The sequence below is a fragment of the Melospiza melodia genome, chromosome 12 (assembly GCF_035770615.1).
Source record: "Melospiza melodia melodia isolate bMelMel2 chromosome 12, bMelMel2.pri, whole genome shotgun sequence".
NCBI lineage: Eukaryota > Metazoa > Chordata > Aves > Passeriformes > Passerellidae > Melospiza > Melospiza melodia.
In genome coordinates this window covers 7,083,364-7,202,658 of record NC_086205.1, presented here as the reverse complement: position 1 = coordinate 7,202,658, position 119,295 = coordinate 7,083,364, and the positions used below count along the sequence as shown (strand labels likewise).

General features: G+C 44.8%; 2 protein-coding genes across 6 annotated transcripts; one reads left to right on the top strand and one right to left on the bottom strand.

The window, feature by feature from the left end:
* Positions 1-10,045: 10,045 nt before the first annotated feature.
* Positions 10,046-31,770, top strand: STK25 (serine/threonine kinase 25). 3 transcript variants are annotated; one of them, XM_063166601.1, is made up of 12 exons: positions 10,046-10,130; positions 11,727-11,842; positions 18,221-18,451; positions 20,014-20,070; positions 21,030-21,138; positions 22,341-22,498; positions 22,738-22,923; positions 23,439-23,584; positions 24,409-24,523; positions 24,817-24,888; positions 28,432-28,568; positions 29,780-31,770. In XM_063166601.1, exons 2-12 carry the CDS (start codon positions 11,813-11,815, stop codon positions 29,817-29,819), a joined length of 1,281 nt encoding a protein of 426 aa, XP_063022671.1. In that variant the 5' UTR covers positions 10,046-10,130; positions 11,727-11,812; the 3' UTR covers positions 29,820-31,770. The 3 variants fall into 3 exon arrangements, with proteins under 3 accessions (XP_063022671.1, XP_063022673.1, XP_063022672.1); XM_063166603.1 differs by having other exon boundaries at positions 10,107-10,126; XM_063166602.1 differs by having other exon boundaries at positions 10,124-10,184.
* A 1,312-nt stretch (positions 31,771-33,082) lies between these two features.
* On the bottom strand, positions 33,083-109,983 carry FARP2 (FERM, ARH/RhoGEF and pleckstrin domain protein 2). Of its 3 annotated transcripts, none has more exons than XM_063166599.1 (27): positions 109,929-109,983; positions 104,701-104,924; positions 88,858-88,962; positions 87,389-87,431; positions 83,817-83,895; positions 82,033-82,130; positions 79,641-79,755; positions 72,194-72,341; positions 71,342-71,431; positions 70,064-70,227; positions 69,865-69,933; positions 68,391-68,448; positions 67,487-67,727; positions 56,943-57,115; positions 52,223-52,312; positions 50,829-50,962; positions 49,893-49,974; positions 47,852-48,089; positions 45,978-46,108; positions 45,148-45,216; positions 44,671-44,760; positions 43,922-44,004; positions 41,732-41,850; positions 40,848-41,011; positions 37,513-37,620; positions 35,962-36,113; positions 33,083-34,099 (listed from the first exon to the last, which is right to left on the bottom strand). In XM_063166599.1, the coding sequence occupies exons 2-27, from the start codon at positions 104,902-104,904 to the stop codon at positions 34,012-34,014; spliced, it is 3,135 nt and encodes a 1,044-aa protein (XP_063022669.1). In that variant the 5' UTR covers positions 104,905-104,924; positions 109,929-109,983; the 3' UTR covers positions 33,083-34,011. The 3 variants fall into 3 exon arrangements, 1 of the variants encoding a protein (XP_063022669.1); XR_010029148.1 differs by lacking the exon at positions 33,083-34,099 and adding an exon at positions 38,168-38,307 and having other exon boundaries at positions 35,994-36,113; XR_010029149.1 differs by lacking the exon at positions 33,083-34,099 and adding an exon at positions 38,168-38,280 and having other exon boundaries at positions 35,994-36,113.
* Positions 109,984-119,295: the final 9,312 nt, after the last annotated feature.

Below are 119,295 nucleotides of genomic sequence, written 5' to 3'. Positions count from 1 at the left end.
GCTGTGGCTTTAGAAAACCTGTCTTCTGAAGGTCTGAGACAAGGAGGTCAGGCTGATGTCTCAAGTCTGCTCAGACAAGCTCAGAGTGCATGGCTGCTTCATGCACAGCATTATACCCCACAGCACCTCCATTAGGCTGCAGCTCCACTCTGAGTGCAGCAAAACATTTTTAAACACAACTCTAGACTTTGTGGAACTCCACACTGGCAAAAGTTTTCTTCAAGGCTGCACTGGATGACAAGAGTGACCCCTCTCACTCTGTGGAGCAGTACAGGGATGTTTTCCTCAGCAGCTACAGCCACCTCCATCTGTGTCCAGCTGCTCATACCAAATCCTAAATCATCCTCCCAAATTACACTGTGATAATTTAGGGATTGCTGGCACTGGGGACTGGTTCAGGGAGATGGTTGTTGTTTTTTTTCATCTGGATGTGATAAAACCTTCCATTCAGAGCACATCTGCAGAGATGTGTTAGTACAAGCAAGGTAGTTACAAGCAAAAAGAAACACATTCAGCTTTTCCATCAAGAGAAATGCCCAGGAAGCAATTGCACTAGTGTTGATTGTCCACATAAAAATGCAGCTGTGGTGATCTGGAGCTTTCTAGTCCACTGCAGAAGACAGAGAAATGCTAAGAGAAAGAAATCAACAGATTCTGCTGTGAGCTCAGCATGTCTGGATTTTCCTGCATTTATAAGATGAGAGCTTTTGTGGCTTCTGGTGGAAGAGACCTTAACCAGAAGGAGGAAGAAGGAAAAAGCAAAAAAAGACATGGCAACATTTTATTACCTGACATTAAGGTATCAAATCTGGGACTTGCAATAGCCAGGACAAAAGCAATTCCCACCTTCAGGCTGAAACATGACCTTGATTTTGGTGTCCAAAGCAGGGTTAACTTGCATTTGTTGACCACGAATTTCATTGTCTCCCTTACTTCCCTCCCCTTTGGGCTGGAGTGTTCCATGACTCTGGAAGGCAGCTGGCTGCAGTAGCTGTGTCACATTCATATTTTCTGAAAAATCCCTTCGCCCAGGATTTTCTCCTGGGAAGCTGAGAAGCCTCAGAGAAAAGGAAAACAATTCTTATCTCATTTGCTTCTCCCATGTTTTGCCCCTTTGGAATGTATTTGGAGATTGTTTACCCACAGGTGATTGTTTTGTTGGATTTTGGTGTGAGTTGTTTTCACTCTTTGACCAATCAGGGCCAAGCTGTGTTGGGACTCTGGAGAGAGTCATGAGTTTTCATTATTATCTTTTAGCCTTCTGTAAGTATCCTTTCTGTATTCTTTAGTACAGTATTCTTTAATATATTATAGTATAATAAAATAATGAATTAGCCTTCTGAGAACATGGAGTGAGATCCATCATTCCTTCCTGCCACAGGGCACCCCACAAATACAAGAGTAGCTGCTCAAAGTGTTTGGGATCAGGTGATCCACATGCCCACCCCTGCTCAGGGAAGAAGGAAAACCTCACCACCATCAGCAATCCCTTCTCAGGCTCTCTAGTCCATTCTGGTTGGAAAAGAAGTGCCACAGGTCTTGGACCATCAGTTCAGCAAGAGCCAGGAGCCTCTTGGTGCTCTGCTTCTTGCCCAGCCTGCAGATCTCCAGTCTGTCCCCTAGCACTGCCATGGCAACAGGAAACATCTGGCCAGATGTATAAAAAAGTACTGCCAAAGGTGCTCAGGGTGGGCCCAATTTAGTCAAAGTGATTCAAATCAATCTTAATCACATTTAGGGATCAGCAGGCAGGAAATGTTGTTTTGAAGTCACTGATTTGATCTGTTTCTAAGAGAAGGCGAGTCACACTCACCTGTTCACTTGTATCTGAACACAGCTCATTGCCAGGGTTTCTGTCTCAGCAAAAAATGACAAAAGTGATGTGTATTTAAGCAATTTGACAGCTGATAGCAATCAGAAACCTGAATGTGTCCAGAGTGTTTTGTACTTATGCTATCTTAACTTCCTGTTGCTAGTGTATGCACCCTTGAACATTAGAAAAAAAGGAATTTAAAATGCAAGGAAAATAGAATAAAATAATGTCTTTAAGTGCTAAATAAACTATCAAACATGAAGTTGAAAAGGGTTTTGGAGTGCACAAAAGCACTCAAGACCAAAAAAAAAAAGCCATAACACAACCATTCTTAAACAGGTACTGAACTGAGTCAACTGTTGAAATGATTAAGCAGCTGGAAACCAAAAGCCTTCTCTGGGTACAAATTCTGAGATGTTGCAAGCTCAGATAAGTCTTTCTTACTGAGCTAATTCAGTTTGTCCTTTGACTATGAGGAGCCAGAGAGGTAGAGGGAAAAATATCTACTACATATTAGGCGAGATTAATTACTTTTCACAAAAAGTCTGAAGAACCACCTCAACATAAGCAATGCTGCTTGCTTGTATTTTAAAAGTCACTCAAATTTTATTGCCATGCTTTCCATCACTTAAGAATTTCAACAAATCCTCACAGCTTTGATATTTTTGTTTTACAGCAAAGAAAGGGCTTAAATTGGACTTGATGATCCTAAGTGTCTTTTCCAACCTAAATGATTCTATGAAATATTTACTTACCTGCATGAATAAACTCTAAATGAAAATTTGCACCAAAAGATCCCTTTAGCATTCCACAAATTTCACCTGAGCAATGAACTCATTGCCTGAACTGGCCATGAGTGCAGTGTCCCACAGGTGATTTGGGAGGAAACCAGCAATACTCTAACCAGGTTAAATCTGAAGTCTCTCAGCAGCAAGGAGGAGGTTAATAACTAAAATAAAAATAGGGAAGTGTTTTCAAAGAATGAAGCAGAAACTCATAAAATTACAGTTCTGGGGAAGAGAGGTTATCCCCCAGTGACCAGTGTCAGCTGAAGTCTGGAGTTACTTCAGTATTTGCAAGTCAGTGGTTTAAGGGGGAGTTCAGCGCTGTTCAGCATCATTGCATGTGGCAAAACCAGAGAGAAATAACACACAGACAAACCCCACAGAACTGGATAGGAGCAAGCAATGAGAGGAACACTCCCAGGTAGATTTTCACTGCCACCAAGGCCCTGGAAGCAGCCAAGGGCATCTCCTGCTCCATGAGGAAGCCAAGCAGCCACTGAGCCGTCTTGTGCACTTCCTGCCATGTGCTTGCTGTTTAAGGGACAGTGGTGCCCCTGGCAGAAGCCTCAAAATAGGGCAGATGAGTGATTTAATAGACAATATTGATATAAAAGAAGGAGATGCTGGTCATTGTGAGTTATCAGAGCAAAAGCAGCTTCACACAGACCTGCACAGAGTCTGTGTCTTGTGGTGGTGTTCACAGGGGTCCCAGGACAAGGGAAGAGATGAGAATCTTGACTCCATGTTTCAGAAGGATGATTTATTATTTTATGATATATATTATATCAAAAGAATATTATATATTAGAACTATACTAAAAGAATAGAAGAAAAGGATTTCATTAGAAGGCTTGCAAGGAAAGGAAAGGAATGATAATAAAATCTTGTGACTGACCAGAGAGTCCGAGCCAGCTGACTGTGATTGGCCATTAATTAGAAAAAACCACATGAGACCAATCACAGATGCACCTGTTGCATTCCACAGCAGCAGATAACCATTGTTTACATTTCATTTCTGAGGCCTCTCAGCTTCTCAGAAGAAAAAATCCTAGCAAAAGGATTTTTCATAAAATGTGTCTGTGACAGTCTCTCACCAACTCCCAAAGCACATCTTCACTTAAGGTTCAATTTCTCATATCCTGGAAAGCACAGACCAGTTTCTCTGCATAGAAGCCAAGGCAGGATTCAAATTCTTGCTCGCATTAACATACATACAGTATTTTGTTAGGAGAAATATAATCTTTGTGACTTCAGTTGTAGAAGCAGCTGTGAGTTCATCAGGCTCATCCTGCAGTGGCCTGGAGTGATTTACATAAATGAACGATTTATGTAAATGGAGTGATTTACATAAATGATGAGTGAACCTTGCAGAACATCAGGGGACAGAGGTTAATGTGGCTTTGGCCCAGCCAGCAGAGGCCAAGGAAGTGCTCATTAATGAACAGAAGTTTGATGCTGGCACTAAGCCCCTCAACACAAAGAGGTCTAAAAGAGCAGGTAGGTTACCACCTCCTTGCTTTGCAAGAAAACAGAAAGAAAGTTCTTTCAGAAAGAGTCCTAATTCAAGCAACTATTAACCAGGTAACTGCATCTTCCTGTTTCCAAATATTTCTGGACAAATCTGGTTGAAGATGTCCCTGCTCTTGCAGGAAGATTGAGCTAGATAATCTTTAAAAGTCTCATCAACTCAAACTATTCTATGAAATAAAAGAGGAGTCTTTCATTAATTTCTAGTTTCCCCTTCCACAAGGTGTGTTGAGAGTTAATGGGAGGATGGACTCAGCTCAGACTAGTTCAGTTCTTTCCTCTGAAGTACATTAATCTGAATAATTGGTTTTATTTAGTGTTATATTTTAGTTTAATGGCTTGAAAAAACATGTTTTGGTAAGAAAAAATGCTGTCAGAAAGGGGAATATCAACTGTCACATTCTCTCAAGATTTTTGTCCATGAAACCTTGCATGCTGAACTCAGACCCAGGGATCAGCACTGCATTGGTTTGACTTCACTGTGGTTCTCTACACACAACAGAAACCCTGAGATTCTTTTCCAGGAGTCTCCCAATGGCTTGCACATACTGTGCTGGCCTCACAAAGCAGCAGTTAAGGCAGTGGAAGCACAGAAGGCATCATGCCATTTTCACAGCAGAAAGTTGGAACACAGAGGGGTCAGAAGCACCTCAGAATGAGAGAGGAGATCATTTTGAATCGCAGAGATCTTTGTAAACACACATGTGGCCACACTGTGGTTTTGCCAGAATTACAGCTGAGTATTCCTGCTCCTAACTGGGACAGGAGTGAGAAAGTAGGTGTTTGGCCAATCTGCACAGGCAATAGGCAGCCAGAACAAGCTGATTTTCTCCAGCACTTCTGGACAGCACCATCTTTCTCCTCATTTTTCTGGGTGGAAAAACTCAGAGGGGATTCAACCACATTTAGCAGCTCCAGTTTAAAAGCACAATGCCATGCTATCAGTTCCAGCAGAGCATTTTTTCCTCTGTTTCAAGGAGCCTTTAAAACAACTTTCATAGGTATTATGTGGTACCAGACAGGAGCTACCCCTGAAGTGCTTAGGTCTATCAGCCAGATAAACCATGTGCCAGCAGCTATCCCTTACAGCTCTATTAAACAGGGCTCTCCCCTGCACACAGCTTCCAGGGCAGCCAGAGGAAACAAGCAGCAAAGCAAAAATCCCTCCAGAATTACATTAGCCACATCCATTCGTGCCCCTGCACAGCACAGAGGCCTGCAAGAACCCAGAATTCAGCTCAGTCCCCTTGAACTGCCTGCTACCACTACCCAGTAAAACCAGCATTCCATGCTCTGGGCTTGGAGGAGCCATCATTTAATTTAGGGATGAGTTGCTGTGGAAGCAAAGGGTTGCTGAGCCAACAGAGTGTCAGCTGCACTCTGAGCTTTACAGCTGCAAGCATCACTCTTGCTCATTCCACTCTGCCAGCAAGATTGAGAGATAAAGGCTCTTTTCTTTGCTCAACACTCAAGACAGCCTTAAGAGCCACACTATCAGCAGAAAATCAGCCCTGTGCAGCCAATATTGCAAGATTTGTAGTGATAGAGTGTGAAAGCAGGAAGGAGACTGATGTAGCTTTAACAGCTTGCTGCAGTCTCCATACAATCACAGATATGAAGAGCCATCATCAGAGCCAGTGGATTTCCACAGTGCCAGCTCAGGCTGACCTGTCTTGTAAGGGAATGGATTTCTGCTTGAATTCTCCCTGGCTTTCCCACAGTGAGCACTATTTAAGGCCTGGAGCAGGACATTACTGCCCAAACAAAATAATCCCTTTATACTTATCAATAGCTGTCATGCACCCAAATACAGCAGAACTAATGTCCTATGCCTTACACCAAAGGAAGGAGCAATTCAGATTCAGAGTGCTCTCTGCTCCTAGTTTCCTTTGTTAAATTCAGGTAAGGGACTGCTGCACTTCAAAGCCTTCACCAAAAATCAAGGTGACTATGGAGAACATCCCCACTTAAAACTGTCAGTGTAGCTTGCAAGCTCAGGCAGAGACTGTTTTGGCATGAGCTTGGCTAGCATCTGCTCTACAGAAGCTCAGGAGCCAAGTCCAGACAAAAACTACAATCCACAGCAAAGAGTAAAATTGCCAATGAGTCCAGCTCTTGCTTCTTTCTGTACAAGTGCATCCTTTCCTAGGGCTTGAGGGCTCCACTTTGCACTGGGCAAAGCCATATGCCCTGGGAACATGACAGATTCAAAAGGATCCTCTTGTCAAGAAGATAACTTGCCTTCTGTTCCTATAGCAGTAGTATTTACCTGCATAATGCAACAATGGTGCTCTTCCACATCACCGCTCTCCACAATTCCACTCTAGTCACAAACCTCTCCAGCCTCCTGGTATCCAAAAGGAGCCAGAAATAGCTGCTCTCTAAACGAGCACCCCAGCACCAAGAGAGCTGTTCTTGCAGCACATTTTACAGGCAAGTTTGACCCCCATCTATCCTGCTAAGGAATTCTACCTTTAGGGAGAGCCCTTAACAGCCAGCTCTCGGGCTAACCACTCTGCTCTAGTGCTCTGTTTATGCAAGGAAAGTGCTGCCACTTCCCAGGGCTCTCCAGGTGCCTAAGCTGCAGCTGCAAATAATCCTAGAATCATAGAATGGTTTGGGTTGGGAGTGACCTCAAAAGTAATCTCCTGACATGTCCTTTAGTGACTCCAAAGCTAAGGGGCCAGATCTAATATCAGCCAGCATGTGGTGGTGTTCACAGGGGTCCCAGGATGAGGGAAGAGATGAGAATCTTGACTCCATGTTTCAGAAGGCTGATTTATTATTTTATGATATATATTATATTAAAAGAAAATGATACAGTAAAACTACACTAAAAGAATAGAATTAAGGATTTAATCAGAAAAAAAAATGAATAAAATGATAATAAAATCCTGTGACACAGTCTGAGATAGCTGGACTGTGATTGGCCATTAATTAAAACCAACCACATGAGACCAATCACAGATGCACCTGTTGCATTCCACAGCAGCAGATAACCATTGTTTACATTTCGTTTCTGAGGCTTCTCAGGAGAAAAGATCCTAACGAAAGGAATTTTCATAAAATATGTCCGTGACACAGCGGCACGAAGGCTGCATGATTCCCAGGAAAGGGATGAGCAGCGACAGAGCTGCGGGGATCCGGCAGGAGCAGTCGGGTGCCGCAAGGAGCCGGGGCTGCAGGGCGCTGTTGCCATCTGCTGGCACCAGCACAGAGCAAACCAGCCTGGCTTCCAAAACCTCTTCACACACATCCACAACTTGCAGTATGGTTGTTCTGTGGTCGCCATTGCTAATGTTAAAATAAATTTAAAAAATAAAATAAAGAGAACTAGCCTGCTAGGAGTACAGCACTGCCTGAAAACCAGGGAGCAAGAGTTTGGCTCCAGTTGATGCTTTCTGGAAATCAAATGGAGGTGGTGATGGATACGAACATGCCATGGACAACCCTGGAGAAGTCAGGCACACCTGCTTCCCCAGGGTCAGCATTTGTTTCTGCATTCTTCTGAGCACATTAATAATCATTCCCCCACAAAACAGGCCCAGAAACAGAGAGAGAACAGAGCAATCTCCATGCCCTGTACCCCCAGCTTGTCCCACAAAGTGTCCACAGTGACCACTACTGATCCATAAATGGTTTCCTCCAGGTGGTGGCCAGACCAAAATCCCACACACAATCTCTCCTGCCCCATCCATGGAGCAACAGGCTACAAAGCAGATGAGGAAAAACACCAGCCCACATTTGAACTCCTCTGTGTCCTGTGCTCCTGGGGCAGCTTTACCAGTTTCAGAGGGAATCGCCGTGCTAACCCCACATGACAATCACCCTTAGGAAAGACTTATCCTGAACTGGCAAAACAAATTAATTGCTGCTCCTGTGTGTATGTTCAGACTTAATAACACATTAATTAACATGAGACTTCTGCCCTTTGGCCTCGTGCCAACAGCGGCTGAATTAATGACTGAAATTAATGTGACAAGAGGTGGAGAGCTGAGGCACTGGGGTCAAATTAAGTAACATACACAGGCACTCATAGAGAGAACAGTTCACCCCTTGGTGCTTGCTGCAGTGGAACCAGAGCAGAGCTTCACTCTCCTTCCTTCCCTGCTTCACATGAAGCTTTGATTTCTGTCTGTTCATAGATCTATCTCCTCAGTGAAGGTGCCATGCTGGAGCAGTGAGGACATCATGTTGGAATATCATGTCTCATCTGTTTATGAGACAAGATGGTCAGATTTTGTGGGGCTAGAAGGTTGCACCTGCAGGTATAAACTCACAGCTCCAGCAAACCCAAGGATCCTACAGGCAAGAGCTTTGTGCAAACCTTCCAGTGAGGCACAGCTGGTTTAAATACAAAGCCAGAATCTCACTGCAGGAGTTTCTGATAGCTGTACTCTATCCATTTGATGTTTGCACTCGGGTACCTCAAAGTGCTGGTTGATTTGGTCAGGGGCAGAGAAAGAGAAGGGAGATGGATGGGGGAGGCAATGCAGGAGGGAAGGAGAGGAATGTGGGGGAGCTGCTGGCTGCTGCCAGACCCATCTGTCCAGGCAGCAACAGTCCCAGGTGAGAAAAACGCCAAGCACTTGTTTTAAAATTTTTTAAAGTTTAATAGTAATAAATGGTTATAAAAAGAGTAACATAATTAGAGTAATAGAAATTTGAACAATTGGGATTAGGACAATATGAGACACTAAAAACAAAGAGTTACAGACAGTCCGGGTACACACATGAACAGAGGATTAACCCTTAAAAGCAAGAGCCTGTTGCATATTCATACACCTCATACATGATGCATAAATTCCATTCAAACACAGGATTCTGTCTGGTCAGTGCCAGCTTCTTCCTCTGAATCCTGACAGCATCTTCAGGGCTGAGCAAGGCGGGAAGAAGTTCGTTTCTTCTGATAATGGAGCAATAAATTCTTTTTTTCTGAAAGATTTCAGTGTCCTGTGGCCACTATCTCAGTGGGAATAGCTCGTTCCTCTCTTTTATAAAAAATATCTTCCATAGCATAGTTTCTATTTTAACACTATGTTATAACCTAAAACTATATTTAACACTCTACTTAAGAAAATTAATACAGCATAGCTTTTTAACATAACACATACAATATTCACTTCAATATTTGCGAAAAGCCAATCATAAAATACACACTTTCCACACCAGGGCTGCTCCTCTTGCTAAGCTCACCTGTGCTTCAGAGCAGCACCAGCTCCCCATTAGAAGCAGCCGGTTGTGATAAAGGCTTCGTGTGTCAGCACCAGGGAAGAGCTGTGCCTGGTTTGTTCAGTGCAGAACCAGCGTTAAAGCTGCCTGGCAAGAAGCTAACAAAATTTAGATTTTTTTTTTTTCTTCCTTTGAAAAACGTGAATCAGTCACTGACATTACAGCACGTGAAGGAAAACCCAACCCGGCAGAGAACGAGGCCAAGAGGGAGCTCCGGTCCCCTCGGGGCACCGGCAGGGGACAGCCCCTCACCCTCACGGCGAGCAGCGGGCAGAACAGCTGAGGGCGGGCCTGCCTGGCGCCACCCGGGGGGCTCCCGGGCACAGTCCCGTAAGGGCTGGCAAGAGGAAAGCCCCGTGAGGCTGGGCCGGGAGCACAAGAGCGGCTGTCCCGCCACCTCCTGCCCGCCGGGACGCGGGGGCTGCGGAGCCGCTGGGCCGGGCAGCGCCCGCCCCCGGCGCCTCAGGACTCCCCGCCCCATCCACCCCCGCGCCACCGCCCCGCCCTGCGACTCCGCCCCGCCGCTGCTCGCGCGGCATTCTGGGTATTGCAGTCCAGGAACGCCATTCCACTGCTGGGTGGAGCGGCGTGGAAACTACACCTCCCGGCGTGCCGCGCGGCGCGGCCTCCCCCGCCGCCGCGCCGTGTTGTTGCGCCCGGCCCGGCGCTCCCCCCCCGCCGCGCCTGGTGTCGCGGGGCAGCCCGGGGCGGCGGCGGCTCCGTGCGCCAGGGCCCGGCATGGCGCTCCCGACGGCCGCGCCGCGCTGCCCGTAGGTGCGGCGGCGCCCAGGGCCGGGCGGGCCCGCGGCGATGAGCCACGGAGGGACTGTGAGGGTGCCGGGCGGGGCGCGCTGAGTAGCCCATGATGGCGAGGGGGACGCGGGAGGGGGGAGATCTCTGAGGTGTGAGGCGGGACGAGGTGTCCGTGACGGGAGTGGGGGTGGAGGGCGGCTGTGGGGCGGCACCGTGACGGGGGATGCGGGGGTCGGGGGCCTGGAGAGGGCCGGGCCGAGGGGCCGGGCTGGGTTGGGGCTCAGCTGTGGCTGGGGTGCAGGGAGGGAAGGGCCCCTGAGGAGAGCAGAAGCGGCGAGGTGCGGGACTGGGGCTCCATGAAGGGAAAGGTGTGAGGTGCAGGGCTGGGGTTCCGTGAAGGGAAAGGTGTGAGGAGCAGGGATGGGGGTCCATGAAGGGAAAGGTGTGAGATGCAGGGCTGGGGCTGCCTAAAGAGAAAGGTGTGAGGTGCAGGGATGGGGCTCCATGAAGGAAAGGGTGTGAGATGCAGGGATGGGGGTCCATGAAGAGGAAGGTGTGAGGTGCAGGGATGGGGGTCCATGAAGGGAAAGGTGTGAGGAGCAGGGATGGGGCTCCATGAAGGGAAAGGTGTGAGGAGCAGGGATGGGGCTCCATGAAGGGAAAGGTGTGAGGTGCGGGGCTGGGGCTTCATGAAGGGACAGGTGTGAGGTGCAGGGATGGGGGTCCATGAAGAGGAAGGTGTGAGGTGCGGGACTGGGGCTCCATGAAGGGAAAGGTGTGAGGTGCAGGGATGGGGCTCCATGAAGGGAAAGGTGTGAGGTGCAGGGATGGGCCTCCATGAAGGGAAAGGTGTGAGGTGCAGGGATGGAGGTCCATGAAGAGAAAGGTGTGAGGAGCAGGGATGGGATTCCCTGAAGGGAAAGGTGTGAGGAGCAGGGCTGGGGCTCCATGAAGGGAAAGGTGTGAGGAGCAGGGATGGGGCTCCATGAAGGGAAAGGTGTGAGGTGCGGGGCTGGGGCTCCCTGAAGGGAAAGGTGTGAGGAGCAGGGTTGGTGTTCCCTGAAGAGGGAGGTGTGTGCTGAGCAGGGCTGGGGTTCCCTGAAGAGGAAGGTGTGAAGAGCAGGGCTGGGGCTCCATGTAGGGAGAGGTGTGAGGTGCAGGGCTGGGGCTCCCTGGAGAGGAAGGTGTGTGCTGAGCAGCTGAGCTGTAGTGGGGACAGTGGGAGTGGAGGAGTGCTCCCAGTGAGGGGATTGCTGAGGAGGAGCAGGAGTAAATGACTGTCTGAGAATGATCCTGGGGAAGATGCTGGAGGTGATGGTGAGGCAATAGATCTGTGGGGTTAGCTATAATACTGGGCAGCGTGCTGAGGGAAAATGGAGCCTGGGACTTGGTCAGTGTGTAACATCAGAGTGAGGTTCCTTGACACATCTGGAAGGCATTTCTGTAAAGAACTGAGAAATGCACTGTGCAAGCAGGGCCTGGCACACTTAGAACGTGTTGGCAGGTTCAAGGAGCACTTCAGATGAAGGAGAGAAAAAAGGTGCAGGTAACTCTTTAAGGAAATGAGCCAGCTTCCAAGAACCTGACTTGAGAGCTCTGTATTCTTGCTTGTCACAGTTGACCAGTGGAGAAATCATCACTTTCCTGCTGTGCTGCAACATCCTAATCCTACCTGATTTTGCAAAAAACCCCATCCTGTAGGCATGGCTCACCTGAGAGAATTTGCTAGCCAGGTAAGTGGTGATTAAAAGTTTCTTTTAAAGCCATCTTTAAGGGTTTACACAATGGTGTTTGCTCTTGATACAAGGGTTTCAAACAAATAACCAGAAAATCACTTTTTGCCACTCTTTATCTCTGTTGCACAGGTCTCAGCTTACTCCTGTTGGCTGATTGGCCTGTGCCTGACTCTGTACCTGGTGTTGGGCTGATAATGGTGTGTTGCCAGCCATACAGAGAGTTAATTTTTCACCCACTGGGGAGCCTTTCTCTGGGATTAAGTGTGTTCTTTTTAGGGAGACAGGAGTCACTGGCTTTCTGAGCATTTTAGGAAGGGGAAGTCTAGAAATGGGAATGGAAAGACGTGTTCATGGCATTAGTCTCAGAAAAATGGTGCTTGTAACCTTGCTGTATAAGAGGCAGTGATATTTGATACAGGGTCATAACTCTTCCAAGAGATCTCAGCCTCTGTGGATGTGGTTAAATGTTGTTGATGTGGTGACATTTTCACAAGAGGAGTGTGGAAAGGTGATGCCAGGATTTGGGACTGAAAGCTAAAGCACATTAATAGTATTGGCTTGCATCTTCTTCCCTCTGAATTTGGTTGTGAGGTGTGTTTGATTATTGGCAAGTGTCAATACTGAGCACAGGTCTTCTTAAACCATTTTGGGGCATTATTCTGTTCTGCTTCTAGGTGTAGAATTACTAAAAGCTTTAGTGGTTTGGGCTGATGCTTTCTCTGAACCTTGACTGATTTAAAATTGATTTGCAATGCACCTCAGTTTGCATGCTGTCTTTCACATCAGCTGTTTCCCCAAAGTGTGTGTGGAATTAAATGTGAATGTAATGCCTGGCTGAGTCACTGTACTGGGAGAGAAAGGGAAGGATGCTGCCTGATTAGGGCTGAAAACAGTTCTGGAGCTGCAGAGGAGATTGCTCTGAAGCTTTTTTTTTGTACACAGCATTCACTCTTGAAGCTTATCAGCATTCTGGTGGCCTCAGCTCTGGATTTATTATGGAAATGTTAGGCATTGTCAGACCCTGTCATACCATGAGTGTCTGGTCTTGGCACAGAAAACCAATCTGTGCTGTTCCTTTTCAGGAATCCCTGGTGCAGCTGAGGCTGGCTGGGAGGGCACTGGGAGCTGCCCTGAAGTTTTCTTCCCTGGGCTTTAGGGAGCAGTGGGAGGTGCTGTGAAAAGCCAGACTGAGACTGGCATTGGGCTCTCAGAGGCTTGGCTTGTCTCTGATTGTCAGTCCTGGTGGTGTGGGCAGAGCTACCTTAGACCAGGCTGCTGTGCCTCTGTGCTGCCATTTCCCTGCCTCAGCTGCTCCTGCTCTCTTTCCTTGGCTCCCTTTGTGTGAACACACAGCACTGCAGGCCCCTGGTCTTGGTCAGAAGTTCTCAGGGGATGGATTTGTGTTAGTTCCTATGTTTAAAGCTCTGATTTGAGCTCTGTTTCTACATTTGTTGTTCCTTACCTGGCCTTGGAGAAGCCATTTAGGTTTTTTTGGCCACACAATGCTTCATCTCCTGAAGCAAAAGAACACTGTCTGTGAAGAGAGCTGGCAGTTTCAGACAAACAGTGTTTCAAAGTGCTGCACACAAACTTCCCTCTTTTCTATACTCCAGAAATTCCAAACTGTCCCAGGTTTTGGCAGCTGCAGAGAGCTATGCACAGATTTCATATAGACAGGGAAGCTTTCAAAAAGTTCCAGATACAAAGCTGGTTTCACCAGAGAGACTCTTGGTAGCTCAGAGGTGAGTGTTCATCATGCAGGCTGGGAAACTGGGGAGCAGAGGAGGCAATGAGGGAAAGAGAACAGCAGATGAGTTCTATTAAAACCAACTTCCTTCTTCCACTGTGTTTGGCAGAGCAGAATTAATGTTTGTTTGTTTGTGTGGCTGGTTGGAAAGTGCTGCAGTCAGAAATAACTCTAAATGTGGCTGTGGTTCCACAGAAACCCTTTGAAGTTGCTGTGTTCCTGGTCAGCTTCAGCTCATAAACTACTGGGGCCTTGGCAATTTTCTCTTAGAGAGCTCTCCCATGTAGAACAGTGATTCCAATTCCAAGGTTAAGGAGTTCTCATTTCCAGAAGAGTTTAAGCACCCCTCAGTGTTTTTTGCAACAAATGCAGGCGTGATCCTTGCTCTTGAATATTTTGAGAGTAAAATCCAGCTGGACACAGCCCAGAGAGAAGATCTTCAGCTGCTTCAAATGGTGTTTGCTTCTGTTCCCAATATGCAGCTTATCTTTGCAAGCAGTAGCTTTGAAATGAGGGCAGATACTTACCCTTCTTCTCTAGTGCTTATCCACATCTTCTCAGAGGCTGTGGCTATCATGTCTGAGCAGCTGGAGGTGGCAGAGCTGCCAAAACCATTCTTTCCCCCTGAAGCAGCTGGTGTTACTGCCAGGCTTGTCTCATAACACCCTGCAGTTCCTGATGGCTGCAGTGAGCTGCTCTGTTTTAAAACATGGTATCATCAGTCAGGATGGCAAACACTCCCACACCTGTCAGGACAGAGCATCCTTCTTTCCTGTGCTGTGAGATTGGATCCCAGAGGGCACAAGTGGAGCACATTGCCAGGAAATTGTCACCATCCCTCTCATACTTATTCCCTTCCTGCACTCAGAGTGAGCTGGTGCCTTGTGTGCTCTCCCTCAAAGCCTGCCCAGGCCTGCCTGAGCCATCTCCAGTGCCTGCCTGGCTGCTCTCAGTGGAGAGGAGCAGCAGGAGGCTTTTTGCTTCGGAACTGCTGTGTAACAAGCAGACAGCCAAAGAAAATGTTACAATGTAGTGATCATCCTTTAGTGGCTTTACGTGTAGGACAAGGAGCAGCTGCTGCTGCTGGAGCTCCATTTTTCAGCTCTGATGGGTTCTGTGAATGTGGAAGAAAAATGGGAAAGACCCAAGCTGATGAGCACTTGCAAAGGTGACAGGTTCTCATAAGCTGCTTGGGGTTACTGTGCTCATTTGAGCAGGTATAAAGCATTTCATCTGGGTTCTGTTGCTTCCTACCTGTGAAGTTTTCCAGGTGTGTTTGTAGCACTGCAATTCCAGATTTCCAGCCAGGGTGGTTCTCTAACAAGATGACTGGTACTGAGATAAGTTATATTTAGGAGAAGGAGGGATGGTGCTTGTTACAGCTCTCACTATGGTGGAGGTGTGTTGGGGAAGTCAGGCTCATGGAGTGCATCCTTCTCTCTCCTGACAGAGCAGTGCAGCTCCACAGCTCTCCATTCCTGATTTGTGCTGCTCTCTGATGGAATGCTGAGGCTTTTATGCCCACAGATCTGAGCTTTCTTTTTGTTAGCACAGGTCACCATGTGGTGCACAAGCCATATGAAGAACGACTGAGGGAGCTGGGGTTGTTTAGCCTGGAGAAAAGGAGACTCAGGGGTGACCTTATCACTCTCTTCAACTTCCTGAAGGGTGGCTGTGCTGAGCTGGGGGTCGGCCTCTTTCTCCGGGTGACAACAGATAGAACAAGAGGACACAGTCTCAGGCTGCACCAAGGGAGATGCAAGTTAGAATTAAGAAGGAAGTATTTTACAGAAAGAGTGGTCAGATACTGGAATCATCTACCCAGTGAGGTGGTGGAGTCATCATCCCTCGAAGAGTTCAAAAAAAGACTGGATGTGGCACTTGCTGCCATGATCTAGTTGAATTGTTAGAACATGGGTTGGACTTGATGATCTTACAGGTCTCTTCCAGCCTTGAATTTCTGTGATTCTGTGATTCAAACTGGATTTTCTTTAATGGACAAGGGCTTCTGAACAATGTCCTGCAGACAGGACATCTTAGTTTGTTGTGGAAGTTCAGAGTTGCTGAAAATGCCACCTGGCAGTTTCTTCTGTGGTGTTCACAAGGTGTGCTCTTGAGCAGACATTAACCTGCTTGAATTGGGCATGAGCCTGTTTCCTCCTCCCTGTTTATAGAAAGAGAAGAAATGCATCAGCAAGCTGTGCTCCTCCAGCAGTGTGTGGTGTGTCCCAGTGTAACTGTGGCTGCAGTCACTCTGTACCCCTTGGCCCTGTGCTGGCTCTCTGGGTTCTTTCTGTTGCTGGCTCTGATTTCTGCAGTTTTGGCCAGTGCATTGAGGGATGTTCATCCTCAGGCCCTCCACAGAGTCATACCCTTGCCCTGTCACCTGGGAGCTCTAAAGCATTTCCAGGTCAGTATTGAGAAGGTAAATCCAGTACCTACAAATGAAATGTCCTCATATTTCCACCCTTATGGGGTGGGCCTGTCTCACCTCCCCATCTGTTACATTGTTTTCCCAGTCCCTTGGGCAAAATTTGTGTGCTTGTCAGAGGCTTTGTCTCCTCCACCACACCTACCTGAACTCCTTTGTTCTACAGAAAACAGGATAAACCAACATCCAAGTCTGCAAGGTTGTTTACAAAGCTGTCCATGATGACAGAGCCTGCCACATGAAGTGGTGGCTGTCCCTAAAGCTGCCTGCCACAGCCAGTGATCTTATGTTTGATGTCTTGCTCTGGAGAAATCAGTCCTGACTCTGATGTGTCTGAGGGGGGAGCAGTTACTTCCACTTTCCTGTTTCTTACTTCATGGGAAAGTTACATGGGAGGGGAGGAATGTTTTCATGAAGATTTGCTTCCCTGCAGTATTCATGTGGGTAATGTTTCTTTTCTGAGCTGAGCAGGTGCTTCTAAGAGATGCTCCTCTTTCTCTCCCTTCTCCTTGATGTGTGGGAGTGGCTGATGTGTTGTAGGCATTTTTAGGGTGCAGTAGGTCATTGTCCACAATAATGTTTGGGGCCCTTTCTTACCCCTTCCTCCAAGTTGATCAACAGGTGGAAGCTGTTCCTGGTCTGCAGTGAGCCTGGACTAGTCAGACTGTTCTCCCTGCCTGTGGTCATCATTCTCATGTTGTCTCCTAACATTTCTCAAGCTCAAATCCTCTTTTTCCCACCTCCCTCTCTCCAGTCTCTGCTATGCATCTCTAGTTCTTATCTCTGAACATCCCTTCTAGTCTGTTTCCAGTGCATTTGTTCAAAGTACAGCCTGTTTGGGTGTTGCTATGGATGCAAAAGGATATTTGGTTATCCTTCTGTATCTTGGGCTGGAGTTTGTGTGGAAATCCTGTTGAGTGAGCTGCCTGTAAAACTTACCTGGGCCTGGCTTGCAGCAATGCACAGAAGGCAAACAACCTGTGATGACAGACTGGCTTAATCATTAAGCAACACCTTGGGCTGCTCAGTGATGGCCTGCTGCTAGAACGTGGTGTGAGATGGAAAAATGCAGCCTCTGTGTTCTCTGAGAAAATCTGCCAGCTCAAGGCCCTTGTGAGAGAGCACTCTCCCTGGGTGACGTGTTGGAGGTGAGACTGAGAAGTTCTGGGTGTGGAAAATTCCTTCTATGGCTTGGCTGCTTCCTAAGGTCAGGCCATATTTTTCAGGGTTCTTTTTCAAGCTATTAAAAAAAAAAAAAAGACAGAAAAACCAGTCACAAAGAGCATTTTAGTGGCATGTAGAACCTCCTGATGTGCAGGTGGACTGAATTAAGTATCATGAGAAAGTGGCTGTGATTTATTCCCTTTCTTACCCATATCTTAATAAAGAATTAACTGTGCAGCTGCTGTTAAAAGGTCAGTATTTCTCTGTTAGTAACTGCCTGGTTGATGTGCTTATCTAATGAAGGAGATGCTGTTTGCCTTTGCATCTGAGGGTGCCAGCTAGAGAAGAGACTGGTACAGAAAGGCAGCTCTGGAAGATGGAGTGTCCATTCTGCTCTCCTGCCTCCTCCTTGCTGCTGAGCTTCCCAAAGATGTGAGGCTCCATCTGCAAACATCTGAGGAGAGCTGTGCTGGGAGCTGCCTGGAGATCAGTAAATGTGAATTCAGATTACTGTAATATTTCACCCTCCAGACAAGTAAGGAAGGGTGCAGATCTTTCTAATCATTTCAGTCTTTGAGTGCAGGAAGGCTAACTAGGGAAACATTTTTATGTGGCTTCTTGCTTGTGCTCATTTTCTCATCAAATCTCCAGGAGGAATCTGGTTCTGGTACCCCTTGCTGGTCTGTATTGAAGTGTGAACAGATGCCTGCTCATGGAGCTGCTTAGGCACCAGTTGGTGCCTGCAGTTGAGCAGCCCTGTCCCAGTGGAGTTGACACTTTCCACAGCAATATTTGCTGACATTCTCATGCTGGGCTTCCCTCCTTTTCCTCCCCCACTGTGATCTGCAGGGTTGGAAACCTGTGGAAAAGTTCTAATCTTGGATATATTCCGTGCTAAGTTTCTAAGACTGTTTAAGATAGGTGAATCTATCAAGGTAGTGGGTGCTGCACAGATATGGAGATGAGCTCTGTGTGTGTGTGTGGTGCTCTGCAGCCTGGGAACTGAATGGAATTCTCCCACCTCCTGGTTTAGCACTCCAGGGTGGATCCTGAGGAGCTGTTCACCAAGCTGGAGAGGATTGGCAAGGGGTCCTTTGGGGAGGTGTACAAAGGCATCGACAACCGCACCAAGGAGGTGGTGGCCATCAAGATCATTGACCTGGAGGAGGCTGAGGATGAGATTGAGGACATTCAGCAGGAGATCACAGTGCTCAGCCAGTGTGACAGCCCCTACATCACCCGCTACTATGGCTCCTACTTGAAGGTAGGACACACCAGGCTGCTGCCTTGCCTGTGCTTTGGGAATGGGGAGGTGTGGTATTCTCAGGGAGGAAAGGTGAATCTGACTCCGTGTTCTTAGAAGGCTAATTTATTATTTTATGATCTACATTATATTAAAGAATGCTATACTAAACTATACTAAAGAATAGAAAATGAATACATCAGAAGGCTAAAAGATAATAATGAAAAACTCATGACTCTCTCCAGAGTCCCACACAGCTTGACACTGATTGGTCATTAAGTAAAAACAATTCATATGAAACCAAACAACCACCTGCTGGATAAACAATCTCCAAACCACATTCCAAAGCAGCAAAACACAGGAGAAACAAATGAGATAATATTGTTTACCTTTTTCTCTGAGGCTTCTCAGCTTCCCAGGAGAAGAATCCTGGGCAAAGAGGATTTTTCAGAAAATATGCTGGTGACAGTGAGAGCTGCTCTGTGAATGCTGCAGTGGGTGGTGGCACATGGCACTGCAAAGTGATGTGTGAGTGGCAGCATGGCAGCAGGAGCAGTGGTGCCTCTGCTCACTGCACTGATGTGCACTTGATAGCAGACTGGGCTTTAAGGCACTTGCTAAGCACATGGAAATGAGGTGCCCTGTACTTTGTGGTACCAAGAGCAGGGCACTTCACTGGAGAGCAAGCTGAAGACTTGTTGAAGACTGAACTTTCCCTGGTCGGACAATTCTGGAGAGGAAGTTGATGGAATACTTTTCCAGAATAGCACAGTCTTAAGGCAGTACCACTGAGGGATTTATGCCTCTGAAAAAAAGAGGAGATTGAAACTCATTCATTTCACATTTCATCAGAAAAGGTGAAGAGTATATGAACTGAGTCTGTGTAGGAGTACTAATACTGCTTCCCCTGAGAGCAGGTTTAGGAATCCCTGATGGAGGTAGTGTTGATCAAAAGTGGCCTATGCATGCTGGCTGCTGGAGGTGAATGTAACAATGGGACTGCAGCAAATAGTTCCTGAGCTCTTCAGGTCCTGAATATTCCAACTTTATTTTTTAAAGGCCATAATGCATTTTCTCAGCCTTCTGCTGTAGTTTCATGGACCTGCTGCTTATCTTCTGTTGAGACCCTGGAACCTCAGCATGGAATCTCTTCTCTGAGGAGTAAGAGTGTCTTGCTGATTGTGCCCTTCATGCTGGCAGCTCTATTAATGAGATCAAGGGCTGCTATGCTCCCCTGCTATTGCCAAGAAGGATTTATGCTGGATGAGCTGCTGGAGAGATGTTCAAGGGCTCCAGCCTGGGATAAGCTTATCTGTGGGCTGGGCAGTCTGGTGCCTGTAGGGGCATTTGCCCAGGTGAAACTGCAGACTGAGAGTTAGCAAAGTGCTGGGGGCAGGTAATGCTGTGTCAGCAGAAAAGAGGGAGCTTGGGGCTCCTTCCTTGAGCCCCTGAGAGCTGCAGTGTGCAGCAGCTCTGGGATTGTGTACAGGACCTACTCTTGTGTGTTGCTGCCTCGTGGGTGTCTCACTTTTCTGGCTGCTTTTATTACTGTCTTTGCTCTTGGTTTGTGCTCTTGCTTGCAGGGCACTAAGCTGTGGATAATCATGGAGTACCTGGGAGGAGGTTCAGCCCTGGATTTGGTAAGTGGCAAGTTCTGGACTATGAAAAATACTGACTGAAGCCTTGGTTTGTGGAATGCCCATAAGCCAGACACTCACTTGCCACATTCCATCCCTTAGGCAGCCCTGTGCCCAGGGTAAACAGTGCAGGACACACACGTTGGTTATGCTTATCCCAGGACTCAGGGAATGTTTTCATGGGGCTCAGCTGTCCCAGCACTGTTGTCCATGCTGTGCTGCTGTGGGATGAAAGAGCCAGTGAACTGAAAAGTGAGCACAGCCAGTTGGTTTTGAGCAGTAAAATCTGTACTTCACCTAGTCAGAGTCATGGTCTGTGATTAAGTTACCCCAAATTTTGAGAATACACATGCAGAATTTATCCACAGGCAAAGGTGCACTGCACTGTATTCTGTCACAGCATTTTTCTCTTCTCCTTAGGACAATAATGCCCATTTTTCCAGAGGGATAGCTAATGATGTAGGGAAAACTGCTGAGCTTGGAGGCTTGGAGGAAGGTGTAATGGGAGCCTCAGTTGTTGCACTGAGAAGGCAGGATTTGGTTAGAGGAGAGCTGATGGGAAGGAGAAGAGCTTTGATATAGTGCTGCACAGCCTGAGGGTTGTTATCTCAGAGGCTGAAATTCAGTACTTGCATGCTGGCAGAGAGACCTGAACAAGAGAAACAGTTAAAATGTTCTGTTGGCCAGTGGATTTCCAGGCCAAAGTAAGGAATGAACTGCTCTTTGTTTGCAAAACCTTTAACAGACTGATAGGCCAGCAGAAAATCCCCCAAAGTTTTGCCATTGAATGCTGCCAGGTGCAAACACCAGCATTCTGCTTGTAGCACCTAAATCAGGTGCAGGAAGGTGCTTCCTGCTGAGTACAACCTGCTTGGCCAAGGTTTCCAAGTAACAAACTGAGAGCCTGGAAAATCCAAGGCATCAGTTACCCTCTTTTAAATCATCTTTCTGCCTTTTTTTAGCTGAAGCCAGGACCACTGGAGGAGACTTACATAGCTACTATCCTGAGAGAAATCCTAAAGGGCTTGGATTATTTACATTCAGAGAGGAAGATCCACAGAGACATCAAAGGTAAGATTGAAGAGCTCAGCTCCCTTTCTTGTAATGGATGTTAGTAACATAATACTCAGAGAGATTTTATTCACCATAATCTGCAAGCTTTCAAAGACTGTTTCTCAGTGCTGCTCTTCTTGTTGGGTTGCTGTTTTGTGAATCTGATGCTTGTCACTGTATTACAACTCATGCTTTTCATGTCTTTGGGGTTTAGAGTAGCAGTGAGGATCAGAGCTCTCCTCTGGCACTTGGAGTTTGGAGCTGAACTGAAGGAGTCAGTGAAAGGCATGCTCAGATATTAGCTGACTTGTGTCTGGACATTTGCTTTTCTGCTGGACCCCAAGGGTGTGTGTGCTGGTTATTGTGCTTGTAGCTCACAGCAGGAGTGAGCTGTCCTCAGGCAGGGTTCACTGCCCTAGAAAATCAGGGCAGCTTGTGTCAGCTTATCCTGTTGCTGTTTTTTATAGTCCCTGGCCACGTGTGGTGTACAGAGCTGGCATCTGCCTCTCCAAGAGCAGTGTCCCAACAAGCCCAGAGCACCAAAGTTCTGCAGGAGGATGGAGGGACAGAGCTGTGGAGCTGGGCCAGGTGCTCTCTGCTCTGACCCCCCTGCAGGAGGGGGCGTGAGCAGGGCACAGAAACCTCATGCAGGGAGATTGGGAGAAAAGATTTTGTTGCTGAGACTGCATGTTTCTAGCACTGCAGGATGTGTAGGGCTGTTGTCTGCCAGTGGTGGGGAAATGCTGAAGGTTGTTAGGTGGGGTCTCAGAATGAAAGCCCCATTCCCAAGCTTGCACAATGTTACAGTCTTATCAGTGAGTGGGAACCAGTACAAGAGTGGGCCTTGGGCTCTTTAGAAGGATCTGCTGTTTAACTTGGGCTGAATGCTACTCTGGAAAAAAAATCAGGAGCATTAGAGTGTGTTACACCCTCCCTTTTCTGTGTGAACAACATCTAATTGATGGTGTGGTCCTTCACATCTACCCCCTGCTCCTACCTTAGCAATATTCCCCTCCTGATCCAAGAAAGTGCCTGAGCTTGTTCCATGTTACCCAGTGGAGTTCAGAGCATGAGAATGGGTCTGAGGCTGGAAATCCAGGCTGAGGGTTATCACTGGGGTGAAGGGGGATCCCCCAGGAGGGCTCTGCTCAGTATTCAGTCTGTGTGGGCTGGAGGTGATTCAGAGCCCAGCAGACTCAGTTTCTTATTTGTGCATACAGCTGCCAATGTGCTGCTCTCAGAACAAGGAGATGTGAAACTGGCTGACTTTGGGGTGGCTGGCCAGCTGACAGACACCCAGATCAAGAGAAACACCTTTGTGGGGACTCCATTCTGGATGGCACCAGAGGTCATCAAACAGTCTGCTTATGACTTCAAGGTGAGCTGGGGGCAGGATTGCTGCTTGGGGCTGCCATGCATGAGGTTGGAAGTGCTGCTTACTGCAGGAATTATTCTTTTCTGTTATGATGCAGAAGTTTCTGTTCTTCTGCTGAAGAAGTTTGTATATCAGACATGAAATGCCCCACCTGATTTATGTGGTTAGCTGTCCTAAAACTGTGCTTTCATGTTTTAGAATTGTTCCTTGCTGTTCTGGGTTCTTTTTCTTCTCTTTTCCAGGCAGACATCTGGTCACTTGGGATCACAGCCATTGAACTAGCAAAGGGAGAGCCTCCAAATTCTGACTTGCATCCTATGAGGGTTCTCTTCTTGATCCCCAAAAACAACCCTCCAACACTTGAGGGTCACCACAGCAAGCCCTTCAAGGAGTTTGTGGAAGCCTGCCTCAATAAGGATCCTAGATTTGTGAGTATTGCTGCCCACCTGTGCATTTGGGAAAAGCAGCAGAGGTTAAAAATGCCTTCAACAGGAAGGTTCCAGAATTGCAGAGAGAGAATTGCTGAGCTTACAGGATGGACACATGAGGGGACATGGAGGGGAGAGCACTGATCACTTCTCTCTGATCAGCAGTGGGACCTAAGGGAATGCATGAGGCAGTGTCAGGGGAGCTTTAGGTTGGATGTTAGGAAAAGGCTTTTCCCCCAGAGGCTGGTTGGGCACTGGAACAAGCTCCTGAGGGCAGTGTCATGGCCTCCAGGCTGCCAAGAGTTCAAGGAATATTTGGATAAAACTCTCAGGGACTTTGTTGGAGATTGGTGGCATTGTTGGGGGCTGTCCTGAGCAAGGCCAGGAGTTGGATTTGATGATCCTTGTGCATCCCTTCCATCTCAGGATATTCTGTGACTCCAGCAGCAGTCAGTGAGTGTGTGTTCAGTGTGCAGGGATGGTTAGATGTGACATGCTTTCCTTTTCTGCTCCAGAGGCCAACAGCTAAAGAATTGCTGAAGCACAAGTTCATCACACGCTACACCAAGAAAACCTCGTTCCTCATGGAGCTCATCGACCGCTTCAAGCGCTGGAAGTCAGAGGGCCACGGGGAGGATTCCAGCTCTGGGGACTCTGACATGTACGTGCATCTTTGGCATGGAGGCTGCCCCTGCTTGCCCCAGGGTGGCCTACTGCAAACAGCTCAGGTCCTTTTCCCACCTGAGATCTTACCTTGGAGCTTTTGTTTGTGGCAGCAAGTGAGTGCTGTTACCTCCTGTTCAGTGGGACTCTGTTCTCTGTTCTGGTCCTAACCTGTGGAGCCTCTTTGCTGAGTGTAAGGAATCAAAGTACTGACACAAAACATTATCTGTGTGTAACCAGTAGAACAGGGCTCTTGTGGCCTGTATTTTATGCACCCTTCATTAAGTACAAGAGCTCCAGGCTTTAGGAACTGTGGTGAGGGCTGTGTTGGTGTGGATGTGTAGTCAGGGGAAATCTTTGCACTGCCATGCAGGACAGTCAGGTTATGGGCCTTGGGTGGGGAAAGGGCACTTCATTGCCAGAATGTTGTCACAGAGCTGCTCTTCACGTGTGACAGCACTCAAGTGACCAAGTACTTGGGGAAATTGGCTTCTGACATCTAAGTCTGGTCCCTCACATTGTGAGCTTGGGTTGTCTTGAAATTCTCCTAAATTTAAGTAGTACTAGAAACTTCTTCAAGCTGGCTGGATCAGAGAGGTGATTTGGAAACATGATGCAGTACTTAGCTCAGATCTCTTTGATGCTCTATAGATGTAGTAGAGACTTAAGTGGTTTCTCTTCAGAATTTTTTCTGGGATAGGGAAAAGCCTGAAGGCCTGCAGCAATATGGCAGTCAGGTGGGGAGAACTTGTGTTTCTGGGAAAGTGTGGGCAAACCCCAATGTATGGAGCTGAATCTTGACTTTCCCCTTTTCATTTGCAGTGATGGAGATGCAGAGGATGGAGACCAGGGTCCAATCTGGACATTCCCACCAACCATTCGCCCCAATTCCTTGAGCAAGCTGCACAAAGGAATGGCTCTGCATGGTTCCCAGAAGGTCTGTGTGCTGTCTGGTCTTTCTCAAGTGGACTGAACTACCATGAGCTTTTGGGTGTCTTGGGGAAGCCACCATGCCCTCATCTTCTGTCTGAAATTTACTTCAGTCTGGCACCAAAGGCTGGTGCACCAGAGCTGCCTCTTCCACATCATCCAGGGCACTGTGATTTGTGGCTTTCCCAAGATCTGGTGATGGGATTGCTGTGGAGGTGCTGTGAATTCACCAAAGGCTGAATATTTCATGTGCCCTGGAAGCTTTTCCCTGTGCTTGTAACTTCTCTTGTTGCTTTCCAGCCTACTGAGCCCATCAAGAGGCAGCCACGGTCACAGTGTCTCTCCACACTTGTTCACCCAGTTTTTGGGGAGGTGAGTAGAACCTTCTTGGTGTCTCTGCTGGTTGGAGATGAAGAGATACCTGACATGGATAAATGGGAAGGATTTGGAGAAGGGAGGTGTGGAGAGGTGTCTAGTGGGGTTAAGGGACTCTGAAGTATTTGTACCAGTTCAGAGGGCTAGACCATATGTGGGGAGAGTGAGTGTGTCCCTGGTGTGTCCTCCTGAAAACACCTGTGTTGGAAGAAAGGCATTACCCTTCTGGCAATCTGTGTTCTGGTGAGGATCTGATAGAGGAGTATCTGTCTCTTACCTGCATCTTAGGCTTGCTGGTGCCTGGGCAGCTCCAGACTCTGATGTCTGTGGCTGAAGTGCAGCTCCTCTTAGAGCTGCCTGTCACTGTGCATGTCCACAGCAGAGTTACTGAGGGGAAGGTGGGTGGGTTAGAGCAGGAATTGGCTGTGCTGGTTACTGGACCATTTCTTGATCTGTACAGACTGCTGTTGGTAGAATGCCAAGACCAGGGAGTTCCCTGCCACCCAGCTTCTGGAAGGCAGGCAGAGAAAATCTGTTTAGAAAACTGACCCAGTTGCCCTGCCTGGTGGTCTGGATGGGGATGTGGAGTTGGAGTAAGAGCTGCCATTAATGATAGGGTGGTGTCTGTGTCAGCATCACCTTCACAGCTGGGTGATGCTGTCAGGGAAGAGGAGGAAAATCATCAGGGGGCTGCTGGCTATGAGATCTGGTTGCTCTTTCCAGGAGATTATGCTTTGGAAGAAATCAATTAGAAGCTGCCTGTCAGGGTTCTGTTCCTGAGCTGCTGGTGACAGACACCCTTTCCTGCTCCTGAGGAGTTCCTCTTCTGGATCCTGATGGCATGGCCTAGCACAGAGCTGTGCTTTTCCCAGGAATAGTTTCTAGCTTTGTTTTGTCAGGTGTGCTGCTCTGTGGAAGGAGGGTTTGCTGCATGGCAGGCACCAGAGGTCATTCTGAAATGCAGGCTCCTGAGACCACTCTGCTTTGGAAATTGGGAGTGTATCTGACCAGGCTCTCTGTGCTTTGACTTTCAGAGTCAGAGCATGAGGGCACTGACCTTGTAGGCCCAGAGCTATGAGATGAAGCCACATTAAAGCCATGCTGGTTTGTGATGCAGTTTGTGCAGCACAGTCACTGATGTCTGGGTGATGTCTGGGTCTCTGTTCACTTTAGGAGCCCCCTGGGGCAGAGTGCTCAGGGCTGTGGCTGTAAATGCAGTTTGTGCTTTTCCTTACTCACCTTGCTGCACCAGTTCCAGGCAGGAAGTGGCTTCTCAGACATTTCATTTCTGCTGGTTTGATTCCCTTGCCCCAGTTTTTTGATCTCCCTTTCCTTTGATTAGACTTTCGCTGGCTCTGAAAATCTCATTGAGCAAAATTAGGAGCAGGAAGGTTCTGGGCAGTCTCAGAAATAACCTGGCTTTTGTGTGCAGTAGAGGGGCCTTGAAAGAAAACTTCTCCAGGTTGGAAATCTGCTTCTCTGCTGGTTGCATGTGTTATTCTTTGCTATTGATAGGAAGGAACTGAAAACTTTGTCCTCCTCACTGTTGTATGATTGCATTTTAAACCAGCTAGGTTTGATTCCCTCATTCCCTAAAGGGTCTGAAGCTGGGATTGTGAATGGAAATCTGACTGAGATGTTCTTTGTAATCTGTCACCTGCCTTCCTGCATGTGAGTTATTGGATGTAACACTGAGAACAGCTCATGAGGAGCCATTAACTGTAGGGGAACACAGCATGGGTAAATGAAGGTGGTACAGAATGTAATCTTATCCCCTAAAGAGTTGCAGCTGAGCCAATTACTAAAGATCAGGAGCAGGCCTGACTTTACCAGGTCACAGCTGTAGGCAATAGGAACAGTGTTATAAAAGAGTGAATTGGTGGGAACTGGAATCAGTTGGCTGCTGCAAGGACCAGGAACAGTCAGTGCTTAGAGGAGCTGCCTGTGAGAAACATCAAGGAGATGTGAAACTCTGGTGCTATGGAATCCTTGCACTATAATGATAGGAGAACTCTTGATACATAAGACAACAATTAACAGGTGTGGGTAGCTGCAAATCTGGAAGCATTGTGGGGCAGGGAGGTAAAATGACTTTTTCAGCCTGGTGAGGTTGAGCTCAGTGCAGTGCTGTAACTCCTGCAAGCCTCCAGAGAGCTCTTTGCAGTGGGAGGAGACAGCCCAGCACACACTGCTCCCATCACAGCCTGCTGGGCTGAAGTTCAGGGGCTTTGGCATCAAAGGCTGATGGTAAACTGGCTCCTTACCTCCAGGACAGACAGACCCTGTGCTTGTTCTGAGGCAGGCAGCCTTTGCTGGGTACACATCAAATCCTTGGCTGTAGCATCACAGCTATGAAATCAGTATCCTTGATGAGTAACTGAGCTGCTCTCCATGCCCCTGCCACTCTGACTGAGCAGAGGTGTGTGTGGGTTGTTCCCCCAGCTTTGTGGCAGGGAACAGTGCCCCTCTGAGGAGGCAGTGGCTCTTTTTGGCTGGGAACTGTTTGTTCCCAGCAGGGAATTGGTGCACAGGCATGACTGCAGCTGGGGATTAGCATTCACAATGTTCTGCTTTCTGAGAAAAGGTGAGCTCCATCAACAGGAAAGGTTGATCCTGGAATTGAGGGAAAGAACTGCAAGGCTTATGTAAAGCCCTTTAATCAGCAGGGCCTGATGAGAGCTTCATTGAACTGGACCAGACATTGCTTGTTCAGCAGGATGCTGGAGTGTTGTTCAGCTCCTTGTGTGCTGGTGCCCTGGGGAAGGGGCTGTCAGATCAGCAGCTTGTGGGAAGAAGGTGGGGGTGGAAATGTAGGATTTCCAACAGCAACTCCTTCAGGCTCAGCAGCAGTGACCTGTCAGGTTCCCTCTCAACAGAGCTGTGGCTATTTCAAGTTAACAGCTGGAAACTTGTGCAAGTAGAGGCCATGAGAGATGTGAACTGGTGAGGGAGGGTGCTGTTTGTGGAGCTCTTAGTGCGTGCACTTTCTTCCCCTGCCCCCTGGGTAAAGCTCTCTTAGAGGGGAGTGTTGGAAGCCCAGGGGCTCAGGATCCCTGTGTGGCAGTTTTCTGTGGCCTCCCAGTCACTAGAAGCAGCTCAAGGCTTTTCTGTGGTTGTTAGAAGTGGTGCTGACTGACTCCTGGCACTGGGTGTATTCAGCCCAGCCTGAGTGTGTGTCTGGGTGCTGGGCTGTCATTAGCAGCAAAGTGATTGTACTGCTTCAGGTACACCTGGAGTTCTTTGTGCTGTGATGACTTTTCAGGGCTGTTGGTCCATTCCTTACAACATTTAGTTTAAGAATGCATCCTATTAGGTAAGGGCTTTGATTGCCTTTAGTACCTGGAGGCTAATTTGAACCCCAGGCATTGGATTTCTACCTTGCTGACCTACAAATGAGTTGGTTTTGGTTTGTTTAAGTGGAATGTGGTGTCCTCCTACACCCTGGTGGAGTGGGAAAGAGTCTTTATGTCAGTGCTGCACTTCTTGACCTGTGCTTTCTGCAACAAAACAAGGACCTGATGCTCTGTTTCTGGGTTGCAGCTCAAAGATAAGCACAAGCAGACTGGAGGCAACGTGGGAGCCATGGAGGAGCTGGAGAATGCCTTCAGCTTGGCTGAGGAGTCCTGCCCTGGCATCTCTGACAAACTGATAGCACACATGGTGGAGAGGGTCCAAAGGTGAGCTGGGGTGGAGCTGCCACTGACAGCTGGGCCAAGTCCACACAGACAAAAGTGAACTTCTTCTGACTGCTTGCATTCCATGGCAACAGTCCCTTTGCCTCAGAAGCCTTTCCTCACACTGGACAGGTTTCTGTAGTGTAGGTGTATGTTGTAGGGCACAGAAAGGTGCTGCTGTTCATTTTGCACATAAATCTACGTTCACATGGTGTCCTGCTGGTCTCATTACCCAGGCAGCAAGGACTGTGCAAAATCTCACTGGGTTTGCTTCTGGAATAGAAAGTTTCTGTTAATAAATACCTGTTTCATTGCAGGGAATGTGCTTTAAAGCACTACGTGCAGCTAGTCACTGCTTGCCCACCTTTAGGTGTACACAAAAGTGTACTTTTCCTGCAAGAATTATTTATTAAACCAGGGAAGGAATGTAGGCTGCTAGAATTTAGTTCTTTGCTGGGTCAAACTTGGCTCCATTGCTGGCACCAAGTCCAGTCACATCCTTGTGTTGCAGGTACCAGCACAGCTAACCTGGTCACAGATTTACCAGGCTTTATTTAACATGAATTTGGCTTTTCTCCCTAAATCTCACCCTTTCCTTACCATGAGAGAAACTTAACATTTGACTCCTCCCTGGTTAGCAGGCTGGAAGTGTTTTACCATACCAAAAGAAGCTGCCCCTATAAACACAACTCAAACAGTCTTTACACCCTTGAGCTCAGGTTTCTAAGCATTTCTTTCTGGTGGGTTAATGTTTGTGCTGTAACTCAGGTTCCTATTGAATACAAGAGAGTCATTAAGGTTGGAAAAGGTGTCTCAGATTGAATCCAGCCTTTCACTGATCCCCACTGTGGCAGCCAGGTAGAGTGAGCAGGAGGTGCAGGTAGATTTGTGTGGGTGACTGCAGACAGCTTCCAGCATCATTCACTTCTGTCAGCCTAGAAATGACACTGCTGCACAGGGCAGAAGCACATGATAATTGGTTTTTTTTGTGGGGCTTGCAGAACTTCAAAGACCTGCTTGCTTTCTTTACCATAAAACATCAGTGCTGAAAACTACTTATTAGGTTGAAACTGAGTCTTGAAAGCTGAAGAAGCACCAAACCACCTTGGCTTTTTGTTAAAAATGCTGGTGTTGTCTGTCAGCACTGCAAAACCTGGCAGTGGGGCCAGAGGCAGCAGCCCTGCCCAGTGTCCCTTGTCCCCTGTTCCTTGCAGGTTTTCACACAGTCGGAACCACCTGAGCTCTGCCCGCTGACACCTTCCCTGCTGCTGCTGCTGCTGCCAGGGGGGAAGGAATTTTTCCAGCTTCATAAGAACTACATCTCTAATCCAGACCACCATCTGTTGGATGTGACATTGTGATGGACCCCAAGACATTTCAGAGCCTTCATGTTAGCCATGTTTCCATGATAACCCAGGGTGGGGTTTGCAATGCAAGTACAATTTAGACCTTTTGCAGAACCCGAGATGGGTGGTCTAATTGTTTTTACAATGTAATCAATGCAGTTTTTAATTGTTTTCCTACAATGGATGTGTCCATTTTGGCTTGGTTTGATTCACAGCTTGTTTCTGGTAAATGCCTGGCTGCTGGAAAAAGGGAGATTCTCTTCCATTGATGGATGTTTCACAAGCAAGTCTGATGGGTTTAGTGTCCTGCCCTTCCTAAAGAAGTGTTTGTGAGCAGTCTTGTGTGAGTGCAGGGATGTTGGGAAGCTCTCCAGGTGTGTAGGGCCTCTGGGAGAGTCAGAGCAGCTCTCCAGTGGTTCTGGAGGATCACTTCAAGCCCTTCACACACAAGGAACAACACTCTCAGTGCTGCAGCAGCTGAGCTGATACAGTTGCTCTTTCCCAGCCTGTCATTTCATAGGAGGGTTTGCTGATTGTTCTTTTGTTGGCTCTGGGACATCGTTTTGTGTTAGGCCTTAGTTCACCTATTTCAGGCAACAGCAGAACTTGCCTTGGGTCTGCAGGGAGCAGGAGGCAAAGGGGGTGTTGGATTTGCTGTGGGAGCTGTGCAGTTCCTGTCCCTGGGCAGGCCCACAGCGGGCAGAAGGGTTAAAAAGAGGAGTGGGGGACACAAGAGCTGCAGGGCTTTGGTTCACAGGACAGAAGGACACTACAGAGCAGCTTTGGATGCAAGAACTTGTGCTCTACAGGAAGACTTAAGCTGGGTGGCTCACAGCAGTGTGGCAGGGCTGGGGGTTCCCAAAAGCTGCTCTAGGCCTCCCTCTCCTTCTCAGCCTTCCCTCTGTGGCTCCTCAGGCTCACTGCAGCTGGCTCTGCTCCAGGTGAAGGCTGGGCTGGTGCTTGGTAGCAGAGACACTACAGCACCCACTGCTGTGTTGGCTGCTTGAGGTATCCCAGGAGCTTTGCTTTCTGTACCATACTGGTTTATAAATCTTTAATTCAGGTAAGCACACAGATCTTCAATCTACATTTTAAAGGTCCAGAAAAATAGACTGAGGAGAATAACCCCTGATAGCTGTGAGATTGCTTAGAGAGCTGCTCTCTAACTGAGAAGAGATTCCCATGAAGTCAGCAGGATTCAGTGACCCAGCTCTTTCTGCCTGGGTGTTTGTGTGTGGATGAGATGGCTCAGCCCAGAGCCCCTGAGAACAAAGGCTGGAGCTGTTCAGCATTTTTAATGACAGGCCACTTGGTTAGAAACAAGGCTTGGTTTTTGGTACTTAGACCTGCAGATTTGAAGTGCTGGGCTGCAGGTAGCTCAGGGGGACCACACATTCCCTGCTCCTGGTGTAGGGTGTTCTTTACCTTATTTATCCTGCTGGATAAAGCCAGGCTCAGCAACACTATGAACTTGTACAGTAAAGAGGTGCTGCTGTTGGCTCTCTGCTGCAGAGTCCTGTGGTGAGAGCCAGCTCAGAGCTTGCAGGTAGGAAGAACAGAACAAACCCACTTTTCCCTCAGGAGGAGAAGTTCATGTACAGACAGGAGGCTTGGAGAGGGGGAAGGCAGAGGCTGCAGGCCAGCACAAGGGTCCCTGCTGCTTTTCAAGTTGCTGTTCACAGCAGTAGCAAAGGTGTTGATAAGGTACCTGTGTTGTTCCTCACGTGCTCTGCAGTGTAACGAGGAAACTTTTTAAAGGAAACAATCCCCACCCCTTTGCCCAGTATTCAAAACCAATGGGTTTAGTTTTCAAAAACATTGAAAGGGATCTGCCACTTTCAATAAAGTAACAAAACCAATGAGGCTGGTGTAACTGTGTTATTGGGGGAAAAGGATTGGTTCCAGCTGCTTTTCTCTACATTCTTCTTGGTTTTCCTCATGGATCTATAACAGAGCCAAAGCCAAGAGCTGTATTCAAGGATAACAGCTGCAGGCACATCAGTCTTTGCTGCTGGCACCCCACTATTGGCAAAGGTAGGGCTGTGCACTGAGCACACTGCACTGCAGGGTTTTGCTGGAGTTTGTTCATTACCTGCAGTCTTTAGACTCAGGCTCCACTGGCTCCAGGGATCTCTGCCTTCCTCCTGGGCCCAGGTGGGGCAGGGGTGCCCAGGGAGGTGCTGGAGTCTCCATCTTTGGGGATAACCCACTGCACCACTGTCAGAGTTCACTGAGGTGAGGTGTTTGCAGTTTTGCCAGGAATAGCAATGGTTTTGGCACTTTAAATGCACAGAGATTTGAGCTCAGCCCTGTCAAACCAAGAAGGGACTTGGGCTGCCTGCTAAAGTCCTTCCAGAGGCTCCTGGTTTAGAGAACCCCCCTCAGCCACTGCATCTTCAAGGAGATGCTGAGCTGTGGCTCCAGCACAGAAGCAACAAAAGGATCATTCACTCACCAGCCCACAGACCTTTAGGGAAGACTCCTGCTCCCTGTGGGAGCCCCACTTTGGATGGAGAGCACTTGGTACAGGGTGAACTGAGATCCAGAGACATGGAAAACTGAGTAACTGGAACCTGGGATGGTGAGCTCAGGAATAAGAGGCTGACAGAGTTTTATACCAAGATGCTATTTACTTTGAACAGTCATATTCAGCCACAGTATAACATGTCTAATCAATCCACATGGATACACCTACAACAGGCAATTAAAAAAATAATAAATGAAGACACTAATAAATTAAGTACATTTAACTTAGATGGGACAATGGTCTTTGTGACAGTGGTGGCAAAGGCTGGGTCTGCAGTCACTCCTCTAGGATGCAAATGCCAAGCAAGAAAATCCCTCTGGATTCCCCCTCCCCTCAGTCCTCATCCCACAAATGCTTGAGCCCATACCTGAACACTCGTGCTGGCCTCTGTCCATCCCATTGGCCCATGGGATCTCCACATTGCTCCATCCCCTCAGCATGCAACACTTTCCTTTTGCTCTCACTGCTTCACTGCCTTGTTCCTTCCATTGCTACACAAACACTTTTCTATCTGAAATAAACCAGAGTCCCCACAGCCCATCAAAGCCACGTCCAACAGCACCTTGTGGCACTTAGCAAATGTCAGTCCTTCTGTGGAGGCACCCAAAGGTGACAGCTGTACAAAAGAGAACAAGCTGCAAACATTTCAGATTTAATACAGAAATTTAATAGAGTCCACAGACACTAATGCTCCATCTGGAATCCAGTGACTTTTACACCTTCATGAGAAACAGAAGATGGATCCCACCCCAAACTGAACTAGAAGATGAGGGATTTTCACAAGTCTTGCCATGACAAAAGCACAAGCAACAGTGACTTTCAGAGGCTTGCTCTCCTGCAGTGCTTAAATGCCTTGAAAACATCACCCACACCAGAGTGGAGAGTGTTTGCCATCCCATGCCTTAACTCCTACTAAGGGATAAAGAAACTGGAGCTGTGATATGAGAACAGTGATTGAGTTCAGAGGACAAACCATGCACCCCCCTGCACCGATCCACAACCCACCAGCACCTCCACAGAGACACAGCCTGCCTGGAAAGCTGCTGCCCTGGCAGCTCCTGAGGAGCAGAGCTGTGCTGGGAGAGCTGCAGTGCTGTTCAGAACGAGCTGGGAGTGAGGCAGCACGTGGTGTGTCCCTGTCTGTCTGAGGCAGCTGTGCCAGCAGGACAGGCTGTGCTGCCAGCACCAGGGCAGGAGCCCTGGCACCCTCTGCTGCCAGCCAGCTGCACCCCTGGAGGCTGCTGGGCTCCTCCCCTGTGTGCTGAGCATCCAGTCAAGGTGTAAAAAGAAGGTGGGAGCTGCCCTCAGGGCAGGCAAAGGTGTCACTGTACAGGTACAGGGAACAAGAACCCCTCCATGATGGTGGTGGTGTTGGGTTCTCTCTGAGTAGGTCCAGCTGGAACAGACTTGCCCCTCTTCCCCACCTTTGGGAATGGATGTGATCCCTGGCTGCAGCCCCACTTTCCATTCTGGGGGGAAGGAGCCTCCTGGCTCTTTGCTTTGCCAACTCCAGAGCCTCCTGCTCCCACCTGTTTTGTTGGTGTTGCCAGCAGAGATCCAGCTCTGCCCCACATCACTCTGTGTGAGTGTCCTTCTCCTTGGGCACAGGCAGGCTCGACCTGGCAGGAGAGCTGGTGGCTCTTTTGATCACCTCCATCCACCTGCCAAGAAAAGACATGAGGAATGTTTAACCTCCACTCACAGGGAATCTTGTCCTTTGTTATGAGCTGTACCTCTTTCCCAAACCTCCAAAACAGCCATTTTCTTTCTTTTACAAGTCCTCTGGATAATTAACTCTTCAAAGGGACAGCTTGAGATGTGTCTGCAGAAAATACCCTGCAGAATGTGGTTGCCTGTCCAAGTAATGAGTCTGCAGTGCTTTGAGCTCCAGAGAACTCCCATGAGAGCTCACTGTGCTCTCTCCTCAGTGTTATCAAGGGTGACAAGCTGATAATAACTACTGCTTTTCTTAACAATAAATTAGGAAATAGGTAACAGCCTTGCTCCTGTGGAAGAAAGCAAAGCAACAGAGAAAAAGCAAGACAAATCTATTGTGAATTGGACATTTTTCCCCTGAAATCCCTACCATGAGCCCAGTGCATTAAAAAGCACAACTTAGGGCTCAGGTAGCTGATACCTCAGGTGTTCACAAGTGTGTGACACTCTCCCAAGGAAGGGGACATGTGACACCTCAGTAAACCACATTCCAAAACCACCAATCCAACCCTGCATGGCAGGGCCCAGAGCAGGGGTTCTCAACACAGCAGCAAAGTTTTGTACCTGGTGCATTTCACACACTTTGGACTCTCTGTGGAAGCCCTAAGAGCAATTAATTGTAATTACAGAGGATAATAATAAAATGTGATTACAGAGAAAGCAGACCAGTGAAAGGGAGCCCTGCACTTGTTGCTCTCAGCCTCATGTTGTAACTTCTGCTCCCAGAGATGGAAGATAAAAACCAAAAAACTCTTTACAATCCCAAAGAGCTGCTGGAGCTGAGACCCCACAGCCCTTCCCCTCCCACATTCCTCCCTGGCCCCAAGGATACCCCAGACTCCTGGCACAAAGCACAGCTCAGGTGTATCCCCAGCACCCCCAAACACACAGGAGGGATCTCCAAATATCATTGGTGGGGAGAAGAAGGGAATGTTATTCCTGAGAATGTGCTGGAAGATCACTCAGACTAGGAGGAAAGAGAGTGTGGCATTCACATGCTCTGAAAAGAGAGAAAGATAATTCTCTCTCACAGGATTTTTTCCTGGAGAAGCAAAGAGAGAAGAAGAGAAAACAATTCTTATCTCTATTTGCTGCTCCTGTTGTTTTTGCACATGTGGAACGTGTTAGGAAGATTGTTTACCTGAAGGGATTTGGTGATTGGATTCTGGTGATGGTTGTTTATATTAATTAACCAATCACTCCAAGCTGTGTCCTGACTGTTGGGAGACAGTCATGAGTTTTCTTTAGTATTGTAATTAGTAATTATTGTATTTAATTTAGTAATTGTTGTATTTAATTTATTTACAATAAAAATTATTGTCATTAATTTAGTATTTTCTTTAGTATGGTAATTCAGTATAGTACAGAATCTCTTTAATATATTATAGCATAATGTAATATAGTTTTAATAAAGCAATTGTTCAGCATTCTGAATCAATAGAGTCAGATGCCAGTCATTCCCTGATTAATATTAATTGGTTAATATTAATTAACCAATCACTCAAAGGTGTGTCCTAACTGTCAGGAGTTGCCTTTAGTATGTAATTTAGTATATCTCTTTAATATAGTATAGTACAATGTAATATAATATATTTATATTATATATATTTATATATATTATATTTAATATATATATTTATAATATAGTAATATATATATTTATAATATAGTTTTGATATGTTCAGCATTCTGAATCAATGGAGTCACATGCCAATCATTCCCTATATTCCCTGTAAGAGAGGATGGAATGACCAACCACTGAGTTAAGAGCAGGTTATAAACCAAGACAGAGAAAACAGAAAATTACCTCTCAAAGGTGTATTTGCTCTCAGCCCTGAAGAAGTACACGTGAGACTTGAACTGCAGCTTGAAGACATAATCCTTGTGAATGCCATCTGCCTCCACAGGGCAGCTGACCGTGTAGCCCAGCAGGGGGAGGCTGGCCAGGGGATAATCATCCTGCAAGAGCCCAAGAGCCCAGCCCTGAGTGCCAGGCACCCTGTGTGCCACAGGGCAGGGCTGTGCACCCTTGCTCAGAGACAACAGGAGAGCTCTTCTGCAAGGCCACCAACAGGTTATGATTAAACCTTCCCCCAACTCCTCTCATTTTTTATGGTTATTTGTTTCTGCTGCTCTGCCCAACGCTGCCTCCTGGGCTCCCTCCTCCTCCTCTGCACCCTTCCTATGGAACTCAAAGCACAGAGCTGACAAAAAAGTGAAGTAACCCTCACAAAAGAAATGTGACCTCAAGGCAAGAAGCCAGAATAATCCAATTACTGGGTTATTGTAGCTATGATATTTCCTGCAAGATTCTTTTTTTAAGATTTTTTCTCCTGAGAAGCTGACAGGCCTCAGGAACAAAATGTAAACAATGATTATCTGCTGCTGTGGAATGCAACAGGTGCATCTGGGATTGGTCTCATGTGGTTGTTTCTAATTAATGGCCAATCACAGTCAGCTGGCTCAGACTTCCTGTGTGAGACACAAGCTTTTGTTATTTTTTCTTTCCTTTTCTATTCTTAGCTAGCCTTCTGATGAAATCCTTTCTTCTATTCTTTTAGTATAGTTTTAATATAATATATATCATAAAATAATAAATCAGCTTTCTGAAACATGGAGTCAGATCCTCATCTCTTCCCTCATCCTCAGACTCCTGTGAACACATCACAGGTTATCACAGTTTATTTGATTAATAAGATGAAAGAATTGCACTGCACCATGGTTCATGATCAAGCAGTGCTGCATGCACCATGGGCAGAAAAACCCCTGGAGCCCGTCAGGCTGAGCTGAAGCCCAGCACAGAGAGAAGTGGGCAAAGAAGGCCCAGAGGCTGCTGTGTCCCTCACAGCCCTCAGTCACTGCATGAGGAGACATTTCCCCCTCAATCACAGAAGTTCAGAACCATCAGAACTGGAAATTCTGATTAAGTTCCACAAGAAGTGTGTTGTCATCTTATCTCAAAAGTTTCAAACCTCCTTGGTGTTTCTCATGGGCTTCTCCTCCAAGCACTGACTCTTTCTTCTCCACAAAGCAGCCACTGACTCCAGTTCCCTTCTCACCCAGCCACCCCACTCTTTTATAGCATCTTCTTCTCATTGCTTGCAGCTGTGGCCTGTTAAAGCCAGGCCTGTTCCTAATCCTTGGTAGTTGGCCCAGCTGCAACTCCTTAGGGGTAAGACTACTTTCCACACTATATTTTCTTATATTCTATACCCCTACAGAAGTGCCCACCGCCTTTCAGAGATCAGCTTTATTATTAATTAATTACCTCCTCTTCCCCTGGACTGTCCCTCAAACAGCAGTGATTGAAAGCCCAGGATCCCCAGGTGCCCCCAGGACCTGCCCATCACCCCCTCACCTGGTGTGTCTTGTAGAAGAACAAGCAGAAGTTGGTGAAGACCACCCAGAGTTTCTGCCAGCCATTGCTGTTCTTGAATTTCCTCAGCAGATACCCAGAGAGCTGGTTCTGGCACAGAAGGAAAAGAGAATTCCCTGGAATCACAGGCTGCAATCCTGCTGCAGCCCAGCCCTGCTCCTGTCCCCTCACCCAGGCATGGTGACAGCCACCAGGGTCCCTCCCTTCCAGCCACCCTTTCTGACATGCAGAAAAGCCAAGTGGAACACACTGTGTGAGAAGAGAAACAAAGCAGGAGAGGACACAGAGGGCTGCAGAGCTGGGAGATAAACAACACAAGCTACACAAAGCAAAGCTGGCATGGAAGGGGCTGCAGGGAGGGGAACACTGCCTTGGAGTCAGCCAGCAGCACAGGGAAACCTCTGGCATGGAATGGCAACACAGGAATTTTGTAATTTGAGAAAAAGACAGGATATGTGGCAGATTTACAGAGAGAGCCATTTTTCTGAGGCATAAACAGAAGGAAATCCTGTCTTAACAAGGCACACATCTGCCTCTGAGGATGAGGATCCTCATGTGAGCAGTTAGGAAGCAGGACATTTTCCTGGGCATCCCAGGGCTCCTCCCCACCAGCACAACATGTGAGAGGCATCTTTACCTGGATCATGCACAAGTAATCAGACAGGGAAAGGCTCTGGTTCCGGTACCAGCAAACATGGGTGATTGTGTTGGGCCGTTGGGCCTGGCCCAGCAAATAGCGAGGAGGAAGCTCTGGAGAAACAGCAAGAGAGCAGAAAACTGAGCAGAGAAAGGGGAAGAGAAAGAGAAAAACAGAATGTTAGGGTGAGAGGAGTGATGCAAGAAAGGTGGCTGTCAAAGGAAAATGGATTGTGAGAAAAATGACGGTGTTAGAACATGGAACAGGTCAGAGTGAGAGCGAGTGCACAAATCACACATTCCATCCCAGAGCCTGCAGCAGGCTGGGCTTGTTATCCATGCACAGAACTGGTGCTTTTCCCCAGGTGTCAGCAGGGAAAGGCCTGGGCCCTCCAACAGAAACCACAACTCGGCCAGCTCAAGTGCCCAATGTCTGTACCTCAAGCCCAGCTCACACCTACAGCACTTCCCTACCAAGCTGATCCACAAGGTCTCTATCAGAAAAACACAGGAGCTCCAGTGCCCAAACTTTCAACTCCACTTGAACAAGTGCCTCAAGAGCAGAGCAGGACAGGCAGGCCCAGACACAGCTGCAGCCCCCTGCCCCATTGCCTTTGTCAGGTGAGTGACTTCCTTTTCCAGTCCATGTTATTTAGGGTCCTTCCCACTTCAGGAAGTCTTCCCAGCCTCCAGGCAGGTGTCCTGCCCTGCCAAACTGCTGCATAAAGTAAAACCAGAGTTGGTGTAAGCAGTGTAAGGAGTGCTGAGCTGATCAGCCTCAAAATCTGCAGGATTCAGTGCCCAAATGTGCCACCAGTGCTGCCCTGCACTGTGAGGAGCAGTCAGACTGCAGGAACCAGTGGCTCACAGAACCCAAAAAGGTTTGGGCTGGAAGGGACCGTAGAGCTCATCTGGTTCCAACCCCTGCCATGGGCAGGGACCCCCTCCTCTAGACCAGGCTGCTCAGAGTCCCCTCCAGCCTGCCCTTGGACACCTCCATAATCAACATCTCTGCTCAGCATAAAATGAGGCTGCCATGAAAGGACACTTGGCTGCTCAGTCCTGCCAGCAAGGGAAGGGCAGAGAATTCCAACTGAATTCCCTCTTAATTCTGGGTGCAGCACAGCAGCTAACCAGAGCTCTGTACAGCACAGTCAGTCTCTCAAGGAAAATATCATGGAGAGGGGACCATTACAATCATAGAACCTTTAAGGTTGGAAAAGACCTCCAAGATCATCAATTTGACTAAATTCCACTTAACAATTTAGCAAAGGGCCACATCCACACAATCTCTGAACATTTCTGGGGATAGTGACCCAACCACTGCCCTGGGCAGCCTGTTCCAATGCTTAACCACTCTTTTTGCTAAGAAATTCTTCCTGATTCCCAACCTGAACCTCCACTGTGCAGCTTGAGGTGATTCCCTCTTGTCCTGTCCCTTGTTCCCTAGGAGCAGAGCCTGACCCCCACCTGGCTGCTCCCTCCTGTCAGGAGTTGTGGAAAGCCAGAAGGTCCCCCTGTAGATGCCATGGCACAGAGAGAAACAGGAAGCATTTCTCACAGGAGCTTGTGAAAAGTTTTAGGGAGCTGGAAAGATGTGATAACTTGTTGACTATAAACAATTTGCAAGTAGTGTTTTTCTACTTTATTTTTCTGTTCCTCTCAAGGACAGTGTGTGAGAAAGATGTTTCTGTTAGTCAGCCAATAGAACAGAATCTATTGTACCACTCTGTCGCAGACATCTTTTTATGAAAAATCCTTTCCTTAGGATTTTTTCTCCTGAGAAGCTGACAGGCCTCAGGAAAAAAATGTAAACAATGATTATCTGCTGCTGTGGAATGCAACAGGTGCCTCTGTGATTGGTCTCATGTGGTTGTTTCTAATTAATGGCCAATCACAGTCAGCTGGCTCAGGCTCTCTGTCCGAGACACAAACCTTTGTTATCATTCCTTTCTATTCTTAGCCAGCCTTCTGGTGAAACCTTTTCTTCTATTCTTTTAGTATAGTTTTAATGTAATATATATCATAAAATAATAAATCAAGCCTTCTGAAACATGGAGTCAGATGCTTGTCTCTTCCCTCATCCAAGAACCCCTGTGAACACAGTCACACCACTCTATAAAAACCATGTGGTTTTTTTGAATAAAGCCTTCTTTGCCTTTTCTAAAAAAAAACCAAACAAAAAAACCCCCAAAAAACAAGAAAAAGAAAAAAAAAACAACACAAAAACCACCCCCCTGAGCCTCCTTTTCTCCACGTTGAGCCCCTCCAGCTGCTCCTGGTGCTCCAGATCCTCCCCCAGCTCCACTGTCACTCTCTGGACACGCTCCAGTTCCTCAATGTCCTTCTTGTGGTGAGGGTCCCAAAACTGAGCCCAGGATTGGAGGTGCAGCAGCAGTGCCCAGCAGTGCAGCAGCAGTGCCAGTGCCCAGCAGTGCAGCAGCAATGCCACTGCTCAGTCCTGCAGCAAAGCAGGGTGACACCCAAAGGAGAATTCAGCCCCAGCACATCCTGAATTTCCTGTAACCCTTCCCCGCTTCGTTCCCGCTGCCCAAGCGAAGCCCTGCTGCACGGAGAGCAGACACACAGACAGCCAGACAGGGGGACAGCATGCACAGGTGGGGGTGCCCAGGCTCTCCCTGGCTGAGAGGGGGCACAGGGGCCAGGGCTGGCCCGGGTACCTCGACGGCCGCGCTGTGGTCGGCCATGGAGACGCTGGTGCTGCGGTACCAGCACACGTGCACCGTGGTGTTGGCACGGGGCTGGCTCTGCCTGTCCAGGGAGCTACGGGAGGAGTGAATGTCATCTTCTGACTCCTGCTCTACTGACACCTCATCTGAGGATCCTGGGGAGGAGAATGGGGCAGTGGTTTAAGTAAACTGTGCAATAGAAAAGTGAGAGAAGCTGGGATGTCTGAGAAAGGAGGTTTTCTCTTGTCATGTCCAGCTGAACTGGTTACACGGCTCCTGCACCACTCTGAGCACATCAGTCTGGGTTTCAACTCAGTTCTGCCTGGGGCAGCTGGCTCACAGCATCCAAGGATGGTCTGGGTTGGAAGGGACCTTAAAGCTTATCATTCCAACCCCCTTCCACTAGATTAAAATCACAGAGTGGTCTGAGTAGTGCTGTGACAGACCTACAGAGGTCTCCAAGAAAAAATACTCCATGTTTCAGCACAGCCATAACACCCCCAGACAGGCACAGGAATACTGGGCTGTAAAAGCTGACCTCCAGAGAATCTACATTTTGGACAAAAACACTCACCACATAGTTAAATTGAGAAAAAGCTATGTGAGGGTTTTTAGGATTTTATAAAGTCCCTTTGTAAGGGACCTTATAAAATTAACAACTCTGCAATGGGAGCATCTCTGCTGCATTTAAAGCTGCCCTGAACATCAGTCTGGGAAGACAAGCATATTTCTTTTGATTAAAACCAAAGCCCAATTAATTCTCCATCATCATATGAACTATAAAAATACATCATTTATGTCATCAAACTCACAAAAGGAAAAGCAGAAAGGACAGGACAAGTGCTGCTTTCAGGGGGGCAGGGAACAGCACTTACTGTTGGAGCGGTTGCAGACGGAATTTTCCAGAAGCATCTCGGATTTCTCTGTGGATTTCTTGGCCATCTCAATGGCCACATTCAGGTCTTCCATCCACTTGCCCATCTCCAGGCGGGTGCTGCAAGGGAAGCAGAGGCAGTGGGCATCTCAAGGGAAGCAGAGGCAGTGGGCATCTCCAGGGAAGCAGAGGCAGTGGGCATCTCCAGGGAAGCAGAGGCAGTGGGCATCTGCCAGCCCAGAGCTGTGCCCTGCTGCTGAAGGCACAGGTCACTGCCCAAAGCAAGGGGCAGTATCCTTCCATTAGATAAATAAAACCAAAATTAGAATTCCTCCAAAGCTGGAGCTTTCCAGAGAGGAAACTGACCTCATACAGCCTCCACCTCTACAGTCAAGCCTTGAAACAAGACTAAATTAACAATTGAACACTTGGACTTTACAGCAAATAAAATGAACAGACAGCAGGCAGGGTCAGGAGAGAATTCTGGAGATGGGGGATAGGAGCCATTATTTTTTTGAAGGATAAATGGCAGCCTGAAGCACAGCCCATCTTTTAAAGAGCACCTGACATCTCAAGCAAGTAAAACCCAGAGCACAGAAAGAGGAAATTTCTTTCCCCGCTCCCAGGATCCTACAAGGTGAGACCTTCACAGCCCTTCAAGGTGTATCTGTATCCACAGGGATGCAACAGTGGAAGGTTTGGCTTTAGACACAGCCACAACATTTCTTTGTTTTGGTAACCACCTTTTTTTTCTGGAAGTTTTTAATTTAGACTGAAGATTCCAACATGGTCGAAGCCTAGCAGTAATTTTTATTTTTGACAGGTAACCTTTGAGCTATTTTAAAGTCATGAGAAGGTAAAATTCTATTTATTTTTCTAAATTTAGGAATCTTTCAAGCACCTTAGACTCACAGCTGCTGGGAAATGGTTGATCTTAAAAAAATTGCATTCTAAGTGTTAGGTTGGAATTTTAAAAAATAAATCTGCATACCAAAGGTATTGGCTCCTGTGCCATTACACACCTGCTTTATAAATATACTGTAGTGGTTATTTTTCAAAAACAGGTCATGAAGCAGTAAAATCCCTGTGATTTAAGGCTGAGATTTAGTGCTCCCACCCTGCATCGCTGGCATTTCTGATTCCAGCTGGGTTTTCACAGCAGACTTGCAAAAAGACAAAAACTCCTAAAGCTGATCCTGACTCCAGGGGTAGGGGCCACCCTAATTACAAAAGGCACCAAACTCACTGCACAGGGATAACTGAGGCTGAAAATTGATTGTTTTTATTTCTAAGCCAGCCTTTAATTTTCCCCCAGCTTCCTCCATGAGATTCTGCAGGAACTCTCCCCTCTTCACAGCAATTTTTATGTTCTGAATTTTCATTCTAAAATATTTGTACGTTTAGATTTTTGTCTCCTGAAGTGGTTTGAAGGATGACACTGGCAATTCCCAAATAAACAAATACAATTGCAAACTTATTGCTGCTATTTGTGCTTTGGGTCAGACAGAAACACAGACTCACAGGATGGTTTGGGTGGGAAGGGAACTTAAATCTCATCTCATCCCACCCCATGAGGGCAGGGACACCTCCCACTGTCCCAGGTGGCTCCAAGCCCTGTCCAGCCTGGCCTGGGGCACTGCCAGGGATCCAGGGGCAGCCACAGCTGCTCTGGGCACCCTGTGCCAGGGCCTCACCACCCTCACAGAGAAGAATTTACTCCCAGTATCCCATCCAACCCTGCCCTCTGGCAGTGGGAAACCATTTCCCCTTGTCCTGTCCCCACAGGCCCCTCTCCAAAGTCTTTTTCTACTTTCCTTGTTGGCTCCTTCAGGCTTGCAAGGCCATAATTTGGTCACCCCAGAGCTTCTCTTCTCCAGGTGAACAGTCCCAGCTGTGCCAGCCTTTCCTCCCAGCAGAGCTGCTCCATCCCTCTGCTCACCCTGGTGCCTCCTCTGGGCTCTCTCCAGCAGCTCCAGCTCCTTCCTGTGCTGGGCCCCAGGGCTGGGGCAGCTCTGCAGGTGGGGTCTCACCTGAGCAGGGCAGAGGGGCACAATCCCAACCCCTTTCCTGCTGCCCACACTGGGGATCAGCCCAGGATAAACTAACTGCTCCTTCCCAATATTCAACACTGAAAAAGGAGCTGTGAAGAGTCCTGGGCTTATTTTGAAGTCCAGAGGAAAAGCAGGATTACCTGGCTGCCACCACTATGGTTTTCTGTGCAGAATAGATTGTGAAGCAGTGTGGGACAGACCACTCATTCTCACTCTCCTCCACCTGCAGGAAAAGAAAATATTTTTCTCATCAGTGCTCAGGCACCAATAAACACTAAAACTGTCCTGTGCTGGCTGGGACTGGAGTCAAACAGGATCCCAACCCTGCTGCAGGGAGTGCAGAACAGCAACTCTCTGATGAATACCAGCTACTTTCAAGTCTATTTTGGCTCTCTATGAAAATCTATGGTGTGTTTCTACTGCAGGGGCACAGCAGCACTTGCAGCAGGGCAGGGAAAGGAAGGGTTGGAGCAGATTTGGCTCATTACTCACCGGGGGGTCAAGCACTATCAGCTGCAAACCAAAGACAGAAAGAACAATCCTGTTAGAAAAGGTGTGGGGAGGCAGGAGCATTGATTACATGCCCAGCTGTGTGCAGGGGGACAAAACACCAGGATAAATAAATCCCTATTTCCAGATCAGCCTCTCACAACAGTGTGAGAACGAATGGGCAACGGGGCGTGCTCCAGCTGTTGTGCTAATGTGGAAGGAACAGACTCATCACCTGCAGATAAACAAAGCTCTGTTTGACACACATCAAGGTCCAAGTGCTGCTGAGACCTGCCTTGGAGCAGTTTGTGGCTTTGGTCCTTGTGCCCTGAAGGAATTCCTCAGCCTGACTTAGGCAAAACCATTTCCTTAACCCTGTGGTGCAAATGGAACCACTTACCAACATGCCATGCAGAGAGAGGTGTCCGTGGATTTTGAACTGATTTGTCCCTGTGACCCCTTTGCTTGTGTACAGTAACATATCTGAGAACTGCAAAGGCAGGAAGAGAACAATCAGTGCTCTGAGAGCAGCAGGCAGGGCCAACGATTTTTTGACATCTCCTTGAAAATCTGTTGTTTAAAGGCCACTGTAGATGCATGAAAAATGCCATTTCTCAGTCAGCCAACTACCCTTCCAACCTCTTTTTTGTTTACTTATAAAAGAGGAAATAAATTTTTAAATTCTGTTAAAACTCTGTGCCATTAAGGAACCAAGTTGACCAGGGAGTAGTACCACAACCACACCCTCTAAAAACATTGCTTAGAGTGAGTTTTCAGTCTCAGGTGCTGATTTTCAACACAAGCACATAAAAACACACTTCCTCAACAACTTTATCTTGAAGACTTTGGGTTTATAAAAGTCAGGAGCAACACCCACCAGAAAGAACATCCTCTGCTGTAAGCCCTTCTTAGTGAGCTTGTACAAGCAACCTTCCCGGATAAACTCCTGCAGTGGAAAAGAAAAAATTAAATAATATTTGATCTTTCCTGAATGGGGGAATTTTATTTTCATCCCAGAGTACACAGAGTTGATTGGTGCCCAGCAATGACCACTAACAGATTTCTTAGAGGCCCAATGACACTTTCCTTCCTTTTTTGGGACATGAATCAGCTCCTTGCTGCAGCCAGCATTTAAATCGGTGAAGGAAGAGAAGGGAAAGGAGCAGAATTCCTGTTGGACACCAGCAGTTCACCTATCACACTTACATCCCACTGCAGTGACTGCCAGAGCATCCCCAAAGCCCATGCGATGCTCCTGTATCTATGCCCAGTACATCTATCAAAAACAAAGAAACAAAAATCCAGGCAGGAACTGCACAAACTCCTGTAACACAGAGGCACCCACACCAGCTCAGCCCAGTGCTGTGCTCTCACCATCCCTGTGCCCTCTGAGTTTGCTCCAGGCAGACTCAAGCAGAGCTGGGAGTGCATTTGCAGCAGGACACAGCAGTTCCCAGTCACTCACAGCACCCAGCACAGCCAGTATCTGTACTGGGAACACAAAACTGCAGCCAGAGCTTAAGCAGAGTCTTTCTGATCAGAATATCCCCAAGGGGATGATCCACCATCCATGGCATTCACTAAGAGAACTTCAGTTACATGAAGCTACACAGACCAGAGGGGCAGTGATGGCAAATCCTCACTCCAAAGGCACTTCCTTGGAAATAAAACCACCAAAGGCTCCAAAAACTCAGCAGAGGCACTTACCCTGCCAGGTGCTGTGAGATTGTCTACCCCAATCAGGTCATGCTGCAGCTCTGTAAGCTTCTGGAAGTTTTCCAGGCGGATGAGGCTGTGCTGCAGCTGGGAGGTCATTTCTGTGACTTCCTTCAGAGCATCTGTGTGGAGAACAGCACCAGTGGGACCAGAGCAGAGCAATCCAGGCCACCCATTTCACCCCTGGAAAACTGAATCTGAAACTTAGATCTGAAATTTATAGCCAATTCTAGAACAGAATGGTCATATGGAAGGGACCCACAATGTCCAAATGCCAATTTAAGTGTATTTTAGAGAAGGATAAAAAGAGCAAGCAACTTCACAGCATTTCCTATGCTTCTGGAGATCATTATGTATCTGAGATTTTGCTTAAACAAAAAGCATTAACCATGCAGCTGAAAGTAAATGAAAAAATCAAACTACTTCTGCCAAAGAGTACTTAGTCATGAATGGACTTTACTACACACACTTCTGATGCTGCAAAACAAGCATTTTTGGTCACATTTTTAAATCTAAATGACAAAAAGGTTGTAAAAAAAAACTCCTCTTTTTTTTTCCCCTGCTAGGAGACAAGAAAAGGTCATTTTCCAGCTTTGGGATGCATCATGAGAAACCCACTTCCTGGAATGCCAGGAAAAAGAAGCACTTACATTGAATTTGTGAACATAACTGAAAATAAGTGAAGCTAAGTGTTCAAGGCCAGGCTGGACAGGAGCATCATGATCTAGCAAAATCATCCCTGCCCATGGTGGAAGGGGAATGAGCTGAGTTTTAAGCTTTCTTTTAACCCAAACCATTCTGAGATTCTATGAGTGTGTAATTCTTGTGTTCCCAGGGCACAGGCAGAGTTTTGATGCCCATGGGGAGAGTGCTGCCAGCAGGACAGGACTGGGCTGTAGGAGCCATGGGGGTAGGACAGCTGGGACAGACAGAGATGAGAGATCTCTGCAGCCAGGGCGGAGAACTTGGGGTTCATTGCCAAGGGCCTGGGTGCAGGGCCCTGCTGGGATTTGGGGTTCATTGCAAAGGGCCTGGGTGCAGGGCCCTGCTGGGATTTGGGGTTCATTGCCAAGGGCCTGGGTGCAGGGCCCTGCTGGGATTTGGGGTTCATTGCAAAGGGCCTGGGTGCAGGGCCCTGCTGGGATTTGGGGTTTATTGCAAAGGACCTGGGTGCAGGGCCCTGCTGGGATTTGGGGTTCATTGCCAAGGGCCTGGGTGCAGGGCCCTGCTGGGATTTGGGGTTCATTGCAAAGGGCCTGGGTGCAGGGCCCTGCTGGGATTTGGGGTTCATTGCAAAGGGCCTGGGTGCAGGGCCCTGCTGGGAGCTGCCAAACACAGCTCAGAGCAGGCCTGAGAGAAGAGAGGGGGAGAGAGGATGACAGGGTAAGAGGGTAAGAGCATAAGGGAGTAAAAAAGGTTAGAGAGTAAAAAAGGTAAGAGAGCGTGAGGTTCCTATTACAATACCATAAATCTTCTTCTGTGCTGAATATTCTGGTTCTCACTAACCAATCTAGTACAATATACAAATCCTATAGCATTTACATACAGCCTGTAAGAATCATTACATTACCACACTGTGTAACATTTTAAACCCTAAAACTCCTCTTTGGGCCCCTTCTGCCAAGCTGTAGGGTCTGCTCTGACCCTTGGGCCTGTCTGCAAGCAGAGGGTGTTGTTCCATCAAAAAGGGATTACCTTCACCCAGCCACACCATTGTTTTCCTGCTGTTCAGTAACTGAGGTATCTCAGAGCTTGCTTTCATTTCAATCTCACTTATAGTTTCCATATTCTCAAAATCTTTTGCCACACAATCCCATTTCTAAGGCTTTCCTGTTGCACCTTCCCCACACCGGGCGCTCACTCACTGCGGCAGTCGGCGAAGTCCCGGTGCTCTGCTGTGTAGTGCTTGCACAGCCTCCCCAGGATCAGCTTGTAGTGCATCAGTCTCTGGATGGGTTTGAGCAGAAAGGTGTTGAGGGGCAGGTAGCAAACCTTCTGCAGCTCAAACTCCTTATAAACCATCTCCAGCTTCTTGAGGCGTTTGGTTGCTTTCTCCAGTTCCGTCAGGACCTCGTCGTGTTTCTGCAGGTAGCCCGTGAACTCCTGTGGAAATGGACACAAAGTGAGTTGCATCAAAGGAAAACAGTCCTTCATCATTAAAGGAAGTGGCAGACAGCTCCTAATCAAGGTCAAAATAGGTGTTTGTATGGCATTGTGCCTGCTGAGGATACCAAATGCTGGTGATACAAATAGCAGTCCCACACTCCTGCACTCCCATTCAAGCCATTGGTTTTAATTAAATAAATACTCCACTACTGTAGCACTAATGTAACTGTCCCACATAGGCACTCTGCACCACATAAAGCTGATTTCATTCCAGAAGAAATTATTCTGCCTTTAAAAAATATGTATATTTTTAAATTAAATGACCTTGTGAATCAAGGTCTCAATAGGGGAGCTAAATAAATAACTTTTCTTTGTTTTCTGCTGAATAACCAACAAACACCACTTATCAAGGTAAATGTAGGTGCCTAAATAAGCAACAGTGATACAAAACCTTCCTGCAATTATTTTACCATGTTTAAAATTGTTTCTCAAAAATAAATAAGGTTACTTCGAGATTGACTGAAAAAGAAAAGTTTTAGATGGGATATTGGAAAGAAATTCTTCCCTGTGAGGGTGGTGTCAGGTACTAGAATCTGATAGTTCATGGCCTAAACATTGTTAGGAACCTTTTTCCTGTTGTATAAAGAAGTTACAGCCACAGAAGCCCAGCCCTCCCTGAAGATGCCTGACTGGAACTTTGGACTGAGAGTTAAGATGCCTTGATAAGATAAAGGGAACACTATTATTCAATAATCGTGGGTCAGGGAGAATAAACAAGGCAGAGGGAAAAGAACGCATGCCCAAGAAAGCCAAACCCAGCAGAAAATCATTCCTGACTGGGTTTGGGAGGGGGAGGCCATAGCCCAAAAGGTCAGGTTTGCATGGAACCCCAAATAAAGGGGAGAGGAGGAGAGTTTTGGGTGCTCAGCAAAACCTCTGGTCAGAGGCAGTGAACACTCACCCTCCCTTACACCAAACTGGATCAGTTGTAAAACCCCCCAACCCCAGGGTGGCCACATCCATGGGACATGCATGTGGGAGGCAGCTGAGGAGAGGTCTTGGTCCATCCAAGACCCCCTCAAAGTGCTTCCCAGACTCATTCCTGTGGCCTTGCACCACAGGACTGCACAGGATGCAGTCATTCACTCTGCTGCAACAGACTGTGTAAGAGTTGCCCCTCTCCAGGGGAGGTACCTGGCCATTCCACCGGGCCTGAGCACATATTAATCCCTATTAATGATTCTGTGTTTTGTGGGGGACCCTCAGCACCAAGAAGACCAACTGGACAGGATCATCAGGACACAGGTGGGATGCACAGAGTGATGATATTTTCTTTAATCTCTCTCTTTCTGTTCCCCCACATCTGTTCTATTTCTTTCACTTCCTTCTCTCTCTCTCTGATATTTACTATTAAATAAAGCCCATACTATTGACTTTGGCATATGGTCTCATTGCGTTTCTAATTTTTTTTTTTTGCATTTCTAATAATTTCAAGAACCAGACTGTAACAGGTGGTGAGACCCTGGTACAGGGTGCCCAGAGAAGCTGTGGCTGCCCTGGATCCCTGGCAGTGTCCAAGGCCAGGCTGGACAGGGCTTGGAGCAACCTGGGACAGTGGAAGGTGTCCCTGCCATGGCAGGGGGTGGAATGGGATGGGCTTTAAGGCCACTTCCAGCCCAAACCCTCCTGGGATTCTGTGATGAATGGAAATATTAACTCTGAGCTCTGATCCTTGACAAAACAAAACCAAACAGAACACCTCAATAATCCCAAAATTCCAGGTCTTGCAGCCTGTGTTACCTTGAGAGCATGCATGTTCCTGAGCATGACATCCCCAATGCGCTGGAAATCCCCCTTCACGTGAGCATTGCTCCTGCCTTCCCTGGAACACACATGAGGAGAAAAGGAGAAGGAAACATGCATGGGGGATCAAGAAGTTCCTGTTTTCTCCCTCCATCTTCCCTTGAAATTCACAAAAATCTATAGGCATTTGACATTCTGATTTCACTGCTCAGATTGAGAACTTGGTACGTTAAATATGGATGCTGCACAAAACAGCAAACACAAAGACATGCTTAAAAAACTGAGAAAGGACTAGAAAGGAGCTTGTGTGAAAGTCTATTTGAGAGTTTTACATTCCAGACCTCCACATAAACATCATAACACGACCCCACCTGATTTTGTGAATTTATTTTTGTTCACACTTTGTTTACGTAGATCACCTCCTTTTGAAAGGAAGTTATACTGTAATATATAACATGGCAGGTCAGGAGAAAATAATGCAAAGTTTAAAAACATCATGTGTGAAATAAACTGCATTGCAAGAACTAAACTCCCATCTTAATCACAAAAATGTTTCCTAGATTTTCACCTGGAGATTTCATTAAAGGTGGGGAAAAAACACATGCATCATCTTTTTGATCATGTGTTCCTTCTTTTTTCTAAGGCTTAATAAGCACTATCAGATTATATCAACAATTGATGATCTTAAAGGTGTTTTCCAAGCTAAATGATTCTGTGATTACAAAACCCTCAGTCTGGTGCACAAGTCATACAACTACAAGATATTATATACAAAGCAAAGATTAGAAAATGGCCTTTGTGCAACATGGTTTGTACTTTTTTCATGGCTTTAATTTCATAAAAGATTTCTCCTTGCTTCTGTTGATGCAGAAATACCAATTGCAGTCTGGTTTGGATGTAAGGATGTATAAAAAGGTCCCCCATGTCACTTACCAGAGGGAGAGCCTCTGTTCAATCTCCTTGAGAAAGCCTCTGTGGAACTCATAGATGGGGTCAATGTTGGAGAAGAGCAGGGTCATCAGGCCCTCGGGCATGGCATTCTCCTTGATCACAGCACTGCGGAACCACTGCCACAAAACCAGAAATTCTCATCAATGTCTCTGCTTCAGAAATTCATTGTTAGCATGAAAATTCCTGCTCCTGAAGTGATGGGAGAGGAGAGAGTATGCACAGGGAAAAAGCAGGGAGGAAGTAGTAGTATTTAGGAAAGACGTAATTTGTGAAAAATGGAAAGAAGGGATTTTTTTTCTGTGCCAAATATGAGGAAGATGAGGGCCATGGTTGGCTGTGGGCACCAGCTGGTTTCTGAATGCAATGATGGGATGGTTGGGGACAGCTGAGTGACAGTCAGTTACCCAGTGGCTGCCCCAGCTGCTGCCACTTCCACGCAGATAAAACTGCTCTCAAAACTGCCTGGAGCCTGTGCCAGTCACTCAGCTGAAGATCTCGTTGAGGTCACATTCCACACTTTAGTGCTTCTGGCAGGGATGGGGGTATTACAAAAATCCTCTGAGATTTTTCCCCCTTCTTTTAGGAGAAGTGCTGGGAAGCCTGTAGGAGGAATTGGAGTGAGATGGTGCTCAATGAGCTTGCAGAGAACACCTCCACTGAGGCCATGAAGCATTGAGGGAATCAAGCTTTTCTTTAATGAAATTAAAACAACAGCTTATAGGAAGGCAACAGTCACAATGCTCAAACACTGAGCTCATGAACAAAAAAAGCTCTTTTAGAAGCACATGAACTAGAAATTCATGCTGCCCTCCAAACTGGGACTCACTTGTCTATTCTGAGTGAAAGGAGGAGGAAGAAACAGAAGCAGCAAAACAAGAAGAAACTCTTCAAACCCCCATGGGTTTGATGCCCTTTGCAACTGCCATCTGCTCACAGACCCACAGGCACAAGGCTAAAAGCTTTCCAAGGCTAAAAACTTCCCAAGGAAAACCAAAAAAAAGAGAAGACAGCCAGGTTATAAGCAGAGCTGGCAGGTATCACTGAAACAGTGTTGTGCAGTTGCAACACAAAATCAGAGTTAGCCTGAAAACACAGATTACTAAAAATCATGTAATATTAACAAGGTAAGGGACTCCTGTAAAATGTTTTTAGGCTTTCCTTGTTGACAGTTTTCAGAGCAAAAGTTTGCCTAGGTCATCAGAATGGCACAGGATGCAGCTGCTGAAGTCCAGGGAAGGAGCTATGCAACAAGGAAGGGGACAGCTGCTTGGCTCATGGATTATGCTACATCACAAGAAGAAATTCCAAGTTTTTCCAATCTAACAACCACAAATCTGTCATAAAAAGGGAAAAGAAATAAAGTCAAAGGCACTTACCACTGTAATGACCTCCAGGTCCTTTAAATAGGTGCGTTCTGTGGCCAGGATCTCCTTTGCTATGAAGTATGCCTTGTCTGTGGGGCAGCGCTGGAAGGACACACAGACACCAGTGAGAACTGAAACACAAACCTCCATTTCCTCTGGGCATCAGCTCAAACCTCACATCCACTTCCTCTTGCTGTGTGCAAATGGAGCACCTCATTACTGACATCTCTTTGTTCAGCATCACATTCCCAAATGCTGACTTTACTATTAAATATTCTTTATATTGTTAGAGTATTAAAAAAATGCCAATTATATGTCAATTATCTTAGAATCACAGATGGTTTAGGTTAGATGGGACCTTAAAGCTTATCTCATTCTACCCCCTGCCATGGGCAGAGACTTTCCACTACACCAGGGTGCTCCAAGCCCTGTCCAACCTGGCTTTGGACACCTCCATTACAGGAACTTCCATCTCAAATCAAGGGAGCATTTTACAGAAATATGGAACACTTAATCCAATATTCCTAGATTTTAAACCCTTCTCTAACCACCAAAAACAGCCCAACAGATTTGCAAGCAGTCCTTTTCCAAAATTCCTTATTTCCACTTACAGCTTTTACTCAAGCTACTCCTTTGAAGGCCATATTAATTAGATAAAAAAAGAAAATCAAACCACAGCAGTTGTTGCCTGAATGATTGCTCTGGGCTGCTCTTTAAAGAGAAGACAGAATGGATATGGAAAAACAAAGGAATGAAATGGTGGCAAGAGAGGTTGTGCAGCTACAGCAGAAAATCAGAACTAGCCTGAAAACATACATTACTAAAAATCGTGAAATATTAAGGAATTAGTCACTCTTCAAGGTAAGGGACTGCTTTGACTCCTTAGCTCACTATGCTGTGCTGTAGTTCTGTGCCAAATGCCACTAACTTAGGTCAAAATTTGGTCTCCTCCATCTCTGCCCCTCCTGAGGGAAACACTGCTTTGAAAATTCTTTCTTCTGTTTCCTTGTATGTTCTGAGCTAATCAAAACTTCTCTTTATAGAGTCACTTTGAGATGCCTCCAGTGCTGTCAGCACAGCTACTGAGTGTTTCCCAATCCTCCAGCTCAGGGTTACCCATGGAGGACACATTCTCCTGGGTGCTCAGTAACCTCTCTGTTGAGTCCAGAGAATCTCTAGAGGAGTGTATCCTCAAATAATTAATTTTGAGACACTGTCTAATCTCTTTTCAGGTTGTTTTATGCTAGCTATTGCAGTTCCACATGTTAGCCCACTCCCTGGAGGAAGCAGAGAACACGCTCCTACTCATTCCACAGCCATCTCCTTCAATCTACCTGTCTTACAGGCAAAGTCCTACCTGATCTTGGCTTTTTTCCCTGGCCTATTTACCTGACTGCAGCCTCATATGCTGTGGAACCTCAGTGGGCATCCTCCATAAGCAGCCTCTTCCCAAAGGAAACATCATCATTTTCCTGGCCTCCCTGGAGCCTAAGGTGACACAGTTTCACCATCTCACTTCTCAGTCTCAGTTCCTTACAGACAGGAGAGTTTCTGCTCTCAGGGATGTTCTCACACAGCTCTGGGTACCTCCCCTTCTGGATTATGTACAGGATCTTACTGAAATTCTTTCAAATGTTACAGGGCATGCAGGTGTGTGAAATGGGAGCATGGCTTCCACACAGGCAGGTAGTGATGGGGGAACTTCCTTAAAAACTAAACCACACCATGGTCATAACCTGTCACTTCTCATAGCCTGCATGGATCATGTTTTTCTCCACCTCTGAACACTTCTGAGGTTTCTGCCTCCCTCTCCAGCTGACTTTGTGCTAACCTGGGGCACAAGAGGGCTTTTATTTTTCCCAGGCACCTTCTGTTCCTTTCTCCCTCCCCAGCACATCAGCCCTTCCTGTTAATTCTCAGAAGTTCCTGCTCTTTCCAAACTGCTCCCTGGTGGAATTTAGTGCGCTTAATTTGCTTTTTTTCAGTCTTGCAGCAGTTCCTAAGTGCATCCCTTGTGCAGAGTGCTGGCAGCAGCTGCTGGGCAGACCCTGCACCAGAGGAGTGGAAAGGCTCTCACAGAGCACAGGGGCCCTGCCAAACACCCTCACCACTCCTCAGGCTCTGCAAGGGGAAAGGAAATCAGCTCATGCCTCAAAAGCCAAACACAAGAACTCTCTGAGGTGGCAGTCTCCTTCTAGAGTCCAAAGAAAATGTTTCTACAGCCATAGCAGGCATCCAGGCAAAGATCCCCACTTGGAAAAAATGATGTTTCACCATATAATGTACAAACAATCCCACCTGGAAACCTTCAGCACTCACCAGATACAGCAAACCCATCTTGTGAAGAGCTCTACTCTGAACTTGCAGTGGCCAAAAATGTTTAATTTTTCACTTCAAACACCAGGCTTCAGAAGTGTTAAAATAACTCTGAGTGGGGGAACTCCCCCAAAAAGCCCAGTTTCAATGTCCTTCTTTAAGTGGGTTGCTACAACCAGCCTCCTTTAGAGAAGGAACAGGGAGAAATCTATCAGTGAGATGAAGGAAAAGCACAGTGATTTAAAAAGAAAGGAAAAAAAGAAACCCTCATGTTTCTAAAGGTGTCAGTACTGGACCAGCAGCACCATGGCTGCAAAGAGCAGACAGCACACATCGTGAGGGCTGGAGAGTTTGCAGAACCTGCCCTGATTAACCACTACAGCAGCATCACCTTCAAAACAGAGCTCTAGTCAGTGAGATATTGCAAGATTGCATTTTTCTTGTACAACAAAGCTGCAAAGCTCCTGTGAAATGTAACCAATTTCACACTGGTTTCCTCTTGTGTCTGTTTCACTTACAACGTCTCTGAATAGACATCAAAGCCTTGGAATACTCAGCAGTTGATCAAGCTTAAGACCAATACAAGAAAAAGAAGTTCTCTTCTAAGGAGTCTCATTTTCATAAATTAGTTTCAGCCTGAAGGAGAACACAAGCTGCCAAAACACCAGACCATGCAGAATGTGGCAGAAAGTTGGGCTTCACATTTAAGTCAGCTAACACAGTCTCTGCTCATTATTTCCAAGCCATAAGGACAAATGAGAAGAGTTATTTTTAAAATAACTATGGAAACTAACAGTAGAGTGATCAGCCAAAGCTATAAACTCCACTCAGAAAGTCTAAATGAGACAGGGAAGCTGCCAGTGGGGTGGGCTGTGTGCAGCTCAGCTCCCAGTCACTGGTTAAACCTTCCTCTCTCTGGCAAGCACTCACAGCACGTCCACACCATGGGTGTTTCTCAACAGCATCACAAAAGTGCCTGGAGGTGCCCAAGAATGGGGTAAAGAAACCGAAGAGCAGGGCCTGTGACCTTTCTGCCTGAGGATCCTGGTCCTGCCAGAGGTAAGACAACCAGAACACTGGATGGGGCAAGCAGGAGAGCAGAAGCAAAGACCACATAAGGTTGTTGTTCCTTCTCTGTGGCTGTGTGGAAAACTGCAGATGCCAGTGTGGCCACAGACTCCATACAGAACTGAGTTTGGACAGTGGAGCCTTCCTTGCACTGTAATGGAAGGTCCTGGATCCTTCTCAAGCACCAGAGCCAACAAACCTCTCTGCAAGCAAGGCAAGGAGAGCAGAGAGTCTTCCAGAAAAATGGTCATGGAACTCTGCTGTGGACTTCTTTATCCTTTGGAAGAAATGCAGCAAATCCTGAGCTCTGCATGAGGGTGAGGAAAACCCCACATCATGTGGAGGAGTCCCTGGTTAAAGCAACCAGTGCTCAGTGGTTGAAAGGTTCTTTCACCAGGCAGAAAGAAAAGCCCAGGGATGGAGCAGCACCCAGACATAAGCACATCTTGAAGACCCAAAGCTGTTCCTGGTTTGAGACTCACTGCACCTGCAAAAGTCAGGGGCATTTTTGTCCCTCTCTTTCCAGAAAATGAACCTCAAGCTTCTGCAAGGCCAGAGCACTGTCCACCTCTCTCCAGACAGAAGGGTCAGCCATGGAGAGGAACTTCAACAACACAGCCAGCTCTGCTGAGCAAGCCCATGATGAAATGGATGTGAGAGAGTTCACACTGAGCTCAGGTCCTCCACAGCTCAAAGGGAACACCACAGGACCCCTCTAAAGGTCCTGTTATGATCAGAAAGCATGGCCTGGAGGAACAATGTATGGTGAGATGGAGCAACGAGACAGCGATGAGACTGCATGGAAAGGAAGGAACCCAGCAAACAAACTCCTTATACATTAACAAATAAGGGTCTCAGGATCATTGTGTCCAGCTCCCCACTCCTTGCAGATCCACCTGAAAATAAACCATATGAATGGAGGCATCATCCAGATATTCCTTGATCTTTGTTAGGTTTGGTGTTGTGATCACTTCCCTAGGGAATCTGCTACAGGGATCAGCCTCGGGATAAAGAAACTTTCTCTAATATCCAACCTGAACTCATTTCCATTCTGGGGTACAAAAGGTGGTTTTGAACACAATTCCCTGATACACTGCTCCTACTAAAACAGAGGGAGGTGCTCCCAATGGCCATGCCAAGAAGACACAAGATGCCAGGAGGGCAGAGGGGACTCCTGCCACAACAGCTCAACACATCCAACCAACCCTCAGCACTGGAGTTCTGCCCCAGCCACCACAGAATAAAGCACAATCTGCATTCAGCAAGCAAGCACAGCTCCTCACTGGCACCTGCAGTGCCCAGCACAGCTCCCACATGGCACCATCACTGCCCAGCTCTGTGCTCTTACCTTCCTTTTCATTTCATCATCCTCCTCTATCCTGGCGCCACCAGCATCGCTGAGCACAGGGCTGAGCAGAGGGGATGAGCCCTGGGTGGCTGCAGTCACCTGAAAGCCTGGGCTCAAACCCAGGGGACTCTTCAGCACAAGGGAGGACAGCTGGCCATGGTCCACAGGGAGGCCTGGGTGGGAAAACAACAAGAAAATGGAGCGGAAAAGGAGAGAAAATTATTTCAAAGATAGTGCAAATCACGTGATTATCCACTGTTACAGCAAACCAGCATTGTAATCTCATATTATTTTTAAAAAGGTAAAAAAGCAAAAAGGCATATAAATCCAAAGACTTCAGTGTGTATCTTAAAGTAAAGGGAGTGTTCCCTCCATCCCACAGTGCAGTAAGGACAGACACAGCAAAACCACAGTAAAGGGAAGGATAAATTGCTTATTGTCACAGAAAAGTAGTAGCACAATTCACAACACAGGGTTATACTGCAGGGACTGCAATACAGCTTTTAATTTTTGCTTTTCAATATAAGAGTTACTTTTCAACACAGGGAAAAGCTAGGATGAATTATTCCATGACTTGCCACTCCAGAAGACAAAGTATGCTAGAAATACATTCAGAAATTAGGGTATTATATAACCTCATAGAAAACAATTTTGTAGCACTGAGTATTAACTGGATGGACTCAATCCACAGCTAAACCTGTTAGAAGCAACAGGTACCACTTTGCTTTAGGTTATTAACCATAATTTTTTAAAATTATTATTACTATTTTGTGGACCCTTTAGAGATTTCTGACACATCACAGTGAATTTAAGCCTCCTCTTTTCAGCCTGTAGACCCCACCATGGGGGTGAAAACGACCATACAAGATCAGCTTTTTTGGACCAAAGGAAGGTGACAGACACACTACACCCACAGAATTCCTCCTAATCTCACATACTGTTTTTCTGATCTTCCCTGTGATACACAAATGAGTTTTCTCAGATCAGGCAACCAAACAGGTATCAGCACTTAAGCAAGGAAAACTGAAACACCCTCCCAAGCCTCCCCAGCAGGATTTGTTGTGTCACGAGTGCTGAACCACCCACCCGAAGACAAACGGGGAAATCAACAGCCAACCCCAAACTGCCAAATCACCATTTCCCAAACTACTTAGAAATCATCACAATATCTTAAAATTTTTAAAAAGGCAGCCCTCACAGGTATCCAGGATCCCCCCACAGTGTCATGGGTGCTGCAGGAGGAGCTGGGAGCTCTCGACTCCCTCCCAGCTGCTCAGGCTTGGAGAGCACACCCAGGGCGAGGCAGCCCCAGCCTGTGACTCCACATGGACAAAGGCAGGAAGCTAAACAGAGCTGCACTCGGTCACCTGGAAGAGATTCAGATCATCCAGGCTGCTGAGTTAACTATTTGTACACTAGACCAGCACCACTTCTGGAGGAGATTTTGTTTCTCCCTAAGCATTTTGGCCCTTCACCCCAGGAAAGCAACACTTGTTTCACCTATCCAGGCACAGGATTCAAGTTTGCTTTTACATGCCAGGAATGCTGAAAAATCCAGCTTCCAAACAAATGAGTTTGCAGGGGTGAGGAGCTTCTTTAAATTCTTGGAATTTAACATGAAGTAGCAACAAATTCCAGAATCTGTAACTTGAACTGCTTCCAGACAGCCTGAAAGCTCAGACACAGAGGGAACAAATGGAATAGAACTTGCTATAAACCACCCTGCTTTTTCACTTGGGTTGTTCTACCTTTTATCTCCTCCAACAGAAGATGGCCAGGAAATTAATTGCAAATATTGAATCTGAAAGCAAGAACTCCTCCCCAAAGCCAGAGTGCCTGATGGAAATGAGGCACATTCACAGAATCTTAGAATGGTTTGAGTGAAAAGGGACCTTAAAGCCCACCCAGTCCCACCCTGTGCCATGGGCAGGGACTCCTTCCACTACACCAGGGTGCTCCAAACCCTGTTCAACCTGGCCTTGGACACTTCTAGGGATCCAGGGACAGTCACAGCTTCTCTGGGCAGCTATGCCAGGGGCTCTTCACCCTCACAAGGAAGAATTTACTCCATCTAAAACTTCCCTTCTTCAACTTAAGGCCATTCCCTCTTGTCCTGTAACTTTCCTTTTTTTTTTTTTTATTCCCTGGAAGAGGCTATAAGAAGTCACAGAGCAGCTCAAGTTAGCTTTTTGGCTAACATTTCTTTAATTAAATATTTGATCTGAGCTCAGTGTGATGGCAGATGATATTACAGGTGAGGACTGAAATTTTCATTCTCACAAGCCAAGTCTTCTCCACCAGAGCAGCACAGAGGACTCCAGGCAAGCAGGTAGGATGTACAGCAATTCCTCATTCTCACAGAGAAGGATGGTAAAGGGAGAAGCCACTTCAACTGCTGCTCAATGTAGAAAACTCCTAATTAGGTGGAAATATTGATGTGAAGATCAAAACATGTGAATGATTCCCTCTGACATCAAACCTTGGTGCTCTGAGGTCTTCCCTTCCCCACAGGCAGCATCCTCCAGTTATATTAAAAGGGATTACTCTTTCACAGGGGTGTTTCAGTGTTCTGCATGAAGTGGAAATTTGTTCTCTACAAGTCACACAGACATCCCAGATTGGTGTCTGTAAATGCTGGGAGCACAGCCCTCCATGCATTGATGTGGGAATTCAGAGTGGTACCCCACACAGTCAGACATGGCTGCATCCTGTACACAGCAAATTTCTGCCTCTGCATCACACACAAATGCACTTAAGGCAACATCCAAAAATGCATCAGCTCAGTGTAATATTCCACATACTCAAAGATCTTCAAGTATGCTAATACTTCTTAGTTACACTACACAGTTACAAATGTGCCCTTAAGCAAACAAACCCTCAGTTTCATAAAGCCCAGTATACACCTAATGGAAATAAAAAATAAAAACCAATCAATAAAACATTGTAAAAGCTCTGTAGTATTCAAGAGCACAGCTAGAGAATCTGGTGAGAATGTTGAGGGATATCCTCCACAGCTACTGGGTAATACTGGTCATGTAGAAGTAGGCTCCATTTGATTTTCACTGAGATAACAAGCAGAATAATAAGATAACAAGTTTTTGGCATCACTTCCCAGTTATTTTTTCAGCAGGTATTTCCATTCTTCAGTCTAAATTCAATTCCTACCCAGAAAGCCAGATTTGAGAGTACAGGCTGGCCAAAACAAAAAATACAGGTTCTCTAAGCTTTATGCATGGATACTTAAAATAATTCAAAGACAGACAACTAAAATAGTTCCCCAATAATACTGAGCATTATGGGATGGACAAAAGCTATGTGAAGGTCAAATGTCAGCAAGAGCTCCTTATCAAATGGAGTGACAGAAAATCTTTAGAGATACAACTTTATTATTATATCCTTGTTATTACTAGTGCTTCAAAAGCAGAGATTATTTTCAGGCTAAAGCCCTGCAGAGGCTGACCAGAGGGCAAGGGGAGCCTGCTCTGAGCCTCCCTTCCACCCCATGCCCTGCTGAACCCATCACATGCACAGACCAAATGATTATTTCTAGAGTGAAATACACAGTATTACTTCCAAAGTGAAGTCATTAACAAGCTGATGTACTACAAGGAAAATCCTGGATATTTTCTCTATCTTCCTTATTTCAAAACTTCACAACTAGCAGCTTGTCCCTCTGCAAATCTTCCCTTTAAAAAGATGAGAAATAGTTGGGTGATAAGAGAATCTTGAAAATTATCTGAGAGCCTAAAGAACTGATGCAAGAGACTTTAAATTCAAAGATCTCTTTTTTATCCTCCAACAGGTACAGGTCATGTAAAACATTAAAGCACATTTACAGCACTTGGCATATGCCCAGTGCTGTGTACCTGTGAAGTCACATACCACAATCCTAAGGTTGGCCCTGGTTTTATGGAGATGCCCATAAAACAACTGAAACAATCCCAAATAATCACCCTCCTTTTGCCACCTTGCAAAAGCCCTGTTTGCAGGGAAGAGGAATTACCTAAACACTGGCCAGAGATACCTGGAGGAGAACCTGCCAGCTAGAAAACCTGCAATCACCTTCACATGCTGAGTTTGCAAAAAAAAAGGGCAATCTTACAATAAAAACAGATATACAAGAGAGAGTTCAAGGGATATACCCAGTTTAAAAGAAAAAGATCTCCACAATAAATATAATTCCTAGAAAGAAATCTGAGCTTCTAGTCCCATTTGTATTCCAAGCAAAAGATCTGCACAGAGCAGGAAATTGAAACCCACACACCAGTGTTTGCCTACTGTGCTCTATTTCCAAAAACTGCATGGAGAAAGCTGGGAATAAAACTATAAGATGCCTTGGCTAGGAGAACAAATATTTATTCTATTTCAAAGGTAAGGGTAATGAAAATAAAGCTAAAAAGCCCATGTTGTCATTTATATCAAAGTTTTCCTTGTTTTATTGCATAAACAATTAAAATTATGAATTAGTACAAATCTGTAGGTTCATAATTGGCAATCTGAACAGACACAAAGATACTCAAAAACCCCAACATATAATTCAATAAACATTTCCCATATAAAAGATATAGTTCAAGAGATCAATTAAAAAATTCCAGCTCTCTTTGTTTGAATGCAATCTTTTCCTGGCAAGAGTAGCACCTAAGGAACTGGGGAGTCCCTCTAACCAAGGCACAAGTACCCCTGTTCGTACCAATAAACTGGAATTTTGGGATTCCAGCAACTGCAGAACATGATTTGATTTTTGAAAATGTACAGGAAACCTTCCCACAGAGCAGGTTCAATTAATCATGGTCCAAATTTGAACTTCCAAACCTCCAGCTCAGCCACTGGAGTGATCCTATGGGAGCCCGTGGGCAGGGAATTAATGAAAAGGATTTTCTGATGTGTTTGGAACTGTGAGGTCTCCCCATCTTCAGACAGAGGATGTATATGTACAGCCACACATATACACACAGCCCTTGTGACAAGTGAGGTGGAAGAGTCCCTAAAAATGACAGGCAATGACAGCTAAAGGACTGCATTGACACCTGTGATTACACTCATTCAGTACTGAGTAATTATGGCTTAGAACATTTTGCAAAATGACAATCATGGGAATGACTTACCGACAGGTTTGCCCCAAAAAAGCATAAAATTATAACAACTTTTATTAGTGTCTTCATAAAATCTTATCCCTACCAAGACTTGCAACTAGACAAAATCTACCACCACCAACAAAAAAAAATCAAATCAAAACACCCAATATCAAACCATAACCAAGCCACCAAAAAAACCCAAAATAAAAATCCCTTAAACAAAATCACCTATGACCACAATACAAATAAGCACAGGAAAAAGGAGATCAATACTTGGTATTATCCAGATTATTCAGCAACTCTGAAATTCACTGGAAATTCAAGTGAAAGTTGAGGGTAGATTGATATATCACCCTATTCCACCCTAAGATAACATATGGCAAGTCCTGGGAATATACAGCATGTATTACTTCACTAATGAATACTTTAAAATTACAAATCTACACATAATAGGTAACACAGGTTAGTAAAGTTAACAAAGCTTAACCAGGTGGTGGATAGGTCAGAGAATATTCCATGACCCATGTTTTGTGCAAATTAAGTTTCATTAACTGCATAGATGATGATCCAGAATGCTCTGATGTAGTGCTTTACATTTAATAAATGTCTTTAAGCATCAGAAGGGTTAGAAGTTCACACATAGAGAAGGACAGGTAGGGATTAAATTGCTCAGTTAAAATACCCATTTTGCTTTCTCTCAGGGTTCAGGTGAGCACTGCAGAGCTAAGCTCACTGGGAAAAGCCACCAATACTGGCATGCATCCTACAGCTGCCTGTGTTTGCTAAAACAGAACAGAGATGTGGAGGGAAGGAAAAGAGCCCTGGCACATCCATTTGCTGAGCTGCAAACAGCTGCTGGCTGCTCTGTGTAGAGCAGGAGAGCACACCTGGACAGTCTGTGGTTCTCCTACTGGAAAAACACAGCACCAAAAGCTGTGCACTGGCTAGAAATGCTCATTCCTGTGTGCCCCCAGCTCCCCATGGGGTGGGAAGCACAAAGCAAATGTGCAAGAACCTGCAGAGGTGCAGACTGGAGGAGTGGGCATACAACCACAAAGTTTACACCCAGGTTTTATCTGCTCTACCACAGCTCCTCAAATGCTGCTTTCTTGCATGTGATACTCAACAAAGATCTTCTCCATCTTGGCATTTTTCCTAAGTCATTCCCCCTGTTTTCCATGGCTCCCACAGCAGAGGTCACTGCAAGGCTCCTGGCTCTCACCACTCACCTTCATGAAAGGAAAGCTTGTGTTCTCAGGAAATAATCAGAAATCAGTACCAGGAACTGAGTTTTAGTATCAACGGAGTAACAAGCAAACAAAACAAACCCCAGGGAACAATGCTGGAAGTTAAGCAGCATCACCAGGACTCAGGACACTTCACACCCCCCTTGTGCTAGCCACAAGTAAATGAAGGGGACAGAGCAGGGACAGACATTCCTTGTCCCACCTTCTCCTGCCACCTCAGGAGGCAGCCAGGGGAGGTGAGGACAGCTCCACTGCACTGAATTAACCCACACAGCTCCCTGGGAGGGTCTGAGCTGCTGCATTCCCTTGAGGGCAGCTGGTTTTCTCTCCATCTCTATCAGAAAGTGAATCTGATGTTTCTGAAGGAAATTATAAAGAACCTTTGCTCACAGCTTTCTTGCTATAATAAAAACTCTGCTTATGAACCAAATTTTCTGCTCTTTTGTGTCTGTCTGGGAAATCTAGAACAAAATAACACAGGTCAGAGTGCAAAGATATCCTCAGAAGCCACAGGGCTTTGGAAATCAAGTGAGGGACAGAAGGAAACCATGACAGTTCTATGCTATCAGTCAGACAGAGCACAGAGAGAACTAACAGGGGCACAGCAGCAGCTCTGAACTCTCATTCTGTACCTAAAACCTTCATCTAAACACATCTGTACCAGGGTCAAAGGTCCCCTCACCTCTTCCTCACCTGTGGATCCCTAAGATAGAAGACTGGAATTCTAGTCACCACCATTCCTTTGGAAAAACTTAAGGGGCACTACACTAAGAATCTTATTGCTTTCTTAAAAAAAAAAAATAGAAAATCCCTGAGAGTTGGAACTGCCAATAAAAGATCTGCACAATTTAAAATTAAAGAAAAACATTGAAGATGTCTTTTCAAACTAACTGCGGCACAAGAAGGCAAATTGGCAAGCCTGTACATTAAAAATACAGGCAGCTTTTTACCAAGATCTTTTGAAAACTAAGAGAATTTAGTTGGATTTATTCCCTGTTCTGACACATTTAAAGGAATGCTTGTGAGTAAGGCACAGGACTGAAACAGAGGCAGCACAGTTATATGTAATAGCTGAATCCTGATCCTCTTTTTAAAAGATCAAAGATATCAACAGCCTTTCTCTACATCTTCATCTACATCCTTGTCCCTGATGCCACCACCTGTTATAGAGTTTGCAGAAAGAATTCTGTCTCTTTGCTGATTTTCTTTCTCTTCCTTAGGTTACATAATGTAGTTCATTCTGGGAAGAAATCAGACAAATCACCTAAAAACATAGTTAAAGGCACCAGCTCTCTACACCACTGCCCTGTTTCAAAATGTCACACCACACCCCCATGACATCATCTGCACAGGCCTGAATAAAGTCCCACAAAGAGCCAGAACACACATTCAACAGGAAAGAAATAAAATGGAAGTAACATATAGCAAAAAAAAAAAAAAAAAAAGAGCACCTTGTAGTAGATTACTGGAGGTGTGAGCTAATATTTTGTTCTCAATGTGCTTTGTATTCCTGTGCTGCTGGCAAAGGGGGTGGGTTTCTCATGGGACAACACACATTCCACTCAAACACAAGGTAAAAGCAAGCACTGTGCAGAATAGTTATACCATAGTAAAACTAACCTGGAAGAAATGGGTGACTAAAGGAGGTTTTACCTCCTTGAGTTCTGCCTCACACTGAAAAGTATTCCATTGAAGTTTTGGTTAGCAGAATTTTGAGAAATAATAGTATTTGTTAAATGCTTGAGTAAACAATGCAGGTCTTTAATGATATATCAAGACCATATTTAAACTGGTAGCAATAATATTGACCATAAAGTTATGTTTGTAACTAAGCTGCTTATTTTGGAGGCATCAACTGTAAAAGTGCTGCATTGTCTCTGCAAAGGACTGGAAACTGGGCAGAAGGAACCCAAAAACCCAATGGCTGAAGGAGATGATGATTTCCATCACAAGATTTGGGTCAGGTGTTATGGATTTCCCATTCTTGCTTAAATATGTTCTAAGAAATGCTCTCACAAGCTGAAGCTCAGAACTTCACCTCCACAATCCACAGCAGTTGGGAAGGACATTTCACAACTTTTGTTGTTTTGCCTCAATAAAAGTTGCTAAATTAAATGTGACCAGTTAAGCAACAACTCAAGTGTCTTTACCATTACACTTCCTAACTTACAATTCATGTCTCATATATAAGTCACCTGTCTAAAAGAGTTTATAAAAGCCCTGAGGCTCTAACTGTTGTCTATAGCATTTACCTCTCCTAACAACTCCATTTCTCAGAAAAATTACAGTATTTTTCTGAATACAGTCCATATTTTAAGGAAAAAGTTAAAGCTATCACCAGGTTTGCCACCAGCTGTCCTCCACAGACACAGGACACTTCTCTGCATTACTTTGTATTTTCATGCAGAGTGATTAAAAATAAGAAAGAAGGGAAATGTGATGGGGATTAAGTGCTTTTAAAGTCTCTGTATATCTCCAAGCTGCTGCAAAACATTTGCTGCTGGACTGCTGAAGACACCTGGAAGTCAGCAAATAAGCTTGTCTTCACAAGAAGTTTGGAAACTGCTATTTCCATTTGGTTGGATACCCATTCCCTCTTCCAAAGGCAGGCAGAGGTATTTATTCTTCAAAGCATACCACAGATATGTTGCATAGGTTGGTATTTTAAAACTGTCCTTCAGAGATGATTTGAAGATTCTTCAGGGTTTTTTTTGATGATGGAAACAAAAACAAACCCAAAATGAGGATCTTGCCACAGTGCAGGAAAACAGGCAATTTTTAGAGGCAGCTGCTGGTTAATAGGCATGTACAGAAGTGACTGTTTTATTTGGATTTTGGAGGAACAGTATATTATAGAGACTCTTACAGATATGTTTACAGCCGAAGAAATCCTTCAGTGTAGTGTAAGTTGTGATGTCTGCATGAGGCAGTTGATAGTTAAAATTCTCTGAAATCAGTGGTTTTTCCTAAATGTAGTATTTTCCAACATTGTAACCTATTAGAACCCATTCTTGATGTAGTGTGATACACAGAAACACAGCACCAAAATTTGGATGCTTTGAGGGACACTGAAGAGGCACACAAATTTAAAAAAAAAAAATTTAAAATTTTAAAAATCAACTATGTTATATGATTTAAAATCCAGCCATTGGATTGAGTGATATCACACCCTATTATTGACTTCCAAGCCTGAAAAGCATTGAGGAATCCATCCCAAAAATCAAGACCAATCAATTGATCTGTGACTTCTCTTTCCAGTCTTCTTGAGTGAGATTTTTTAAATTATTCTGAAAGTCAAAGGCATAGCTGTCCCCCGCGCTTTGAGCAAAGGGGTTGCTAAAGAAAAGGTTTACATCCAGAGGTGCAGCTGTTCCTGAGTCCCAGGAGTCGGTGTCTGTGCTGCTGGAGTCCTCTGTGGTGGTGGGAGGGCAGCTGAGCTGCTCCAGCTGGTCGATGATGTCCGTGAACTGGAAGGCTGAGCTGGACTCGGAGCGCACGGAGCAGGCGGGGAAGTTGAGCATGGAGCTGGCAGAGGAATGGTTGGCAGAGCCATGGGTGTGCAGGGAGCAGCTCCCATTCAGGGCCAGGTTGTTGAGGGAGCTGCTCTCAGAGCGGTTGTTGATGAGGGAGCTGGTTTCAGAGGGGCTCAGCAGGCTTTGCATTCTGCTGGCTTGGGCCTTCACCTCAAACAGCTCTGAGGTGTCCGATGGCCTCTCGTTGCCGTTGAAATCGCTGCTCTCCTCAAACTCAAACTCCTCTTCCATGTTCATATCCACGGCCTCTGTTGAGTACCTGTCAGGGCTCGACTGAGCAGAGACTGAGCTTTGCTGGAGGGCACCTGCAGCTAAACCAGCTGGCTCTGACAGACACTTGGAAAACTCAGAACCCTTTAATTCTAACCCGCTGTACACATTGTACACAAATGCCTCAGAGCCCCCAGCAAAAAAGGACATTTCTGCTGGGTCATCATCGATAAACTCCTCTGACACCTGCAACTGGGAATTTGCCAGTGTGAAAAGAGGGGCCCCACGGCTGCCATGCTGCTGCTCTTTTTCAGCAATGAATACACCTGTGGTAAAGTCATCCTCATCATTGTCATTTTTAGAACCAGCAACCCTGCTCTCCTTACTACTTCTCACTACATCTACGTCTACACCACAACCACTCTCAACGACAGGACAAGACGGGTCACAGTTTCCTGCAACACTACCAAACCCAACACCTTGGAGCACGGGAGATCCAGGCTGCTGCATCAGCTTCCTCCCCACTTCTTCCACTGGGGCTGCAGTGGTTTTGTCTGGAATCCTTGTGTACGATGCTCGGGGCTCCAAGGAGGAAGGGCTGGGTTCAGCAAACATGGGCAGGATGGAAGCGGGACTGGCCAAGGAGTGAACTGAGTGGAAGGGGGCAGCTGTTGAGGCTGGAGACCCTGGAGTTCTCAAGCCCTCAGAGAATGGGACACTCTAAAATGGGACAGAAAAGCAGAAACACAACAGATAAAAAGGTTTTCATAAAACAAATGTAACATCCAGTCACATGCATATGCAGAAGGAATACATGGTTCACAGAAGCTCACTTTACAGCAGACACTGAACCTGATCCAGCAGCCCATGAAAAAGGCAAGGTTTTTTTCCTTAATTCTGGTAACTGGATGGAAAGTTAAAAGCATACATTTTATAGCTGAACAAGCATCCACAAATAAGAACAACAAAATGACACTGAAATTCTGAGATGCCTCTTTAACCTCTCCCATGTAACACAAGAGCATTCAGTGAAATGATTGTTTCTTGCTGTGTACTGCAGAAGGCATCTTACAACAGCTTTGAGACTGCCAGAGAGCAGTCAGAGAGTACCTAGAGATAACTAATCCTCTGAAATAACAACATACTAGAAAGTCCAACACTTCCTTTTCAGTTCAGTGGAACTTTGCGTAAAATATTACTCACTTCACACTCCACTGGCTACAACTATCAAATCACTAACACCAACAAAAAGAACTGTGCAGCAGACAAAGAGCAAACAGTGGCAGCAATTCTGGTGAGTTGAGTCCTTCACTATCACCTCAGAGAGATGTTTGTCCATGGCCCTGCCCACAACCACAACCCAGAGAGTGCTGCAGAACTGACCTGCTTTGGCACGTCTGCGTTCGAGGTGCGAGTGGATGCTCTGACCTTGCTGTGCCTCCTGTGGAACAGAGCAGCCTGTCAGCATCCCAGACATGCTTCAGCCTCATTCCTTCCCCCATCACCCATGGCCATGCCAGTGGCCAACAGAAACATCTCAAGCTCTATTTTATCATGTTTTGTTAATAATTAGTTCAAGTTTTAAAAGGTCAAAAGAGTTGTAAATTAAATTATGTAAGATAAGAAATGTACAAAAATGGAATAAAGCAAGATGCAGATCATTCACAGGATCAGAGAATCATTAAGATTGGAAAAGGCCTCTAAGATCATCAAGTCCTGCTGTTCCCCCAGCACTAACCCATGTCCTCAAGTGCTTTATCTCCACCTTTTCTGAACACCTCCAGGGATAGTGGCTCCAACACTTCCCTGGGCAGCCTGTGCCTGTGCCTGATCAATTTTTCCCACTGTCCAACCTAAACTTCTCATGGCACCACTTGAAGCCATTTCCTCTTGTCCTGTCACTTGTTACCTGGGAGAAGAGACTGACCCCACCTGGCTGGTGGGGATCTCTTGGTACCACTGAAGGAGACTTCAACAACTTGGGGCTGAATACTAACTGAATACTAAACAGTACATTTTAGTTTAACTTGCTCCTTTTTCATTATTATAAACATCTACAGAAGAATGGCTTCAGAACCAGAATCAGCTAATCTTCAACAATTGCACAAATTTTTAAAAATTCAGTCAGCTATATAAAATTTTGTATGTTAGACTACAAAAAAGTGATATCCTGCATTACACTCATGGTTAGATTCATTCTATTTATATGATTAAATAGAAAATCAAATTTTCAAATAGAAAAGGAGCTCAACTGGAGTCTGAGACATTAACAATACCTATTAATAGTAGATTAATGCAAACTTTTTAAAATTCCTATTAAGCCCCTATGATCTTTTGTATTAGGAGTAAGATTTCCCATACATAGTTTGGATTTGGAGTAGGAGGAGTTTCCCACATGTAGACTGGACAGCATTACAGTAAAGTAAGGAAAAAATAATTTTATAATGAAAAAGCATATTCTTAATTGATATATTTATATATTTAGAAACAATTGAGTATTTGAGGTCACAATTTCAAACTTGCAGATCCCAAGTTCCATTATGTGCTCTGCCACTGGCTGACTGCACAGCTGGAGTGGGCCAGACAGGTCCTCACTAACATTACAGAATCTTCAGCAAATGCTGAACTTTCAGACAGCTAAGCCACATTATCCATAGACATAAAAATGTGCTACCAAAACTTTCCAAAGCCTCTTATATCATCACAAAATAATAATTTTTTTACATTTTAGGTCAGCTACCTTAATGAATGAGAATGAACCAGCCTCCCAGCAGCACTAAAACACTGCAATTTAGGCAAGAAGGGTATTGTGAAAGTCTCAAGCTATGTTTTGCCTTAGAAAGCCATTTCATCTTACCTTTCATATGGGGTTCTCTTCATCCCACTGTCCTTAATATAATCCACTAGCTGCTTCTGTGTTCGTCCACTGTGAACCCACAGAAGTACAAAGGTTATCAAACACAGGGGATGAGCATTACAGAGGAATGTCTTTAGAATACTTCTTCCTTTTGCTCTCATTTTCTAAGACAAAATGAGCGTGCTGTGTTTCTCCCTACCTGTATCTGAAAGATGAGCCTCTGGTGAAGAACACTGCTTTAGCCTTTGGCTTTGGCTGGTCAAAGAGCCTAAAGAATGTGTGATACTCAACACAGATTTTCCAGAAGTTTTTACACTCATCCCTACTTCCCAAAAGAAACTCCAATGTATCTTGGTACGGGCCCTGGGAAAAAAAAATAGAAGTTCAGTAGCATCTAAAATGACAGTAAGGAGAAAAGGAAGGTACAAATGTGTGCAAACAAAAAAGATGAACTCCAGCAAGATGCAGGATTTTGCTAAATCACTTCTCATCTGCTTTAAAACAATGGGAGTGATTCTGAATGCAGTTAGAAATGATTTAATACCTGTCAGAAATGTTTGCTTACCTTGAAACTGTAAAAGTGTTTAAAAAGTACTTGACTTTAGAAACATGCTCAATATAACCCACCTTCAGAAAATTCAAAGGAATTTAAATATTCAAGTGAAATAGTCACTATTTTAAAATACTATTCCTTTTTTTAGGAGTTCTGATGCTTGTCTCTTGGAAATTCCAGAACAAAAATTCCAGACAAAACCAGAAACTACTGCATATGTCAGAGTACAGTTATCACATGAAATTTCTGAGGGTCTCTTTGTGAGACACATTGCTACATCAGCAAACAGTGGGTCCTATTTCAGGTATCCTTGATACATGAAATTATATTATGTCCAAAGTTGAGTTTTTTCCTCTATTTTAATATAAATTAAACACTGAATGTAATCTAGTCATCCAGGGTGGAAGCAACAACTGACATGACATCTGCAATGAAAAATATATACTGTAAATCAGCTAAATATGCAAAATGATACTTGTGCTATAGAAATGCATGAAAAAGATGAAGCAAGAGTAATCACATCATCCTTAAAATTAAGCTACAACAATATAATTTCAGTCACCTATTCCTGCCTGAGGGGTATCAGATAATTTTCATTTGAATTAAGAAAGTGGATGCAACTTTTTCAAAGGAGAAATACTGAGAAAGGCTGCACCAAATACTTGGGTCTAATAATTTTTTTTCTGTCTTACATTTATACATGTGTAAGCTTGTGTCAAGGATAAGCTGAGACTGAAACACAAAACCTAAAGATCCTAAATTGTGGAGTGAGAAAGGAAAGATTGACATTTGAATGATGCAGCCAAGCCTGCCTGCTGAGGCTGTTTTATAAATCACAAACTCCAGAAATGTTCATAATAAAATAAAGCACAGGTATTTTTTCCAACACTGAGCAGTCTATATTACAGTAAAAGTGACACAGACCTCTGGGTGGAGCTTAATAAGGAATCTTTTCCTCTTGAAGCTCAGCTTACGGACCTTGGACCAGTTGAAGGTATTGATTTTTGTGTTACCCTGAATCAAAATGAGAATGATCAAATGTTAGCAGAAGTTTCAGAGAAGCAGAGAACCAAACAAAATTCTGTTGTGGGTATATAGATGTGTATGTATCCATATGGATTTTTAGTTCTGGTGACAATATTCCCTTAAACAAGAGAGGCCACTGAGCAGTCTGAGAGGGATTGCAGGACTGGTGCACCTCCAAAAGAAGCTGCCCCACAGGAAGCAAAGAACAGGTAAGACACAGCTGAGCACCCAAACAGAAATATTTCAGTAAATCAGCTGCCTCTGTGTTTTGGGGAGAGGGAAACCCTATCATTGCATTCATGAACAGAATTCTGAGCACTGAGTTGCTTCTTTAATACAACAAACATAGTAACACTAATTAGTCCAATCACTCTAATCAATCAGCATTCTAATACAATAAGAGCAATAATATCCAGTAAAAATCCACTGCAATATTAAAATAACAGAAATCAAACCAAAATTCCAGGATGACAGACCTGTCCCAGGGCTGTTCCAAAAATGAATTAATTGATGATTTTCTCTCATCACACACCTAACTTCAAACAAAGCCCCTCTGCCTCACTGTCACTTGGCTTTGATGCTCTGCTCTCTGCACAAGAACAAGCTGCACCAAACAAAGTTTTGGGGGCTTAAATGACCCTCCTTGACCATAGAACATGTTAAATTTCCAAGGCATCAGAGACACCTGATGTTAAAATGAGACTTACTCCAAGACATGCTAAAGGACAGAGTGTGCCATCCCTGCCATACCTGGAACACCAGCACACCCATGTGTGAAACTGCCAGGTTGATTTTGGTGCCCTCACGGTCAGAGGCAAGGTGGAATCTGATGCCATACATCTCCAGTTTCCTGGCAATTTCAAGCACTTGAAAGTCAGATTCAGCAGGAGTTTGACCCCTATAATGAGGAAGAAAAATAAAGTTTTAAGAACAATCTGATTCTACAACACTGCCAACACATTTAAGTCTGAACTCTGTCACTAAATGAGAATGTTCTGTCTCATCTAGTTGGGTGGTTTCACTCCATGTCATGTGTCACACTGAAAATTCTGTAATGACACAGCTGATGGCCAATGTCAAGTGCATCCCAAGACAGATGCTGAGAGAGATGTTAATCAGCTCAGAGCTTTTGCCAGTTGAGAAACTATAAAGTTGAACAAATCCAAATTCAATCCAGTGCTCCTGCTTCTGCTTGCTTGTGTACACATAAGCATTAAGATAAGAAGTGAGAGTTGGCAGAGTTGCACAGCCAGCAAAAGAGAAACAATGCAAATATTGCAACAGAATGACCCTTTTCAGGTCAGGTTTTGGGACCACAAAATTATTACTCTATTACTACCAGGTGCCTTTGGCTGGATAATTCCCTCCCTGCCAAGGAATCCAGAGAAGAATCTTCAAAATGAAACTTCATCTGCTGTCAAAATTACTCTAAAAACAAGAGGAAGCTGTACACAAACAGGAGCAAGTGCTCTGTAAGGGTGCACAAGGCCCAAAACAGCAACACAGAGACTGTTCATGACCTGGCACAGTTTCAGCCCTCACTGACTGCTCCCCAGGTTAGCTGACATCAAACCACTACCATTTTGCTCTCCTGCATGAAAAAAGTTCTTTTTTTCCTCAATCCCCCTTGTTTTTTTCCCATGAGAGGGAGTGCATTAGATTGGAGTGCATTTTCAATGAATACAAGAGCTTTTCCCTGTAAGTCAAAACACTCTGTAAGTTCATGGGTCCTGACAAGGAGTTAAAGATCCTCCAAGAGTGAGCAAATGGTGCTGTGGAAATGAAGGAGTTCTTGAAGTCATAGAATCACAAAATCATCAGGGCAGAAAAAGGACTTGGACTTGATCATCATTGAAGATGATCAAGTCCAACTATTGCTACTGATCATGCCCCAGTTACACTACAAAGCAAAAAAGTCTTTATCACAAACATGAGCATGTCACCCAAGTAGGTCTCTGAACTACAAAAACCCTGCAAAAAAATGCTACTACCCAGTTTTAGGCATAACATGGTCCAGAAGAACCAGGAGAAGCAAGAGAACCTTCTCCTGTGTAACCCCAAGGAAACCCCACTGCAGAGCTGCTGATCTGGGATCCCCAACCTAAGTGGACACTCCATAAAATAAAGGAAGATCAGAGGAGGGCACAGAGATGCTCTAAGAGCTGGAGCCCCTCTGCTCAGGCTGGGAGAGCTGGGGGTGTCCTCCTGGAGAGGAGAAGGCTCTGGGGAGACCTCATTGTGGGATTTCAGTTCTTAACAAGGGCTCTAAAAAAAGAGAGGGATTTTTTTCTATGGACAAAAGGTGATAGGAGATGGGGGGAATGGTTTTAAACTAAAAGAGATTTATTTAAAATTACTTTAGGAGAAATTCTTCCCTGTGAGGGTGGTGAGGCCCTGGCACAGGGTGCCCAGAGCAGCTGTGGCTGTCCCTGGATCCCTGGAAATGCCCAAGCCCAGGCTGGACAGGGCTTGGAGACACCTGGGATAGTGGAAGCTGTCCCTGTCCATGGTAACAGGTCCAAATTTAAGTTCCCTTCCATCCCAAACCACTCTGGAATTGTGTGAAACACCAGCACAGGACCTGCTGGGGCACTCAGAGCAGTGAGGCTGCATCAGCCACAGCTGGATAAACAGACCCCCTACATCACTACTGACAATGATTAGAAATAATAAATACCAAATAACTTCCATGTGCAAGCTCACTAGGATAAATGTAATGATACACAGAAGACACATGTGCTTAAAAATTATTATTCTATTTACAAACAACCAGTGCTGAAACCAGATTAGATTCCTGCAAACACAGACTAAGCAAATTTTACAAGCCTTTTTTCCAAGAAGAAAGTGGCCTTCCTTTCATAAATCTGCATTTTATTTTGTTAAAACACATGACAAACTATTTTTAGCATTACCTATTTTTGTGTACTATGCTGTGCCAACCACAACATCACTACTAAATAAATTCTCCTGGTCCCCTGACTGGCTTTTCTAGTCATACTCCTTAAAAATACCTCCTTCTACCTACCTAGAGTCATGTGTTAGATCAAACAATTGTTTAGCTCCATATAGATTTTCTTAAAATACAATTAGAGAATACTAAAATGAATTATTACATTTGAATTAACAAAACTAGGGATGATGACAATACATATTAACCCCAAGTAGGAATTGTATCTACAATTCAGAATACAATTATGAAACTTATTTCATATGCTACAGTTTTAAAAATAGAAGTTGTTAGAAAAAGCAATGATTTTTTTATACTTAGTAAAATTTTTAGTGTAAAACACACAAAATGCCCCGAGAAAGTAAACCTGAATGCACACAGCAGCATTTCAGCAGTGTTCTGTTGCCTTGTTCAAACAAAGAATCTAAAACACTACAGCAGGAAATCACAAATTTATTTTGCCAGCTGCAGAAGGCAGGAATTCAATGGCATTCCTGTCTTTACAAGCTCACTCCATAATCCACCCTCATCCAAATGTCAGTATTATGTGACCATGTAATAGAAAGGGAAAAACGTAAGAGGCACAAAAAACCTGATTTCAAATGGAAACAGAAATGCCAAACAACAGAGAGAGCAATTTCTACTACTTTTGCTACTACATGGAGTAATTATGTCCAAAAGCTCAGACTGGTAAAGCAGATTTCTTGAGTAACACTGGAGTAAATGCTTTTAACATTGCCTTTAACTGTTGTTTCATTTCCACCACAGATTCCTCAACTACATCAAAAAACCTGGAGAACCATGGTTCCTATTTATGAAATATACACAAGACAAAAGAGGTAGATCATAAATCCTGCTTTTGGCCAGGGCTCCCTGAGTTCCACTCTGAGCTCTGTGTGTAACTCCCACCCACGCTAATTCCTGCTGTAATTCTTCTGAATACAGCAACATTGAGAATGAAAGCAGGGCTTTGTCTTTTAAAAAGGGTGCTGAGGTTGGGAAGGAGGCTTGCAAGGGAAGGAAGGCAAAAAACAAAAAATGGCAACTAGAAAATTGGAGCTCTGCAGTACTAAAAATTCCTCATGAACAGTCTGGTGCAACTGATATAGAATCACTGATTATTATTTCATGTACTATTACATATGATCCAAAGCACAGCACATCTCAGAAAAAAAAAAAATTAAAAATAAGATACCAGGCAATTTTAAGAGTGTTCACTAGCACACAGCCTGCCTGTAGCCAGCAGAGAAAGCTGAGCCTGGTGTGGAGGAGCTGGGAGCAGAGCAGACACTGATTGTACCACAGACAGGTACCAAGAGAGGCAGCTCCAGAAACTGCCCTCAGATGCTGCCTGCAGGCTTAGCTGCACAGCCCAGCCCCAAAACAATCTGCTCTAATTTTGTCCAGCCATTAAGCAGATAAATCTCCTTAATCTTCCCCAGGTCAATGGATGACACACTAATATCAGTATTTCCAGCAAAAACTGCTGTCAGTGCAATAGGTGTTGGTGGAGAGATTCCTTACAACCATCCAGCTGGACAAATATTGCTTGTGATACAATAATCCCATGGCAATGGACTCAAAATAAATGCTGTCAAGTGTTAAGTGATTTACAAAGCATTTAAACCCAGTGATTAATACAGAGCTTTAAAGATGAAGTGTCAAGTTAGAGTTTTTTCTAATTTACAGGCAATTTAAAGAATTTAAATTCATGGACAACTAAGCTAACAAGTTGTGAAAGGACATGCATTTACATCAGTAAATATAAATCTATTAAATTTTTTATTTCTTTCCTGATTTAGGTATGCACAGACAAAGAAACCACAGACATGTGAACACAGGCCAAATGTGTCATGTTGAATCCTGCACTCCCCTTGCAGCAAGTATTCTACTACTCACAGGAAGGCAGAAAACATTGTATTTTGGGTATATTTTGGGTGTCTGGGTGTCAGGAATTAACTGCACCAGCACCAAAACATCATCTGCAAAATATACATCTTTTATTTTTAATAAACTATAGAAGATGGTTTTTATTTATTTCCATTTTATAGAAATAAAATAGGTTAATTCAGGCTCTTGCTGAAGCAATAACTAATGTGCTACACCAAAAATATAACTCATCTTGTTGACCACTAATACTTTTGCAAAGTATAGAAACCATATTCCTATTCTTTATGAAAGTAAAAGTATTTACAAATGTAAAAGGAAAAAAAATATGTTTAATAGAAAATAAGCATTCAATTGCCATATTTCCAATTATAACAGTCTCCATTTACAGAATGGATTGGATACACTGGTTCTGTTTTATTGAGGGTGATGACATTCTCCCACTTCTAATAGCTACAGTGAAGCGATAAAAAAAATAAAAATAAAAAGGAAATGAGGCAAAAAGAAAGTGCCACAGAAACAATCTGGAGGAGATGAATCATCCTGCCAGGAATGGGTTTCTCTTCCTGAACACCTGGTTTGTACAAGAAATCTTTCAGGAGAAATCATCAGTGGAGGAATCACAGAATCCCAGGATGGTTTGGGTGGGAAGGGACCTTAAAGATCATCCAGGACACCTTCCACTATCCCAGGCTGCTCCAAGCCCCATCCAACCTGGCCTCAAAAATATTAGTCTGCTAAAGGTAACTGGGGGAATAATAAGGTAAATGAAAGGAAATAAAAAATTAAAATAAATGGAAAAAGTAAAAATGGGACACATCAGGATAATATGAAAGAGAAGCATTTTTGTTTGTCCATCTGCACTGTGCATCCTCACCAGGAAAAAGCCAAATGCCCAGCTGCCTGCTCCTTGGGACAGAAATGAGGAAAAATGTGTCTACACTGAGAAAACTCAGAACTTCCCTCACCTGCTGAAGATGGGAAAGGGTGGTCAATATTCCCTGAGTAAGGGAAGAGGGAAGGGATGTGTGTGCTGGTGAGGGCTGGGTTAATTTTCTTCACAGCAGCTGATACCAGGCTGAGATTTCTATTTGAGCAGGGAACCTGTTGATAACCCAGGGGTGTTTCCTTATTGCCCAGCAGAGCTCACCAGGGCCAAGGCCCTTTGTGCTCCACAGGGAGGGGCTGGGAGAGGGGGCACAGCCAGGACAGCTGATCCCACTGACCCCAAGGATATCCCACTGACCCCAAGGATATCCCACCCCATATGGCCTCATGCTCAGCACACAGAGCTGGGGGAAGCAGGAGAAGGGGACATTTTGGAGGGATGGTGCTTGTTTTGCCAAGTCACTGTTACCTGTGATGGGATCCTGCTCTCCTGAGGATGGCTCAACACCTGCCTGCCAGTGGGAAGTAAGGAATGAATTCCTGGTTTTGCTTTGCATGTGTGTGTCTTTTCTTCTCCTATTTAAGCTGTCTGTACCTCAAGCTGTGAATTTTCCCACTTTCACCCTTCCAAATCTCTCCCCCAAGAGAGGAGCCAGCAGCAGCATGGGGCTGAGCTGGGGTTAAACCATGGAAGCCACAGCTAATGTTAAGACTGCACTGCTTGCAAAATGACATTTCTCTAAAAAGATGTTTCCATTCAAAGGTAACCTTTTCTAATCTCATGCCTCAGCTGTTAATCTAAATGTGGCTTGCATGGACACTTCTAAAAAAATTTTTTTTTTGCCTTAAAATAAGATTTACAATTATTTTAATAATATGGCTGTATTAAATGCAACTCTTATTAAACTGATTTTGAAAAGTACATTTATGAAGTAAGGAATCTTTACCTATTAACCTTCCTGACAGGTAAAAATACAAACTTTTCTTATTGTAACCAATTATTAGAAGTAACTTGTTTGAAATAAAGCTCAAATCAGAAGAGAACTACCAATCCTTGACTCAGAAGGCAGTCACAACCTTTCCAAGAGAAGCAACCCAGGAAAATTCCCCACAAGCAGCAGCAACTGAACAGAATCCTGGTATGTGACTAATGCTGGGCTGCTCTGCCCATGCTCTGGGGGTACTTGGACCTAAAAATCCCAAATTTCACCTCAAATTTGAGAGCCATCAGCCTACCCTGCATGGGATCATCAAAACCTTGCATGACCCATTGGTAGCTTCAGACTCCACAGCACCTTGAAGTAGTATCACAATGTTGATGCAAGTTCTGTGAAAAGGATTTTTCCCCTTTTAATTTGCTTTGAAATTACTAATTATTTCAGCACTTTTCTTCAGACAAAAGAAAAATAATGAAATTGTTTCCCTACTCCAGCTATTTTCTCCCAAGGTGAAGAATCCTAGCATATATTTTAATTTACTTCAAAATTACTTTAAATTACTTAAAAACATTTATTTTGTTTCTTCATCATTTCCACAAGCACCTCAAAGGTTCAAAAGCAGAAAAAGTAACCACCTGATTTCATGAAGAATCAGCAAAACTGAAATTTTATCATTAGCAATAATTTCAGTATAAGTTAAAAATGACTGATCACAAACAGCAAATTACTGAAATTCTCAGGAACTAATTTTCCACTATTATAGGATGTGTCTTTCAACACAGATGCTGCCATGAAAAATCTTTGTTCTGTCTCAAAATAAAATCAGTCAGCAACAATCCACAGAGAACAAAGAAAAATCTAAGTTTGGATTAAAACACAGAACCATGCACAATAAAATGTGTGTGTGGACATTCACAATTTTTAAAAGACCTTCAAATTGCTAAATCCTAATATGCAAGGTGTCAAAAATTACAGAAAAATAAGTTCCTACAGTTCCTGACTCCCTGTTGGAACTAATTTTATATTTGCAGCAGTTTCTTTGTCACCAATAATCTTCCCTTAATTCAAAACTACCCAGCTGTAAGATAAGGTATTGCATGAATTCTGATGGAAGTTATTTTCTCCCCATCCTTCTCCACCTCCCTTATGCTTAATGTGTAACAAAAGAATACAATACAAATGATTTCTAATTATTTAGACAAAAGCAAGAGCTCTGCATATGCAGGCAAAACTGAGCTTAAACTTTGTAGAATGGAAATTCTGAAGAATTCTTTTGCCTAAACCCATTATTACATATAAGTTTTCTTTAGGATGTTATTACAGGCACACTGCAAAATTCACTTGAGAAAAACTACTGCCCAACAGCTCCATCCTGACTATGTAACTATTGCTACACCAAACTTTCTTGCTCAAGGGAAATGGTGTTTAATTTACACACTCTTAATGTCATCCTGCCATGCAGCTGCTCAGCCTCCCCTAAGCAAGCCCACCTGCTGCCAAGGGCTTCCCTTTATGGTTTGCATTAATCCTCACTTACACATGCTTCCTGTGGAAGTCCAGGATCTTTCCTTCAAGTTTTTCCTGGTTTGGCAAATACTGGTTTGTTTTAAGGTGTTCTTTGTCTTCTGATTCATCAAAATCTCCTATTTCAGCTACAACAGAAAAGAAAACTATGTTAGAGTAAGAACAATGGAAAAGGAACAATGACAGAAAACACTTGGTAAGGAATCAGAGTCTTCAAATTCGTGCATGATGTTTTGTATCCAACTTTATTTTACCAAAATTTATCCCAAGCTGACTTCCTGGGGATTACAGCAGTATTTGAACATTGTCTGGAAAATTTAGGCTTCTTAAAGGTGCAAGATGTGAAACCTGTAGAAGACCTGTGAAGTGGTCTGAACAATTCCTCCTTACAGATACCTTACACCAAATAGCATATTTCAATTTATTTTTTACTATATATATGTAAAATAGTAATTTTACTATATACATGTAATACAGTAAAAAATATTATTTTTTACTATATATGTAAAATAGTAAAAAAAAAATATGTAAAATAGTGTCTAGTAATAGACAAGGTTACTCAGGAAGGTGGCAAGTTACAGCTGGAATTTTGGTCTCCCCTTCACATATCCATGTCTTTCAGATGCAATTTTGTGAATTTAGGAAGATTTACAGAAGAAAAAAGCAGTATTGTAAAGTGCAGAACAGCTTCCACCTGATACAACACAAAACAATCAGAAGTTTTTGACTCAGAATACAAAAGCACAAGACAGGCAGAAAATGTGGCAAATGTACATAAAATTACAAGCTGAATAAATAAATTTTAAGAATTTACTTTTTCTGATAAAAAAGATGAAATTGCAACATTAAATTCAAGGCCAAAAGGTTTTAAAAGATAAAAGTACATATGTTGTCCTTAAAACTTCCCAAAAACTAAGCTGTGAAGCTCATTTCTGTGGAAGGATGCCAAAAATATAAGCAAATTCAAAAATTAGATAAATACCAGGGCAACCAAACAGATGCAGAGTGAGTCTGTGGTGCTGTGTGTGCAGTGATTATGGGATGGATGCAGCAAAGGAAGAGTTGCTCTGTGTCTGAGGGCATCTGCCATCAGCTGTGTCAGAGAAAGGAATGGGATTCTTCCTAACAAGAACACAGCAAATCCTGTTTAAAATGTAGCCAGCACATGAAAGAATAAATAAAAAATACTGAATATTTTGTAAAATAATTTCTGTTGAAAATGAAGCTGTTCTTTCTCACATTTTCCAGAAGAGCAGAATCAGGCTAAGCAAGGCCTGATGCTGAGATTCTCTCATCAGCTCCACAGTGCTGGAAAACCACGAGCAGGTTTTAGTGGGGCCACTCACTGATGGCACACACACAAGGCAGATTTGCTCCTCCAATAAAATCACCAGAAGAAATACTATTATAACTGTATTATTATATTGCATTGCAGAATCAGACAACCAATAACTACTCAGCAGTGCAATTGTGAAGAAGAATTATTGATCAGCTTTTGCTCCCAGCCAGCCAAGAGCCACCAAGGTTGGGCTGCAGACCGGTGAACACTTCAGCTGCTGCTCCAAAAATTTGGTGTCTGAACTCACTCAGGGTTTCCAACCTCCTCATCTCAAAGGCCACATTTTAGGTTTTTAAGCATGTACAGACTGAGCCAGCAGCAGCATGGAGTGCTTCCAAATAAATTGCTTCCCATTTCCATTTTCAGTCCCAGCAAGGAGGAAAGCTGCTGACAGCCCCAGTGCAGAACCTGTTCCAGCATGGTTCTCAGCTGTGTTCCAGCCCAGCTCCTGTACAGCCATCTCCTCCCAGCACAGGGAAAGTGAGAACTGAAGCCAGGGGAGCACCTAGACAGGTGGGAACAGCTGTCTGGGAGATGTGGAGTGCTGGCAGCAGAACCTGCAGAGCCAGGGAAACAGCCAGGCTGGTTTTGTACTACCCCTCTGAAGCCAAATTTACCTCATACATTAGCACCAGCTGTTCCTCCCCCTGATGACTGTCACCCTGATTTTTTAAGATTTTCTAAGCCTTCTGATGTTTACATTCTTGTAATGAACTTTCTCACACACTTTCTGTAAATAACTCATTGTTTTGCATTCTTTTGTGGAGGAGGAGAAATTTGACAGACTGTTGGTTTGTCCAGTGTCATTGGAGAGGTGGCACTGTCACCCTCCAATCCACTGCCACTTTTAGAAAACTATAAATGTTGGAGTCAGAAAATAAACTCCTTTTTTTCTCTTCACCTTGAGAGCAGCAGTGTGTGCTTGTGTTCTTTCGTGTCCTATAGTGACAGATGAAAACCAACATATTTACAGTGTGTGAGAAGGAAATACTATGAGAAAAAGATTTCTTTTAGTTACCAAAAGCTTCTGTATGTGATGTAATGTGGGTTAGCAGTGGATACTCACACTGCAGCAGGTGGGAGACCAGCAGAGCAGCTGTGTTGTCACTGCAGGTCAGCCTCTCCTCTGCCAGGTCCCTTTTGATTTGCAATGCAAACAGGTACCTGCAGGAGAGGAACAAGGGCTGGAGTTACATCCTGACACTGAAAACACAACAGAACAACTCAGCAGGAGCTTATAAAAGCAGCATCTCTGATCCTTCTGCCCTCCAAAGAATAACAGCCTGGCTACCAAGGAGTGTCAAATCCAACCAAAATAACCTGTGACTGTTCCAGTGCAATTTACCAGCACAGAAAGACCCACAGGAAAAAGGAAGAAGGAAAACCATGTTTTAAGCAGGTTTCATCTCTACAGTAACAGCAGATGTCATTTTTAGCTGGAAAGAAACTTAAACAACATTTCAAGTGATATCATCTATTAGAAAAAAAAGATGGAAGAATATCATTGATGCCAGTATTTTGTTAGGAAAACTGAGAAGTTTTTTTGTTAGCATTCAACTAATCTACTCAGCAGTTGTACTTTTCAGAACTATATTAGCAGCCTGCAAGGACACTCAGAAGTTCAATTTACTTTTCTTATATTCCTATATTATTTCCACTGAAATATTTTCCATTCAGTTGTTAAAGAAGAATAATTTCTGTTTAGCAATTTTGTATGCTGCTCCTTTTACTTGGAAGGAGATACAGTAAGGACTCCAGTAAATAGGCAACAATTCACTACTAGAAATCTTCAAACTAACAGACTGATTCTTTTTCTTTACTGAATTACACCCTAGGAGATGGTAATAAGATTTTTTTTAAAAGAAGAGTTTATTTTAAAATTTTATTCCTGAAGTAAAAGATACTAAAAGTTATAAATTTTGAATTATAGGTTTTTTAAGTTTTTAAGTACTGTAAGTATGTATTAAAGACTTCTCAAAAAGTATGTTCTGCTTTCTGCATGTCTGATTACCTCTCTCAGTTTTTTAGTATACACACAATAAAGAGTACAATATCATTAACAGCATCATTAATTACCCAGATGCTCTAAGTGCAGGCCATAAATACTCAATAAATAGGCAAATTCAGTTCCTGCTCTAAAAAGCTGTACTTCTAATGAATTTCCTATATGAAACAGCAGTTAATATATGAAAACTTGGTGCAAAGGAAATATTTAGAGAGTATTTCTCCTTACAAGAGACAGTCACAACTGTTATCATGTTGGTTTGTTCTCAAATACATTTGAAGGATAATAAGGAACTGCTCTGAGAGGAATTCCAATTAAAATAGTGAAACTGTGAAAAGCACAAAATGAGCTCTTGAAACAACAACATCTGGGTAATGTCCTTGTGAGAGGCAGACTTCACACCAGGTCCCCAGGTGCCAGCAGGTGGACAGGGCTGCTTAACTGACCACAGATCCATCAGCAATAACCCAAAAATAACCCATGGTGAGCACAGTTTAAATTGTGAACAGTAAAATGTGTTTGGAAGTTTAAATCACGTATTAAAACATGTACTGATTATTTTAATTTATTTTTATAGACACTGTTTATAAGCATTAGTATTTTCTGTATACTCTGACTCCCTTGCATGGGATGCTGGAAAGCCCTAACCCTGTTTTTCTGTTTTGAAAAATATTTTTTCTGATAACATTCATCTGCCAACACATGTCTGCTGAAACTGCAACATTCACTGTAAGTGATGTTTTACTCATCTTCCACCTCAGTTTTGCTTGGAACTAGCTGTGCTGCCTTCCTACTCTATTAATTCAGTATTTAAATCATGTCCAATAGTTCTAAAAACACTTCACCTGGTGTATTCCTCTTGCAGCTGACCAGGGTCAGGAGGGAAAAATTTCACAGCCAGACGAAGCATTGTAGTCTTTGGTCCTGGAAGAAAAGTTGGTCATTTCACAAAAACACCCTGAGATCCTCATAAACACATGCATATTCTGTTTGCCAACAGGCAGAGAAACAACACAGAGAAATTCTGGCCAGTTTCAAATCCCAGCTAACCACAGCAGGCTCTGCTGTTGATTGTTCATGTCAAGTGAGATAAAGCAGCTGTTTTCCAGAGGAATTGGATACCACTGACAAGGTGAGTGTGCAGCTGAAACTGGAAAAACAGTTTCATGCAGTGTGAAATCTGTAACACCCCAAAGCAGCTGCTTGGCTGCATCAAAGACCCTCAGAGGTGACCCAGGCAGAAGGTTCCAGAAGGGAAGACACATCCCACAGGCTGCCAACACCCACCTCACCATCAGCACTGATGCCAGCAGACCTGGCTGGCTCCCCATGCAGATAAAAGGTATTTGCAACCTGCTCCCAGCTTGTCTGGTAATACACATTTCCTCCCATTTCCAGAAAACTAATTTAATTTTCAAAATTCAAGAGAACCCTTGGTCATTATTTGGAACAGTCCATAATGCTCTGAATTATCAGTTCCAGCATCACAACTCACAAATCCCAGTTTCACCTGGATTTCTGAAGGAATTACTACAGAGCACAACAATCCCTCACCATGCCAGGACTGGGCACCACTGTTTTCCTGTTGTTTTTCTTGCCTGAAAGCAAATGAGGCCAAGTATTGCAGAGGCAGGCAGAGCACTGGGCAGGCTGTGCTGAGCATCCACCTGATGTGCACCAGAGCCAGGCAGTGCCCCCAGGGACTCCCTGTGCTGCTGCTGTTTCACAGCAAACTTACCCAAATTAAAAATAAATCAAAATTGTTGGAGCACAAGCAGCCTGCTTTTTAATTTATTTTAAGCACCAGGATCTCTCAAAGCTTAACAAAGTCCAGTTTAACTGCATTAGTCCTAAAGTACACTGATTTTTTTCTGTCTGGAATATCTGATTCCCACAGGTCAAACATTCCTTCACCCATCCTCTTGTTTGCTAATGACAGAATAACAAACTTTGCTTTTTGCCAAGTAGCTGGGAAAACTCAGACTATCACAGCTGTGACAAGAGCAGCTCCCAGCCTCCAATTCCAGAATTACCAAAGCTTTGGTCAACAACAACAACAAAAAACCACAAAAAAAACCACTAAAATCCACATCCTAATTACAGAGTAGTATCTAGAAATGAAAGGAGGCTGGAAATAACACCCTATAATGACACAGAAAGCCCACATTTGGCAGAGACTAAAGATTCTACAGTTCTAGACACAGACCAAGTGAGGGAAATAAATAGTTTTAATGATCCCAGTTAAAAGAGCAAAACTTTACATCAAATTTCTGAAAATACTGTGAGCCTCTGGAAGACCTTCACAAGGTTAAGAAGAGTCTTGCACATTCCTGATGCCAATCAAGTGGAAGTATTAATGCGGGAGCAATTTTGGAAGTGTTTCAAGCATCATTTACACCAAATGATAATAAATATAAAAAATTAAAAACATAATACTGCATATTTGCTTCTGCAGCACAACCCTCCTCTTTCTGTTTAGCCACTCTTGCCTTTCCTCTATGAATAAGTTCCACTCAAATTAGGAAAAGAAACATTTGCCCAGTCTTAATATTCAGAATTTATTTTGAGAAGCCAAATCTGAGTAAGAGAAAGAAACAAAAAGGATGTGAGAAAAAATTACCCAGGCAGGAATGGTGAATAGAATTCTGTATTCTATAAGGTAGCAGCACCTCAGAGAAGGTACCCAAATGTCAACCTGATACTGTGTGTCTGGTAGGAGGCTCAAAATTTGGATCCAAACTCCTTCCATCTGGAGAGATGCACTACTAAAACCAACTGCATTCATTTGAAATTAATTAAAAAACTCCAAACCTTATCACATAAGGGTCAATGGATGTCACAAAGCCAAAACCAACTGGGAGTAAACCAAGAATTTCACTTTTTGGAGAGGATGTCAAAGACTCAGAAGTGTCTATCTGCAGCAATCACCAGCAACATTGACCAACAACTTTGAGCAAAATCACCTTAAAGCCCATAACATCTGTGTTCCCCTGCAGCTGGACTAAAAGTTCGAAGTTTAAATTCAAAATCATTACATTCTACAGAAAAAAAAAAAAAACAAAAAAACAAGCAAACAAAATCCCCAATACATAGAAAATTCATTTCAGTCAATTAGTCAATTTAAAATTGATTTCAGAACATGAACATTTGCCAGACAACTGACTGGTATCTCTTACAGAATAACATTAACAAAAAAAATTAAATAAATCTTTCAGTTTCACTGGCACCACAACATGGGTGGCAGACTGTAAAGCAGCCATAAATCTTAGTAGATCCCCATGATTTTAGACCATTTTAGAACAATATTTGTATAATCAGGGAACGCTGTCTGTGGTCTAAGGTCAAGTTTTCACAATTTATTTGGTATAGGAGAGGATACAGAAGGAGTAAGCAAGTAGCACTGCAGACCTGTGATCCATCAGATCTTTTGACTGGGACATAATTCCTTCTAGCCAGGAGCATATAAAAAGACAGCACTCCCAACATCTTTTTGGCAGGGAAAATAGAGTGAAAATATTCTGCATTCTCCCTAAGGAGCCCTATTTTATAGATGACTTGGTTCTTCTGCTTAAAAAACAATGCTGACAAAAGTCAAATATGACCTTAAAGTTAGAAAATGAGCTAGAATTGATGATTTCATATTTTCTGGCAATCAATTTTAGACAGAAGAGTAGCTAAAAGCTACTTCCCAGTACTCATTTTCAACATATTTCAATCAAGATTAGCAAAGGAGTAGGAATCCACCACACCCTCCTGATCTTGTTCCTCCACAAAGCCTCTACAATCAGAACCACAAAACAAACAAATTGCTTAACTGTGTTCTACAGAGAAAAAAACAAAAAGCTGGATCTAATCTTTCAACAACATCTGAAGAACCAAGCAGCAACCTGAATTCTTCAGCTGTTTTGGGCCTTTAAAGTGCCTGTCACATTAACACTTTTGAGGTGGTATAAAGGCCATATTTCAGAGCCAAGGCAGAGGCTCTGACACTGCAGCCCCCACCCAGGTGGGACATCCCCCCCTCTGCTCCTCCAGGGCAGCTGCTCCTGAGCATGTGGAAAGAGCTGCCATGGGAATGAGCCAAAATGTTCCTTTTTCTTCCCACGGTATGACAACACAACAACTTCCAAAAGCTAACACAGCAAGTGTTATATTTCACTTCAATACAGCAGCAGCTGAGCCAACCTACCCAGATATTTATCAGAGAAAGAACCCTACCCTCAGGAAGTTTCCATTCCACCCACCACACAGTGCCTATTAAAATGTCAGGTTAGCATGCCCCAGCAGGAACCACTCTCACCCCTGCCATGTGTGTTTTACAGGGAAGCATAACCAGTAAATCAAGTAGTAATTGTGAAAGCAACCCACATAAAGAAGATGTAAATTAAGGAAAACTTCCTTTTTTAAAACTACTTACTCCGTACTTGTTTAATAACAGGTTTCATAGGTTCCAGCCAAATCTGAAATTGAAGAGAAAAAAATTACATTCTTATTTAATATAATACAAAAACATCAAAAGGAAATTCAAATTAAGCAGTAATTTATGAGTAGCATTTCTTCCTCAATGCAGTAATTCTTTGCTTTACAAAAAGTGTATTTCTCTATTTGAATTGACATTTCTCATGCATCAATACAAAAGCCACTGATCTGTGCTTAAAGCTCATCTGGACAGAAGAAGAGCCAGGTCAGCAAAAGCAGAGCCCCAGTGCCAAGAGGGCAGGAGTCATGCCAAAACCCACAGTCTGACAGGAGCCAGGCTGCAGAATTACAGAAAGTCTGCAGAACATGTAAAGCTCCAATGGTTTTTCCCTTCTGTGCTATTTCTGTCACTCTTCCCTACCTACTTAAGGCTTTTTACTCAATATTAACTTCCCACCATTTTTCCCTTTTGACAAGCACATTTTACAAGAAAGACTTTTGTTCTAGTAAAAGGAGAATCCACAAAAGCAATGCAAAATATTCTGGAAGCTCAACCTTTTATTTTCCCCACACTTCCAAAGAGAAAATTGTTACAACACAATTATGTTTGATGCTTACTGCCCTGTTTGTGAGACAGCTGAGGATTTTAAGAACATCATTAGCTGCAGAACACACCATGCAAAAGCACAGTTTGCACACCATGCAAAAGCAACAGAAACTAAACAAGCTTTATTGTATTTCCTCAGCTCAACAGCAGCATGGATAATGCCTTTAGCACTCCCTATATTCTCATCATATTCTCTGCATGTGAGTCCTAAAACTAAAAAAAAAGTAATTAAGAAAAAAGTTGAAAAAAACCAAAACAAATCAAAATGAAAGGAAAGTTTGGGGAACATTTTCTAGTTTAGAAGTCACATTGTCCTCTTTGCAAGGTTCAGGATAAGTGACTAGGAGGCTTAAAGGTGTCAGCATTGATCTAGATCAATGATTTAAAAAGCTTGCAGGCCTTTGTGCCTGCTGAGGTTTTTGTTGATTAGAAAGAGGTTTGTAATGGCTCTTCAGGAAAATTAATTGAAGACTGAATTAACTCAAGATAAATATGAACACTACCAAAATTACACACCACAATTTGATTTTATAAGTGCTCTGCAGAGTACACTTTGAGTTCATGTTTCTCCTTTCAGAGGAAAGGAGGATTTTATTTCTGTCCCTGCAAGTAGGAACATCAGCAGCTATTTAACTTTATACAATTTCTGAGACTTAACAAGAAGCAGGATCTGATTCTTCTCCCTTCTTCTTCAATAGCTCTTGTCATTCTGCTGAGTAAAACAGATTTACAAGAATCCAAGAGATAATCCCACAGGAGACTACAGGAAACTGCAGCAGACTGAGACATTTTTGTCACTCAAGGAACTGCATTCACCCAACCTTTTTATAATCCCAGATTTGTCAGGGAACTGTACTCACCCAATATGACTGGATATTCTGGAACTCAATTCCAAAGTAGTCTGATTCAATCAAATTCAGATGCTTGTAAACTTCTGTCAATAACGTCTGGCCATAACATTTTGACTAAGGAAATAATAATAAAAAAAGTTACAGTGAGATTAATAAGAATAAATAAGAATAAGTTTATTCTTGTTTATCTATTCTTATTATTGAATAAGCAAAAACAAATGGCATCTTTATAAACTGAAGAAAAATATCACAAAGTATAGAAATGTGCCTTTTGTTGATGGAGTGACAAAACTATGCTTTGTCCCCTCAAAAAGGAAAGAAACCCAGAAGTTTTTCTCCTCAATTTGGTGAAAAAGCCAGCTCATAAGACCTTGAGGACTTTAGCTCCAATTTAAGGATAGCCAATTGGACAGAAGCCAAAAAGTCCTGCCTAGACAATTTACTAGAAAAAGAAGAGAACAAAGAAACTAATCCCTCTTGTAAGGTGTTTTACCAGGGGCAGAAGGACCTCTTGCACCTGGCTCGATTTTTCTCTGTTTGTTATTTTACCTTTTATTAAACCTTTTTATTTCCACACTGCAACAGAAGCCATCCTGCTGATTTTAAGCCTCCAAAGGGAGCTGAGCTATCTTGGGTGAGTACTAGACCTCCAAGAGATAATGAGACCTGGCTCGAAGAGGCTACTATTACTACAAAGATTATTCACATTGTTCTTGTCACTGTAACACACAAACATCTCATATACAAGACTCCACACAAAAATCCTTCACAGAAGCAGAGGAACTGAAGTTGACAGGGCCCACTGGAGGTCACCTACCCTCAGCCTCCTGCTGCCAGCAGGGTCAGCAGAGAGCTGAGGAGAGCAGCTGTGGGCTATTTGCAGCTCCCTCAGTAAACCCACACGTTTGTTTGTGTAGCTGAGGGCTGTGGCTGGAGCAGGAGCTGCCAAACCCTGCTGCACACAGACCCTCACTCACTCCTGCCCACAGCAGGAGCCCCAGGGACACCCCCAGGCTGGGAATGCCTGCGGGAACCCAACCAAACCTCCTCTCACACCACACTGCCTGGGGAACCCTGTCAACCAATCTCCCTCAAGGAACTCACTCACAAACCCCTCCTGAGAGCCCAGTTAGGGGCAAAGCCACAAACAGCAGCAGAAAGCAGCTACAGGAGAGAGCAGGAGAATTCCACAGCACATCCACACTTGGGGCTGCTGCTTCAGTCACTCAGTTTGCTCTGCACCTCTCACTGCAGCAGGCACCAGAGAAAACCAGCACTGCTGAAGCCACACATCAGCCCATCTGCATCACCCAGCAAAGAATCCAAAAGGCTGTCCCAGCCCACCCCAGCAACACCCTAAACCTTGCATGGCCACCCCAAAAGGCTGTCCCAGCCCATCCCAGCAACACACAAAACCCTGCATGGCCACCAAGCTCCACCTTGGGCCACAAAGCAGTGCCCCAGCTGTGGGACAGGGTGTGGCACCGTTCTGGATGGATGACTGGGTTATCCAGCACAATGCACTGACAGCCTTGATGCCACTGTGGTTTGGTTCATTTGGAAAAGTCCAGTGATGGAAGACTCTATGATTTTCCCATCAAAGCAGGCACAGAGTTCTGTCATGACTCTACACACCCACAATAGTATCTGCTTTAAAAGTATTAGGCATTATAATAAATTATCACAGAGTCACAGGATGGTTTGGGTAGGAAAGGACCTTAAAACTCATCCAGTTCCAACCCCTGCCATGGGCAGGGACACCTCCCACTGTCCCAGGCTGCTCCAAGCCCTGTCCAACCTGGCCTGGGACACTGCCAGGGATCCAGGGGCAGCCACAGCTGCTCTGGGCACCCTGTGCTAGGACTTCACTACTCTCACACCAGGAAAGAATTTCACAGGGAAGAATTTCTTCTCAACATTTCATCTGAATCTACCCTTCTTCATTTTAAAGCCAAATTAGTGACAGAATTAGAATAATTTAATACAATGCAAATTAAAGTATCTGAGGGCAAGAATGTGTTATTTTAGGCTTAAAAGATAAAAAACAAGGGGAGACATTAGGAAAACAGTTTCACATGATTGAGGTGAATAAAAAAATTCAAAAGTAATCACCTCTTACAGGAAAAAGATATAAACTGTCAATGCTTTTAGAACTGTGCAAATGCCTCTATAACTTTAAAAAAACCTAAAATTTCATAGAGAAAAAGTCTGACAGTCCTGCAGTGCTGCAAATCTGAAATAGCTTTGGTATCTGCAGTGGTGTGAGCAAAGCTGACTGAATGCAACCCTGGAACCTCAGAGAAAAGCACAGAAGCAGGACACCAGATGGGCTTGTACCTCTCACTCAGGCTTTCACCAGCCATGGTACCTGTAAGAGCAGTCACAGCTTCAAACAGGTGAATTCATCTGGTGCAAACACAAATCATTCCAAAAGTTTCTTGGTATCACACTGGCTCAGGCCACTAATGCTGAAACCCCTAAATAAACTAAATAAAACTGCAAGTCAGGAGAAATGATGCAATTCTCAGTGACTGCAGATGTACAGAGATGCCAGGATGAGTGCTGACATGGTACATGAATATGAGTACTCATCTCTTTTTCTGAACAGGTTTTATGATGTCTAAAATGGCATTTTCTTGGGAAGAATACAGCTGCACTTTTTTAGCCAAAATCTGTGCTTACAGAAGACTCTGTGGGTATGGGTTTTTGCTTTTAAATGGTGACAACAAAATAAGGGTGATACAGGTAATGATAAACCACATCTCCAGTAAATTACATTGTTTCTGTGATGCCTCCTGAACGTTTCCCATGCAGGTTACAGACTCTGCCACAGGAGACATTTATGCCTGGAGGAATGAATTTTGGCAATCAAGTTTTTTAATTTTCAACTGAAACACATCTCTTGCTATTTAGAGTGAATAGGGTGGAAGAGACCTTATGGAGTCCAACCCAACCCCAACAGCTCAACTCAACCCTGGCACTCAGGGCCACATCCAGGCTTTGTTAAACACACCCAGGGATGGGGACTCCACCACCTCCCTGGGCAGCCATTCCACAACTTTATCACCTTTCTGTAAAAAACTCTTTCCTAATATCCAACCTCAATTTCCCTTGGCACAGCTTGAGGCTGTGTGCTCTGGCTGTGTCAGTGCTGCTGCAGAAAGAGCCCAGCCCCAGCTGAGCACAGGCACCTTTCAGGGAGACTGGTGAGGGCACCCCTGAGTCTCCTTTTCTCCAGGCTGAGCACCCCCAGCTCCCTCAGCTGCTCCTCAATGGACTTGTGCATGAATCTTAAAATAGTAACAGAAGCAAATATCCTCAAATCTAGTAGGACCCTTGTTTTTAAAGGTCTATTGTACACCTCCTTCTCCCAGGCCGCACAGAAGGGAACACTTTTGAGGCAGCAACACCCTGACCAAGCTCATGTGCAGAAAATGGGACATGCACTTTGCCTTTCCGTGGTACAAACCTTTAGAAGCCTCTGAACAGGACATGTCCTGTGACCCAGGTCTCTGATTTCTCATTCATGAAACAAAAAACCAATTCTGGTTCCAGCAACCACCTTTTGTTAGAGCTGACACAGTTGGATTCACTCCTGAAAGATGCCTGCTGACAATCAGACAAGTTTTACAGCCAAACTGTGCTGCACTGTCAAGGGATCTGTGTGCAGGGATAGTTCCACACAGGCATTAAAATGATCCCACCTGGATTTTAATACACAGCTTTCTTCCTTTCCCACTGAGCCACATCTTCTGGCTCCATCAAGTTCTGTGCCTGAAGACAATCTAGCTGCCTTCATCTCTCCCAAAAAAATAAGTTTTATGGCACAGATCCCTGGCACTTCTCCCCTTCCACTGTCAAGTCCATGCTCCTTCAAGAGAAACTGGAGATGAAGAAATTTAGATGGTTGGAGCTGGAATCACTTGGCAACCAATTAAATTATAAAGGTGCCATCCAAATGTTAAAAGTGTAAAATAATTTTGCTTGGGTTACCAACTGTAATTTTGGGTGTCATTTTCAATGAAAAGCTAAGAAAAACCTCAGTTTAAGCTCAGTATCATTTTGCATCCTTCAAAGGATAAATATCACATTTTGAAAGAACAGTATTCATTTTATTTTAAAATAAAAATGGGGTTCAAAAGCTTGAGACAGAACACAGTCTTTTATTATTTTGTCTCAAATTCTTTTGGAAAACTCCTCCTAGGAGTATTTGGTTCCTCAAGTTGTTTATTGCATTTATAACCATCCTTTCAGACAGAAATGAAAGTAACACAGTGGGCAGCTCCATGTCATTGTTTCATTTGCATAAAAGCAGCACAAAGCAAAATATTTGAGGTAATTTCTTAATTACTGTAATTCTGACAGCAGGGCAAGTAGCTGCATGAATGCATTTCATAAAGGTCCTGCTTTCAATACAAATTCACAACATAGCATACTTTCCATTCCAAACCTCTCAATTACTCTTTATTTTCTGCCCAGACAATGACTACTAATATTGCTGTATTTCACACAAGAAGAAAAAATGGGGCAAAAATATTATATTTCACATAAAAATATTTTAAAATAAATTAATTTTTAAATATTATATTTCACATTAAAAAGAAGAAAAAATGGGTCAGAAAACCTAAATAGGCAGCTAGCAACAGCTTTCCTTGGTGACCCTGCTCTAACTGTACTGTGGATAATTTTAATGAGTCACCATTAAAAGACTGATAAGTAGAATAGATTTATTTCAAAATAGATTTATTTCAAAATATTTCACTATAGAAATCAAACTTTAAAAGCTCCCTCAAAGCTGCACAAGTGCCAGCAGGTACCCTGACAGCCAGCCATGGCACAGAGAGCCCTGTGTGGCAAGAGAAACCCCAAACCAAACCCCAAACCCCTCCCAGTGCTCAGACAGCATCAAACAGGAACAACCACTCCCAGCTGAAGGTTCTTGCCTCAAGGAAATATCTCTATTTTTTACCTTATCAAAAGAATAAACATATTTAATGTTAGGAGTGCTTAGGATAGAGGAATAAAATATAATGTTTTTTAAGTAGTAACAGCGGTTATTTTTGTTTTATAGAACAATATAATCACAGGATGGTATGGGTAGGAAGAGACCTTAAAAAACTCACCCAGTGCCACCCCTTGCCATGGGCAGGGACACCTCCCACTGTCCCAGGTGGCTCCAAGCCCTGTCCAGCCTGGCCTTGGACACTGCCAGGGATCCAGGGGCAGCCACAGCTTCTCTGGGCACCCTGTGCCAGGGCCTCACCTCTCTCACAGGGAAGGATTTCTTCTCAACATTTCATCTAAATCTACCCTTCTTCATTTCAAAGCCAAATTAGTGATAGAATTAGAATAATTCAATACAATGCAAATTAAAATATCTGAGAGCAGGAATGTTCTATTTTCTTCTGTCCCAGGTTCTCCAAGCCCTGTCCAGCCTGGCCTTGGGCACTTCCAGGGATTCAGGGGCAGCCACAGCTGCTCTGGACACCCTGTCCCCAGGGCCTCAGCACCCTCACAGGGAACAATTCCTTCCCAATATCCCATCCATCCCTGCCCTCTGACAGTGGGAAGCCATTCCCTGTGTCCTGTCACTCCATCCTTTGTCCCCAGTCCCTCTCCAGCTCTCCTGGAGTGCCTGAAGGGGCTCTGAGGTCCTCCTGGAGCTTTCTCTTGTCCAGGCTCCTTCTCTTCAGCCTGGCTCCAGAGCAGAGGGGCTCCAGCCCTTGGAGCATCCCCATGGCCTTCTCCAGACTCACTCCAGCAGATCCATGTATTCCTGATGGCATCTCACCAGAGCAGAGCAGAGGGGGACAATCAAGCCCAGTGTTATTTGCTATTTTCTCAAATATCACTGCTACATGGCAGATCCCCCCTCTGCCATAATGTCTGAACTTAGGAAGAGAGAAATGCAAACTCAGCCTAGGGTTTTCAGCTCAGTATCATAGCTCAAAATCAAGGCTTCCTCTCTAACTCCCAAACTTGTTTTCCAGGACATCTTAACTTTCTGTTTCCACATATTTTAATTTAAAAACCAAAAACCCCCATATTTTCATAAGGACTAGTACTCTCATCTTCCAAAACTGGCATGCTGTCCTTGCTCCAACTTTCCAAAAAAGAAATCCACTTTTGGCAGCAGATAAACTGGAAGGGAAAATCAGTCCAAAAGTCAAGAGTTTGGAAAAAAAAGTGTTATAAAGCTGAGGTATAGAATGGAAACTCTTGTGCAGAGCCACTGGACCCAAGCAGCAGCAAACACCTTGGATTTTTGTGTCACAGAAATCAGAAATCTGCATCTCAGGAGAGCAATTCCTCCAGTTAACAGTGGATGTGCATGAGAGGCAGAAGTTTAGGTTTGACATCATCACTCACAAGCAGCCAACACAGAGCACCCTGTTTAAATAAATTTAAATAAAGGCCACTTCAGCATGGATTTTTATTGGTTTTTCTTCTTCAGGCCACTTTAAAAGTTTTCCTAATGAAAAAGTGATTTTTCACTTTATAAGAAATTAAAAAAATAGACAAATTGCAGCTAAACATAGATTTGTTATTTCCTTTCTTAATCAGAAATATGCAAACATTTTGGTGAGTTGATAGCTCTGTTTATCTCCAACCCTTCTGTAATCTGTTAGATCTCTGTCCAAATGAAGCGTGAGACAGAAAAAACACTCTCCAAAGTCCCTGTTAATAATCATCATTAATGCCACATGTAAACAAAACTGCATTTCTGAATGCAGGGTGGACATCAGAATCTTTATTAGAAAGAAGGAAATAATCTAATACCAGGAGGTATTAGAGGAATACCAGTCATCAACTTTGTGCTTTCATGGCTGAAACAAGATGACCTTACAGCTCCATATCCAGTATTCAATCTGCAGACTGGAAAAGCAAGAAACAACTGCCTTCCTCTGCAGTCCTTTATTGGTTCTCTCAGTTCTGATAGGAACTAATAACTCCAATGAAAATACTCCCTGATTCCCCACTAAAACAAGCACCAGGTAACAACTCTGTCTAACACTCTTTTCATGTGCTCAGCCAAATTGCTTAAATACTATTTTATTTTGATCATCTGAACATTTAACAATAAGTTTAAGCTTCAATTCTTTCAATTTTTCTTTTAACTCTTTGTGAAGAAAAGGGAATTTAAATACATTTATTTTATCCACCCTTCTATACTGACTTTACTAAGACCACATCAAGAATATTCTGCAGAGCATTTAACAGCTTCCAGAGCACAGGATGCAGCTTCATTATCACAAAATGAGATAGAGCTCACTTTCATCTTGAAAGTTCTTCTTTATAAAAAAGAAGAAGTTATTATGTTACAGAAAAAAGAATTATTGTGTTACAGCATTTCCACACTGCACTGAAGTATCATTTACTCAACTATGGAAGCTACAAACTCAAATAAAAATCTTGGAGCTATTTAAAGTTCCATTATTACACTCCATACTGGGCATTTTTTTGTTTAGGAGAAAAAATAAAATTCTAGGACACTCTCCCATTTTTTTTTTCTCCTAGGATTTCAGTGGTTGCTTTTGATGTGGTTTTGTCAGGGTTTTTTAAAGCAGAATCCACAGCCAGACAAATTATTCTAGAAATGGAAGCCTCTGGCTCATTTAATTAAGGCTAGCTTTAAAATTATGATCATTTAAAGGATCATTTAAGGCAATGTCAAAGCACTGAACCAGCTCTACCCAACAAACAAGCTTTTCCAGAGTGGCTAGACTTGCTGGATGTCTGAAAGTAGGAAAACAACAACTGGCTGACATGGGAAGACATTCCCAAAAGGGAGGGAATTATATGAATGAGACTGGGAAATGTATACTTGGGTAGAGAGCATGTAGACACAGAAAATGGTCCTGAGTTTTTAGAAATGGTGCTGAAATACCTGGAGTACTCAGAATAAAACTGCTGTAGAGTACCTGGGGAAGAAGGAAGCACATTCATTAACTTGGGCCACATCCTTGGACAGAGTTTCACAGGTACTGCTGGATGATTTGGCACCAGAGTTCTTGCTTGTTAATAATTAAACATCCAGGTGACAACAGTGACAGTACCACAGAGAGGAGCAGCTTTGGGGCAGCTGATCCCAAATTCAGGTTCACAGCAGAAAGTCTGAGCACCTCCTTTGTTCACACAAGGTAATAAAGAGAAGGAATGAGAAGTCAAGAGACTGATCTCAGTTTTTCCCCCTTGAACCTTCCTCCAGCCATTCCCTCAGGCCTGGCCACCCCACACACTCAGAGTGCTGCTGCTCCTGGGACCTTGCACAGCTTCATCTCATAGGCATGTACATGCATATAAATAAAACTCTATACTTTTAAGTCATTTTAAACATAGAAAATACTCTGTTTTCCTCTGTTCATAAAAAAAAAAAAAAAAAAAAAAAAAAAAAAAAAAAAACTAAAACACCACCTCACTAAAATTGCAAGTCTTTCAACTTTAATTGTGCTTTTGCCTCAAAACCATCATCCATGCCCACATTTACCAGACTTGATCTGGCCTTTCATACAATTACAGAATAGGTCAGGTTGGAAGGGACCTTAAACCCATCTCATTGCAATTTTTACCATGGGCAGGGACATCTCCCACTGTCCCAGGTTGCTCCAAGCTCTGTCCAGCCTGGCCTTGGGCACTGCCAGGGATCCAGGGGCAGCCACAGCTGCTCTGGGCAGCTGTCCCAGGGCCTGCCCACCCTCCCAGGGAACAATTCCTCATTCCCAATATCCCATCCATCCCTGCCCTCTGACAGTGGGAAGCCATTCCCTGTGTCCTGCCACTCCAGAACCTTGTCCCAAGTCCCTCTCCAGCTCTCCTGGAGCCCCTTCAGGTGCTCAAAGACCTCAGTAAGGGCTCCCCAGAGATTTTCCTTCTCCAGGCTGCACAATCCCAGCTCTCCCAGCCTTCCCTCCTAAGAGAGGTGTTACAGCACCCAGAGACTGCACTTCCCCTGCAAGGTGTTAGGCTACTCCAGGCTGACACTTCTTTGAGGAAATCTGCCCAAAGGAAATAATTTAAAACATCTAGAAGACAGTTATGACAGACTCCTTGGACAAAAGACAAACACAAATTGGGTATTTTTACAGAAAAGGCCAAAAGTCCCTTTTGTTTTGTGCAAAACTGAAGTGGTCCCAGCTGTCCTAACATCACTCCCCACTGTACTTTGAGCAGAGGTGGTGATGGGTTAATAAATACCCACAAGCCAGATTAGATAAGGCCAAGCTTTTCTAACTTCCCCATTTCCAGCAGGGGTTTCCTACACCCCTGGCTTCAGGCTGCCTGCCTGACAAGTGGGCTGAGGGCACAGCAACATTCTCCTGCTTTATTTCAGCTGAAGATGTGTCAGACAGTGCTAACAGAGTTCCTACAAAGCTTTGGGGTTTTTTCCTTTTCTAATTCTTGTTTTTACTAATGAATGACTGCTCAGTCAGAGAGAGGAGCCCACTCCCCTCCCATATCCAACACTCCAGCCTTGAACAGTAAATCTCTCATGCCAGGCATTGCCACCATAGCACAGCTTTTTAAATATTCCATATATATGGTCTGTCTCTTACCCAAGTAGGCAGCACTGCCTTTCCAAACAGGAATTTGGCTGCAGGGAGAAAGGGCTGACCCACAGGTGTGCATTTGCAACCCTGTTTAGCTAAATGCACATCCCCAAGTCTGTGTGCTCTGAACCCTGGGAGTACCATGACACAAAATCCTGGCTCAGCTCTAAGTCCCTTTCTCCAGTAGGCACAAACCTAAAATTTCTCTGCTCTCAGCACACTGAACTTCTGCAGCTGTCTTTGGCTGCTCGTGGGCTGATTCTTGGTTTGCTTTTGGGTTTCTTCCCTTTCAGGCTCCCTGTATTTTACAGAATTACCCATCTGTGAGCCACCCACACCCAAAAAAGGTTTAAAAGGTTTCCAGTGGACTTATTCTTGGTTTTTTTGTAGAATACAGCATTTCCTACAGCCATTTTGGTTGAATGGCATAAGACTGATTTCAGCTGATTTTCACTATTCTACATCAGCAGATTATGAAAACAGAAACAAACACCTGCCTAGTCACACAAACTGTTATAAATTCAATTCACAACTATTAAAAATTAATACTTCAAGGACTGTAATAACACTTGATCACCATTTTCCTAAATGGTTTCTGCGTTTTAAGATGCCAATTTTTTGCACAGGGATATTCAGACTGCTTTTTCTTTATTGCAGCACAACTCAATTTTCTTTACACATAATGTGACACCTAAGGTCAAGAGAACGGTAAAATAATAATTTTGGCTTATACGATTTAAAATCACATTTTTCCTAAAAAAAAAAAAAAAATGGACAAAACCCACACTCTAAATGTCTGTCAATAAAATGGCTGTGGTTTCACCTTTCCCCACCCCATACCACATTCCTACATGGCATCAAAAAAGTCCAGCTTCCAAACACAAAATAACAGGCCTAAAAATATATATAGTGGAATCAAACAGCACACAAAATGCAAAGCTTTAGTTACCTTCTTTTTAAAGCCTGTAATAATTGCAAATTTCAAAGAGTGAATTACTAACTTTCTCTTCTGAGGTCAGATAAAAATAAATCCTAAGGCAGCTTATTTGCCATATTTAGGAGACTCAAACTGAAGCAATGACAAACATCTGGCTATGATTCTTTCTGGAATTTTGACTATTTCTTCCTGGCTAGGGAAGAAAAACACTGTGAGCTGACCAACAGCACCTCAATTCCTCCAGCAGAGCACTTAATAGGATTCAGCAGCAGACTATTCCTTGACTCCTCACATATTTAAGCTGTTAATACTTTCACAGCACAGAAGGGAAAGCCTTCATGCAAGGAAGGTCTGAGCAGGCACAGAGAGAGCAAGGCACAGGCAGGAGGTGCCTGTGCCACCAGCAGCATGCCCAGGGCTCCCCAAGGCACACAGCAAGTGCTTTTCAGTGCCCACACCATTAACTCAGTGTTTAACACATGTTTCTCACTTAAAATTGCTCAATAACAGCAGTTAAAAGCTGCATCATTTCTGCACCATCCCCATGGAAGTTCTTGGGGCACTAAAGCTACCAAAACTCTGGTACTGAGAGCAGCATTTGCCATGTGCAGGAGTGGGAAACACTCCCCAAATCATGGCAAGGATTTTGCTTGATTCCTCACATATTTAAGCTGTTGATACTTTCACAGTACAGAGGGGGAAAGCCTTCATGCAAGGAAGGTCTGAGCAGGCACAGGGAGAGCAAGGCAGAGGCAGGAGGTGCCTGTGCCACCAGCAGCATGCCCAGGGCTCCTCATGGCACACAGCAGGTGCTTTTCAGAGCCCACAGCATTATCTCAGTGTTTAACATACATATTTCTTACTTAAAATTGCTCAATAACAGCAGTTAAAAGCTACATCACTTCTGCACTATCCCCATGGAAGTTTTTGGGACACTAAAGCTACCAAAACTCTGGTACTGAGAGCAGCATTTGCCATGTGCAGGAGTGGGAAACACTCCCCAAATCATGGCAAGGATTTTGCTTGATTCCTCACATATTTAAGCTGCTGATACTTTCACAGCACAGAAGGGAAAGCCTTCATGGCAGGAAGGTCTGAGCAGGCACAGAGAGAGCAAGGCACAGGCAGGGGGGCACAAGTGCCAGAGCCAGGACTGGGCTGCCTGTGCCACCAGCAGCATGCCCAGGGCTCCTCATGGCACACAGCAAGTGCTTTTCAGTGCCCACAGCATTGTCTCAGTGTTTAACACATGTTTCTTACTTTAAATTGCTCAATAACAGCAGGTAAAAGCTACATCACTTCTGCACTATCCCCATGGAAGTTTTTGGGGCACTAAAGCTACCAAAACACTGCTGCTGAGAGAGCATTTGCCATGTGCAGGAGTGGGAAACACTCCCCAAACCATGGGAAGGATATTGCAGTCAGATTGCTTCCTCTGCCATCCCAAAAACTTCCTGCAGCCCCAGCCCAGCTCCTGATTTCAGGGCCTCCAATGGCTGCTCAAAAACAATGGGCATCCCAGGGGAAGCCACTTTCATGGCACCTTTTCAATCACAGATAACTGCAGACTGCACAGAAACCAGAATAATCAGAGTTATTCTATTCCACTCTAAACATGAGGATGGAGAGTAGCTTTGCACTTTTATTAATGCAATTTATAAATTTCAATAAGCCAAGGAAGTGCCCAGCAAAGGCACTATCACTGTCAGAGTAATCAAGTACACATTTTCATTTAGTACAGAATGAGCCACTTTGGTTTTGTGGTAATTAATAGTTTTGCAGGGTACATCAATGAACAAAGCAGACAAAAGCAGTGAGAGGACACTAATTAATAATAAACTAAAGGGAAATTACAGTGTAATCTTATCTAATTAGTCTGTTCTCAAGAATGGCAGTGGAGTCCACCCCTGTCAGAGGGAGAGGGACACCTCAGACAGCATGGCAGGGATGCAGAACTTCATTACTGCATTACATACCAAAAAAACTTAAAAAGAAATTACTTCTGTTCTCAAAACAACCCAACAAAGATTAGCACAAAAGAAAAAAAATATTGTACAAATATTTTTGATTCCCAAATTTCATCTGACATCCAAGCAGAAGGAGAAGAGGAAGTACATGCCATTGAAGAAGCACCAAGTTCTCCCCAAACAATTCAGTAAACTTGAAGCATAATAATATAAACTACTTTTTCTGGGGCACTTCCTCATAGCAGAGAGAATATTTCATGTAAAAGAATTTCCTAAATGACACATATCACACAGGCCAAATATTAAACATCATCTGCTGGCAGCAATTCCATTAAATGTCATTTTGGTGAATTCAACCCAGCCCAGACCCTTTCACTTAAGAGTCTGCCACATTTTTGTCCTGATCAAAAGCCTCCAAGTTTAATCTCTTCAGAAAATCTGGAAAGCTGGCAGAACTTCTGCTGTAAAACCCTGATTACTTTGAAGTGTGAACTAAATTGAATTTACCAATCATTCATCTCACAGTCTGCAAAACCTCCCTTTGGACTTATTTTGGAGAGAAGAGGCCAGGTAACCCAGGAAATGGCACATGCCAGATTAGAGCTGACTAAACAAGCTGGCTGTAAAAAGGGGAAAAAAAACAACTCATGGAAATAGTGAATATTGCAGCCTAGCTTTGAATGGATATGTTTCATTCTCTCTTCTCTTTTGGAAGGGAAAGGAGAACCCATAAATAGTCCATTTTCAGTTGTTTTAAACTCCAGAAAACATTGAGTATTTCTCCATCCCTTAACATCCAAATAAGATTCATTGGAGGAAGTCTCTGCCCAACACACTTTAAAGAATAATTCCCTCTTAGTAATTAATAAAATTCCTACTTAGAAATCAAACCTTATGAAACAGATGGAGAAAATGGACAGAGCCAGTGGACATAAAAGGTGGTAAAATGTAGCTATGTGGAACTTTCAGCAAACTGTTCCAGATACACCAACAACACAAAGAAAAAACTGTTCTTTCCCATTTTGTTCTCTCTCCATCCATGACATCACTCTGTCAGTCTCTTTCCTTGCTCTTTGGCAAGTTAAGAAGTCAAGTGGGCTACCAAAAAGGGCAACCACCAACTCCTGCCAGGAGAGAAGCAACAGTTTTAAACTCATCTTGGAGAAAGGAAGGGATGACAGGTAAAGCTGCATGGATTAAGTTGTTGCTGTGGCTACTCTGTTCATCCCATATGGTTAAAAATGCTCCTGTGGCTCATTTTAGGCAGGGAGGAATAAACAGGGTTACTGCAGCAGGTTCCCCACCACACTGCACAGGGAAGCTGATCCTACACTCAGTCTTGTCTGTCCTTCCACTGACACACCACTTTTCCCAATAAAAAGTCACTTGCCATAGCTCTTACAGACAGAAAAATGATTTTTCCCAAAATCATTTGGTAAAAAAAGCCCCAAAGCACCTTTTGGGATCACCCCATCTCCCCAGGCAGGCAGTGAGTGCCACTGCACTGACAAACTACAGCTGACCTGAATCAAACACAAACCCCAGCTGATCACATCTTGTTTTCACAGCTAGTGACAAAAATTACAAAAGCAAAGAGAATGGGCAAGTGGCCTGGCAGTGTGACCCTGCACTCCTCCAGGACAGCTGCTTGGCCACCAGTTTCTCTAATTGCTTTTTGAAAAATGACTGTGCTAGCACACACACCTATTCAGCAGTGTCACTGCCTTTTCCTAACTCCTGCCCTCAATAATAAGTGAAAAATTCCCATTTTCCACAACAAACAGCAGTCAGCAGCTCCTGCTATCCCAACAGCTCACCAGAGAAATCAGGCAGATGGTCACAGTTTAATACCTCATGCCTGTTTTCTATCATTTGCTACCTTATTTAGCCAAAACTGAAAGGCCATGGAGGCAGTGTTAGCTGGACTGCAATGCCACAGCTGCTGACTCTGGACCTTTCTGTGCTCAGTGCTCTGAGGCTGACCCAAGGCTGACCCCTCTTCCTCATCACTCCCAGCATCAGGCATGAGGTTTTTAAGTTTTTCAATTCCAACTGATCTCATAAAGAAAAGCAGCACAATATTAATTATGCTAGTGCCTGAATTTGGGTGTTTCCGTGGGTGCCATAATCAGAGAGAGCTTTCCAGGTAAAGCAAACTAAGACAGCTCCTAATTATGGTTAACACATACAGCACAACAGCTGAAAGCCCAGAAACCTGGCCTTGCCCTGACTTTCAAAATTACAGAGCTGAGGGTGTTACTTGGAGTTGTTTTCTTCTTTTTTGAATCAAAACACAAAAGCACATCTACATCAACTTGGAAAAATAAATAAAATTATCCTTCAAAAGAACCAAAGTCAGCAGATTTTGTAAAAAAATATTCTAACATAACATAAAGGGAAAAAAAGAGGCTTTTGTGTGCTATGTGGTACATGAGGGATGGGTGGGTTTGCAGCACCAGACACTCTGTGCTCAAGGGGAGGATACAGGCACAGCCTCACTCTAAAAAACAAAAAACAGATTTCACATCTGAGACTTGAACAGCTGGACAGAATCTGTGGAACACATCCCCAAATCCAGTATTTCTTCAGAGTTCCACAGCCATCTTTTTCACTCTATTTGAAAAACCTTTTTTGAGTCTGTGCAATGAACTAAAGCTCCAAGTGGCAATTCTAAATTACTGATGACAGTTTGATACTAATGTAGAATGTCTGATAGCTGAGTATCTTCACTACAACACAGTTGTTTTCTAACAACAGATCCCAGGTAAACTAGAATTTAACTCAGAGGTTAATGCTGAAAATGTAACAAGAATTGGAAGAAAAAAAAACTAGTTTCAAAGCAGAATCTCCCTAATTTGTGCATGGCTTCTATGTCTCATGGCAGAATTCCCCAAGCATACTTTTAAATCAACATTTTCAGAAACACTGAACTGACACTGCTTTGGTGCATCCCTCCCATGCTGGCAATCAAAGACTTTCAAATAAGAGCAAGTTTACTTGGAGAGGATACAAACCCTTAAAATAATTAATATACAGCAGTAACTAAGGCAAAGCTCTTGTGCTCTCCCAGCTGCCAAATTGACAAAGCTGCATGCAGCTCAGGAAGCAAGAACATTTTGGCAGGAGACAGTTGCTGCTCCCCCAAAGCAAACAACAAACAAAAACTCTCCTTACAGTATGTGCTTGGATTTAAAGTCTGTTAAAAACACAAAACATCTGTTATACTTGAAAGATTTTAAAAAACAAGCCATGCAACTGCTATCACTGCTTGTAAGCAGGTAAATCCCAACAGGAATCTGCATGGCTCAAAATGTCCCAGCTCTCTACAGAGGCACATCCTTATGAGCTTTAAATTCTCAGAGGCTCAGTGTGCTTGAAGTCAGGTTTAAATCTCTCTTACCTCAATGTCAAGAACTTCCACTGTGTTGTCCAACATCTTGATTTTGACGGGGAGGTCGCGCTCGTGCGCCTTGGCGGGCGATGAGGCCATGGCAGGCAGGAGGTTCTGCCCTGGCTCCAAGGTGCTCACCCCTGAGCTCTTCTGGGCACCCAAACGAGAGCCTGGAGTCTGCAGAACTCTGTAGGTTCCTTCTATCTCTCCCATCTTCCAACAGCAAGCAGAGTCTGTAGAAATATGGGAGGAAATAGAGGGTTAGGGTTACAGCCTGAAAGATTTTACACTGACATCGTGGATGGAAATACCACTCAGTGAGGCACTATCACAAAATCCTTATCTAACATTCTTTATCCCACTAGCAAAATCACTAAGAAAGTTAATGAAGCTCTGGACAGGGCTTGGAGCAACCTGGTCTAGAGGAAGGTGTCCCTGCCCATGGGAGAGGTTGGAACAAGATGAGCTTTAGGGTCCCTTCCAACCCAAACTGTGCTATAATGACTAAAATCCAAGAGCTGGGAAGAAAAACCAACCATTCTGAAGCATGGTTAAGAAATGGGATAGTCAAACTTGTGCCTTCTGCCCTCTCAACATGAACATTTTTGGTTGTGACAAGGTTTTTCTGCTGATGAGCCTCCTCCCACAGCAGCATGAGCACTGGGGACAAGAAGGTACCCAACCATCCCACTGACTGCACACTGAGATAACAGAACTATTAACTTCCTGCACCCCAAAATGGTGATTCATGCAAAACCTTAACTGCTGGCAGCTCAGAGCCTCCATCAGGCATTCTGAAGCATGGTTAAGAAATGGGCTAGTCAAACTTGTGCCTTCTGCCCTCTCAACATGAACATTTTTGGTTCTGACAAGGTTTTTCTGCTGATGAGCCTCCTCCCACCAGCAGCATGAGCACTGGGCACAGAGAAGGGCAAGGCAGGTGCCTCTCATGGGTACCCAACCATCCCACTGCACACTGAGATAACAGAACTATTAACTTCCTGCACCCCCAAAATGATGATTCATACAAAACCTCAGCTGCTGGCAGCTCAGAGCCCTCATCAGGCACTGCTACAAGGTAACAGCTCCTCACCTCACCAGAAATTTGTGCTATATCCACATTAAATCAGTGGGAAAAAATCTCAGTTACAGACACAGGCACTGGTGAGTGTAGGCTGACTCCTACACAGGAGCCTTGGTGGCAGCTGTGCAGAGCCAATCTTTAATTTGACATGGGGAAAATGTCCCACGAGGCTGTCCCAGCTCTGCCATGCCACCAGGGCAGTGGTGATGTTTGCATGGGGAACCACAGTGGGGTCTACACAAAGGTGAGGCCTGTGTGCTCAGAATGCAGCACTGCCCCTGCCCCATGCCCACCCCTGGCACTGAGCATTGGGCAGCAGGAGCACCCAGGGAGGCTGCCTGGGCCTTTTGGGTGAGTTACCCAAACACCACAGTGTGTGCCAACACAAGAGTGTGTGGCACTGCAGTGGGACAGCTTCAGTCCAAAGGAGGGACAGGTTATTGTTTTAGTAAAAGTGTTTTGTCAGAAAAGAAGAAAGGCAGCTCATGACAACACTCCTTTGTCTCTGTGCTCAGAGTAGGTAGGCAGCCTACTGCAAGGATCTGAATGAAGCCAGCCCTAGATGTCCTTACTAATTGCTTGGGGGTGTTTATGTTTCAATTCTCACACACATCAAGACTGGTCAAATGTCTTCCTAGCTTGCAGCCCAGTGCATTTTCACTTTTTGGGGGTTTTATTTTTATACTTGTAGATCCCTGTAGAGATAAACTTACTCCAGAAGGGCAGAGAGATGCCTCCCCACCTAATCACAGCCACCACAAGATTTGTGGGGCCTCTGAGCCCCTGCAGAGCCCTGAGCAAGCAGCACAGGTGAGAGCACCCAGAGATGTCACCAGCCTCCCATGCAACAAGAAAGTGTGACAATCACAGAATAATTATGACTGAAAAAGTCTCTGACATCATCAGGTCCAGCCCCTAACCCAGCACTGCCTACACCACCAAACCATGTCCCCAAGTGCCCCATCCACACATGTTTGAACACTTCAGGGATGGAGACTCCACCAGAGCCCTAGGAAGCCTGTTCCAATGCCTGACCAACCTTTCAGTGAATAAATTTTCCCTGCTATTGAATGTAAATGTCCTCTGACACAGCTTGAGGCCATTTCCTCTTGTGCTGCCCCTTGTTCCCTGGGGGCAGAGCCTGACCCCCACTTGGCTGCACCCTCCTGTCAGGGAGTTACAGAGAGCAGGAAGGTTCCCCTAAGCCTCCTGTTCCCCAGGCTGAGCTCCCCCAGCTGTGCCTCACCTTTCTTGCTCTCCAGACCCTTCCCCAGCGCCACTGCCCAACTCTAGACAGGCACCAGGGACCCAAAACCAAACCCAGCATGAAGGATGAGCTTAACCCTAAAAGTGGGCACACGCTGCCCTGTGCCCAGCTTTGGGTGACAAATAATCATTAAGTTTTTTTCTTAGGGTGTTTCATGTGTATTCTTTGGCTGAACTTCTTGGTCCATGTGGCCACACAGCCAATGAGGAAAACTTTTAGGTCATAAATTTTAAAAGCACCCTAACAACAAAATTCAGAGGTGTAAACTGGGTATCTCTTTCTGCTAACTGCTAATCTGAAGGAAAACCAGAGCTTGATCTGGTCACCTGTATGCCCTTGTTATCATGTCCCTTATCAGGTAATGCCATGGTAAATTTTTGCTGTTGGCATTCAGAAGCCCATGATCACCTGGAGCTGCCCAGGATCAGTCACACTCCTCACAGGGCTCTTTATTAGCCAGCCACTCTTAAAATTAGTGCTCCAGGAGCACTCATTCCCTCCTGAATAAACAGCTCCTGCAAGAGACACACTCTGCAGTTACTCAAAAGGAAAAAAATGCAGGGAGCAAGAGCAGAGGCAGCAGCAGGAAGAGCCCTGCAGAGCCTCAGCAGCCTCCCCTCCAGCTGGAGGCAGCTGCTGCCCCAAGGAAGGCAGGCAGGCCCCCCAAGGCCGGGCTCAGGGGCAGCTCCTGGGCACTCTCCAGCTTTGGTCACCAGCCAGGAGAGACCAGAGTCACACCAAACAGGAACTGCACGTGTCAAAGTCCCTCCCCACTGGTGGTAACAGGAAAAGTGAACTCAGTGGGGCTTGATCTCGCGTCTCACTGATGACATGTTCCTAAAAATATTTCCAATATTCAGATTTTAAAGGCCAAACAAGCACTGGGCACAACACACGTGTGCAGAAGCATGATGCACAGAAGAGCAGTGGAGCATCCCCCCCATGGCACACCCTGCTCCCTGCCAAGGCACCCCACTGGTGCCACCAGAGCTGCTGACAACCCCCAGATGTCCCAGTCTGCTCCCTCTGCCTCCACCAGCCCATGTGTGAGGAGTGCCAGCCAAGCCAAGCACTACCTCCAGTTTCTGCAGTTTCACCACCACAGCTACATAGGGTGTTTTAAGTACTCTGACTACACATATGGCATTTCTGGACAAAACCCACAGTGTCATGGCTCAGGAAACACTTCAGTTCAAGGGCTGACTATGAAAGGAGGAGGAAAATGAGCTAGAGACAGGCTGCAAGCTCCAAGAACAGAATTTCTACAGGCAGAGCAGAGCAGAACATCCCACCAAGAGCTTCCTGCCATGAGTGAGCCACAACAAGATCTCAACAATGCAAAACTAAAATATAATATCACCACAACACTGGTGTTCTGGCATAAAAAAAAATCTTCCTTCCATTGTCTCTCCCTGAACTTGCTTGCACCTAGTGTTTCTCCTGATCATTTCCTACAAATTGGGACCCAGGGACTAAAGTTAAATCTACTCCCTGAAGCACAGTGACTGAATGAGTGCTGCTCTCAGCCCTAAATGAAGGAGCAAACAAAACAAAATTTAGGTAGCAGTATATTCTTTTCATTTTTACCAGGTGCTTTGCAAAATACCTTTTAAGTCACAATGAGTTTCATCTTCTATTTGGATGGAATAAACATATTTTTCAGAAGCAAGACAGCGTTTTCAGCTACCAGCAAATCTGGAAAGGCAGCTTATATCTAAGTATATGCAAGATCATAGAAATATAGAGTGGCATGGGTTTAAAGGAACTTTAAAGCCCACCTTGTTCCAACCCCCTGCCATGGGCAGGGACACCTTCCACTAGACCAGTTTACTTCTAGCCCCTTCAATCTGGCTTTGCACACTTGGATGACACCAAGGGCTTTCCAAGGAGCTCCTCTGAGCACGGTGTCTTTTGGTCAGTGGTTCATGGCAGGGTCCATGCTCCATCCCTCACCCATGCAGGAGGCAGATCTGAAGTGAGGCCAGTTCCCCAGCAGTGTGAGCAGGGTGTTAATTCCAATAGCTACACTCGGAGCAGCAAGGAAGTACAAAAGAGCAAACTTGCCTCTCTTAACTCTTTAAGCCACAGCCACCCGTTAGCACAGCTGCACTGAGCTGACACAAATGATGCACCAGGAATCCATCACCGCAGCGAAGACGGTGAAGATTCCGAGTGCTCCATGGTGAGAGGAGCGATGTCTCTCCCTGAGCCGCACCTCAGGCTCCCCTAGGGCCCGTCCCAGCTCACGCCCCGAAGGGTTCCATGGCTCTCCCTGCACACGCCGGCCGGGACGGAGCTGGATGGGCGGGGACAGCGGGGAATGTCCGCGGCCGGTCCCAGCCAGGTGAGCGGCGCTTCAGCAGCGCCTCTCGGACCGAGCAGCCGGGCCAGGCAGGACGCTCCCGGCCCGGGTGCCCGCACGGAGGCGGTCAGGGACGGGCCGTGCCGGGGACGGGCCGTGCCGGGGACGGGCCGTGCCGGGGCGCGGCTGCCCTCACACTCGCAGCCCGGCAGGGCAGGGGCGAAGCCGCCCAGGCCGGACCTGCGGCAGCCCCAGCGAAGGCGCTCTCTAAGCCCCGGGGAAGCCGCTCCCCAGGCCCCGGCAGCCCCCGAGCCGGCGCCTCGTCCCGGGGCTGGCCGAGCACGGCCCGCGTTCCCCGGCCCGGCTCTCACACGAGCGCCGCGGGCCGGGGCCGCACCACCGGCAGCGGCGGAAGCGCGGCCGCGCAGGCGGGGCCGAGCCACCGGCCTGGGGCGCCGCTCGCCGGCAGCGCCGCTCCGGCCCCCTCAGCCCCGGCCCCCTCAGCTCCCGCCCCGCGCCCGCTCCCCGCGCTCCGGCCCCGGCCCGGTTCGGTTCGCGGCCCGGAGCCGCCGCCCCGCGCTCACCTCCAGGCCGGGCCCGCTCCGCCGCCGCCCGCGCTCACACCGGCCCCGAGCGGCCCCGCCCCGCCCCGCCCGGCTGTGGGCAGCGGGACCGGGGCGGGACCGGCCCCACCCTGCGGGCGGGTAACGGGGCCCGGGGCAGGGCCCGCGGCTCGCACCGCGCACGGAGCTCAGCGGGATACAGAACACAGACACACACCGAGCCCTCCCGCTGCCACACAGCCCCGCCGGTCCCGCCGGGATCGGAGAATTATTTTATACCGAAACGGAACCCAAAGTGGGGTTTTGCAGCACGAGGAAGGCTTTAAAATAACATTTCCATGCGAAGCTGAAGGACAGGCTGCTGCACAAGACCTGCACCCCAAAAAGAGGCACATGAGATCCCCCAGTGCCACCACAGACATCCATCAGGCGCACCCCACAGATCTCACTTGCTCAGGGAAACACCACCCTGGGGGACAACACCACGCCAGTAACCAGCCCCAGGCCACGTAGTGAAAATTTTAGGTCTTGACTAGGTTAAATTTTTCACATGTGAATTTTAAGTGGGGATAGAAACAGGCTCAGCGCTACAGAACAGAAAAGGTGGGTGCTGCACAGGGGCATTGGGAAGTGTTGTTGGCCAAAGGAGCTGAAAAACACAAAAGCAGCAGCATCCTCCTCCTCCTCCCTCCCCAGCCAGCAAGCCCTCACTGACACATACAAGAACAAAACACTGTAGGAAATTCAGCACAGGACAAACAGATCTTTGCACCGTCTGGATTTCATCAGCTCTAAAGCTAAGGCCAAGGCTGGCAGATAACAGGACAGCCAGGAAAAGAGCTCTTCCTGAAAAGGACCACCTTTCACAACCCTGAGTCACCCACAGCTCACTACAGTCTGCTCTTCAAGACAAGAAGCAACAGGAATGAGAGAAATCCTTGGGTTTCTCTAGATATGGATTGTTGGACAATAGCACGAGAATTGCAAGGAGCCATCTTGTTTCTGAGAACTTGACCTTTTCACAGCAATATGAAAAACAAAATATTGGCATAGCATATGACTTTGGTAATAAAAAGCACATAAATTATGCAGAACAGCACTTTCAAACAGAAGCAGCTTCATTACTCTCACTCACAAAAAGGCAGCTTGCAAATTTAGTGAGTAATTCCTGACTAACAGCATTCTCATCTCTTCAAAAGAACAAAAGACACAAGGTTTAAAAAAAAAATACACCCCATGATTTTTTCTCCTTTAAAAATGATGTGGAGCTGAAGAATCTCATGGATACAGAAAAAAAACATAAATAGGAAAGTTGCAAAAGTGTACACAACATTTTAGAGAACTCCATTTATAAGACCAATGGTGATTTCAGTCAGGTGAAGTGCTTTCATTACTGACAGGCTGTTTCAGTATCTTATTTGCATGGCTTTTTATTTGCAGCCTAACTGCTAACACACTTTCACATCCTTCAAAGTGCCGACACTTCAGAGTCATCTCCATCTCAATCACTTTCTTTAACATCTAAAAAGAGCACTAAAGTTTTCTTGTGCAAAAAAGCAGCTGCCACTAAGTCAGAGAACAAATCTGATGTGATCACTTTAAAGCCACACACCACCACACTCAGGGGTGGAAGGAAAAATTACAGATGTGGCAGAGCCTTTAGAAACATCAACACCCTGCTGCTGCTCTTTATGCTTCACTCAAGAGTCCTGACTTTGTTGCTTACCAGAAACACAGGTAATTTACTGAACTGAAACAATGCAGTAAGGAAAAGGCACAAAGGTTCAGTGTTTAATTGTCCTCATCCTGAACACATAAGAACAAGCTCATTTCTGACCTGTCTACTCAAACAAACAAACAAAAAAAATCTTTTCTATCAGAGAATTCCAAAATAGTTTGGGATGGAAAGGACCTAAAAACCATCCAGTTTCAACTCCTCTGCATGGGCAGGGACACCTTCCACTATCCCAGGTAGCTCCAAGCCTCATCCAAATTGGCCTTGGACACTTCCAGGGCTGGAGCAGCCACAGGGTACAATTAGGAAGGGCCATATGAGGTTGAACTTCTGTTCTATACACTCAGTCATTTATTAAATCCTCAGCATCTCTAACAAAAAACATGCTTGAGATATGGTGTTTGGTGATTTTGAAAACCAAAAGAGGGAGTGGATGGTTATCTCTACCAGACTCAGCAGTATGTTCTTCACAGCTGTCCACAAAGACTTTTAAGTTTCTGTAATAGCCATGAAATCAAACTTTTCAGCCATCCAAGCAGTGTTTGAAGCCTTTACAGGAGGAGGACGAAGTTGAGAGACCAAAACTAGACGAAGAATGTCATTACACATGAAAGCCAGCTGTTGCTGATGCAGTGTCAGGACAAAGCACAGCTTTCTCCTTTTGAGATAAAAACTGATAACAAGGTGTAACTCTTTCACTCAAGTAATACAACAGATAATCTGCACCACATTCTCCTCCTGGCCTGAGCAGGACAATTCAAATTACCCTTTCATGACACTACAATATAAATTTTTTCTTTAATCACCCTCTGGATGAGGTTAGAGGAAGTCCTTCAAAGCAGACTTCTTATCCAAGCAAGATAACAGCTGGGAAAGCTTCTTTTTGTTCCGATCCTTCACCATGACAAAGAGAAACTCTGCAGGCTGAAAATGGTGATTTTGTCTGCACATATTTTCCAAATACACACTACAAAGCTCTGTCTCTCAGAGGTCTCCATCTCATAAGAACAAAGCAAGCAGTTTCAAATGCTTACATTGTGTCTTCCCTGCTGTCTACAGCAGCAAGCTGGCACAGCTGAGAGCAAAATTATTTACAACCACTTCAGCCAGCATTTTATACCATGTGCACCAAACTAACAGAGCCACATGTCACCAGTTCACATTTCCAGTGTGTTGTGTTGTGCATTCCACAATGACAACACACATGGGCACACCAAGGATGATGAGGAAGATGGATTGATATGGGTTTCACTGCAGGTGGGTCACTGAAAGCACCAGAATCCCTTTGGGGGCTGTTCACAGACTTTGACTGCCACAGTTCACTGCCATTTTCTTGCTTTAGTTCAAGCCAGAGCCTTGTATGACAATTCTTCCATCTGTTACTGCCTGGAGATATTCAACAATTTCCTGTAGGCATCATTAACTTAAGCCTAAGTGCAGCACCTAGGACTAACTGGAAGGGCTGAGAGCTTTCTCCACCAGATGATCAGTTTAGAGGACCTGGTGACACTGCACCACCTGCAGAGCACCTCAGAGCTTCACCAGGGGAAAAAAATCACTTTTGCACAAGTGTGTTTACATGTTAGATGAAAAGTCATGACAATTAGTGAGCACCCTGGCTGTGTTTCTGGTCTGGAAGTGTTACAGCCCTGAAGAGTTCAGCCTGTAATGGCCTGTGCAGCAGAACCAGACAGAGACCACTTGTTTTGCCTCCCACATCACCTTAGACATCTCAGCAGGGACCAGTGTGCAGGACTAACAAGTCATTCCTCAAGCTGCCTCATCACTGAATAACAAGTTCTCTACCCGACAGTCACAAAGACCATAAGTTTGTTTTTTAAATTGCAAAATCAGGCCAGTTTCAGGAATTTTAATCAGGTGGTGCTCTGTACTAACAGCCCACCAGTACTTCAGATGGTAGAAAAACTGAAAAGAGTGAAATAATAAAATCTGACCAATTCACTAACTCTCATTAGCAAATGACAAAAGATTCAAGTCAAGGTGAACAGGAATTGCTGGATAAGCAGAGATATGATCCACACAATGAGCATAAAGATTGAATAACACAGCCATACCTGTACATGCCACTTACCAGAATTACTCTCTTACTCCAGGCTCACTTACTGTTAAAATTTACTGAAAGCAAAAGAGAAATCCTGTTCTTCAGCAGCAATGAATGAAGATGCTTCAAAAATGGTCAGAGTGCACCTCCTTCTACTGGCAGAGATGGAATGGCAAAGGCACTCAGCAGCAGCAGTATCCTGCTAAACCAACTGATTTCTGTGCTACAGATACTTGTAGACCCTGTGGTTGGGATTTTACACTTCCAATCTTAAATAATTCTGCTCCCCACAATCATGGTCCAGCACTTCTCCCAGAAGGAAATCTTCGAGCTTCTCATTGTTCCCCTTTGGAGTATTTTTCAAAAGCTCTTCTATACACACTGCAACTTTGAATTACATTGGCCTTTATAAAGCACAAAGTCCACCAGCCTTAGACCATGACCTGGAATTAAACCCTCATTATTAACCAATTCTTTAGAACAGGCCTAGGTATTTATGTACAGGAAAAACTTCTGCTAACAGAAAAACCCCAAGAGGCTGCAATCCCTTTTTGCAATCACCTACTTTGACTTTCATAATTACATCTCTATTTTAACTTGGCTCTCATGGTGAAGGTGGCAATTAGAACAAGTAAATTAAGCACAGCATATGTTCCTACCTGCACACACAGACACTCTCACTCAGCAGCTCCTCTCAGTCTGACTGGTGAACTCGTCCAAGCACGTCCTCCCTGCCCAGAAGGTACAGTCTGTAGCCAGCAGCACTTCTGAAGCCACAGCACAAAAATAAAGAGCACAGACAAGCTACAAACTGCAATAAAACAGAGCTGCTGAGCCACAACCCTGCAACAAAAGTCCAGGTAAAAATCTGACAACTGTGTCTGCTGTGTTCTTATCCACAGGTAACAGCTGAGACACAGACAATCCCTTATTGCCCCCACGTGGTGCACCAATCTTACTGCACAAAAGCACAAATAGGCCCAGAATTCCTCTGAATTTGCTTTAAATTGAATCCAAAGGTTTTTTGATAGATGTTAGTTCTGTGACTAACAGCCTGAACGTTAAGCTGCTACTAAATAGTCTTTTCTGCAATTATACTGATTTTTTCCTCTCTCACACTTAATAATGTCTGCACAGTGAGGGCAACAAAACATGTCTCAAGCAGCAATGCCTGAACACCACCTCCCAAAAAAATTGAGAGTGCCAAAAAGCTCACCCTGCCTTTTATTTTTTTATTATTTTTTAAATCCCATTGAGGTTCATCTCATTTCCCTGCCCACCAAATCAGCCTGGCTTTTGTTACCTCAGAGAAGTTGCACAAGGGTTCAAGTCAGTCATGCCTTGTACAATGCCTCAAAGATGTACATGAAAAATGTCTCTGTGTGTTTGAAGGGGTGGGGAACAAGACATCCCCAGACAGAAACCACTGCACCCCCACAATCTGAAATTCTGACAAGAAAGATCACCTCATCCTCACATACCAATCAACTTTAGTCAACAAATGCACAAATGCCCAGTTAAATATAAAAGAGAAAAAGGCCTAGTTTTATTTCATGCACAGGAACTTAGAATAATAAAAGGATAAATTTAGGATCTCCAAGCACTAGACATGGATAAGCTTGGCAATTACTTTACTGCCAGATAAACCACAGTTGAGGCTGTCAGTAACACCAGCTCTGCTGCATTAAGTTCTTTCAGAAATGAGGCAGCCAAACACAGATTGCTGGCAAAACAAACTGGTGGATTCCCCACTCTGCCCTCAAGCCGAGGGCTGTTCCAGCTGTTGGTGCCAGGACACAGAGCACAGCTGTGCCACCGCTGCCCTGACACAGCCCCTGAGCTGAGCCCAGCTGTCAGACACATGGACAGCCACCCCTGCCATGCTGTTTCCATGTTTTAAAGCAGCCTGAGACTATTTGCTGGGCAGGAAAGGAAAATTCAAACCAGTTTTCTTGTGCTGGGTGCAAACTTTCAAAGAGATTGAAATATTCCTGGAGAGCCCAATTGTTCTCTGCAGGGAAGAAACTCTGAACTCAGAGTAAGTACCACTACAGGAACAGCTCAGCCTAGGTTTTGGGCTCTCCTCTATGGAAAAGCTTCTTAAAAGTAAAAATAAATGAAAAATTAAAAAAAAAACCCAAGGAAATTGGAAATTGCAAGGCACAGAAGCGAGCATGTTCTGAACAAAACCTTTTACTGTCAGTGCCTTTTTTTTCTCTCTTTTTTTTTAATAAATATGCTATTGAAGCAGCACAGGATCAGGTTTAATGAGAGTTTTACATTAGCTCTCATGGGTGTGTATATTCACTTATTTTATAGAATACACTGAGTTACCTTCACGACACTTGTGAGCTCCTATACTTCCTACATGGGTTTTTCCCCATGAATTTTTGGCTTCTGCTTTTAAAAATGAGGCAATTCCTCATTGTCCCACCAGCTTCAAACTGCATGTCAATAAAAAACCAGGGGGACAGCCAGGCTGAAGCACTTTAAGAATGATGCCTCAACATGGTGAAGTTCCTAATGGAATGCACATCTTACAACTCAGATCTCCCTGACTTTTTGTCATTTTTTTGTGTGTGTGACTTACAGGGCTGAACAGAAATTTCTGTTTGGCAACGTGGATCACTCTTGGAACAAAGCCTTAAACCTGACACCATTTACATCACATGAGATGTGCAAAGCTGAGAGCCAGGGAGGGCTGGGATGGAGCAAAACCAACCAGCTCCATCAGTTCTACAGAGCTGTTTACTGCAGGTCTCAAAGGGAGCAGGATAAGCCTCAGGCTTGGGAGAGAGTAGAGCTCCTCATTCTTTTCCTGCCTAGGAGTTCAGTGTTTCCTACAGCAGTAAGTGCTGCACTGCTTCCTCTGTGGGACTGCTCCATAAAGCCAGGCAGGATGGCTGCAGGGCTGGGTCTGCTCTCACCCTTTTGGGGTAGCTCCCCAAAAGTGTGTTGTTCTCTCTCTGAGGTAGCCCTGGAACAAAGCCCTAAACCTGACACCATTTACATCACATGAGATGTGCAAAGCTGAGAGCCAGGGAGGGCTGGGATGGAGCAAAATCAACCAGCTCCATCAGTTCTACAGAACTGTTTACTGCAGGTCTCAAAGGGAGCAGGATAAGCCCCAGGCTTGGCAGAGACAGCAGAGCTCCTCACTCCTCATTCTTTTCCTGCCTAGGAGTTCAGTGTTTCCTACAGCAGAAAGTGCTGCACTGCTTCCTCTGTGGGACTGCCCCATAAAGCCAGGCAGGATGGCTGCAGGGCTGGGTCTGCTCTCACCCTTTTAGGGGAGCTCCCCAAAAGTGTGCTGTTCTCTCTCTGAGGGAGCTGGACACCTCCTCTGCCTTGCTGGACTGACAGGCTCTCATTCCTGTGGGTGGGAGTGAAATTCATTTGCCTTCTGCATTTCAAGCACCGAAACTAAACTTGCAAACACACAGCTCCATCAGATCTTGCCTTGCTAAATGCTGCAGAAACTCCACGAGGCACCTGAAACTTGGGCACACCCTGCTGTGGCTGTGAGCCAGGCCCAGGTGATCCCATCATGTCTGGGCTGCCCTGGCAGGGTGTCTGGCCATCACACCACTCCTTAGACAAAGCTCTTCCTCCTCATACTCCATTCCCAGTTTCTGGGTTTCACCCGTAATGACATCAAATGTAACTTCACTGCACACATGCTCACCTGGGCACTGTGACAACAGCCTGGTGCCAGCACCCTTCAAGTCTTCATATAAAAGAACACACTAGAAGGTGACAGCACCTCCCATTTTTTGGATTATGAAGGGATTCTTTAGGAAACAACTACACACCAAGGGCTGCTCCAGCACAGGGACAACCCCTGCTTCACAGGTAAACTGACCTGCAGTGCCAGCCCCATGCCTTTGGGGCTGTCCACAGGAACAGCAGCTCAGAGCCTCATTCAGCATCTCTGGTGGCAGCCGTGGCAGGAACAGGGCTTCAGGACAACAAGCTGCTCATCAAACTGTTATCTCTGCTGAGAAATTGCCCTTGGGAATCGTGGGCTGTGGGAAAATCTCTATGGCAAGCTGAGTTATGAAGTGTTTTAATCACAGCTTTCTTGCACTGCAGGAATCCTGTAAGCATTTCTTTCTGGCTTTCTCTGACAGCAGGAGCACTGTGCTAAGCTCTTTGAGCTCTATTCCATACTCAGCAGTGAGAGAAAACAGCAAATAGGGAAGAGCACATAATTCCATGGAGTCCTTTGCACTGAATTCCAGTACAATGTCTTTCCAAGCAATGGTTTCAGCTCTTCCCAAAGCCTTTATGGATTGTATTCTTGCACATTCCGAGCAATTACCACCTCATTTCTCCTCTAGTTCAGACACTTCCCTAAAGCATGCAGCATTTCAGGATCTACTACAAAGTGTCCAGAGAAAGGCAGGAAAAGTTACATTTTTCATTTTTCTTTACTCAGATGTCAGGAAACAAAGGTTTATAGACATTTTGTTCACTTTTCTTTCTCTTTTTGTAACACTAGATCTGTGTAACAAGCTAGCAAAATGCTGCTAGAAATCCTTCTCCAAGGCCCAGAAGCCAGATAAACCAGCAAGAGCCCCACAGAGAGGCCAACAAAACAGACACAGGAGGTGTGCTCAGCCCTGTCCAAACACTCAGAAAGATCCAGGCAATATTTGGCAGTGTGGAGCAGGAGAGCTGCCTGAAAAAGGCACTTCTCTGTACCCATGCTGTCCACTGAGACAGAAACAGTAAAGGACTCAAGTGATATTGAAGTTACAACCCACGAATCTGAACTTTATTTCTTTCAGTCTTGAGAGGATTTCCTACTAAATGCCTTCTGAATATAGTTGGGATTGGCAGCATTTGTTAATGAATGCCAAACATTCCCTTCCACTGACATCACAGGAGAGCTTTCTCCTCTGCAGCTCACTCTGAGGTCATTAGAGTGTGTATGAAGACAGAGGTGTGACTGATTCACACACAGGAGTCACACAAATGAAAAGCCTGGCAGCAAGCAGTGTCAGAATTTGATCTAATATTCAAAACCACCTGAAAATGGCACATCACAGGCTCTGAATGATCTTTTTCCTCATTCTTTGCTGAAGAGCCATGATAGCCAGGGAGTGAATTTGAATTACTCTCCCCAGAAAAGGGAACATTTGGGCATACAAGCCACCATCATTCTAACCAGGATAAGCAGAACCTACAAAAATGCTAGCCCAAAAGTATGGATGAAGTACAAGAAAAAAGCTGGGAGCTTGCAGGATCCCAAATGGAAGGAGCAAAGAAAGGGAGAGAGTCTAGAGACAGCCATGGTGGCTGCTGCTCTGCTTTCCTCTCCCTCCCCAGAGGCTGCTCTCTAGTGATGAGCAGGGTCCACTAAATAAAAGCCACTAAATAAAACCTCAGCACACTGCAAGAGGTTTCTCCTCTCTGGAGTTGCCACAGCATTCTCCTTGCAAACATTCTGTCACTTTAACAGTGACAAAAAAATCTGTACTCCTTTAGGGGTGAACTTCCAAACCACTGTAGCAGAGAATTTCCCCAAACCTGGCCCATTTTCTCCCATGCTATGCATGCTTAGTCATCCTTGGGGGCAGATCTCTGAC

Bases quoted from the DNA above. Each gene is read 5' to 3' on its own strand.
- STK25 (XM_063166601.1), top strand. From the start codon at position 11,813: ATGGCTCACCTGAGAGAATTTGCTAGCCAG. The intron at 20,071-21,029 runs GTAAGTGGCAAG...GCCTTTTTTTAG, and splicing joins GAGGTTCAGCCCTGGATTTG to CTGAAGCCAGGACCACTGGA. The intron at 21,139-22,340 runs GTAAGATTGAAG...TTGTGCATACAG, and splicing joins GATCCACAGAGACATCAAAG to CTGCCAATGTGCTGCTCTCA.
- FARP2 (XM_063166599.1), bottom strand. From the start codon at position 104,904: ATGGGAGAGATAGAAGGAACCTACAGAGTTCTGCAGACTCCAGGCTCT. The intron at 69,934-70,063 runs GTAGGGAGAAAC...GTGGGTTCACAG, and splicing joins GGCTCATCTTTCAGATACAG to TGGACGAACACAGAAGCAGC. The intron at 48,090-49,892 runs GTAACACAGGCT...CCATTTCCACAG, and splicing joins GGAACATGCATGCTCTCAAG to GAGTTCACGGGCTACCTGCA.